At 46.8% G+C, this 136,529-nt stretch overlaps 1 protein-coding gene across 1 annotated transcript; it reads left to right on the forward strand.

The window, feature by feature from the left end:
* The first annotated feature begins 15,206 nt into the window (after positions 1-15,206).
* Positions 15,207-107,439, forward strand: PDIA5 (protein disulfide isomerase family A member 5). Its single transcript, XM_065942437.1, has 17 exons — positions 15,207-15,368; positions 34,465-34,591; positions 37,410-37,497; positions 46,751-46,834; positions 47,327-47,372; positions 50,702-50,794; positions 54,428-54,488; positions 59,902-59,969; positions 66,713-66,804; positions 66,896-66,967; positions 73,233-73,369; positions 90,616-90,686; positions 91,235-91,395; positions 94,559-94,689; positions 100,746-100,816; positions 106,674-106,808; positions 107,212-107,439. Exons 1-17 carry the CDS (start codon positions 15,321-15,323, stop codon positions 107,290-107,292), a joined length of 1,566 nt encoding a protein of 521 aa, XP_065798509.1. The 5' UTR covers positions 15,207-15,320; the 3' UTR covers positions 107,293-107,439.
* Positions 107,440-136,529: the final 29,090 nt, after the last annotated feature.

Below are 136,529 nucleotides of genomic sequence, written 5' to 3' on the forward strand. Positions count from 1 at the left end.
TAATCTCACAGGGTCGAAACAAGAGGAAGAAAGTAAAGTCCCTCATGTTTGTTGTGCCATGTTTATCTCCAGACTTCTGGGCTATAGTTTTTGTGGCTGCACAGTGGAATCACCTAAAACAGTTATAAAACTGGATGTCCTGGGCCAGTCCTCAGAGATTCTAGTTGAATTGACCTGGGGTGTGATTCGGCTTGGAGATTGAATTAGGTGATTCTAATAGGAGAGAGAACTTCCTTCCTTGGACCCAGAGACAGGCACGGAGGCTGAAGAGGTCAACAGAGGCAATGATCCTGAGTGATGTCTCCAGACCTACTTCCTTCTCTGCTTCCTGTGCCCCCAGGGGGACCTCACCCCACGGGTGCCGAGAAGTCTCTCACTGCTCCTCCCATCCTGCAGCCGGATGTGCCTGGCTGCATTCAGCTCCCACGAGCCCTGACTTTGGAGGCCCAGGAATTCCAGTGAGAAGGAAACTCAGAAAAGCAAAACGTTAGGGACAACTGTCAAGTCTTCATCAGCCAGCTTGAAGTACCTTAAATGGATGGGAATCCTGAATGTCTAACTTTAAGGGATTGGTAAACACATCATAGTATAGTGTGGAGTATCATGCAGCCATTCAAGAGTATATTCATGCTAAATGCCAAGATCTTCAAAATACTAAAGGAAAAAAGCCAGGTATAGAAGAGATGTACAATATGTTCTGATTTGGAGATAAAAAGAACCCATTGCCTGCATATTCACTTGCATGTGCCCACAGGGGTTTAAGTTACATAAGAAATGAATAGGAGTAGTAGTCTTAGGAGGATGAGATTGGGGCCTTGGGGTAGGAAGAATGAAGGCAACTTGAACTATTTACTTTAGGCCCTTCTCTACTGCTTATATTGTGTGCCTCAAGAATGTATTGCTTTCAATTTTATTTTTTAAAAATATTATAAGGTTTTCAAATGGCAAAGTGGCAAGAAAGAAAAACAATAATAGTAAGAATAATTATCTCATACATTCCTCACAGCCCATGACACTTTTAAAAGTGCTACCACTATCCATTTTGGGATAAGCTGAGTCAGTGTTATTCCCGTTTTATAGACAAGGAAACTGAAGCTCAACAAAGTAAACAGTCGAAGCATCAGGACATGTCAAGAAGTGGACTGATGTCCAGAACTCTGGACTGCCAGGCTCTGACCCCAGCAGCCTTTTTCCACTTCCATACTTCAGAGTTAAATTCCAGAGGAGCAGGATTCTGAAGTCCCAGAGACCACTAATTTCCACTGGTCATGGCTTCCCCTGCTCCCACCCTGTATGTAGTGGAGCACAGAGTAGGGACCTCAGTGCCCTAGAACCCAGCTCCCTGAGGAGACGGGAGATCAAGAAGAGGTGGGGAGCTCACATGCCAGGAGACCAATGACAGAGATGAGGCCAAAGAGGTGAGCAGGGCCCTCTCCTGGAGGTCTCGGTGTTACAGTTCTTCTGCCTCTCTGGGTATGGGTTGAGCAGAGGAGACAGACAGTCTAAGAGTGAACTTGCTGGAAGTGTTTGTGGGAAAAGAAGGAAATACAATCATTGAGAACTGAAAATGCAACATGCACCATGGAGCTTACAGGTAGCACTTTAGGGAGCCACAAGCCAGCTACCAGTCCAACCCCATCCAAGCACCAGCTGAGTCTGGGCCTTGATTCCTTTAGGCCAAGGGTGGAGGCCTTCAGAGCAAGGGGGAGAGAGAGAGAGGGAGGGAGGGAGAGGATAGCTTATAAGTTCCATCAGAGTTCCATAAACCAGCACACCTAAGAGAGAATCTTATAAGATCACTTGTGTACCTGGCTTCTGCACCGTACCTGGTCGCCTCTCCCTACTCCATCTGGAGTGCTGGGGGCGGTGGGAGATGCATTTCCTCACCTCTGTGTACTCTGTAGTAACTTGCCTGCTGGTTGTATACAAACTCCTCTATGAATATATATCAAAGACAGAACAGACACAACAAAGATGGTAATGGTCAATATTTATTCCATTTTATTAATCAATTTATTAATTTTATACATCATATAAATTAGATGGACCTTATATAATGTCATTATATCATATAAATTTAATAAATTTCCATAAATTATAGAAGAATTTATAGAAATTCTATAAATTACAAAAGAAACTAACTATTATTGACTCCATTGTACAGACAGAGACTCTGAGCCCAACAGAGATAAGGGAGCTTGTCTGAAGCCACACTGACAGTGAGGGGAGCCAGTTCCCCTGGGCAGGATGACTCAGAGTCCTCCAGCTCCGCCACGGCCTACAGCACTTTCCAAGGGCAGCACAATTCTCCAGCAGAATGTATTGAATCTTAGTTAGGCAGTAGGAGATTTCCTGCTGCAGGACGGGGTAGTTAGAGTGATGGTTTCAGGGGTAGCTTTGATAGGAAAGGATGCAGGATCATTATATGAAGAATGAATCTGTGAGATGTGCTCATCTGATGAAAAATCAATCCAGCCACACTTATGATTTGTACGCTTTTTGGTATGTAGGTTATGCTTCAATAAAACTTAAATTAAAACGAATGAGCCAGCAAACAGTCCCTGGAACTCCTGGTACTGCATTATACAAAAGAACGACTAGTTAATTCTTCTCCTCCCCCGTGGGGCGGGAGATGGCATATGTTGGTTTCTCAGCTCCTCAGCATCCTCCACACTGCCACCGAGCTGTCATCCTGAAAAAAGGCTGGGGCAAGTCATCCTCTGTCTACTGTTCCTCATTAGCTTCTCATTCCCTCCAGAATAAACTCCAGACTCCTTGGCAAAACTAGCCATGTTCTGTGCCTAACCGACTTTCCAACCTAATCTTCCGTAGGAGACGTGACATAAGACCCTAAGCTCTACCATCGCCTGGCTATGTGACCTGGACAAGTGACTGAACCCTATCTGTAAAACAGAAGTGATAGTGGGCTTCCCTGACGGTCCAGTGGTTTAAGAGTTGGCCTGCCAGTGCAGGGGGCACGGGTTCAATCCCTGGTCAGGGAAGATTCCACATGCCACAGAGCAACTAAGCCAGTGTGCCTCAACTACTGAAGCCTGCTTGGCTAGAGCCTGCAACAAGAGAAACCACCACGATGAGAAGCCCAAGCATTGCAGCGAAGACTGGCCCACACTCACGAAACTAGAGAAAGTCTTAAAAACAAACAAACAAACCAGAAAACAGGAGTGATGGTGGTGTACTGAGATTATAGTGAAGACAGCAGAGATTATGTCCTTGGAATGCATAAAACAGTTGTGGGCCCAGTTACTACTCAGTAACTGTTTGATATCACTTCTCATTTTTCACTTGACTACCCAGACACAGTAGGTTTCTTCCCCACTATTCTCTGATTTCTTCTTCCTCTCTCACCTTTACATTTTCTTCACTCATCCTAATTCTCCTCTCCTAAGAGGAGCTCAACTGTTACTCCTCCAGAGAGGCTCTTTTTGCTCCCCCTACTCCATTCTGTTTCCAATGGGGGACTTCTCAATCCTCTCTCACACTCTCATGATGCCTCGTTTGTGCTTCCACCGGAGCACTTATTCTGTGGTACCTGTCTTTAGTGCTTTCGTAGGGGACCTTCTCCCTTGCTCTAGTGTAAACATCTTCTTGCTTATCTCTAGGAATCTCCCAGTGACTGGCAGTCTGCACACTGGAGTGGACAACATCTGAGATGGTGAGCCAATCTCCCAGCGCTTTCTCTGAGGCATGCCCACAATCACTTTGTGCAGTGTGACTCCTTGTCCCTGCTGTCCCCTGCTGACACGATTGATAGCACTAAGGATAAGTTGCTGGCCCAAGCTGGGCTGATCAGAATGTTTGGTCCTGGGAGTTGGAAGCAGAGGGGACCTTTATGTTGGTCTGCTCCAGCATTGTCCCACCTCTGTTACGACTTGAATTATATGGGCTTCCCTGGTAGCTCAGCTGTTAAAGAATCTGCCTGCAACGCAGGAGTTCCTGGTTCAATTCTCGGGTCAGGAAGATCCCCTGCAGAAGGAATAGACTACACATTCCAGTATTGTTGGGCTTCCCTGGTGGCTCAATAGGTAAAGAAACTGCCTGCATTGCAGGAGGCCTAGGTTCGATTCCTGGGTTGGGAAGATCCCCTGGAGGGGGCACGGCAACGCACCCCACTATTCTTGCCTGGAGAATCCCATGGACAGAGGAGCCTGGGAGGCTACAGTCCTTGGGGGTTGCAAGAGTCAGACATGACTTAAGTGACTAAACCACCATCTTGTGTGTCCCTACTCCCCCACCTACAAATAATGTTGAAGTCCTAATCCCCAAGACCCATGAATGTGACCTTATTTGAAAATAGAGTATGCAGATGATTAAGATGAGGTCATTGGTATGGGCCCTAATCTAAAAACACTGGTGTCCTTATAAGAAGAGGAAATCAAGACACAGAGATAGATACCTACAAAGAAAAGATATGAAGACACAAGAGAACCTACATCCACAAATCAAGGAATGTTTAAGATTACCAAAAGCTAGGAGGGAAGCCTGGAACAGATTCTCCATCCCAGCCCACGAAGGAACCACCCTGTCCACATCTTGACTTCAGATTCTACACTCCAGAGCTGACCCAGTTAATTACCATTCTAAGCTACCCAGTCTGCAGGACTTTGTTACAGCAGCCCTAGAAAACTAACACACACTCTTTTGGTTGAACTTCTCCTCCTGTCTCAAGTATATGGTTCAAGAAGAGTGTATCTCCTCTCATCCTCCCTTGCTGTGGTTGTTATCATCATCACCATCATTATTGTCTTTTGCTGACATGTGGTCTTACCATGTGGTAGACATTATTCTAAGCACTCTGAATTGAATCTTAGTATCAATCTATGAGATGCATCCTATTGTTATCCCTATTTTACAGACAAAGAAACTGAGGCACAGAGAGGTTAATTACCAAGAATCACACAGCTAATAAGTAACAGAGCCAGAATTTAAACCCAGGCAGTTTTACTCCAAAGTCTATGCTTTCTCCTCTAACTTTATCTAGTGCTCCTCTCACCCAACCCATGAATGGAGTCATGCCCCAGGCTGGATCAATTCAAGTCCACTCTAAGAATTTTTCTTAAATTTGAATTTGTGGAAAAGAGCCAATCTTCTCAGGTGGCAAGATTAAACAGGTGTCACTAGTGTCCTTTAACATACTGATACTAGGTAGAGTAGGTCTACCTTAAGAAAAGAACGCTCATAGGCAGAGTTGGGAAATGGAGAAATAACATCCAGTCTCTGTAACCTCTTATCCAGGAGGCCTTGCACAAGCCTGCCCTTCCCAAAGCTTGTTTATCAAAGCCTATAAATGACATTTTTGCCGAGGTTAGTTATGTTGGATGTCCGTCATTTGTAAGCAGAAGATTTCTCACTAGCATACCTGCAAACTGGAAACTGGGACTGAAAGACTCCCTTCCCCTGGGGAGTGGTCTCTTGAGTGGTGTCAGTAAGAAGAAACCTTGGTTCCTGTGAGGCAGGCATCTTCTGCAAGTGACTGAGTACCAGAGAAAACTGGAGTCTGCAGGGGAGGTGGAGGGGCAGATGCTAAAAAAAGGCAGAGAGGGCATTGTCTGAAAACACTGTGGAGTCCTAAGAGTTTTCTAGGTCTGAGGCTTGGCTGCATTCCTGCCCACGAGTTCTGTGAGATCCCACCCGTAGCTATGTCATCAAATCTCATTTTCAGTTTAAACTGGCGCATGTTGGTTTCACTAGGTTTTATGCAAAGAATCATAAATAATTCACATGCAGTTGGGACTTGATACTGTTGACTATAATAGAAAATTTCTAAGTGAAGTGATGGTAGGATAAGGACTGTTCCTTAGGAATATTGCCTTGGAGGTTGTATGTAGGAAAGATTACTTGGGGGAACTTGGATGGGAAGCAGCGGGGATAATAAAGAGGGATGTTCCCACAGAGGCCAGTCTGAGAGGTGTGTAGAGCCTGAGTGACTGGAGAGAGATGTGGGGAATGCCGAGGCAAGGGATGTGATTGAACTTAGCAACTGAGAACATGGGGCAGTAAAGGAGACGGACCTGTCAAGGAGGACTGGGGATTTGAGACTGGTTTCAAGAAGGGAGGAGGATACCACAAATGGAAGGAGGGCAGGCAGGAGAGAAGCTGAGTGGCTCTCACACATCAGCGCTGAGCCAAAGTACCAGTGACAGAGCTAATTAGAGTAACTAAACAGAAAGAAGCATGTCCTGGTGTTCAGGAGAGGAGCTGGCTGTAGAGCAGAGACTGCAAGGCGGCTCAAGGAGAGCACAGAGGAAGAAAAGGCAGTGGGCGCCTGACAGGAAGTGAGAGAATGAAAAATAGGGAGAGAGCACTCAAGAGGCAGAGGGCAGACACACAGCATGGGTAAAGCTGCGGAAACTGATGATTTCCAGAAAGAAGGACAAGATCACAGGAAACCTGTAAGGGAGCCAGGAGTGGATAATGAGGGGGAAAAGGCAGGTGGCAAGGCTTGCAGGAGAGGACAGGCTAGAAGCAATTTAGTGCCCCTGTGGTCTGCAGCTGCATTTGCCTTCTCAGGGGGGTGGTGAGACTGATTTTGCAGCTAGGAAGATGCTTGGACAGCCTGCTTGAGTAAGGAAGTGAAAGCTCCCCGAAGTAACCTGGGTAGGCTGGCGACGTGAGAAACCTGAATCTGAACCACTCTGCTTGATAAAAGGGGAGGGTGAGAACCTGGGGCTGTGGGTCAGGAGTCAAGGAAGATGTAAATAAGTAGTACCCGTCGAGGCTCTTGATTGTAAACAACAGAAACTGGATAATTTATGTAGAAAAAGAAACCATTGGAAGGCTTTTTGGTGGCTCACAGAATCCAGAAGTGTAATAGCTATTGATGCTCCATAACAAATTATCCAAAAGTTAGAGGCTAAAAACCATGCACATTTATTATCTCCTAGTTTCTGTGGGTCAGGCATTTGGGAGCAGTTCAGCTGGAAGGTTCAGGCTTGTTCGTCAAGACATCAGGTGGGGCTTCCAGCATCTGAAGTTTGACTGGGGCTGGGGAGTTGCTTTCAAGATGGCTCGCTTGTTTGGATGTTGGCAGGAAAGTACTTCATTAGTTATTGATGGGAGGCTCTTATCCCCTGTACTGATATATGAGTTTTTTCCATGAGACTGTCTGAATGTCCTTATGGCATCGGAGCTGGCCTCCCCCAGAGTGAGGGATCCAAGCAAGAGTGTAAGGAGGAAGCATAAGGAGGAAGCTGCAGTGCCTTTCATGACCTAGTCTTGCAAGTCATACACTGTCACTTCCACCATATTCTGTTCATAAGAAGAGAGTCACTAAGTCTAGCCCATCCTCAGGGGCAGGGGGAAGTGAGCCCCAGCTCTTGGAGAGAGGAGTATCAAAACTTTGTGGATGTATTTTTAAACAATAACTATTATAGGAGAGTTAGAGGATTAGACTTGAAAAACAGGCTGGAAGCCAGATACTCAGCCAAGGTCACACGAAGGAACAACCGGTTAAGGGTGTGTGACCTGCTGCCCAAACATGGGTTCTCCTCTGGTAAACATGCCCTGCGTTTATGTAGCATTTGCTCCAGAGACATAGTCACTCTGGCCTAAGCAGCTGACTGACTGATTTGGATCACGTGCCTATATCCTGCCTGCAACACAGCCTTTGGGGCTCTTCTACTATGAGACAGGATCCTGACTCCCACCAACCTACATAATTGCAGATCTTCCAAAGACACACACCCCAGAAGACAATGCCCTTCACAGAAGGACTCCTGTCTGATTCACTAGTGGATATCCAATAATTCAATTCTGATACCAACTCTCGGATTTAACATGAACCCCATAGTTTAAGGGCTCAGTCCCATAAGATTGCCCCCACTTCGGGTGCCAGCTAGAAATGGAGTCCTTGTGGAGTCCAGACACTTCTGTCTGGCTGACTACGTATTTTGGGGTTCCCCTAATCACCCTCAGGCTTGATAATTCACTAGAATGACTCACAGGATGCAGGAAACACTCTACTTATGTTTACTAGCTTATTATAAAGGATTCCACTCTGTTACAGCCTAATGGGCAAAGTATTTGCGAGGGCACAGAGCTCCCACGCTCTTCTCCACATGCATCATCTTCCCAGCACATCAGAGTGTTCGCCAACTTGGAGATCTTATTGTTCACATGTGGGCATGGTGTTGGGTCCTAAGTGTGACTATCAACAGAAGAGTGAACCCACCTGGTAGAGGATGTGAGGACATTCTGGCTTTTGACACTTGGCTTCAGATATAAGCTTGGTCTTTAGTAAGGTGAACACTGTTGTTAAGGGAGAAAGCGGATCATCTAAGGTCAACTCTGGATTTAGTTTTAGCAAGTCAATTTTTTTTTAATGAGCTCAAGCCTGGGGCCCTGTAGTTGAAGCCAGTTAGAGAACTAAGTCTTGAGGGAAAAAAAGAAGGTGCAAAACATATAGAGACATCAGGGACATGGTCTAGGAGACCTGACCAGTACAAAGAAGTACAAGGCGCAACATCAGGCTGCTGTGGTCTCACACTGGGGTTCAGGCCAGGGGGACGTGGCTGGATAGAGTGCTAGGGGCTTACAGGGAACCCAGCTGTTCTAAGCGAAGGCCCAGGGGTCAGCCTGGGGGGACCTCAGGTGTAAACATCCTGCTAGCTGGAGTCAAGACAGGCAGGTGGAAGGGGTGGGTCGGGGGTGGGGGTGAGACAGTGGGAAGAACTGAGGATCAATGCCAGAGAGGACAAGCAGGAAGTACTCTTACTAACTTGAGGACTGGTCTTTTAACATGATACTTTTTTTTAAGGAAATGTCAGAGGGAGGCCCTGCAATGAGCCTGTGTTCAATCAATATCCAATAATGAGTTACTAAGGGTTACACTCTTTTCAGACCTGCCACAGAAACAAGGGCCAGAACCCTAAGCTGTTCCTTCAATACCCCTGTTCAGAAGAACATACTCTAACCCAGATCTCTGAGGTTCTTTTTTGGTCTTCTCCACATCCTTGATGACACTTGTTATTTGAGGGTTTGCTTGTATGTATTAGCCATTCTAATGGGTGTGAGGTGGTAGTTCATTGTGGTTTTAGTTTGCATTTCCCTATTGATTGGTAATATTGAGCATATTTTCATATGCTTGTTGGCCATTTGTATATCTTCTTTGGAAAACTATTGAAGCTCTTTGCCCATTCTTAAATCAGGTTGGTTTTTGTTGTTACTGTTGAGGTGAAGAAGTTCTTTATACATTCTGGATATTTACCCCTGTCAAAAAAAATCCAGACAGCTTTACTTGATATGAATATTTTATTGAGCGAGAAATAAACTGTTAAAGAACAGAGAGACCTCAGAAGCTTGTTTTCACCAGTTGCAGCTCAGTTTATGAAGCATGAATGAGGAATACATTGTTTTTAGTTGTGACTGGTTCTTAGAAATCCATGTTTCTTTTCATTGCATAAGCTTGCTTATTTGTAGCTAATTGGCTAGGAAGCCATAAGATTACACTGATGTGAAGAAAGCTTAAGCTTTGTTTAGGTCAGAGTCAGTATTTTTTGGAAAATCAGGACACTTACATGTGACTAGGAGCATTAGGTCTCTGGTTATATTCAAACTGTGGCCTCTGTTTTGGTTTACTTTAGTGCCTTTTATTGGATATATGATTTGCAAATATTTTCTCCCATTCTGTGGGTTGCCTTTTCACTCTGTTAATTGTGACCTTTGGTGCATGGAAGTTTTAATTTTGTTTGTTTGTTTGTTTTTTTGAAGTTTTTAATTTTGATGTAGTCCAATTTACCTATTTTTACTTTTGTTGTTTGTGCTTTTGGTTTCATATCCAAGAAATCATTGCTAAATCCAAAGTCATGAAGCTTTCCACCTATATTTTCTTCTAAATTTTATAGTTTTGGCTCTTATATTCAGGTCTGTGACCCATTTGAGTTAATTCTTGTATGTGATTCAAGGTAAGGGTCCAACTTCAATCTTTTGTGTGTAGATATCCAGTTTTCTCAACACCTTTTGTTGAAAAGACTATCCTTCACTTTAAACCATTTTAAAGTCTACAATTTAATGCTATTAAGTGCATTCATATTGTAGGGCAACCACTATCCATCTCCAAAACCTTTTCATTAGTTCACTGAAATTCTGGGCTTCCCTGGTGGCTCAGTGGTAAAGAAATCTGCCTGCCCATGCTGGTGATGTGGGTTTGATCCCTGGGTCAGGAAGATACCCTAGAGAAAGAAAAAGCAACCCACTCCAATATTTTTGCCTGGGAAATTTCATGAACAGAGGAGCCTGATGAGCTACAGTCCATGAGGTTGCAAAGAGTTGGACTTAACTTAGTGATTGAGCACAGCTCTGAAATTCAGAAACTATTCAACACTAAGTCTTAGGCCCCCTCTCCTCTCATCTCCTGGAAGCTACTGTTCTACTTTCTGTCTGTATAAATTCATCACAGTCCATGTTCTTAAGGACCTCACTCCACATGGGAAATTGTGGGAGCACAGAGAAGAGACACGTAGGCCCAGACTGCTGGGCATGTTGGTGGGAGAATGATGAGTGTCAGAAGAAGCTCTTGGAGGAGGGGTTACTCAAGCTGGGTGGGTATTAGCCAAAATGGGGAGGGGGGTGCGGGTGCAGGTGGAGTGACATCCCTCAATGAGCAGAGGCAAAGGCTTGTGAGCAGCATGGGGTGTTCTGCTAGGACTAGCTTCTCACCCAGGTGTAGGGATTGCTAATGATCTCCTAGCTATCTCATCTTTAGACTTTTCCCCTCCTTCCACCATCCCTATGCAGTGCATCTCATTTTTCCCTCCATCTCATTTCTCCTCTCTCTTTTTTTTAACCTGTGAACTTCTTATTCAAATATAACTTAAGGATAGCATAACCTATGAAAGTGTGTGATGAAGTTTTACAAAGTGAACATACCCAGGTACCCTGTACTCAGATGGAGTAACAGGACCCCAGAACCACAAGAGACCCCTTCCAGTGACTACCCACATCTTTCCCTCAAAGGTAACCACAATTCTGACTTATAACAAAACAGAACTTTTGCCTTTCTTGTAGCTCATATAAGTGAAATTATACAAAAGAATATACTCTTTTGTGTCTGGCTTATTTGACTCAGCATTCCTTCTATTTTGTTCTGGCCAATTCTCATCCAAGCTTAAATGCCAGAAAATGGTCTTTGTGCTAGTCTTCATCTCAGCCCAGATGATGGAGAGGAACTGGCTACACAAATATCAGGTGGCGGCACAATTCACAATAAACCTCAGGACGAGAAGTTTCTCTGGCTGGCCCCATGGGGCTGCTGCTGGAGAATGGATGGTTTCCATTGAGGGCTGTAATGGAGGAGGGACAGCACTTGCCCTGTGCTATTCTCCTAATATTTCAAGGAGAGTGAAGCTTAGAATTGTTAAACATTCCCAGAAGGGACATAAATCTCATTTTAGCTTGTTTCAATTGCAGGATGAAATGGCTTGTTTTCTTGGCAATTTTTATTTTTCCCTCTCAGTCCCCTGCCCTCTGGTTCTCCGGCTCATAGGCGCATGGCTTCCTTCCTTCCTTCCTCTCCTGGACTCTTTCCCTTTTGGCAGCCACATCTCTGCAGAGTTCAGCCCTCCTCTGGACCCAGGAGCTTTTAGCTAGTCTTGGACTCAGGAGGTACAAGGGATTCTGAAGATTAGCTGATTCATTCTACCCTTTGTTTTTTGAACTTTTAAAAAAATCAAGATATGATTTACATATAGTAAAGTGTACAAGGGCTTCCCTGGTAACTCAGCTAGTAAAGAATCTGCCTGTAATGCAGGAGACACAAGTTAGATTCCTGGGTCAGGAAGTTTCTCTGGAGAAGGGCTGGGCTACCCACTCCAATATTCTTGGGCTTCCCTGGTGTCTTAGATGGTAAAGAATCTGCCTGCAATGTGGGAGACCTGGGTTCGATCCCTAGGTTGGGAAGACCCCCTGGAAGAGGGCATGGCAACACACTCTGGTGTTCTTGCCTGGAGAATCCCCATGGACAGAGGAGCCTGGTGGGCTACAGTCCACAGGGTTGAAAAGAGTCAGACACGACTAAGCAACTAAGCACAGCACAAAGTATACAAATCTTAGCATATAGCTCAATAAATAAATTAGTCTTTACCTATGTAGACTGCCACATAACAGTCATTTAATCAAAATATAGAACATTCCGAGCACCCAGAGGTTTGCTCATACTTTTTCCCAGTTGAGCTCTCCTTCTCCCCTCCCTCCCCGCACCGTGGGAACCCTTAGTTTTCTTCTATCACCAGAGATTATGCTTGCTTGTTCTTGAATTTCAGATAAATGGAATCATACAGTATGTGCTTTTTCATGCCTGGCTACTTTTGCTCAACATCAGGGTTTGGAGATTCATCTATGTTGCTGTGGATATCTCTACTTTGTTCTTTTGTTGTTGCTGCTGTTGCCGAATAGAGTATCATTTACTTATCTACTTTTCTTTTCAAGGACATTCGGATAGTTTTCAGTTTGCCCCTATATTAGTTTGTTAGGGTTACCATTACAAAGTACCACAGAGTGGTTTAGATAACAGAAATTTAGTTTCTCACAATTCTGGAGTTCTGGAGGCTAGAAGTCCAAGGTCAAATTATCAGCAGGGTTTGTTTCACCTGAGGACCTCCCTCCTTGGCTTGTAGCTGGTTACTTTGTGTCTTCACACAGTCTTTCCTTTCCTTTGTCTTTTTATAAGGACACCAGTCATATTGGATTAGGGCTCACCCCAATGACTTCATTCAACTTAACTATTTCTTAAGGCCTTATCTCCAAATAGAATCACATTCTAAGGTGCTGGGAGTAGGACTTCAATATATGAACTTGGCGGGGAGAGGGGTGGGTGGGCAGTGGTGGAGAAAGAATAAAATTCAGTCCTGAACAAGCTACTATGAATAAAGCTGCTATGAATAGTTTGGTACGTGTTTTGTACATACACCATTGTCCAAAGTGGTCAAACCAATTTACACTCCCATCATCATTTGGGGGTACAGTTGCTCTGCATCTTCACCAGGTACTTCATTTTATAGATGAGAAACAGAGACCCAAGAGAGGAACTGAAAGGCCCACTTTCCATATGTAGATCATGAACTTGAAGATACACAGCATGCAGAGGAAGCCCTGTCTCAACCTGCTTCGGGAATTTCTGAAATTCTCCAACACGTTATTTCATTCAATCATTCAGTTACTCATCAAAAAGAATTCCAGAAACCACCCGAGGCTCAGGTCCTATGCTAGGCTCTGAAGTTAAGTGGTTAACAAGAGAGATGTGAAACTTATATTCCACTTGTAGCAACAGAAAATGAACATACTAGCTAAAGAAGTAATTGCAGAATGTGGTAAGTGCTAGCGAAGAAACAATGGAGACTGAGTTAGAAAATAAGGGGGTTGGGGTGGAGAGGGTAAAATCTCCTTTAAATGGATTGCTCCAAGGGCCTTTCTCTTACAGAGGTGAGCCCTGAAGGGATGAGAAGGTGTCAGCTGGACCAAGGGCCAGGGAAAGTGTTAAGGTAGGGAGAATAGGAAAAGTACTACCCTTGGAGTAGGAACAGCTCTGATGGCCGGGAATGTGCAGGAAATAATGGTTGTGTAACTGGAGCCAAGTAGACAACATAGAGGAGAGACAGTAGATGAAGTCTAGAGGTCAGGCCCAGACCATTCATGGCTCATAGCTCATGCGGAAGTGTTTGGATTTCATTTTATGGGCAATGGGAAACCATTGGAGGGCTTCAAGGAAATGGCAAACAAAATCCAACTGACCTTAACAACTGTATTGTAGGGGTTATAGGGAGGAAGGAGCAGGCAAACGGAAGGCGCAGTCTTACCCTTGCATGGTGTGAGACATGTCAGTGACTTGGACTTGGGAGGTGGCAGAAGAGACATATTGGGTTGGCCAAGAGGTTTGTTTGAATTTTTTCTGTAACATCTTATAGAAAAACCTGAACAGACTTTTTGACCAATCCAATATTTTGGCAGTAGAATTGACATGACGTGGTGATGGGTTGAATGGGCCTGTTGAGAAGTGAGGATGGCATTGAGCTTGGGACCTCCAGACAGTATGAAAAGCTCTTTCAGCTATAACCTATCCATCCTAGATTGTACAGCCTTGTTCATCTCAAGCCTCAGAATAAAGTAGGTGTTTAATAAACATTCTTGAATGAATAACTGATTCCATGCATGAATGTTTTAGCACATGAATGGGTTCAATAAAGGTTTTTTATTGAGATAAAATTCACAAAACATAAAAATAACCATTTAAAAGTGTACAATTCAGTGGCATTTAGTACATTCACAGGGTTGTGCAACCATCACTTATGTCTTGCCTAAAAACATCTTCATCACCCCCAAAGGAGATCCTGCACCCAGTGAGCAGTCATTCACCAATCCCTCCTCCTCTCAGCCCCAGGAAACCACTAATCTACTTTCTGGGCCTCTGAATTTGCCTGTTTCTGGATGGTTCATAAAAATGTAATCATACAGTATGCGTACTTTTGTGTCTAGTGTATTTCTTAGCATAATAGTTTCCAGCTTCATCCACATTGTAGCATGTATCAGTAGCTCACTACTTTTAATGATGGAACAATATCCCACTGTATGAATATATCCCATTTTGTTTATCCATTTATCTCTCAGTTGACACCTGGGTTGTTTCCACCTCTTGGTTATTGTGAATAATGCTGCTGTGAACATTTGTGTAACAGTAGCTGTTTGGATGCCTGTTTTCAAGTCTTTGGGGTATATGTCCAGCAATGTAGTTATTTGGTTATATGGTAATCCGTCTTCAACTTTCTGAGGAAATGTCAAATTGTTTTCCAACAGGTCAATAGAAGTTTCTTGAATGAAAAAAAAGGAACAGTAGGTGGGAGGCAGGGATGAGGGCTTTTCGGCCCTCCTCAAGCTGCACTGAACTGTGCCATTTGCAGGCTGTGTGATCTGGGTCAAATTCCTTAAGTTCTCTGGGCCACCTCTTCATCCTCAAAGTGGGGAAAATAAATCTTTTCTCTGTGAGCCGAAGGACATGTTTTTTCTAAAGTTCTAGGCACAGAGTAAGCCCCCAAGTTAACTGCCTTCCCTTACTCTGACCTTGACCACATTGCACTAGGCTCTTGATTCTACCTGGCCAGGGGGCCAAGTTCAGCCGTGCTGCAAACTACAACTCCCAGCACGCACTTCTCCCGGGCCGGCTCTTCGTGGTGCGCATGCTTTGGCAGACGTGGCACCGGGAACTCGGAGGCGGGGAGCAGTTGGGAAGTGGTGGCGGCGGTGGCACCCAGCGAAGCTGCGGTCGCGGGAGCCCGAGTGGGGACCGGAGCCGGCTGGGGGCAGCGGCAGCAGGGATGGCGCGGGTCGTGCCGGCGTGGCTGCTCCTGCTGCTGGCGGTCTGGGTGAGGCTGTGGCGCTGGGGTTCGGGCAGGGACGGCACGTGCGCCCGGCGTGCAGGTCCAAGCTCCCTGCTCCCGGCGCTCCCGGGACTTGCGGGGAGATGATGCCTCCGGGCGCCTGGGTGGGGGCATGCGTGCTGGACGGGCGGGGACCCGGTGACTGTGCCGGAGGCGGCGGGGTGGTCGCCTTGCCCTCCCTGAGGAGTGCTAAGGCGCTCAAAGGTCGGAAGGAGCCCGGGGTAGGGGAGCCCGGGTGCGCTGGGCGATTGTTGGCTGGGGGCTTGCTTGGTGGACACGACTTTATGGGGGTGCAGGTCAGGGGGCGGCCACGGGCTAGGGCGGAAAGCCGGCGGCTTGCGGAGGCGCTGCGCCCCAGGCTCGGGGCCCTGCACCTGTGTGAGTTTGGGGTAGGAAGGGGATGCTTGGCACCTGCACTGCCGGAAACCTTGTTTTAGGGCCACCTAGTTCTTGGTTTTGGCCCTGGGCAGCCGGGAAATTGCCGGCCACCGTGTGGCCTGCCCTCCCGCAGCCCCCGCTGGCCAGACTTGGCTGGGCCGGGTGGTGTCGCCGGGGCGGGGAGTTCTGCTCCATTACCCAACCGAGGCTTGCTGGAACCTCAGCCACTTTCTGACTTGTGATGCGGCCTATCGTTTAATGTAGGTGACTTAGTCTCCTCATCCGTGAAATGGGGACGCTTTAGATACCACCCCACCCCTCACCCCCCGCAAGGTTGCCAGGATGATCGGATGACAAATTGGAGGAGGAAGCTCTGTAAATTTCGAAACCCTACAAGAGGGAGGAGGGACGGGCCAGGGTTATGGGAGTGTGGGATCTTCGGAGCAGTTTGCTACTCTAGGGGTTGGGGGTGGAGAGTGTTCCCCAGGGCATTGCTGAGAGAGGTCGGAATGGGTGTGTCCACAGCACCCCAGGGACCAGGGTTTGGCCTTGGTGTTTCTGTAGTTTCTGGTCTCCCTTATTCTAGGACAGTTTTGGCTCCTTCTTTTCCTGAAGTTCCTGAAAAGAGACTCCTGCTGCTGGCACTCTTTCCAAGCTGGATTTTCCAGGGTTTTTTTGCGGGGGAGGGTGGTGTGTGGCAAGGATGCTGGACAACGGGTGAGGAGAAAAAATGTAGTGTGGATTGAGTTGTTTTAAACATTTCCATCTCTCAATACTCTGCCCTGGGATCACCAGTGAGGAGTGGCCCAGTGGTTTCTGGTTGTCTGAAAGTGAGTGGAAAAGGAAGCTCTCTGCCCCTCTAGGTCTGTTTCTCCCTCTTAGAAACGGGGCTGGAATGGGGCAGTGTCACTTCCCCAGGCTTGTTTAGGTTTGTTTGATACTCTGCATTCTGTTCCCTCAGCCAGCTGGCCTGGGCCGTCTCTGGGCCAGGCAGGGCTGCTGGACTGTGCAGAGGAGGCCATCTCCAGTGCCACCCCGGAAAGGTGTTTGAACTCAGTCTGTTTTAGAAGGTCTACTTTCTACTTCCCCTTCCTTTTCCCTCCTGTGAAAATGAAAGACTTGGGACTCTGACCAGAAAGAAGTTTCATTCAGCAAACATTCATTTATTGGCTGGCTCTGGGTTGGATTTGAGATGGAGGGCAAAACACACATTGTTTCTGCCCTCTGGTGTTGCCCTGAGTTGGGCAGGGAAGTCAGTCCTGTGGGCAAATAAAGACAGAAGAGTGAGTACCCATATTCGAAGTTCTGGGAGCAGTACTGAAGGAGAGCTGTACATTAATTTAGAGGGAAGGTCAGCCGTGACTTTCCTGAGGGGTGAGCTGAGCTGTCAGGAGTGAGTGTGGGAGTCATCTAGGTAGTTGAGATCTGCTGATGCCCTCCACTGGGAGGTGTGGAGAGTGGGTAGGTTTGCTGAGAGCACTAGAACCTGGGAGTCATCAGCAAGGAATTGGCATTTTCTCCTTTCCCCAGGCCCAAGATTGGCTTAGCAGGTGTGAGACTGAGGTGTAGAGCCAGTGGCAAGTGGTGAGTGGACACCACGGGGCCTTGCTATGCTAAGTTGCTTCAGTTGTGTCCAAGTCTTTGCGACCCCATGGACTGTAGCCTGCCAGGCTCCTCTGTCCATGGGATTCTCCAGGCAAGATTACGGGAGCGGGTTGCTGTGCCTTCCTCCAGGGGATCTTCCCAACCCAGGGATCGAACCCATGTCTCCTTCGGCTCCTGCACTGTAGGCAGATTCTTTACCACTGAGCCACTGAGGATGCCTGGACACCAGGATGGGCCTCTGTAAATATAAACTGTGTCCATGTGATAAGGGTTCCCCAGCTCCTGGGAGTTGATTGGGTTTCTTTGTTCACTCAGTATTTACTGAGAGCTGATATGTGCAGGGCACTGGGCTATGACCCAAGAGACTCAAAGAAGTGTGAAGGGGTCTACAGAGATTCATGGACAGGGGTGTACACACATCATATTTTTTACAGCAGCAAAAATATGAAAGTGGCTTACATGCTTAACAATAGCAACATGTTTAAATTACTTGTAGCCCTTTCCATACCATGGAAAGTGATGTTTATAAAGGATATATGTATTTGTTAGAATGCTGGATTTATTTTCAAAATATTTTATAATGCTTATGAGGACTATCTAAGGACATGAAAAGTACTTGTGTATGATAATTAGGGGAAAAGTGGGATACAAAACGGAATCCCAGGGTGGCTGAAGATAGCTACAGAAGTGAGGGATTAGCCGAACATCCAGATGTCAACAGTGATTGCTCTGGAAGGTGGAGTTGTGGGTGAGTTTTGTTTACTTCTTCATTTATGCTTTTTTAATATTTCCCAAGTTTACTATATGAATGTGCATCAGCTTTTAATCAGAAGTTAGTAAAGGAACTTAAAAAAAAAATGTCTCTTTGGAGACTCCCAGTGTTCCAACACTATGACGTGGAAAGAGCTGCAGTCAACACTTGGACAAGTTGGTCCCAGCCCTTTCAGGCTGGGTATCTCTGCCTGGGGCCTGCAGCTGGGGGGGCCAGGCTGTCCTGTCCCCCACCCCCTCGGCTGCCTGGCCCTTCATGCTGTCCCTGCAGTCAGCCCTTCCTCAGGCCATCTGCGCTGACTGTCCTGTAGTCTCCATCCAGAACTTGGGAGGACATGACCTCACCGTGCTCGAGGGTCTCAGTGTCAGGCTGAGGCCCAGAGCTGGGCTGTGATGACCTTTTCACAGGTTCATAGACAAATGGGAAAAGTAACAATGGTAAATTTTTTCTTTTTTCTTTTTTTTCATGATTCCAAGTATTTCCAGTTTAAAAACTTAATTTCTCTGCTATGGTGTCCATATTGAGAGGGTGCTCGGGGAGTGGCTTAGAGTGTCCTTTTGGGAAAAATGAAAGCAGTGATACTGTATTGTGATTTTTTTTAAAAAAGCCTTCGATTGATAAAAATCTAAACTCAAATTTGTATGTTATATGCATAATATATTTTAAACATATTTAAAATATATTTTTAAAAATTATTTAAATTATATTTTAAAATATATCCTGCTACTCTGTGAGCTTCAGAAGTCTGAGAACTATTGACCTAACTCAAAATTCTCTGATTTTATAAGAGAAAAATGAGGCTTTGAGAGAGAAGGGACTCACCACGTGAGGCCACCTCGTTTGTAAAGATAAGGTGGGTGTGAGAGCCAGGCTCCTGAATTACAGATGGGCATTCTTCCCACTCCATCTATGTCATCCAACTCCCACCTGCTTCCTTCCACCCACGCCCTGCCCAGGCCTCTGCCCCTGAGGGTGGCGTGAAGCTCAGAACCTGGTGGGACAGGGGGCGGAGGTGCAGGGAACAGGAGATGTTTGCCTGGTCTCTCCTGCAGAGCTTTTAATGTATACGTATTTAGGTTCTACACCATTATATATTTAATAGGCTCTTGTGGGCTGGCCTGGGGGCCTAATTGCCAATTATAAAGCTGCTTGGAACCTGGAGTGCACTTTTCCCACAGAAATAAGCACTTTACAGAGGAAGTGTTAAAAAAGAACTGGCACATGAGTTGGGGGAATGGTCAGGTGCCTTAGGAGCGGCAAACAGGGTCCTGTGGATTCTGTCCAGGGTCAGCCTCTGGGGCACCCAGTGACCAGAGAAGGGCCCCGGCTTATGCCTCACAAGGAGGGCAGACCCTGACCTCTGTGGCAGTGGGGATCCTCTGTGTGCTGGCACCTCGCCCAGACTTGACATGCAGTCACCCTGGTCCGTGTTTGCTGGAAGGAATCAGTGTTGCAGGCAGGGAGTCCAAGACAGAAATGTAGGCAATGAGGAACAATGGACCAGGCTGGATGGATGGAAGGATTTGAGTCTGGGGCTGGGGAAATAAGACTGGAAAAGTGAATCCAGTAAAAAAAAATTAGATGCCTGGCAGAGCTTTCAGAACTCAAATCTGTAGGCAATGGAGAGACATAATGAAAGTTGCCCTTTTTAATAACAAGAACAGTGAGGTCACAGTGGAGGGTTGGGTTGGAGTGGGAGAGACTAGATTAATTTTCCCAAAACAACACTTTCTTCCTCTTACTTTCTTCTCTGTTATCTACAAGATGAGGTTCAGGGTGATGTTACGGAAAGAACATGGGCTTTTTGCCACACTCTGGAGCTGTGTGACCTTGGGCCCTGCCTATTTTCTTGTTTGTCAGCAGTGGTAATAATACCCATTGTGCAGAGTTGAAAGGATCAGAAATAATACAGGGAGCACCCAGCACAGTGCATGGCACTTGGGCACGCCCAATAAATAGGAACGGGCAGGCACCTCAGGTGGTTGGAGAAGGGGTGCCTGGTAGCCAGTGAAGGGCCAGAGGGCCTGTGAGTGGAGGCTGTGAGCTGTGGGTAGGGGGCTGTACCATGGGATTCTTGGATTCTTGCCATCATGGGTCCTTGGAGCCGAGGTCCTGATGGCTCCTTGCCCCTCTGCACTGGGCCCTTCAGAGCCTCTGGATGGGTGGGGGGTGTGGGTGTGTGTGCCCAGAGGGGCTAAGAGTTTAAGCACTCTGCTTTTCCCCTTTTTCCTGAAAGTGGATCCTCTCTTGAGACTGGAGATACCAACCACACTGCCTCCCTGGAGGGTTTGCCCCAGCTTTGTGGTTTTGTTCTGTGAGGCTCCTGTGTTTCCCTTGGTGGTTGTAGTAGGTTTTGGAGGCTGACAGTGGACCAGAGAGTGACCCCCAGGATGTAGGAGAGCCTAAGTTCTCCTGCATTACCGGACGTCGATGGTTTTCTTGCCCTCCTTTCGTTTCCCCCACACCTGGCGTCGTGGTGGGAGAGGGAAGGAGCACTGTGCCTCGCCCATCCTGCAGCACTAACCTGAGTCTCTGGCTTCCCATTTGACCTGTCGATGAGAATTATAAAACACCTGGTACCTTGTAGAGGGCTTGCAAAGTATTTCGGTGTATTTCAGGTCTGTGTAGTTCTGCGTCCCACACGAGCTGGGTGAGATAAGCTGGTTGAGTCCTATTACCCCCTTACCCTCCCTATGTAGAGGTAAGTTGACAGAGTGGGGAGAGACAGACCAGTGATGGGCATGGCCTGGAAGGCGAGGGCATAGACAGATCAATGGGTCACCTGACTGAGCAGCCTCCTTCGCAGGTGCTATTTTCTGAAATAGCAGCACCAGCCATTTACCCGGGGTATCCATGATTCTTGCTCTTTAGCTTCCTAATGGCCTGAATCTGGGAGGCGGGGCCACAGCCAGGCTCTCACTGACCATCCTCCTCACCCTTCTCATCACCCTCCCTGCTGGGCTCTAGGTAACTGTCCCCTCTGACCACCTACGTCCATCAGGGCCTCATTCCATTCACCAGTTTACAATCACTTCTAAATAATTAGCTTTGCAGTTATGTGGTGAGGGGTGGAGATGTGGAGTTGGAATAGCCTTTTTGCATCTTTTTATTCCCTGAGGTCATACTGAGCCCCCAGCTTGGATGTGTGCTCTGTGCACACATGGCCTGGTGATGAGCCTGTGCCCGGCTTCAGGGTTTCCTGCTCCTCACTGCTGGCCGGGGCAGGAGTAAGCATCCATCACCGCAAAGAATCCCACCGTTCCTCTAGCCCCTTGGCATGAGCAGATGTCTTTAATTCGTGAGCAGATCCTTTAATCCTTGTCTTGGAAGGTATTAATGGAGATCGAGGTCGAGGGCTTACGCTGGGGCTTAAACTTAAGGGTGATATAGCTTCTGAGCCAAGTCGTGGGCTTGGCTGGAAAGCTCTGCTCTAGGGCCAAGTAGGGCAGGCTCCTGAGGAACAAGCAGGTTTGCTCTCACCAAGGAGTCTGACCTGGCTGGGTCCTGGGCAGGGTGTTGTACATGCTCCTTATTTCAAAGGAACATGAACCACCATGTGCATGTTACATATATCATGTTCATTCATTCCACAGATCTTTCTTTTTTTGTTTTTAACAGATACCTCATGAGACTCTGTTATGAGCCAGACATACTGTGCCAAAGCATTGGGGACAAACTGATAAAAAGGATGGATACCATCCCTTCCCCCCATTGCCTGGTGAGAGGCCACTAATTTATTATTTAATTCAAGTAGGAAGTGCTGGAAGGAGGGAGATAGAGTGGTTAGAGCATGTGTAACAAGAATCCCTACCCTATTGCAGGGTGTCAGAAAAGGCCTCTCTGAAGACTTATGGACCCTTTCTCAAAAAAATGTTTTTAAATGTATAAAACAGAATGCATAGGATTATAGAAGAAACCAGTGGTATTGAAATAGTTATCAAAATATTTTAACAAATCGTGACAAAGTAGTATGTATTTTTTTTAATGCATCATGTAGGAAGATCTAGTGACAGATTTGATAATTTCTGTAAATTGTAAGTAATGGTGAGCATAGATAACTGCAATAACCCTCTTGTGCTGAGAAGATATGATTTCTATTGGTGACAAAGTTATGGACATTGTCAGTGCTACTGTAATTGGTTACCTACATTCATAATAAAGGGAGGACTAAATTTCAGTGAAATTAGTGAAAATAAAGATGCAGTTTATTTATTTCAGTGAAATTAGTGAAAATAAAGATCCCATCCACATTCACAGACCCCGGTGTAAGAAAAATTATCCCAAAACTTAGACATTAAATATGATTTTATGACTTTCTAATGTCACACTGGAGCATTGTCTAGGAAGCCCACCTCAGGGGCATCCGGTGCTTTAGGGATTGTCACTATGTTTTTTATTCCTTAGAATCCATACTCTGTAAACTTAGAAAGGATGCAAATGATTTCTGTTAGGTAGGGAAGAGAGATTCTTCAGGATATTAACTGGCTTGTTATCTCATTTAGCAATCATATCATACCTTTTTTCATCGACCACGTGTAAGTTTCTTATAACATCTTTTTAAAAAAAATTTGGCTGCGCCGCACAACTTACAGGATCTTAGTGCCCCCAATAGTGGAAGTGTGGAGTCCTAACCCCTGGACCACCAGGGAATTCCCTGTAACTTCTTTAACAAAATATTTTTATTAACTTTTTTTTTTTCTTTCTTACATCCTCTTTTGACCTAGCTTTGTCATTTTAGTGGGCCCCTTATTTAATTAATAACACTTTGAAATATGCTCAATCTTTGCATGAAAATTGGGTTTTTAAATTTGAAAATTATACTGGCTCCCTGTTGAAGAGCCATGGAGCGAGCAGAATGTGAGGTTGTGGCACTCGGAAGGGAGGTCTGGGTGGGGCTGTTAATTTGGGGTGCGGCTCAGGTGGGGTGCCCCAGGGGACGGTGTAGGGCAGGTAGAGAAGATGGACTGAGTGAGCCTGGGGGAACTGCTGCATTTACAGGATGGTGGCAGTGGATTTACAAAGAAGACAGTAAGGGTTGTGGGAGAGGTGGAAGGGAGACCAAGTGTGTTCTGCCAGGGCTGAGCGAAAGGAGAAGTGGAGGTACCTGTAGGGTCGTCCGCATGGAGGTCATTGCCGAACCTCCGCCAGGAGCCTCTTTGGTGGCGGGGGGCAGATCTGAGGATGCTAAGGACTGCTCAGAAGGGAAGGAGGGAGGTGGAAAATTCTGGCTGTGAAGGAGTGGGGAGTGGTATGGGGTCCAGAGAGGAGGTTTTTGAAAGATGGGTTAGTGGTCTTCCAACCCAGCTGTGACTCTGACCACCTTAAAGAGGTATGTGTAAAAATGGATTCTTGGGCTCTTCAGGTCTACGAGATGATTTTCTTCAAGGGTGAGGCCCAGGAAGCTGTCTTTCCAGAAAGCTTTTACTTACTGCTATTGTGCAGCTACAAACCAGTGACATTTACAAGCTAACATTAATTTTACGTGGTGGCCAATATCTTGCCAGCCAAGGTTGCCTCTTTGGGCCGAGTGGCATGACACAACTTCTGCCCGTGATAAAAGCCACATACACCAGCGACATTGTGAGACTCACTTGGCTGGAGCACGTGCTGTTTTTGCTTTTTTCTGTGGGCAGTGAGGGAATTGTGCACAACAGGTAGCAGAGAAGGGATGGCTCCTGCTGTCCTTGAAGCTCTTTCCAGTTGGTTGCGCTCAGTAGCTAGATTGGAAGGGGAAGCCGACTTGCTGGCCTCTCGGGTCTTGTTTGGGTGCAGCTCTGGGGAGGGGAGAGAGCTTGACGGACACCAGTGGGAAGTGTGTGCGTTGACAGGCAAAGACAAGAGCTTGTGATCTGTGCCTACAAGACCTCTGAGTCCCGGTTCTGCTGTTTTAGGCGTCACCTAAGTTGAGTGCCTTTACTTCTTTGAACCTCAGTTTTCACATCTCTAAAGTAGGGATGGTACACCTCCCACACAGATTGTTTACAGCAGGTTTTCAAACATTTTTACTGCAATTCCTGCAAGAACAGTTTTGCATTTTACATTTATAACCAAGTACATATATCTATATATGAACATAACAGATGCAGATTTTTCACTGAATACACAGTCTTGCTACCAATGTACACACTGATGTTTCCTTCATACTCTTATTTAAAGAAAAGCTGGTGGTAACCCACTGAAGCTATTTTATAACTCTGCTCTTGGGTTAAGGCCTGAGGGATAGAAAATACTGATTTCACCTCTCAGCTTTAGGGGATTGAATGAGATACTGTATGTCAAAGCACAGATGTATCTCATGGGTCATGAGCCCTTGAATTGTTATTTTCTTTTCAATTAATGGAGCTTTGAGACAGGGTTGGGTTTCCGGAGTGGGAATTCACCTGCTCTTCCTCGGGCCCTGCTGCCTGCTTCTCTGCTTCCTCCCCCAACTCTTCCTCGTTAGCAGGCCTGGCACACCAGGCTGGCAGCAGCCCAGAGCCCTCTTGGCTCTTAAAGAGGTTTTCCACAACATTAAAAGCTTTAGGGACTTAAGTCCTGGTTAAATGCACTGCAGTTGCAATTTCAGGATAAAAAAACCTGTTTTTATAAGCTCTTGGATCAGTCGTCCTGCCTCCGAATTGTCCCTTGTTGACAGCCACGTTTGTGCCATGGAAAATGGGTGGGAAAACTGTGGAGCCCACATCAAAGGTGTGGTTTTTAAAGGAAGCAAAATATAAGACATACCTTGGCTTTTCATTCATGGGAGCAAGTGGTGAGATGTGCGTGGCTCTTGGTCTTTCCACTTCACCTTGGGTCCGAGTTAGAGCTTTTTTACCTACTTGCCGGGTAATGTTGAGCAAGTTTCTAACTCTTCGTCTTGACTCCCTTATTTATAGACTAGGTATAATGAAAGTATCTACTTAATTCACTTGCCAAGAGAATGAGCTGGACAGTCATGTGAGCAGTTTTGCTGGCTCCTGGGCACACATGAGCACTCTAAACTCACAGCTCTTGCGATGATCATGGCCTCATCCCCAGGCCCTCGGTGTTGGGACTAAAGAGTCCTCTCAGGATTAAAGAGTCCTCTCTCGGGTTGGGTTCCATCCCAACTGAGTGCTTTCCAGTTTCACTCTCTTTCTTAAGCACATTTAGCTCCTCAGCTGCAGCTAGTCAGGGGTCCACATTCCAAGGGCCAGGCTCTGTCTTTCTGCCACACGCACACACACGCACATGCACGTGCCATCCAGGCAGTGTTCATTTTTATTTCAAAGGCTGCTGGGTGGTGGACTTTTGAACACTGGGAAATATCAGTGGTGAAATCTTCAAACTTGGTTTGAGGTCAGGCCTTAGCTCCTTGTGAAGAGGATATTTAGCCATGGTGATTGGTGACAGATGCTTACAATTTGTCCATTTAAGGAGCATAAATTACCTATATTTAAAAATGAACATTTCTCTCTCTCGCCCTCTTTTTCTCTCTCGTCAGAGCCATTCTCGGCATGCGTTGCATGCAGAGTTCTCTGCGGATTCTGTGTAATAGTTCTTATTAAAAAACTCCACACTGTCAGGTGAACAGAGGAGCCTGCAGCAGTCAGTCCGCTCAAAGTGAAGAGGGGAAGATAAGCACCCCTCTCACTTGGGAAAGTGCCAGTGAACACTGGATGGATGGTCGAGGGTATCAGGAGGCCTGTGAAAGACGGGGGGCAGTATTTGGTTGTATTCTGGGCATCTGGGAATCTCTCTTTTTTTTTTTTTCCCGGCTTATTTTAGGTGTTTTTTCCCTAACTCTAATTTTGAGATAGGCTTAGAGAAGAGCTGCAAGAAGAGTATAAAGGATTTCCATTTTCCTTTCACCCGATTCCACAGATATTAACATTTTATCACATTTATCATACTCTCCCTCTGCATATATAAAGTTTACAGACACAATTCTCCTTTGTCCCATAAATACTTTATTGTTTCCTAAGAGGCAAGGACATTCTCTTATATAACCAGAGTACAATATTCAAAATCAGGAATGTAGTACTTGGCTCAGGACTTGATCCAGAATCCCATGTTGAATTTGAATTAATTGTCATGTCTCTTTAATCTCCTTTAATCTGGGCCACTTTCTCAGTCTTTGTCTTTTGGGACTTTGGCATTTTTGAAGAATGTCCCTCAGTTTTGTTTTGGATGATATTTCCCTTCCTTCTGTGCCTTCTATCAGGAAACATATGTTCATTTGACTTATTCTTGGTGGTGTTAACACTGGTCCCTTAGTTGAGGTTTCTGCCAGATTTCTCAACTATAAAGTTACATTTTCTTGTAGTGGAGAAATACTTGGAGATTGTTAATTGTTTCCATGATGGTAGCCAAATGATGGTAATTTTAAAAAAGTATTTGTATCGGGCATGCCTATTATGGTTATAAAAATACACAAAGGAGAAGAATAAAATCTATTCAAGGACAAAGGCTTACTTTGGTGAATTTCTTTTTCTTCCGGTCATTTTCTTAGCATAATTGGCTGTATAGTTGTAATCATACCATGTACATTTTAAATTCTGTTTTAAAAACTTAATATTAAAACAAATATCTTTTCACTGTACAGTCTTTGAAAACATCAATTAAATGCCTGTTTCATCCTGTCAAGTGGTTTACTCTAAGAAAAGTTTCCCCCGATGTTGGATATTTAAGTTGTTTACAATTTCTGACTCTTGAGTAGGAATGAATGAGTCATACATGTGTCAGAATCTCTGTGAATTTCCTTGGGACACATTCCCAAAAGTGGAATTACCACGTGGAGGAGCAGAAATGCTTTTAAGGTACTTGATTAATTGTGCCAAATAGCTTTTCAAAAGAATTGTACTGGCTTAAGTCTTTGCCAGCACTATATGACAGTCGGGTGTCATATTTTAAGAGATTCACTAATGGTGTTTCTCAACTTTTTTTAAAACCGTGATCCAAAAATCAAGGTTTGTGTTGAGATTAATTTCCTGTATTTTGAATTATGAAAGCATAGATATTTATTTCCCAAAGTAAATTATAGTGTAATATGGCACGTTACTCCCTTCAGGCTCTGCCACCCCACTCCTGGCCTTGGGATAGCTCTGGGAGCTGGGAGCATGGGTGTGTCTGGGGCAGACCATTCAGGACATTGAGGGGCTTAGGGGCACATGAAGAATTGGGGAATTTCACCTACAGAATCCTAAGAGGGAATGTGTTTGCTGTCTTCAGAGTGTGGTAGGCTGGCAGAATGGCTTGGGAGGGGGAGGGATTTGAACTTTCTAATGACTGGAGCCATCCAAGATGAAATGGTAGGACATGGACTTCTGTGCATTAACATATTTAGTTTCTGCAACCTTCCAGAGTCCAATGAGCTGAGCAGCCTCAGGAGATTTTGAGTACTTGGCTCTGGAGGTTGGAGACGGCATGGAGGAATGTTTAAAGGAGTCTTCTATCTGGAAACCAACCAACCCAGCTTAACTCTGAGGGATGTCCTGGCCTGTTGGTCTCCTTACTATTAATAGTAAAGGGCTGAGGTTGTGGGGAACCTGAAGAGTTATTAGTTTTTCTTTCATTTGTGGGTAGCCATCACCAGGTGACCAAGATACTTGGGATGGGAATAGGCACAGTGAAACTCGAGTAATTAGGAGGAACGCAGTAAATCAAACCCTTGGTAGTCTGTCTCCTTCCTTGTAGCAGTTGATCTAAAGTATAATGCATGATTTGATGCTTTAGATGCTTTGAAATATCCCAACTGGAGTAGTTGTTAATATTTCTTTCTAGTTAAAGCTTTTGTTTCAGCAGGCACTCAAAATCTATTTGCATGTGTGCCAGAAAACCCGGAATGATAGTGCCTCAAAGAAATTCTTTATTCCATTCACATAGAAGTCTGGAAAGGGGTGTTCCATGGCCAATACATTCCTCTGTGGTATCAGAGTCCCAGGTGCTTTCTATTTTGATAACTCTACATCTTTAGCAAGTCCTTCCACCTCATTGTCTCAAGGTGGCTGCTTAAGTTCCAGCCATCTTTCTAGATTCTAGGGAGCAGAAAGGAGGAAGGGACTAAGAAAATTCGTAGACTATTAGGGACACTTCCTAAAAGTTGCTGCATAACACTTCGGTTTACATTCCAGGGACTGGAATTTAGCCACAGGGCCACACTTGATGCAGGGAAGACTGAAAGGTTTGACTTTTAATGTGGGTGGCCACATGCCCAAGGCAACTCAGCAGTTTCTTCATGAGGTGTAATTACCTCACTGTACTTCTCTGGTAGTGGTCACTAGACGAGGTTTGAAGAATATCATAATTGTAAAGGACTTTGGAAATCACTTCAACCCCTTCATTTTACAGAGAAAGACAGAGAGGAGGAGGCATGGCTTGTCCAAAGTCACACAGTCAGTAAATATCAAAACCAGCACAAAACGTGGGTCTCTGACTCTTTCTACCAAACCTCTAGCTCTCAAATACTCAGCCAGATGGGGTTCTCTGACCTGGGGTTCAGGTCATCTGTTTTTAACCTTATTCCTGGATCCCTTTACCACCAGCTTCCTAAGAGTCTAGACTTAGATTCTGACATTTCAAAACTATTTTGAGTAAGATGTGGGCTACACTAAATTAAACCAGTTTTTTCACAGCTCCAAACATAAGAAGGCTATCTTTTTTTCAGGTGACAGAGCAAAAAGAAGGTCAAGTCCCACCTCCACCTTTTTTCCTAAATGTTAAATTTCTGTCCTCAACTCTTCTTTCTTTAGCAAGTCACTTTTACATAATTGAATACCTCTGGCTTCATGATCTGCATTGAATAGTGAATCTATAACAACAGACAGCATCCTGGGCTATGGAGAATGTGAGGGTGCTGGCACGTACCTCAGAGATCCGGAGCTTTTTAAAGCTGAGAGTGTAATGTGGCAAGGACTGATCTCCTGTTATTTTCCAGAATTGCATGACTCTCTGTCTAGCCTGGTGGTGATGGTGGGTGAGGTTAAGTGAAGAGAAAGGAAGTTGTGAATGAGGTGTGTTAGAATGAGAGGAGGCAGAAGGGAGCCCAGACCCTGCACACACCTCTGATGAACCACAGATCTGGGCTGACAGCCCCAGGGTCCTGAGAAGGGTGGCTGACAGCAGCTGTTCTGGGCTTGCAGGAAGTAGAGAGTTGGTGTAAATCCCTGCTGGGACCCTCCTTGCCCATTCTGAAAGATTTTGGCTTATCCTGGCTGATTTGATTTCCCCCAGCTGCAGGAAGGAGGTGCTTCTGGGAAGGGTCCACTTGGGGTGCTGTGAGTCTAGGGAGCTTGTGGGGTAGAGGTAAGCCACTACCTCTGGCCAGGACCTGGGAGGCCCGAACTCTGTGACCTGATCTACTGTGTGACCTTGGTAAGTCAGTTAACCTCTCTGAGCTTCAGTTTCTTCATCTGTAGGACGAGGCTAGTGCCCACTTGTCCCAGAGGGGCAGGTGGGCACAAAACCGGGAAGCACCATCCTCCATGTGCTGTGTGGCCTGTGGGTCTGGTTCGCTGTGCAGACGGGTGGTTATTCTAGGTGCGGACGCTAGATTTGTGTACGTGCACATTTCTTCCTGCTTGGACGTGCTGTCCTGCCTGCTTGCAGGCAGGGCCCTGGAGAGGAAAAGGTGGTGCTGGGTCTCCTGTTGTCCTTGCTCTGTCTGTGATTTGTCGAACTAATAGCACTAATACAGATAATTACGATGCTTCTGTGCTGTGTGCCAAGCATAACGTTAGGTTCTCCTTGTAGTTTAAACCCCTTGTTTGATCCTCAGCCAACACTGCAAGGCAGGTGTCAGTATTATCTTCTCCTCGTTATAGGTAGGGAGATGACACTCATAACCCCTCATGTCATCCTGCTGTAAATGACGGTGCCTGGATTTGAGCCCAGGTTTGTCTGACTCCAGACGCAGTGCTCTTCCCATGTGTCTGTGGGGTGGTGAGACCGCAGAGGGAAGAGAGTGAGCTTCTCGGCTGGAGGCCCCTGTGTCCAGCAGGCCCTAAAACAGGCAGATGCCTGTTTGGAAGGTGAGGGGAGAAGCCAGCGTCCTCGACCCCATTGCCTCCAGCTGCAGTAGAGGGTGGGGGTGAGGGCTGTGTCGGGCACCCTGAGTGGCTGCTGGGCTCTGTAGGGTGCCTTATCCTCTGATGAGGGGAGGGGCTCGAGTGGAGGGGGCTGCTTCTCTGATGCTGGGGCCTGGTGTTCTCAGAGGGGTGTTGTGCTGTGACAGGGTTGGGGGGTTTAGGGACCAGTACTCTGATGGGGGGCACTGGCTCTCTGATGCAAGCGGGACCTGGTTTTGGGGCCCGTGTTTCCCAGCAGTAGAAGAAGAGAATGTCCTTCCCAGGTGTGTTCTGCCCTGCACCCAGGGGAAGATTTATGGGTCTCAGCCCAGTCAGTGGGGTAGTTCAGCCCTGATGGAAATACTGTGAAGGCTGGGGCTGGTGAGCAGAAAGAAAGCAATTATTGGGGGAAAGTCAGAAGGAGTTTGCACAGGCAACAGAAGGGGATTTTTTTCTCTTCTTCCTCCAAAGTGAAAGACTTAGGACGTAAAGAGCCTGCCTGCCTGCCAAACCCAGGAACAGCTCCATGGCTGGCTCGGAAGGTAGCTGGCTTCCTTCTCACACGTTGCCCTGTCCCCCGCTCCGAGGGCTTGACAAAACAGAGTTTGTGCATCATTAACATTATTATTGTTGCCGTAGTTATTGTTATCAAGGTTTGTGGGTTGTGACTTATGAAGTCTGCAGGAAGGCTCTTGGCAGGGCTATCCAGGGCTCACTGGAGCTGCATATTTAGGGAGGGAAGGAGAATGCATGCTGGAAAGGTTAAGGTAGACTGAAGCGGAGGAGAAAGGAGAATGCTAAGTGGCTGGAGGAGAGTCCCCTTGGGTTTAGAGGAGGGAGGAAAGGGCCGTGCTCCCTCCTGTCCCTGTGGTTGCTTGCTAAGGTGAGGGTCTGTCTGAGGCCATATAAGGGGCCTCTTACCCTCTTCTCAGAGATATTCAAGCGAGCATCTTAGCTCTTTGCACACCAAGTCCCCTGATTTCCCCTGGATCTACCTGTCCCGACTATTTTCCTCTGTTCCCTATATTTCAGATCCTCTCCTAGCAGATCCTGCCTCTCCTGTGCCCACAAACGTCCACACGGCTCCCCACCTTCAGTGGAGACAGCCCGCCCTCTGCCCCACCCTGCGGCTGCCTGTACCCCTCCTGCATGGGGTGCGTCTCTCTGCAGCCTGCCTCCCCCTGCACTTGGCCTGGCCTTCGCCTGTGTCTCCTCCCTGGTCTGCGTTGATGTGGCACTTCCTGACCTTTCTCCTGGTCCTCCTCCTTCTCCTCCTCCTTACTTCTCCCTCTGGACCCTGACCTCTGAGACTTCGTTGAGTCTCACCGTCCAGTCTGGAGGATACCTCGGTGGGGTGTCTGGTCCACATATCTGTGCCTAAGCTTATTATCACCTTCCTCAACAGAGACAAAAGCCTCCTCTACTTTTCCATTCTTGCGATTTTGGTTCTTGTTCCATTTCTGAGCACACAATCTTTGGGTCGTTTTAGCTTCTCCTCTTCCTCCCTTCTTACAGATGAATAATCATTGAGTTCTGTTGTTTTTCTCTCGAACCTCTTGGATTGAACCATTTCTCTTTACTTGGGGAGCCACCCGGGGAGTCCCTTCACCTCCAGCCTTCTGGCGACTGTCCAGTCTGAGATCACAGCCAGATGGGCCTTTTGAGCCAGGCTTTCAAGGTCCCACACCACCCACCCTGGACTGGCCCCACCGGCTCTCTCCTACCACTCTCCAGCCCAGACCCTCCCTGACTGCCCTGGGTCTGTCTGGCTTCTGTGGTCCCTCTGGGTCTCCCAGGAGCTGTCACAGACTCGCCTCATAACGCGCTCCCAGCAGAGGACCTCTGCAAAGGTCAAGAGTATGGCAGTCGTGTGTGTGTCATGTTTATTGTGTTGGACAAACACTTCCTAAGGGTTTTCAAGGGGTAGGTGCTCCTAGTTTAGGGAGTGGAGTAGGGATGGGGCAAGATGAGGAGGAGATGGACCCTCCATAAAGAGTTCTTAACCAGGCTGGCCGCAGACAGTGCTGCGTTTAAGCCCCAGCCTCAGTGTATTTCTGGTAGACCTGAACCTCTCTGCTGTTTGAGGGTGAACTCTGGGGTAGAGGCTTTGTTGGTTTGTGTACTCTGAGAGTAGCTGGTTAGAATATAACCGTTAGATGACCTGAGGGATTCACTGGGCTTTCTAGGAAGGAAGCTGTGGATAAGCCTTGAGACTTGGTGCTCTTGTGGTTTCTGCTGTAGACACTTTGCTGTCGCTTGGCCTAGCTGCACGCTGCTGCGCTGCCTGGGCAGGTGGGCATAGGGCCCACCCTCTCTCCCCCTTTCCTGACCCTCCAGTCCAGAAATTCAGGTGCCTCTCAGGAGGACTGATCTGCGGGTCAGAGTCCTGAGGCACTGGGCAAGGGCAGTTGTTTCTATTGACTACCCAGGTTATTTGAGGATTAAAAACAGCAGCATCAACATGTTTTTCTAACAAATTCTTTTCTTTTTTTCCTTTAACCATGTGCATTTTGTTATGGACCTTTCTGGAATAACATGTAATAATAAGGTGGACTGGACTTTTTGTTGCACTCTCAAGGTTGCTGTATGAAGGCAGGGGGTCCTCAGGCTTTGTGCACATCCTGCCAGGGCAGAATAAAGGAAAAATCATTCCTGGACAACTCCTGATGGTTTTACTCTGTGGAGAAGGTTAAGTTGCATCCAATGGCAGATTATATTTAGAAACACTATAATATGGCCACATTTCTGTCTTCTACTCTGCTGAGATGGAAATTTATATTATACATTACAGTAACTGATACTGTTAGAGTGCTGTATGATTTATAAGGCATATTCGATAAGTTACCCCCTTTCATCCTCACAGCTGTCCCACGAGGGGAGGTATCATTATCTCCACATCAGATGCGAAGCACTAAGTCTATGGAAGGTTGAGTGATGTTGCCTGGGCATCTTATCTATTGAGTGAAGCTCAGACTCAATGCAAGACTTCTGGCTACAAAGAGGCAGTGGCCTAAGAGGACCTGGGGTCATATAGAGAGACGGGGGTTCAGATGCTGGTCCTGCTTCTTATTAGCTATGCAACTTTGGTCAAACTAACTGATCTATAAGATCACACACATTGGATAATCTATAGTTGCCTCCTCATTACCACATTCCTCCATAACCCTCGTGGGGGGATTAGGTTAGCAACATTCTGGAAAAGGGAAGGGAAGGTGCTAAGGGGTAGGGGTTGAGAGGAGATGGGTGATTTCAAGGTTCAGTTTGTCTGTACTTCTTCCCACCTCTGCCTGGAGTCTCCTGGCAGAGCATTTCTTATTCCGTCTCTCCAGGTGTTAACCGTGGTATTCTTTGCTGGCTATGCAGGGGGCTGTTGGCCAGCTATGTGGGCTGGGTGAGGGGCTCTGCTGGGTCACAGCTTTGTTCAGACATTTAGCAGCCTCCCCTTCCTGCTCCTGCTTTCAGCCCACCTTTCATGCCTGCAGCAATGCCTGGTACTTCCAGGGCCCAAGGTGTTCAGGGTTTTCTGTGGGAGAATTGACTTGTTTCTTGTTGGCTGGTCTCCTGAGACCATTGGCTCAGTGGGGGAAGTGAGAAACCCCTCACCCACCATTCATTCCCATCCTGAATGGGATCACGTTAAGAGGTGATCATACTTCTCTGTGGATTTGGGGCTTTGGTGCTTCTAGGCGGGATGGACTTTTCACATTGCTCCACAGTGTGACGTTTGAGGACAGGGTAGGGTACAGACCTTGACCTCCCAGAGAAGTCTTGATTGAAAGGGTGGCAGGAACGTCCATGCAGCATGCTTATGCACCCATGTAGTCCATATGGCCTCATAAAAAAGTGCATGAAGAAGAAGGGTAAGCTGGTGACTGGGAGTGGGCTGGAAGAGTCCCTGTGGGAGGGGAACTATTTGGAGAGTATGTGCGTGAGTGCTAACTAAGTACTTTCAGTTGTGTCCCACTCTTTGTGACCCTATGGACTGTGGTGCTCCAGGCTCCTCTGCCCATAGGATTCTCCAGGCAAGAATACTAGAATGGGTTGCCATGCCCTCCTCCAGGGGATCTTCCCAACCCAGGGATGGAACCCAGGTCTCCTGCATTGGCATGCAGCTTCTTTACCAGTAGCACTGCCTGGGATTTGGAGAGGGGGTGAGGCAAAAGGCAGGTGTCGGGTTGAGAGGAGGGGTGTACCTTATCCCTCCCCAGTCATTCGTGTCTAGGGGCAGCACATCTGGGGGTGCTTCTTGTCCTCGGGTCCACCGGGACTCAGGACTCATGGTCCTTGGCTCCTTGATCCCCAGGTGGCCCTGCCGACGTGGCTGTCTTCCGCAAAGTTCTCCTCACTCATTGACAGAATCTCTGACCCCAAGGACTTGAAAAAACTTCTCAGGACCCGGAATAATGTACTGGTGCTTTACTCCAAATCTGGTGAGTACCTCTCCTGACCTTGGGGCCGTGGTCAGGGATGCAGTGGGATGGAAAGGAAGGAGCCGGGGCAGAGGTGGGAGGCAGAGACCCCAGGACTAAAAACTGCCCACTGAGGGTCCTGACAAAGGGGCATTAGTGCTGCTGCTTTGGATCCCTAAGAGGTTGTTTTAGTTTTTACCAGGGTTTCTTAGGAAAAGCCCTCTGGAGTCCCTCAGTGCCTCAGGAGGGAGAGGACATGTGAGTGAAGGAGGCCAGAGGACAGTGACCACCAGGGGTGTACTCTCTGGCTGCTGGACAGCAGGCCAGCCCCGCCAGGGCCACGCTTCGCCGGAGCTGTGGATTAATTGACTGACTGGGCCAGCCTGTCTCCAGCTGGATTGGCCCAGGCTTGGGGGCACACACCCAGGCTGGCAGTCCTGGCCTTGCCTGGCCCCAGTCTGTCTCGCTCTGGGGTCAGAGCAAGAGACTGAGTGTGGGGTGGGAATAGTGGTTTGCTTCTTCTGACCTTGAGGCTGGAGAGGGCATCACAGACGGAGAGGTTTGCTCAGCTCTTGGCTGCGACTTCGAACATCTGACTTGACGCTGTTCCAGCAGAGTTAAGTGTTCTTGCTGCCCTCAAGGATGCCAAGTTTCCTGTGCCCCAGAGAAGCAGTAGCCAGTAGGTATGGCCAGTTCCAGCACAGCTCTTCCAGCAGCTCATCCTCAACACCCAGCCCGGGGCGGGGGCAGGGAGGTGGTGGTGCTGATGGGTCTTCTGGACACGTGTCCATCCTGAGGCCTGCGTCCTCCACACACCTGGCACGTGCTGATCCTTGCCCTTCTGAGGGCCTGGCACACACTCCCAGGCGTTGTTTTTCTGTTGGGAATAGGGGGAAACTGAGGCGGGAGACAGTAAGAGTCGCTCCTGAGGCCTGGGCTCCAGGGCCCTGTACAAGTGTATCTCAACATCCTTGAGTGCCCCTGGAGCTGGGGGGTCATCAGCCCCACCCAGGAACACGTGGGTGTTCACTTTTTTCACTGTCTTTCCCGGGCACACCGCTTCACATAAGCTCACCTACTTAGAAGGGCTCTGCAAGGAACTTCTGAGACACGCTCTGATTTGCTGCCTTTCCGTGAGGGAGGCAGTGCAGGTCGTCAGGTGATGTCCAGTTTATGAACGAGGAAATTGGAGCTGCCTGGCCTGAGGTCCACCAGGCGGTGGACGCTAGGGTGGGTCCCTCTGTCCCCTTTGCCTGGCCTCCTCTGCTGGAGGCAGGAAGAATGTGCAAAGTCTGCAGTGACGGGAGGCTCAGCCACCAGGAACGGATGTGGAGAGTAGAGAGTGGGAAGGTGAGGTGTCTAGCCCAGGGCTTGAGGGGCTGGGAGCGCTCTTGTTTTCTCTTCTGCCCTAGCCCAACCTCTGTCCCTGCCTCTTGGCAGTGGGGCTCTCAGCAGCCCCGTGCACCTGGCTCCTCCCTGGTTTGGATCTCTGGGCTTGGACCCCGGTGGTGACTTTACCTTCCGGCCTCCTGCCCAGGCCTGTCCTGACACTGGGGACCTCCCATGGCTTTAGGAGCAATGTGGTTACCAGCTTTTTTCCCCTCCTCATCCCAACCAGTGCCTCCCTTTCCATGGCTGAAAGGCAGGCTCAGGGAGGGGGCTTCATGTGCTCTACTCAAGTTTCCCTCCCCTGCCTCCCGATCCCAGTCTGAAGGGTGAGGACGACCTTTCCCACCTCGGCCGCGCCCCCCCCTGACCTGGGGGTTCCAGGGAGGGCCTCTGCGGGTGGCTCTGTGCAGGGCTCTTGAAGGATGTTTTCTGTTCACTGCATAAAAGGCTCAGCAGGCTTTGTGTTCACAAACAGCTTCCATTATCCACACTAGAAAAGGAGATCTGAGGAGGCAAATAATTCAGATATCATTTCTGCTTGGCTTTAGAACATATCATGCAGTTTCTGGTGGGTGAGGGCGGCAGCCTGCTGTCCCCATGGTGTCTGCATGGGGGCCCTTTCCAGGGAGCTAGCTGACAGGGACAATGCGGGAACGCGACAGCCCGGCCACAGCCGCCATGCAGTGGAGCGCGAGGGGCTGGTGGCGTGGCGATCCTGGCCACAGGGGCTCCAGGTTTAAGAGCCTCCCCTCCTACCGTACTTTCCAGGGGCTCTGCCCCAACACCTCTTCCTTTCTCATGTTCACGCCGCCTGGCCCTGAGGCATAGTCCATGGTCCTGCTGCTGACCACCCCCCCCTTCCCCGGGGTACTGCCAGGCTGGGGAAGCAGGCTGTGAGAGTGACTTGGGTCCATTTAGCGTTGGTCCGTCAGACCCGAGTCGCAGGTAAACCTCGTTTAGTCACTCCGCTGTATGGAGGCCCTCGATGGGTGTGTGACACACAGGTGAATGAGGGTCTGGTCCCAGCCCTTGTCAGTCCCCAGGTTGGGCACCAGGACAGGCAAGCGTGGAACCAGCAGGCTCATCTCCTGCTTAGTTATAGAGTTGTAATTGTTCAGTTATAGAATTTTCAAAATGTGCCTCAGAAAGGTCATGAGTCAGAGATTCTACAGGGAGCTGAGGATCTACCAGAGAGACTTGGCAGAGTGAGGGGTGAGGCGTGGCCTGAAGGAGGGGTGACGGGTTCTGTGTCTGAGGGTGGAAGCAGGGCCTTCTGAGAAGAGCTGGATGGTCCTCAGTTAGAACCATTGCCCACAGGGATGCATTGTTGCTGGTGCTCAGAACCTCGCCTCTAGGGCTGGCCTCTGTCCTTCCTTGCCCGGGGCAAGATGGCAGGGGTGGGGGCAGCGTTGCTTGGGCACAGATGTTTATTTATTTATTTATTTTACAGAAGCTGCAGCTGAAAGTCACCTCAAGTTATTGTCTACTGTAGCCCAGGCAGTGAAAGGACAAGGCACCATCTGCTGGGTGGACTGTGGGTATGATCCTGGGGACGTGGGATGTGGTGGCTGGAGGGCGAGGGGTGGGCTCTGGTGGGTGGGGTAGGAATTGTTCCTGATTGATATTCTGGGAGAGGAGGTATGATGGAGAGATAACTGCTGAAGAACACCCCCCTCCCCCCGCAACCCCCCAGTGATGCTGCAGGACCACTATGGGCTGGAGAAGGGTAGGTGTGGCTCCCCCTCCTGTCTTTACCCACCCCTCTTCTTCCCTTTTACGTAGTACTTTTACTTGTTACTCTGTTGTCATGCACTTGATTTTTGTTTCCTCAGAGGGTGCAGAAGGAGCCTTGATGCCCGAAGAGGCAAGATTATTTTCAGGGCCACTTGGTGGGCTTGCTTATGGGGGGAGTCTGCATTGAGAACCATGTGCTTTACCCGCAGCCCAGGCCCTTCATGGGGGTCTCCAGGGCCCACAGTGCACAACTGGGGAGTCAGCTGGCAGACCTGTCTGTTGCTCTGGCTTCCGAGGTGGCTCCGTCACACGGGTCAGTCCTGGACAGGTGGCTGAATCCTCCCAGCTCTTTCCTCTGGCCTGTGTTCCCACCTCAACATGTCCCGATGACAAGGCTGTGAGCTGCTTCTGCTGCCCCTGCCCCCTCCCAGAGACTCTGTGTCAGTGTCTTGGTGGCAGAATCACATGCCAGCCCACAGGAGGTCCCTTCTGAGTGCAGCAAAAGGGGGCACTTTAAACTCCTCAGATCCTTCTGAGTTTGGGAGTTTTAAGTCCATGGTGTTCTCGGCTTCCCTTCCTTCTCTTCATTAGGAATAATTGCCACATCTCTCCACATTCAGCACTTTTGCTGCTGGGATTTATATACACACACCTCTTGTCACATAATTAGTTCCCAATTGGGCATAGATTGGCAAAAACAGAGCAAAGACACATAGACAGTGAAACATACGGAAAAGGTCAGGAAGAATAGGTTTGTTCTTTGCACATTTGTTGAGCACTGTCTGCCCGCAAGGCACTGCACCGCACTGGGTGGACACCAGCATTTACATGTCCTTCTGATCGAGGATAGGAGGTGTTCCCAGGGTCGCTGGGTCCTCACCTGGACTTGGGGTTTATTGGGAACGTGAGTTTGGGAAGAGCAGGGGAGAGGAGCATAGGTAGCACTACAGTTTTGTTAGTATGGGGACTAGGTGGGGCTCTCCTGGGAAAGTGGCACTTCTTTTCCTCCACGACCCATAAGGGTCTTTGTAACCTTTAATATCTCTGTCCTTGCCTGAGTGACAAACCCTTTACTACTCTGTGGTAAAGCAGGACTGTCACCTCCAGACCCACGTGAGCTGTTAGGGGCTCCACTCCAGTACAGTCTTCTCCCTCTTCAGCTTAAGTTCTCAGTGGCTGTTTTGCAAGTAAACTTCTGGGACACAACTGTTTTATAAGTTGGTAGCCTCAAGCGGGTCCTGCCTGTCATTGGAGAGAATTGATGGAGAGGCATATTTTGACAGAGCACCGAATGAGGCCAGAAGTCTTTGTCAAGCAGTGTTTGCTGCACAGTGTGTGTGCACGCATGTGTGTGCGTGTGTGCATGTGTGTGCGTGTGTGTGCGTGTGTGCATGTGTGTATGTGCGGGCGCGCACGTGTGCGTGCCTGTCTGGTCTTCGTCAAGCAGTGTTTGCTGCGCTCTGTGTGTGTGTGTGCACAGGTGTGTGCACGCACGCGTGTGTATGTGCGTGTGTGTGTGCGCACACGTGCCTGTCTGGTCTTCATCAGGCAGTGTTTGCTGTACAGTGTGTGTGTGTGTGCGCGCGCACACACCTGTCTGGCCTACACCTCCCGATTGATTCAAACACCAGTTTAATGGAACAGACAGCTCAGTAAACAGTTGATGAGATTTCAGTTGTTGGTTACTTCTAATCAGAGTGGGTCTGGAAGTGTTCTAGTCTCCCATGTGTGTCTCTGTCTCCTGTATTTTACCAGGACTGCTCTGTGTGACTGGCAAAGTGATAGAGCCCGTTAGAGGGGATAGGGTGCTCTGGAATATCCATACCAAGCCAATGGAGCCTCATCGCAGGGAGTTCTTCCCAGGCTTGTAGGTGGCGGAAGTGGGCAGAAGAGCTTGGTTTAGCTGCCCCATCCACCTGAGCACTCCATTCACTTGAGCACTTACTCTGTGCTTTGAGGCACAGACCTGGCTAATAGTGTCCTTGAGGATTGCAGTATGCAGGGAGGCAGCAGACATCTAGCCAGGTGATTATAGTCACTTCATTCCTTCTGCCTAGAAAGGTTGAAGAAAACTTCCCAGAGGAGGTTGAGTTCAGACTTGGAGCAAGTCTTCAGAGGACCAGATCTTTCAAGTGCCCTGGCCTTCCCTGCAGGCAGCTCCCTGTGGTGTGGCCCCTCGGTTGTCGGGCCGATGGGTCTGGGAGCTGACAGTCCTACTTTGCTCCCTGGACAGGCAGGACGTATGGTGCTGGGCTTAGTGTGTAAAGACAGACTAAGAAGAAGAGAACTGGGGACTCATTTGGAGACATAATGTCTGGAATCAATAAAAAGTGCTGCTGGGAGAGAGAATTCTTTGACTTGATGCTCTAAGATGAAGATCTAGGGGGCAACTTATGACTTTAAAGAGGTAACCTGAAGACAAAGGGTTGAGTCTTCACATAATTGCTACTCAACTCATGCCTCTAAGAGGAGGCATAAGCTTAAATATTAAACAGCTTTTAAAAGTTTAGATAAGTAGGTGGATTATGGAGCTATAATGGATGATGTTGGAAGCCAGAATATCAGGTAGGATACAACTAAATCTTCCCCAGAACAACCACAGGGATAGAACTGGGAGCTCTGGTCCTTGCGGGCCGCCCTGGGTGGCAGGGAACGGATTACCATTACACAGGGAGATCCCCATGGATGTGAGCTGGACAACGCCTTCTGCTCAGCCGCTCCTGCTCAGAGATTTCTGAACGTGCCCCATAAATCACTAGGGGAACCCAGTGTGTTCTCTCTAGGCCCTGTGGTGACAGCACTCAGCTATGTTCGTGAGTCTGAATGAGATGCCCCTGCGGTGGGCAGATGGAAGGGCAGAAATGCTCCGGCGGGTGCTCTTCACTGCTCTGCAGGGGTGTGAGCGGAGGACCACAGGTGAACAGCTGGAGCACGGCTGCCTTTGCGTGGGCCCTGCTGTGTGTGCTTCCCCAGCTCTGCGTCCCGCCCTGCCAGCGAAGGGATGGAGGCAGAATGGGGATGCCGGGACTTGGGGTGGGATGACAGCCCCTCTGCTTTCCTCCCATAGAAGGCAGGTGAGGGGCCAGGGGGCATCCGGGGGAGAGAAGACAGTGCTCCAGGGTGGGGAGTCTGTAGAGTGTGTGCAGTGATGACACAGCCCTTGGCTGAAGGGTCAGCTCAACTGCTTACTAGCCCAGTGACTCTTGTCTTCAAGAGTTTTTCCTTGGGTGAGGGCCTCTTGGTCATTGTGAGGATGCCCCTGAAGAGAGATGAGTCAGCCGCAGTGCACAGGCTGTTCTGTTTGGACCCTTACGAACTATGGGGTGCTGTGAAATTTGTAGGGCTGCAGGTTGGGAGACCTGGCTTTGAATCTAAGCTCTGACAGCAAATAGCTTTGTGACCTTTGGCAAGTCACTGCCTGTCTCTGGGCTTCAGTCTACTCTTGTGTGAAACATGGAGTTGAATCTTCCAAGTTGCTTTCATCCCTACATAGCCTGGTTGAGAACATTCTGGAAGCTACCAGGCTCTTATGTGTGTACACATATGTGCCGGTATGTATGCACATGAAAGCCCGTGTATTCATGTAAGTGTGTGGGAGGGTGTGTCTTCTGGTCTTCGTGTCTCTCCCCACCCTCGGTGTCTGCTTCTGACATCCCTCCTGTCCTTCCCTCTCAGCCTCTCTCCTTCTATGTTCCTTCTCCTTTGATGGTTTCTCTTGCCTCTTCCTTTCTCTGGTCCCTGCCCATTCTTTTGGTCTTTTTCCTTCTCTCTTCTCTATGTGGATATTTCTTCTCTTTTCCTTGCTTTTCTGGCTCTTTCCTCCCTACCCCTGCCTGCACACTGACAGCCACACACACCCTTCTCTGCCGGTTTTCTCAGGCCCGTAACTTGTTGCTCTGAGGTGTCTCTAGGCTTCCTGGCCTCCGTCCAGGGGCCTGTCAGCTCTCCCTTCCCCTCACTCCACCTCCTGGCTCAGATCTCGGCAGCCACACTCGGGTTGGCTGGTGGTACTTGTTCAGCTCTTAAGTGGGTTGTGTGTGAGGGAGTTGGTATTCCCCGTGTGCTCTGCAGCCTGGCATCGGGCTCGGCCTTGGCTCCGAGTGCTGCTGTCTGGGCGGTGAAGCTGGAGCCAGCAGGTGGGACCTGTGCCCGGCGTGCTGATTCCAGGGGCTGATTCTCACTGGGCCGAGGCAGCCTTATGGGGTGCTTGCCGCTTTCTTCTCCCTAGGGTTAAGGTCATTATGTCATGGCATTTTCCTTCTTCCCCGCTCTCATTCTCCCATCTGCTGTCTTTCCCCAGGAGCAGCACTGGCTTCCTAGATCCGAGATTGGGGGCCTGCCAGGGCAGGCATAACATATTTTGAAGCCCATGTTTTCTTCCAGAAATTATTTGCTCCTTTACATGTAAGCATGTTGAATTACCATGGGATATAAAGTGGGCTTCCAGAAGAGGTTGTCGTGCTTTTGTTGTAGCTTCAGACACCTCGTGGCATGCTGCCATGCTCTCATGAGGGTGTCGTGTCCCCTCCAGAACTGCTGGGCTGGGGAAGCAGGTGGAGGATGGGATGACACACTCCTCTTTCTTGTATCCTCTTTTATGAGCTCTGCTGGGTGATTCATGCTCAGTCAGGTGCCTTCTTCAGGTTGTACCCAGGAGGACAGGCAGACTTGGGAGGATGCTGCTGTGGGAGTCCCGTTGTCAGCAGGGCCAATGAGCAGCCCCCCAGGTCCTGGCCAGCTGGAGGCCCAGCTCTTCCAGGGCTGTTCTCTGTCTCCCGGCTTTGTTCTCCAACCCCTTCCTTCCATGTTGTCCTCCACAGGTCACTCTGAAGCTGTTTCTTGCTCACTCGCTCATCTCTCATTTTCTTCATGTCTCTGAAGGGGGGAACATGTCCCACCTTTCCTCTCCTCCCCACCCTCAGGGTCACAGGTTCATCTGCTCAGAATCCTGCCATGTTAGACCCAGCAGATAGGGCCCCTTCTTTGGTAGGGAAACAGACCCCAGGAAGGCTGAGTGGGCCAAGGGCACACAGTGTCCAAGATAGGCTGGGGGCCTTGCCTCTGGTCCTTATAGTCTGCTTTCTGCCTGCTGCAGGAGGCTGCCCAGGTTTGAGTGGATGTAAGATTGTTGCCTGGCCAAGCGAGGATCTGGTTGTGAGTTAGGAGAGAGATGATGTAGGTTCAGATCTTTTTTGAATCTCCACCATCTGTCCTGGTTTCTGGCTCCTGTTTCGTCCGTCAGGATGCAGGCAGCCTGCCTTGGTGTTTTAGTAATACTTGACCCTGTAGGGGGATGGAAAGCTCTGCCCAGCTTGTGTGACAACTCTGCATTTTGCAGCTGGGGAGCCAAAGTCCTGCCGGAGGTCACAGGCTGGCTAGGGGCAGAGGCAGACCTAAACGGCCATGTCACTGCAGCCAGTGGCCACTGCGGGAGGGTTTCCTACTTAGGCTGCGACTTCTGTAAGTCGAGTAACTGCTTTCCGAGCCTCCAGCATCTTACTTCTCTCTCTTCCTGCTCTCACCCTCTCACCTTTTATCTCTGGTGGGTCTCTTGAATGATCCTCATTGCATGTGCAGATCTAGTAAGCACAGCACTGTGTACCCGCAGCCACTCTCTGCACTGCTGGCCAGCGACCCACAACAAAGTCAAACAGAAACACTGGGGTGTGTGTCTGTCTGGGCTGGGGATGGGGAGGGAAGTGTGAAAAGGCCCCAGTGACCTTCCTCCACATTCTCTGTAGAGCAGAGTCCAGGGAGGCGGGGGAGGAGGGGATGTGGCAGGTCAGGGGGTGAGCAACCAGTAACCAGGCAGAGGATGGTGAGGCGCCAGCAGAGAAGGCTGGTTCCTGCAGGACAGTCTGGGGAATGACAGGTGAAGACCTCTGCACGGCCAGACACTTTCTGTGGTTGTCCCCTCCCTCTCATCCCAGCAAAGCAGCTTATTCCCTGCTGTCTGCCTTTGTCTCCTTCCTGGCTAGAGCATTAGTCATTGGCTAGGGAAGGGCAGGAGCACAATTAACTGCGAAATCTATCAATCCAGATCCTTTTAAGTCCCTGAGGTTGGGTAATTTCTCCCCTTCTTGAACTCTTACGACTTTTATTGTACTGCACAGTTAGTGCATATGCGCATGCACACACGCACACATACACACTCTGAAAGGCAGAATCGTAGGAGGGAGGGGAGCTGGATCTGAGAGCGCACTGTCAGGAATTGTCACCTGGCAGGATTCCTGGAGCTCAGTAGGCAGAACCCAGAGAGCCAGCCATGAGCGCCTCATCCCAGCACGACAGCCAGCATCACTCACTCACTCACTCAGGCTATTTATAGAGTGCCTGCTATGTGCCGGCAGCCTTTGTAACCCTGGGGAACCAGCCATGAACAAAACAAAGCCATCGGCTTGGTGGAGCAAACCTTTCTGATGGGGGTGACAGTCAGTGGACGAATTGGGGGAAGGGCAGAGAGCTGGTGGGGAAGGGTGGGTGGCAGTGCCAGATGAGGGGGGCTGAGGCCCTGGGATCTGAGAACAGACGTGCTCAGAGAGGTTGGGAAGCCGGCTCCCCACCCGCCACCCTGAGTGCGTGTGTGTGCGTGTGCATGTGTGTGCGGGGGGGGGGGGGGGTAGCAGAGGAGAGGAGAGGGTTGCAGAGTCGGCCTGAGGGATCCTGTGCCGAGATGGAGCTACAGTTGCTGGACGATCATGGGGTCATAGGCTGGCTGCGGGCGGGGCTGGACATGGCTGTGAGGAACCTCCATGTTGCCCCCCACCCCAGCTCCACCCAGCCCAACCAGCTGCTTTGGGACATTGCTCCTAAACCTGGCCTGGGTTCCCTGGGACAGCAAGGCTTTCTCCCACAGAGTAGGTTTTTTCTGCACAGCCGGCTGGGGCTGGGGTTGCAAAGACTAGGCCCCATCTCTCCTCTCTCTGCTTCATAAAATCACAGGAAGAGGCTGCCAGCCAGACTCCACAGAGGAGAGCGCTGGTGTGAGGCTGCCTTGCAGTCTGGGTGCCCCTGCTGGAGGCCAGCATAGGGCGAGGGGGCTGCGGGCACCTGGACCTAGTTTCTGCCGCAGCCGCTATTTGTTGTCATGTTTGAGTGGACAGTAGGTGGTCCCAGAAATCGTTGGCATGCAGCAGAGCAAAGCCAGACAGGGAAAGTGCCAAGGGAATGGTTGTAAACATCCCAGTTGAGCCCTCCCGTCTTCTTTGGGGCAGGGAAAGGGCACCTCGGACACAGTTGTCAAACAGACCCTGCTGCCTGTCCGTGTGGCTTCACCACAGAGCACCTGCAGGACAGGGCAGGCTAGATGGTAATCAGCACCGTCAGTGGGTGCGTGGCTGCACCTTACAGGGCCCACTGATGCACGCTCTTGGCCCTTCTGGGCCCCCTCTGCACCCCAGTTTATCTGTCCTCTCTGGACTCCCTATCTTAAAAGGTCCTCACCTCCTTGGGGAAGCAGCCTTGGCTGCATCATTAGCCTTCCTTCCTGAGCTCATTGTGTATTTCTTGAGATCTCTGTGTGCTGGGGCAGGTTGTGGCTGGAAGCTGCAGGGGCTATAGTGTTGGCTGCTACAAGTAGGACTGCATAGGGAGGGATGGTGCGGAGGTTTGGGGGGGGGGTCCCTGAGAGTGCCTGACACACCCTCTCCAACCCAGGCACCTGGCTGGTGAAACATGCTTCTTGAATTGCAAATTGCATATTTACACTTGAAATGAGGTTCCATAGTGTAGCCTGTCCATTGTGAGTGTGGCTTTTAGAATTGAGCTGAATGGTGTAATTAGTCCATCTGCTCCAGGGCTGGTGCACAGCTGTGTGAAGCTGATGGCTGTCAAAGGTGAACTGGTGGGAGCTGACAGGACTTCCCTCAGGTGGTGGTCATACCTGGCAGAACAGTTTTTCATGTGGTATAGTCAGCTGGGATTGGTGCGGGGTGCGGGTGCTAAGAGACCCTTACTGAGTCCACTGAGATGTGGGGAGAGGGGCCTGGCATGAGGAGCAGGGCTGAAGGAGTGGGGTAGCTGGTTGCCTCTGGTTGGAAGTTGGGAAGACTTGGCTGAGTGTGGTGAGGTCATAGGGAGGCTGCGAAAGCAGGTGAGGTCTCAGGGGAAACCAAGCCTCATGGGGGTGGCAGAGGGGTTGGAGAGACAAGGGAGAGCCAGGCAAGGTGGCAGCAGGCATCAGATCGCCGGGGAGCCTCCTTAAAACACGGTTGCATGAGGACCCACTGGGAGTTTTGATAGAGTAGGTCTGGGAGGGAGCTGAGAATTTGTACTTCTGACAGGCTCCTGGGCTGTGCTGATGCTGCTGGTCCAGGGACCGACCACATTTTGAGATCAGAGGTCTAACAGAACAGGAAGCAAGATTAGAGGAGTCATGCATAAGCACTTGGGGGATAGTGAATGGCTCCCGGGCGACACTTCTCGTTAGAAGAGCTGCAGGAGTGTGATACTGCAGACCGCTAGCACCTCACTGAACCTTTCGCCTTTCTCTCTTTGGCTTTTATCAATGCCTGATCAGATTTCGTAACTCCTTCAACATCATAGAACATTTCTCTCCTACCCTGGTTTGGTGGTGGCACATGCCGCACATCAGAGGTTTAAAAACAAAAAACTCACTGGGGCCACAGGTGGAGCTTCTGAGTCATGGCCTGGGGGAAGGTCAGGGAATCAGTACGTTTGAAAACTTCCCCCAGGTGATTCTAATGAGCAGCCAGGATTGGGAACCACTACCTGAGCTTGTTTTACTTACAATGTGCCACCTGCCCACTAAGCTTTTAGAGAACTTACCTTGTCTGGATCCACCACATGGCCCCTTATAGTCAGTGATATGTCCTCCCCATCTGCTTGCCTCTGTCTTTCCAGATCAGTCCAGATCCTGCTGGTTTCCCTCCTTCCTCCAGTTCTCTGAGAACTCATTTGTAGTGAGGGCCTCACTTGCTGTTGAGAATCCCAAGTTATCTCCTTTACTCTTAGGTCACCAGCAGATTTTCCTCTGTCCAAACCTTCATGGGAACTTTAGGTAACAGTTGTCTTTTCCCCAACATTTGTGTCTTTCAGTGATGCAGAAAGTAGAAAATTGTGCAAGAAGATGAAAGTTGACCTGAGTGCAAAGGACAAAAAGGTTGAATTATTCCATTATCAGTAAGTACACATAGACTTTTCCAATTTCCAAATAAATGCTGAAAGCTTTCATTGGTATTCTCTGCAAACCGCAGTTTTTGGTGAGATTAATTTTATTTCAGAATGATTTTTTTTGTGTTTACAATGATTTCCTTAAAAAAAAAAAACTTGAGCTGTGTTCAACAGCTGAATCTTACTAAGATTTTGCAGGAAACCAAAAGGTTGAGTGTCTTCATGTGAGCGTGTGCCAAGTCGTTTCAGTTGTATCTGACTTTTTGTGATGCTGTGGACCATAGCCCACCAAGCTCCTCTGTGCATGGGATTCTCCAGGCAAGAATACTGGAGTGGGTTGCCATGCCCTCCTCCAGGGGATCTTCCCTACCCAGGCATCGAACACAAGTCTCTTATGTCTCCTGCATTGGCAGGCGGCTTCTTTACCACTAGCGCCACCTGGGAAGCCCATGTCTTCATAACCAATCCTAAAGTTAACACCTTTTTCTCCTGTTTTCACAGGGATGGTGCGTTTCATACTGAATATAACCGAGCTGTGACATTTAAGGTAAATTTCCCTGCCTTGTTCTCAGCAGAGGAGGAAGGGCAGAGTGCACAAATGCCCTTCCGAATGATCTGAGGGAGTCTCATCTCTAGAGCATAGGTCAGCAGAATGCCTGGAGAAGTTTGTAGCTGTGAAACCAGTGGGGATGACCTGCCGCTTTGTAGACAGTTTGTGACTGTCATTGAGAGAGACATCTGACATCACTCTGTCCAGTGAGACGTCCGACATCATGCCCTCCTCTGCAGAGGCCAAGCCCTCCTTCACCTCTACAGTCATGTCCCAGGGGGCTGCCCACAGGCCTGAGGGGGCCGGCGGTGCCCAGGTTAGCACAGTGTGCAGGACCTGGGCAGGGCAGCAGCTTGGTCCGGATGAGATGCCCACATCACTGAGACGTTCTTGGCTACAAATCCGATTCAAAAAGAGATAGAAAAGCATCAGTGAAAATAAGGATGGAGATCCTCTGACCTGCAGGTGCTGTCCTGTATCACCTGGCAGCTCCCCTGGCCCCAAGTCCTTCCACTGCCCTTGGGTTCTCCTCCTTCACGTTCCTTTCCTCAGATCAGTCTTCTGCCTCTGGTCCAGGCTGCAGCCCCTGCCCTGGCTCGGGCCATGGTTTCCTTCTGTCGCAGCATATGTTGAATCCACCCTCTCTGATTCTCCTGCTTAGACTGCATTAGACCCTGGGCTCCTCTCTCTTTGTCTCTCTTTCCATCTGTTTCCTTCGATTCTTTTCTGTCTGTCCATCTGTTTGTGTGGCTGTCCGTGCCCTTCTCCCTCTGCCTCTGTCTCCCTACCTCCCTGGTCATTTCTTGTTTATCCACTAACTCTTGTTTTAAGTTGCCACAGCTTTTACCTAATACAGACTCAGCCTGATTACTCATCATCTTAACACCCACTTAGACACTTAGAGAAAATTCTACCAACTAGAGTTGCCTAACCCCTCTTATTCTGTGTTAAGATGTCAGCTGAAGTGGTAACACGTGCTCCTCAGATGTGGGAGCTGGGTGGTGTGGGGGTGTTGCTGATAGAGGCGGCGGGGCTTTTTGTTTTGTGTCTGGAGGTTGTGTTCAGTGTATATTTAGCTGGCCCTCTGAGGAGTCTGTCCTGGGCTTGTGGAGCAGGGAATAGCAGCTTCTCAGAACTGCAGTGGCAGGAGAGACACCCATGTAGGTGGTCTGGACCTGCCTGGGTTGGGGAGGCTGAGTCCTGGCTTCTGTCCACCTTCTCACAAAGACCAGGTGTATGGGATCTGCTCGCTCCCATCCTGCCTGTGATCTTTGCATCAAGGAGCTGGAGGAGCGGCCGAGCATGGTACAGGGTCAGGGTCTTAGGTGGGGAGAGGGCATCCTTGGTCCCAGGGTCCTCGAAGACCATGGGGCCATCAAGGACTGGAGAGGAGTCCCTGGGGATCTCTAGTGTAGGGGCTGCGATGGTGGAGCTCCCATGGCTGCCCGACAGCTCCTGCTTCTCAGGGGGAGCAGCCGTGAACGAAGCCCTCCTTGGTCTCAGGTCAGTTTTCCCTTCAGGGTTTCTCCTGAGCTTCTGTCTCTGCAAAGATGGAGTCCCCCAGCAGGGTGGGTGCATAGTCTGGCTGTTGTTGCTGTCCCCTGTACGGTTCAGAAGGAGCCTTGACACTGAGGCAGGGGTGGGGGTGCTAACCCTTTAACTCAGCTGGTCCTGGCATAGACCAGGACTTCCACCCCCCACCCCCTCCAGGGCAGTAGCTCCTACCTATTTTGAGTTCCTGTCCTACTGAGAATCTCCTGGAAGCTGTGGACCTTATCCCTAGACACTGTGTGCATACATACATTGGAGGGAGTGTTTTCCCATGAGTCTTGGGCTGCACAGACTGTTGAGGTCCACTGTGCACCCTAAGTTGATAGCATCTGCACCAGGCTTTCTGGAACAGCAGGTGGGTGGGCTCTCATAAGCATCTTAAGCACATGGCTTGTGGGCGTGCCCTGTGGCTGTGGGTGAGTGTGGCTTTCAGGGTAGCCCTGCTGGCCTCACTTTGGCTACTATCGTCACAGTGAAGCTTTGACAAGGTGCTGAGAGAAGGCTGATCCGCCTCTGCCTGGTAGGAACAGCCATCTTCTCTTGCCAGCAGGCGTTTCATAGCTCTGTTTGGACAGACAGGGACCACTATCTGAATGAAATTCTGCGAAGTCCTGGCTGTCTCCCACTCTCCCATAGAGCTCTTTCCAAAAAGGAATTTCTAAGAAATAGCAAGCCTCCCAGGTCCTCTGTGTGTGACTGGTGGGGGGCTGGATGCACAGCCTCACTCAGGGTTTTTCCATCCTCACCACAGACCTCCCTCCGTCCCCAGCACACACGTGGCACACCCAGCTCATCATCTGCTCACAGGAGCATGCTCAAAGCGGGCAGATGTAATGGAATCTTGAATCCAGTTGCAGAACACTGAGGGCTCGTCTGGTGACAAGGAGGCCACCTCTCCAGGGTTGGAGGGATAGAGGCTCGGCTGGTTTCTGGTACACGGTCCGGGCTCTCGCAGGCTTTGAGCGGCATTTATGAGATGACTGTTTGAAAGCGAAGGGAATGCGGCTTCTGTTGTGTGGCTGGTGGGGAGGGGAGCGGATGGACGTGTCTCCCCCACTCCCCCACATTCCTGCTCCATGTGTGTCCTGCCCGAGGGGAGCAGAGAGCTGAGTCAGTTGTCCATAAGACAAAGGCTAGTTAAGCCCTTTATCCTGAAGGTAGGACTGTCTTTGTCTAGAAAAGTGTCTCTAAGGAGAGAAGTCCAGCAACCAGGAGGCCACAGTTATGAGCACCCTGCCCTGGGGGGCTTCCCACCTGCGTCCCAGAGAGTATGATCAGGATTTAATGCACTCCGAAACCAGTTTAGATCATGAAATACGAAGCCGTTTACAAGCAGGCATGATTAACTGGCTTATGCCATGGACAGTTTTAATGGCTGTGTGAATGTGTAAGTATCTTACATAGCACAGGACTGGAGACCTTTATTCAAACTGATCAGGGAGACTTTTTGGAAGAGATGAGATTTATCAGAAGCGTGTGCCTCTGTTTTGAATAAGCCAGCTAGTTGTCTCGAAGTTCCTCTCTCTTGTCCCTGAAGAAGCATTGTAGGTGTCGGTGGGCCAGCATTAGGTGTCATGTGGGGTGCATTTGTAGGGCTCTTAGCAGTGCTGTCAGTGGGCGATGGCATGGCACACCCCAGTCATTTGCCCATAGGCTGTGTGCATCCAGTTTCAGGCACTTTAGTCTCCAGGTAGGGGATGGGGCAGGTTCCTGATCCCCTTACCGCCTCTTTTCCTGGCTAAAATGAGTTTTCCCTTCTCTCTCCTTTTCCTCAGTCCATAGTGGCCTTTCTGAAGGATCCCAAAGGGCCCCCACTGTGGGAGGAAGATCCTGGAGCCAAAGATGTTGTCCACATTGATAATGAAAAGGTAATTTTTCCGTATCAATTCTGATGGACTTTGGAAGCTTCCCCCCAACCAGGGTCCCCCAGGAGAGATGACTGAGAAACTGAGAAATAGGAATATTATGGAACCTCCAAGGGAGCCCTGGGCCAGGCCTTAACATTTGGTTTCCCTTCTGAGCTCCGAGATGGAAACAACAGGAGATTAGCTGCCTGGGCTTCTTCTGTTCTCCACTGTCTTATATAATGTATTTTAGCATGTGTACATTTTCCTTATAGGGACATTTAAATGTTTCCTTCTCATTATGTAATGTGGTTGTTGCCTTTGTGTTTTTTGGTATTATTTCTAAGGTGGATTTTGTGTTTGCTTTTTTTCTTGTTGTTGTTTAAAAATTTCTGAGAGGTTTAGGTTGGATTTTCAGAGACTTGAGTCAGGTCTTCACAATTCTGAGTCACTGTGTTAATTTTGAACAAGTTCAGTTTCTGGGTTTGGCTGGGGTAGGGGGTAGAAGGGTGGTTCTGAAGTATAGTTTGCTTGCAACCCTGAACCTCTTCCTTTCGAAGCCTGCCTGACATGACCTAAAGGTGCCTCTTTGGTCATGGGTGCCTGTGTTTTTATCGTGTGCACACAAGACCTAAAGATACCTCTTTGTCCATGGGTACCTGTGTTTTTATCGTGTGCACACATGACCTAAAGGTGCCTCTTTGTCCATGGGTGCCTGTGTTTTTATCGTGTGCACACAAGACCTAGAGGTGCGTCTTTGTCCATCGTACCTATGCTTTTATCCTGGACACACATGACTTAAAGGTGCCTCTTTGTCCGCGGGTACCTTTGTTTTTATCATGTGCGCATGTGTACCTTACTTGGTTGACTGTGCCTTCCCATTGGGATGGGCAAGAACTTCTTTGTCACATTTCAAATGGCCTGTGCAGCAAGCAGTGCTTTTTTGTAGATGGAGGGAGAACATTCGTTTTATCTTGAGAAGATAAAACGTACCTTTTATCTTCCTCTGACTCCCTTCCCTTTTCATTTAAAATCATTGACTCTTGATGCTTGTTATTAGCTCAGAAGAAAATGATGCCATTTATACTTTTTGGAGGAGGGATCATGTGTGATCATCATAAGATAACCAAGTGGGCCTTTCAGATGAAGGGTGTTATGCATTAAGGCGCTGGTCATCAACATTTTTCGGATAGAAAGTGCTGGTGTCATCAGCTGGAAGAGGGAGGAGGAGGGGAGGAGGGGCCAGTGTCCAGAGGTGGTGGCACCTGTGCCCATAGCCATGAAAAGACAGACAGCCTAAACCGATGGTTTCTCCCGGGTGGATTTTATGATAATACGTGTTTTTAAAGCCTCTCAGACAAGCAATTGCCTGCTGCCTCCTTCCCCCAAAATGTTCATGTCCTGAAACTCCTAAAATTGCTCTTCTATAACTAGAAATATTAAGCAGAGATATCTTTTCCACGCCTATAGGCAGTCCTTTTGTTATACTGTGTACTATTTTCTCTCACGTAGAAATATTAACTGCTTTTGTGCTAATAAAATTCACACATAAAACAACCGAAGTGCCAGATTCAAGTTTGAATTGCCAATTTCTGTTTGTAAACTTAAGAGTTCCACACTTATTTGAAGGTAATTAAGCATCTTTGATGGTCAAGGCTATGGTTTTTCCAGTGGTCATGTATGGATGTGAGAGTTGGACTGTGAAGAAAGCTGAGTGCCGAAAAATTGATGCTTTTGAACTGTGGTGTTGGAGAAGACTCTTGAGAGTCCCTTGGACTGCAAGGAGATCCAACCACTCCATCCTAAAGGAGATCAGTCCTGGATGTTCATTGGAAGGACTTTTGTTGAAGCTGAAACTCTAGTACTTTGGCCACCTCATGCAAAGAGTTGACTCACTGGAAAAGACCCTGATGCTGGGAGGGATTGGGGGTGGGAGGAAAAGGGGATGATAGAGGATGAGATGGCTGGATGGCATCACCGACTCGATGGGCATGAGTTTGAGTAAACTCTGGGAGTTGGTGATGGACAGGGAGGCCTGGCGTGCTGCGATTCATGGGGTCGCAAAGAGTCGGACACGACTGAGCAACTGAACTGAAGCATCTTTGAATGTAATATGATATTTGTTACAGTTCAGGGTATGAAACCAAATTGCTGCAGGCTCAAGAAAACCTTTTCTTCTCAGATCTTTTTAACAATTTTAGCTCTGGTGATTCCAGAAGATCATTTTCAAAGCATCCTCCACTCCTAGTCAGGGTCAAAGATCTTGGTTACTGATTCTCTTCAAATGGGTGCCCCTACCCTCTAGATACGTAAACAAGAGTGAACATTTTCAGAATTGATTATGTAATGTTTTAAAGTCTCACAAAATATTTTAATCTTTTTTACTGAAAAATTATAAATAATATACGTTCATTGTTGAAAATTTAGAAAATACAGCTTAAGCGTAAAAGAAAAAAAAAACCCCACCTCATCCCTGCCCATTGAGAGGTACTCACTGCCAGTATTTTCTGTAGCCTTCAGGCTTTCAGTGCAATGCACACATAAACATTGTTACTCACACAAGTGTCATTACATTTTATATGCTATTTTGTCACTTGCTTTCCCCCCTTACTTAATGTGACATGCTCATCTTATTGTGACATTAAATATTTCTCTCCATTGTTTTTAATGATGCAGTAGTATTCTATTGTACAGGATGTACCATCATCTATTTACCTAATGCCTTGCTGCTGCCAGGAAGCCTGCATTTTGAAATTTCCTCTTATTTTCTTTATTATTTGAGAGAGAAAACCCTCTAATTTTCTTCCATGGAAACTGGTTAGAGGAGCTTATTTTAATCAAAATGTGCTCTGTCATGGTGCTACTCCGCAGTCCTTGATAGATTTGCTTTTTCCCGAACATCATTGACTCTGGTTGGAAGAAAAGTCTCCTGCCCTGCTTTGCACTGAAGTCTCTCCATTAGCATTGTTGTGACCATTTGTCTTTTTACATTTATTATGTTCATTTAACAAATGATTATATATTGCCTGATAACAAGCCAGGCGCCGTTCTAAGGGTTTTACAAATACAAATGATCCACTTAGCTTGTAGCCTCCTGGGGATGGGTGCGTCTCATCCTTATGCTCCTGTGTGCACTGTGGTCTTCTGGGCCCTGGATGGTTGGTGGCATGACAGGGCTGGGCTGGGGAAGGTTCATGAGGGTGGGTGAGCCTGGGTTGTGTGATGAGCAGATTTCCGCCTGGCCAAGTTGGGCCTCCATGAAAACAAGCACCCACCAGAGCAGAGCCATAGATGACAGAACAAGAGACAGCTTCGTGGGGCCCAGTCAGCTCCTTGCAGTCTCTTCATTGTTCGGTGGGAGCTGAAAGTAAGGCTGGTAACCTGGTCCCGACTACCTCGTCCTGCCAGGTGGCCTCGGGAAAGCCATTTGTCCCCTTGGGCCCTCAGTTTCCCCGTCTGTAACATGTGAGGTACCTAGAATAGATGGTCTCTGAGGGCCTTTCAGCCCCGACATGCTAGGACTCTGTACTGCACTCCATCCCCCAAGGCAGACCATGGAATTTCAGAAGTGCTCGCTGCACTCCACCACCAAGGGTCCCCAGGGTTGTCACCCCTGTTCTGTGCTGTCTCTAACCTGCGATGTTCTGTGTACCTCAGGACTTCCGTCGGCTCCTGAAGAAGGAAGAGAAGCCGATCCTGATGATGTTTTATGCTCCATGTGAGTACCTTTCTTGTCTGCACTCAGGTCAGACTCTGGGCGGGGCCCCTGTGGATGTGAGGGGGATGGAAAACTAGCCCCGGGCTTCCCTTTGGAACGCCTAGGCCTGCCTGGTCGCAGTGCTCACCCCATCTCTCTGCCTGCACGTCTTTTCTTTGTCTGTGCCTTTCGTCTGACTCTGCCCCTCCATCCACACCAGTTTTTCTCTCACTGGCATTGGTATCCTTCTGTCCCCTTCCCCCGGCATCTGCTCCAGGTACCTCCGCCTTCCCTGCCCTCTGCCTCCTGTGATCTGAAGCCCTTGACTGGCAGCTGTGCACGGTGGAGCCGTGCCTCGGCCCTGGCGTGCACTCTGTGGTTACCGCTGCCGACCATCCTGAGCCTGGCCAGCCTCTGGGCAGCCACACATCCAGCTGGGAGGGCTGAGGGATCAGGACCAGGGAGGAAGGGGCCCACTCTTGGGTTTCAGTCTCTATATGAGGCTAGAGGTTGTGAGAACAGCAGAAGGATCACTGAAATGGTGACCAGAAGACTTGGGTTCTAATTTCAACTGTGTCATCACTGCGCTAGGTGACCTTGATCAAGTCCTCACCACTCTGTGCCTCAGTTTCCATTTCTGAAAGGGCAGAAAGGGACTGGATCCGAGTTATGGCTTTCAAACTTTTTGACTGTATTTGTAGTATTAAGCATATTTTACACTGCAGCTGTAAGTATATAAACTGTGTGTATAAGCTGCAAAGTTTCACTGAACCAGACTTACCCTTCCTTACTGCTTGCTATCCACTCTACCAAATGTGGAAGACCTGATATTTTCTTTTTTATTGTTTTTTTATTGGTTTTTCCTACTACTTCATAACCCTCTAATAAAGGGTCAGCAAATCATGGCCTGTGGGCTGGCTGCCTTTTTTGTAGATTAATTTTTGTTGGAGTGCAGCCAGATCTCTTCATGTGGTTCTTCACAGCATGTTGTGTATGGCTGCCTTCAAGCTGCAGCTGTGGAATGGAGCAGTTGTCCTCCAAGCCACAGATACTTCCCCATCTGGGCCACCTCTGAAGTCTGACTTGTCCCTACCCACGGATTGCAAAGCAAAGACCTAAAGGCCTGAGCAAGAGAGGTGTGTGTGATGGGAGGTGGGTGTATCTAGGCGTGTCTGTGGCTTAATTGGGTGGCACAGAGTTCTATTTAATTTTTTTTTAACTACAGCAGGAAGTGAGATATATATATATGTGTGTGTGTGTGTGTGTGTGTGTGTATATATATATATAGTGTGTGTGTGTGTGTGTATATATTTGAAAATTATTTTAATTGGAGGATAATTACTTTACAATACTGTGGTGGTTTTTGCCATACATCAGTATGAATCGGCCATAGGTATACTTGTGTCCCCTCCATCCTGAAGCCCCTCCCACCTCCCTCCCTACCCTATCTCCTGTTTATGCTTAAAAGCCTTCTTCCAATCCCCCTCCAGAGGAGTTCTCCCACCAAAAGGCCCCTCTTGTCTCAGCCCTGGTGAGCACACCTCCCCGGGCTGAATGCCTTTCTGTTAGGTTCTGTGGCTCTGCCTGATTTGGGCCTATGGTTGACCCCTATGACAGCAGCCTCTCCCTCTAGTCTTTGTTGATTGCTAGGCGACCCCTACCCAGCCCCCCCACCTCACCCTAGGACTGTGCCTGCCAGTGGAAAGTGGCCCTGGAGTCCCACTTCCTGTTAGATCTGGCTCTGCCCAGGTGGCCTGCACTTTAACCCCTGGTCATTTTCTCTATTAACGTTCACTGGTTGGTGTCACCCCTTTTGTTTCTCCTTGTGTGCATGCATGCATGCTAAGTCGCTTCACTCATATCTAATCCTTTGTGACTGTATGGACTGTAGCCCGCCAGGCTCCTCTGTCCATGGGATTCACCAGGCAAGAATACTGGAGTGGGTTGCCATTACCTACTCCAGGGAATCTTCTCGACCCAGGGATCAAACCCAGGTCTCTTAGGTCTCCTGCATTGACAGGCAGGGTCTTTACCACTAGCGCCACCTGGGAAGCCCTTTGTTTCTCCGTGAAAGTAAAAGTCGCTCAGTCTTGTCTGACTCTTTGCGACCCCATGATCTGACCATGGAATTCTCCAGGCTAGAATACTGGAGTGGGTAGCCTTTCCCTTCTCCAGGGGATCTTCCCAACCCAGAGATTGAACCCAGGTCTCCCGCATTTTGGGTGGATTCTTTACCAACTGAGCCACAAGGGAAACCCAAGAATACTGGAGTGGGTAGCCTATCCCTTCTCCAGTGGATCTTCCCGAATTGAACTGGGGTCTCCTGCATTGCAGGCAGATTCTTTACCAACTGAGCTATGAGGCCTGCCCAGCTGTGAATTGTTTCAGGAATTATCCTGCTCGCACAATTCCTGAGGATGGGCCTCCTTTGGTTTATCTTAGAACTCTTCCGGTCTCAGCACATTGGCTAAATGAGACTGAAACAGTGACATCAGTATACAGTCCATGTCATGAGGCGGGTTCACGATACAACTGGGCAGGCTTTAGTGTAATGATCTAGGTAGTCACAGAGAGAGGTCCCCTGGCAATGTGCACCTAAGTGCGTGCGCCATCCTCTCGCCCCACAGCACCTCCCCAGGCTGTCTGGCGGGGCGACCATCCTCATCACAGGAGGCAGAGCTATGAGCAGCTTATCTTCCTAGAGTAGAAAGCTAGGACAGAAGAAGCTAGGTTCCTTGTAGGTGTTACGGAATGATTAGTAGTGAGGAAGGGAGGAAACTCAGAGCTGTTTACACTTGATAGGGTCGGATTGGATGGCTTTCTGGGTCCCAGGTACCCCCAGATTGTGTGGGTACTTTTGTGCTCTTATTATACTGATCCTGTCAAGCCTTCATGCCTTATAGTTCAGCTTATTCCTGGGAGTCACCAAATCCTTCACTGGGAAGTCCTTTAGGACTCTGTTCCTTTGATCACAACTAGGGTGAATGAACCCAGAGCCAGTGGGAACTTTTAGTTGTGACAAGAAATCTGGGTCCCCAGGACCTACTGAAATTATTCAGTAAATGTTTGTTGACTGAACTGATGGGAAAATGAATGGGTTGGTGCTCTAAGCTTTGGGGTTTGAGAGTGGTCATTAGTCTTCTCTCTTCCCCTGCCTCCCAGTTAAATCAGCTGAAAGGTAAACTCAAATAGGGACCACAATATCTACTCTATTTCTGGTAAAGTTCAAGTGGCAGCTGACCTGGCCCAGAGCTTCCTGTTACTGTTCCATAACCTCTCCCCTACCCATAACCTCTTCACCTGATACTCCTGATTTCCACCCTGGGGACAGCTGGCCAACTTACCATTCGTTTAGGGGTCATGGGGGATAATGTGATTTGAGGTCACAGACAGGCAGAGCTGGGGGGGAGAGGCCACAGCTCTGAGGACAGGCAGTAAGTTCCGGACTGCAGAATGTGCCCTAGTGGGTGTCTGACTCCTCCATCTCATCAAGTCACTGGCTAAAGAGAGGGTGAAGGGCTCAAGTGTGCCCCCATCATCCTCCCTCTAGGGGAGGAGAGTGACATTCCTGTTCCAGGTGGAAGTGTCTCCCCACCATGAACTGAGAGGCGGGCTCTCGGGCCCTGTGTTGGCAGAGCCTCCCCTCCTGGTCCTACCCCCACCAGGTGCTGGCTCTACCCTCAGCCTGAGGGCAGGTGCTGCCTCTTCCTTACAGATGGGGAAGCTGAGCTCAGACTGCTTTCACGCTAGCCCTGGGTCACCCAGCAGCAGTCCAGGGGAGATGCAGACCTGGGTCTCACCCTCCCCGGAGCCGAGCTCCCTCCTCTGCTGCATGACCTCCCATCCCTACCATGTGCATCTGCCTGGTGGAGCTTGGACATCCCAGGGAGCTGGCACTGCCTCCTTGGTTTCTGTTCTCCCCCCTGAATCCCCACAGTGGGAACAAAGCCCCCTGACAGGTGTCACATGCCTCCCTTCCCAGTGCTGATGGGGACCACGCTGTGGTGGCAGCTGCTGGGGAGAGGGGCCGCTTATCCTCTGCAGGCAGACACTAAGGGGCTGCGCTGCAGGCTGACCTTGTTGCAGCTACCATGTCCCCCTGAGTCTGAGCCTGAACTAATGGCATAAACTTGAGCCCAGACTTATTAATGTGTTGGCATGTATGTGTGTCTGTCTACTGGGCAGGAACGTCCCAGAGGGGCTGTGGGCATTTTGAGAGTTTCACGTCAGGATATCCTGCATTGGGCCTTGTCTGGTAGATGTAGTGCTGGGGAGATTTGAGTGGTCCTCGGGGAGTTCTGAGCTGTTCACAGTCTCCAGTGTTTGTATCTGACCCAGTGGGAGAGTGCTCCTCTCTGAGCCGCGTTGCTCTGCCCATGGCCTGTTGAGGCCTTAGCTAAATGTAGATCCGAGCTTGTCAGCTTGCTGCCGCGTGGCCCTGTCCCCACTGTGCTGTCGAGCTGACATCCAGACTGACGTGGACTTCCAGGCAGCTTTGGTGTCTGTGGCCTTCAGAAGCATCTCAGAGCCTGTTTTGCAGCAGAGCATCTGTCAGGAAGAGTAACACCTTGTGTGTTAGAATTCCTCCTGTCTGAGGAAACTGGGGCTCGTGTTCTGTGGGGTCAGTGCCTGTGTGTGGCTTGTTCTCGTTGAAGGGAAGGGGCGGGTTTAAATTAGAGGCTCTCTGAGGTAGTACTGGGTGTTGGGGGCTTCACAACCCAGGAGAGGAGTGTGACCGTAGTGGACCAGAGAGGGTAGAGCCAGAGGCATCACAGAGAATGGAATGCCAGTGTCAGTGCTGGAAGGGGCCTGAGGCCGACTGGTCCAAGCCCCCTCATTTGCCAGGAGGAGCAGTAGAGAGAGGAGGTGACCTGTCAGGGTCGTCGGGCAGGTCAATGGAAGATGAGAATGGAGTGTTGGATCCTGGCCAGTGCTCAACTGCCTCCTGTCATGGCGTGATTGTCTTTGTTAATGAAGGAAAAGAGGCAAGAAATCCCCAAAGCCACTGTATATGTGGTTGCACATTTTCCCTCCTAATAGCATTTGCTCCAGGTTCATCTGCACCCCCCGGCTGGGCAGCGAGGGGAGGCTTTCAGCTGTGCATGAAGCGGGTGCTCCCCTGGCTCTCTGGATTCCTGCTGAACTCTTCACCTCTCTCAGTTACTCAGTGCTTTGCTCTCCCCCAGCTGCGTCAGCTTTGACAGTCCCACACCTGTTGAGGGAATGCTGGGCTGGGTCCTGTTTCATGCCGTGGAGTTGGTCAGCTCTTGGGGACTGGGGCCTTTGCCTCTGAGCCTGTGTGTTCCCAGAGCCTGGGCGGTCCTGGCTTCTGGAACTGGGATAAATGCCTGTTGGTAGAGGCGGGCCTGAAGGGAGAGAGGGCTGAGCATGGGGCCCATTGTAACCATTTCATTTCTCTCCTGCTGGTGACCAGGGTGCAGCGTGTGCAAGAGGATAATGCCACACTTCCAGAAGGCTGCGACCCAACTGCGGGGCCAGTTCGTAAGTGAGGAGCCAGGGGCCAGGCGGGGCTGGCTGCCGGCTCTCGATTTCTCCCTCTCACTTGGGGACACAGCAGGGGGAGGGGAGAGGGCATGTTTTAAAATTGTGAGAAGGACTTAACTATTGCTGCCCCTAGCATGTGGTTCAGAGGCCTGTCCTCAGTGGATGTTGAGGACTCCCCAGATTGCTGGGACCAGAAGAATGTGGGGCCTGTCAAGGCCAGTGATGAAATAGCCAGGACAGTAGCAGGAAGCCCTGTGGTGTGCAGAGGCCAGGGGCTGACTGTAGACCATCAGGGTCTACAATGCTGGGGGCTGGGCTCCAAGGCAGGCTGAGGCTCCAGATGCTGGGCAGCCTATTGGCAAAGAAAGAGGGCACAGTGATCCCAATAGTGGGCCCAGAGCACACGTAGGCCCACGAGGCAGCCTCCTGCCCAGGCATGTAGGGCTCTGTGGTTCCAGAGGGACCAGGAGGGACATCGTCTGTGGGGCAGGAGGGATGTCAGGACCGCAGTGGAGCAAGGTGGTGGGGAGCTAGAGACTCAAACATACCAGTTCTCTGAAGGAGAGTGTGCAGAGGGACAGGAGACAAGGTCGTCTCAGGGTCACCCACCTTTGGGAGACAGGAAGGGGAAGGCGAGCCACAAAGGAAATGGGCCTTCAGAGAAGTAGGAGCGAGCAGGATGGTCGGTGAGGAAGGAGGGCAGGCCAGGGTGGTCAGACCTCGCCCAGGGCTGAGCCTCAGTCACTGACAGGCCTGCTCGTCTATGTGTTTCTCCTGCCGCCTTGCCAGGCTTATCTCTTCTGTGCCATAGGTCTGTCCATTTTCCCACTTACCCCAAGCCACAGAGGTTTTGAGGTTTTTGTTTGGTTAGTTTTGGGTGTTTTGCTTGTTTTTTTTTTTTCTTTTTGGTGGCAACAGAAAAAAAGCTGCTGGCTCCTCTGGGAGCATGGAAAAGTCCATATGCCTTTCCTGAAAGGTCGTCGGGAGCTGCAATCTCAGTGGGGCAGGCCAGAGTCCTGCTACAGTTCTGAGATCTTAAAATGCGTCCTGATCTTTATGGATCAAATTGGTGATTAGTTCAGAGTCAATTAAAAAAGGTTTAAATGGCAGCCTCTGCTAGTCAGCCCCAGGATTGGGTTGCAAAGGGTTACGTGCTTTCTCTTCTGACCTCATTTCTGGGGCGACACCAGGGTCCTGCTTGTTCCTCACTAATGGATTTTTAGCAAGCTGCTTGGAGACGTTTGGCCCTGTGGCACACAGACATCTCTCTGGGGAAGTTTCACTGCACATTTTGGGGCCTCAATAGATACCATATTTTAAGATGATTTTGCCTGAAGGAAAGACTTAATTACCCACAAGTTCTCATCCACATAGGCTTCCCTTGTGGTTCAAATGATAAAGAATCTGCCTGCACTGGAGACCTGGGTTCAATCCCTGGTCAGGAAGATCCCCTGGAGAAGGGCGTGGCAACCCACTCCAGTATTCTTGCCTGGAGAATCCCATGGACAGAGGAGCCTGGTGGGCTACAGTCCATGGGGTCACAAAGAGTCAGACACAACTAAGCGACTTTCACTTTCTCACCCACATACACTTAGACAACCGCTTAGCTCACCCTCCAAACTCTGGTCCAGCCCCAGTCAGATCACAAATTAGCTGGCCAGTCCCATCAAAGCAGGTAAGGTCTTGTTGCCAATCTCTAGCACCTTCTGGAAGATTCTAGCTAATGCTGCATCTTCCTGCCAAAAGCATTTTTCCAGGCCCCTCCCGTGGTCCCCCAGAGTCTGTCCCTGCCTTGCATGGTCCTGTCTGCTCATCTTGGCTTATGTTCTGAATCACTTTATCCACAGTTGATACTAATTATGAGGAGGTTTTCTAACTGAGAGATGAGTTTCTTGAGCATTTCTTCAGTATAGAGTACAGGCCAAGCTCAGAGTAGGGGCCCAACATGTCCTAGTGAATGAAAGAATGGGAGTGTGGCTCACCACTCCTGAGTATATTTTATTTTAAGCTGTATATTTACGTTAAAAGTGATGTTCTCCTTTTTAAAGGAAGTCAGAGCATCAGTTCCTAGGGACAGAGGCAAAGTAGGAAGGATGTTTGTGAGACAAGGGCCTTCTTTTCTGGCCCTGGGTTCACACTAGGCTCTACAGCGTTTGCCCTGAAGACTACTTGTTAAGGGTACCTGCTTCCAAAAAAGGAAAGAAAGAAAGAAAAAACAAAAAAGCAGTGCTTGCTGCTCCTGTTCGGGCCCAGGTCAGAGGGTCTGGCTGACCTAGCCCAGCTTCGGTCAGGTGTTAGATGCATCTGTGTTATGTGAACTCATCCGTTTCTTCGCTTCTATATTTTCTTACTCAGGGCTTGTTTTGTTCTTCTTTCCCCTTGGTTTCTTAGGAAAGTATCTTTTGAAAAGTTTTTGCCTTTCCTAGCTCCATTAGGGAAAGAGTCCTCGCCCCTGTGAACATCACCTATTTCAGGAGGTCCTTCGAGGCCAGGGCTCATGGTTGCAGCCATAGCCTCCCAACAACAGGGCAGCCAGAGGGCTGGATTCCTTTTTGTCCTTGAACCTGGGGCAGAGATGGACTGCTTGTTCCCTGAAATCAAAAGCTTACCCCTTCCACACTGCTGAAATCCACCGGTTAGCACCTCCTATCTTCTCTTTGTCTCTGTCATCTTTGAGCCCGCTTTGGCTAGCCCTGTCTGTGGCAGGGGTTAGAAACCTTCCTTCTCGACAGATTTCTTGGGAGGCATCCAATCTGATGATGTCATTAAGATGGAAGCCAGGCTGGGTCAGGGATGCACAGCCTTTGCCCTTTTCCAAACTCAGATCCTCCTCCTCTTTTTTGCTGTCACTGAGTCATTGCATTTGTCCCATCTAGTCCCGCCGATTGACACCCTTAGCAACCAGCACAGCTGCCAGAACGAGCCCATGCCTGCCCACCTCCTCTTCCCAGCCTTGCCAGTTATCGACGTATACGCCAAGTCTTTTGTTAATCTTGGCCATGATGGGCCATCTGGGTGTAAATGGTGAAATGGGTTGGTCTTGGCAACAGGTTTATGCAGAGCAGACTTTGCTGATGGCTGTTAACTGGCTGGGAGATCTTGGGCAAGTAGCCTTAGGAGGCTTCATTTCCCCATTCTTAAAATGGGAATGATGACACCAGCCCTGCCTGCCTCAGTGGGCCGTTGTAAGTGAATGGGCTGGTGCACGGGGACAGCTCTGTAACCTGCAAACACTTCACAGATACAGGCGATGGGCACCCCCCCACCCCACTGCTCTGTGCTTGCTGTTCCTTCTACTCCCTGCATGGAGTGCACCAGGGTTCTGCTTTCCACTCTCTTTTCTTTCTTATTAACCCACTGGAATGAGGGTCTGACACTGTGCTCTCCTTGTCTCCTATGGACTATCCCTCAGTGGTTTTTATCTGTGTCGATAACTCAATAAGAGGTAGCTCCGTGGAGACTGAGTCTCTAAGCTCGGGTACCATGTGTCAGACTGCTTGCTTGACATCTTGGTCTGGATTTCTCTCCCTGGGTCCCAGATGCGGGGTGTCTAAAATATTTACTGAAATTCAGTGTCCTTACATCTGGCAGATGGCCAGCTTTCCTCCACGCCTCCTCCTGAGCACCGGAGGCTCCTCTGCCAGGCTGTCACCATCCATCTCCCCCTTGATACATCCTCCATCCGAGAAGAGACCTGCCCACCAGCCTGGGTTAGACCCCGTTCAACCCACCCAGTGTGGCTGCTGTGACTGCTCACTTATCTCCCTGACCCCACAACTTTCCCCTTACAACCCCCAGTAGCTCTCTGGCACTTCCTGAATAAAATCCTGGTTTCTCAGACACTAAAGGCTGGTCCACAGCTACCTCAGCGAACCCACCCGACCTTCTCTCACTGCCCTCTCTTGTGTCCTGCAATTAAACCAACATGGTCCCCAGTTCTCGAGCCACATCTTGGCTTGTCTTACCTCTGTTTTCTCTTTCTGGAATGTCTGGAAATCTCACCCTCCTTGACTACTCGCTCACATGCTCCTGCTTTGTGGAGTTTCTATGATTCTTCTGTGATTGTCCCCACAACCATGGGATGTGGGCTGGACAGGAGGAAGGCCATGTTGTGCCAGCTGACCGACCCCCAGCACACACGATTCAGTGTCAGGCAGCCCACGCTTCTCCGTAGGCTGAGGTCAGTTTTGCCTTATTTGGAATCACAAACTCCAAAAAGTGCTTGTCAGTCGTTGTTCAAAAAATAATTACCTCATTAACTAATAAATGCCCCCAAAGTAGTCAAAACTACTGCAAAAACCCAGAGAATTAAGACTTCATCACAAACAAAGGTGGTTGACAAAGGCCACCTTCTGGGTGGGATTTGCTTTGCCTTAAGAGATGGATGTGTCTTCTGTGGTGGCCAAGAGAGAGGGTGTGGGCAACCTGAGCACATGACTAGAAGACTCATGAGTCGGGGCCTAGAAAGCACAGTGTGGGCTCTGGGAATGTGGGCGGATCTGTAGAGCTTCTTAGTGGTATTCGTATTAGTGATGACAGCTAACAGATTCTGAGTGTTGTAGATACTTTGCTCACACCATCTCATTTAGTCTTCACAGAAGCCAGAAGACGGAGCTGCAGATGAGGAAACTGAGGTACAGAGGCAACTGTGACTTGTTCAAGGAGAACATCTACTGAGAGGGAATTTAGGATTTAGACCCAGCATCCTGCCCCCCGGGCCCAGGTTCCTAGGCACTGTGGTATATTTCTATCTTCAAGGTGCCCGAGATGGCAAAGAGTCCAGCTGCCTCCCTGTGCAGAGATCTCAGGCTGTGTCATTCCTGGGAGAATAAAAAATCTAGACTCTAGCAAATGTACATTAAGGGTTTTGTAGGAAAGAAGAATTAAAAAATGAGATAGGGACCATATGATCTTTGAGTCTGGAGTTAGACGTTGGCCTCCATTCAGTGGAATGGAAGGGTTTTATGCAGGGAAGTGATGTAATGAAAGAGGAGGATGTGGAAGATTAATCTTGTGGTGAATGTGTACTGACAATGAGGAGATCAATTAGACATAAAAAAAGAACTTTAAAGTAGACAGTTATTACTGGAACTGGCTGCTGAATCAGTCTGGGGAAATGAGTAGAAGAGCTTTTAGAGGGTTCCAGAGCTTCTAGTAAATTCTGTCTCAGGTTTATTTTCCCTGTATTCCTTGTAGCACCCTAAAATGGAATGGGAGGAAAAAAATCAGATTAGCAAGCTTTTATGGTGTGTCTGCTTTACGCCAGAAACTGTTCTGGGCATTTAAAATGGTCAGTATGTTTAGATGCCTTGCAGGATGGAGCTGCCAGAGGCCTGGGTGGTTCCCATCACCCAGAATTTGGTAGGAAATAATGAATTTGAGCAGCAGTTTTGTGCTAAGTTGCTCAGTTGTATGCAACTCTTTGTTACCCCATGTGATCCACCAGGCTCCTCTGTTTGTGGGATTCTCCAGGCAAGAATAGTGGAGTGGGTAGCCACTTCCTTCTCCTGGTGTCTTCCTGATCCAGGGATTGAACCGAAGTCTCCGGTGTTGCAGGCAATTCTTTACTATCTGAGCCACCAGGGAAGCCCTCTGACTTGGGTCATCTCCTTCAGTTCTCTTAAGAACCCTGTGATTTTCTCCTGAACCACATCTTCCAAACAAGGAACCTCAGGGAGGGTGACTTGCCCAAGGTCATGCGACTGCCAAGTGGAAGCAGTTTTCTGAGTCAAGTTCACTGTCCACTGAGACTGCTCTTCCCCGTTTTCTCTTCATATGTCTCCTTAATATTGTTCAGCAAAATTCCACTTCCTGCTTTCTCCTCTCTGCTTCTCTAACCACTCCTGGCTTTTTTGAACTTCTTCCCTCTGGGAGTCTTCCTGCATCTGGTCGTGCTGTGTTCTCTTGTGATGACAGAGCCAAAGTCCTCTTTCTGGGCACCTGATCCTGCCCTACAGGAAAAAGTTGCTGCTTTGGGAAGGGAGTTCCTGGGGACTTATTCTGGGTTGCTCTTAGCATACAGCCTTGTTGTCAGTAACACAGCTACTGAAGTTCCTTTTCCATTCAGGGGTGTTGGCATATGTGGACCCCAGGAACCAGAGTATGTTCAGACTTCAGAGATGATGGTCAGGTCAGGCCATAGGTGATGGTCCCCACAGGTCACCTAACAGGGTCTGGAGGGAGCAGAGTCAGGCAGGTGGGTCGTCCTGAGAACTACACACCCTCTTTGGCCACATGAGCTGTGTAATCTGAGAATGTGGTGCATGAAGCCGGGGTGGACAGACTGAGGTGTCCAGGAAGGTGTTTGAGGACCCTGTGGAGTGACCGAATGGAGAAGAGTACACCCTTAGTTGACATGGGCAGAGAAAAGGCATAGTATGAACTTGGGAGGCAGTGGTCCTACTCTCGGACCTGATTGACTTTGGTAACGAGGCCAGGTTTCTTCTTCAGTCCTCAGAACTGTGTTTGCTCTGGAATGATCCTCCCTACAGGGCAGGCAGGTTGGAATGCCTGTCTGGGGGGCAACCCTTAGCCCAGATGCCTGTCTTTTCCGGAGAGCTCGGGCATTATTCCTAGGTAGCTTGGCATGCCTTGCTCCCCTCTGCACTGGACGCATCAGTCTCTGAGGCTCAGTCCCCATGACCTGTTTCTGATGGTACAGCTGAATGGGCAGTGTGTGGATGAAGTGAAGGGCATCTGCGGGCAGAGCGTGGACGGGTCTGTTCTCCCTTTGCTCCCAGGTGCTGGCCGGGATGAATGTCTACCCCTCGGAATTTGAAAACATCAAGGAGGAGTACAGTGTGCGTGGCTACCCTACCATCTGCTATTTCGAGTAAGTCCCCTGCCTCCCTGTGGACGCTGCTCCCCGCCACGATGGCATCTGCCCCCTGTCTGAGCCCATGGTTTCTCCCCACATTTCACAGGAAAGGACGGTTTCTGTTCCAGTATGACAGCTACGGGTCCACAGCTGAGGACGTTGTGGAGTGGCTGAAGAAGTAAGTTGGCGTTTGCCTTGGTGGGGGTACCCAGAGGGAGGGGCACCTGCCAGGCCCCAGTATTTCCCTGGTCACAGGGCTCTGCCTGGCGGTTGGTAAGAGAATGAGGAAGGAAAGGACCATTTCTTGCTGCCCACACAGCTGATTGTGGGCGGCGTCTAGATGAGGGATCTGTGAGTGCAGGATGTGAAAGTTGGGAGAATTTCATGTGACTTGCTGTGATGACTGCATTTCAGATAGGTTTCCCCCCCCTCCCTTACTGTCTACCTGATGAATAGAAGCGTTTCTCACCCAGGATGGCAGGTTTGAGAGAGGTTCTGCTGCAGGTCTCTCTGAAAATAGAGTTGTCAGTCGAATGCTTATTTCAAACATAACACTTTGTTTGAGGTGCTGTGAAGCTAAGAAGTGTCCTAATGCTTTAGATTTGCACACTGCTTTGCGGTTCACCGTTCATCCCTGCAGAGCTGCTTCATAGCACCCAATGATTCTGTTTGTAATGTGATTAGATCTTTACAATCCAAAACACCCCCACCATTGCTAGTTGTGTGACTTTTGTGTGATACTTGGACCCTGACCAGCATGCTGGATGGGGAGTCTGTCTCCCCCACCCCTTCTTCATGGCCTGAGTTCTTCTGACCCCCCTGCCCCGCCCCAAGCACTCACCTGCTCTGGGCTCTGCCAGTCATCGCCCACTTGTAGCTATTTATGCAGTCCTCGGAATAATAGCAGCATTTTGGGGACTCCACTTTGTGCCTGACTTTGTTCTAAGCACTTTATGTGGATTCTTATGGAATCCTCAGAACAGATGTTATTATCCTTATTTCATGATTTCATGAATGAGGTAACTAAGCAGAGTGATGGAGTGGCTCGTCCAAGCTCTTGCAGCTGACAGGCAGCAGGGCCAGGCTTGGCCCTGAGTTCTGGCTGGAACCCCTCCCCTTTTTACCAAGGTGCCAGCATGGTGGATATTTATTGACATTTTACTGCATGGGTACAGGGTTAAAGAATTAGTTATCCAAAGACGTGGAGGTTGAAAATGTGTATTTTCAGAATGGGAAAGGAGGATAAATATTGTACAAAAACAAAACAAAACCCCAGAATCCACAGGAAACAAACTGTTCGATTCTAAAGGCTGAAACTCTCAATCTTCTGTTCTTGGGTTCCCAGGGGCCCAAGAGATAAAACACCACAGCCAAACCATGTTTGCATGTTGTCATTTATTTCTTGGAAGCATTTTCACATCTCTGTCTCCATCTTTTACCTCAATTCCAGCCCCTGCCCAGGAAGGCAGCTCTCCATTATTCTATACTCATTGTCTTAACCTGGGCCTTCACACCCCTGTTTTCCTTTTCATTTGATAATAAGCATGTCCTCTCCTCCAGCCAGACATGTCTCGCTCTGCTTTGGGAAAAGGTTTCAACAAATGGCAATCTCATTTGTCACCAGAGCATAAAATCTGTCTGCTTCCCTCCCCCTTCTCTTCTGGTTTCAAAATGCACTCATATCTTCTTGGAAGGATAAGGTTTATTATTTATCTTTTTAGAAAGTGTTCAGAACTACTTGCTCTCCTAGACCAGGGGAGCATGTCAGTGGAGGCTCTGAGACAGGTGATTTTCTCCCCTTGGGAACCCACTGATCTGTCCCCACCCCACACACAGCCCCAGCCTGGTTCTTCCACCTTGTCCTGGGCTGGCGCCTCCCCACTTCCCAGCTCTCCTCTCCTCGCCCCCCATGGGAAGGAGACCTTGTTAGCAGCTTTTGGTTCACCCTGGGTGTGCAGTCTCCATGCTGAGGTTGATGGGGCAACTCTGGGGAAGGGAAGGCAGCCTCTGGGTACCCCTGGGCAGCAGCTCCTCCCAAGGCAGGACCACAGCCCACTCTCGCAGCATGGTGGGGGCAGAGAGGCCCTTCCTGAAGGACCCCTCGTGGACTGCCTCATCTCATGCCCCAACAAGATCTAGCAGTGCCATTGTGCTTCCAGGTAGCTAATTTTTTTTTCAAAATCTTTTCTGATTTTAAGGTTATTCAGTGAGGTATGCTATTACTGGAAAACTCAAATATTTAGTTAAAGGGAAAAGTGGCCCTCTTACCCCACTACCCAAGAATAGTTTGTTGTGGCGTTTGGCATTTCCTTACAGATCCCCCACAACAGATAGCCAGCTCTGTGTGTGTTTTTCCCTGGTACCTGGTGTTTTACGTCTTTACCAGGTTTCCCCCACGTCCTGGTTTGTGGGTCGCGGTGATCCCACGTTTCCTGCTGCCCTGCACTTCTTCCCTGGGCCTCTCCACTGGCTGCAGCCAAATGTAGAGGATGAGGAGGGTGGTCCAGCCATGCTAGTTCTCCAGATGACTCTCAGAAGCCCAGGAGAGAAGGGCCAAATCCTGCCCTGTGACACGTGACTCTGGCGAGTGAGCAGGACAGGGCATCCCTGTGTGAGAGCGCCCTGGGGCTCTGGGGTGGTTGCAGTGATCCTGATGGTTGTGTCCTCTTGTGCTCCCAGCAGCTGCATTTCTCATTCCGCTCTCTGCAGACTTCATCTGCTGAATTGGGCTTGGCAGGTAGAGTGTTCACAAGTGGCAATCAGTGTTGACCTGGCTACCCAGTTCTGCCTGGGTATTTTTATACTAAGCAGAAGTGGATTGGAAACATACACAAAGTGTTCTTGACTTGTCATGCTTTAAGTTGCCTCTTCTCATCTCTGGCATGTGCACCTTCCTCAGGCAAGGACCTGCTTTGTGTGCATTTCGCAGTCCTGGAGAGCCTGGGAATTAGGGTCACAGGATGGTAAGGGAGTGTGAATGTCAGTGAGCCTGCCCCCAGCAGTTCCCTTTCAGTGTTACTTTACCTCTAGAACAGGTGGAGTTACTGATCGTGCTTGAACACTTTAAAGAACAGGGCCTCCGTGTTACCAAATCCAAGCTCACTCTGCTTACCTCACGACTGGCCACTGATTCCAAAAGATGAGATGTTGAGGTGAGGAAGAAGCTTGAATCTGGGAGCCAGCTGACCAAGAAGATGGCAGACTAGCACTTCAAAATAACCATCTTGTCAGGGTCTGGTTGCCAGGTTCTTCCATGGATCAGAGATGGAGGGGAGGTGAGGAAATAAAGTAAAAAGACTATTCAATCCTTGCAAATGTCCCCTAGAGTGGCAAGCCTCAGGCTGGGAGGGGAATGTGTTAGTTTCACTTCCTTACAGTCCTTCACAGGACGCAGGCCATTATGTATGTTTATAATAACAAAAAAGGGTTAAAGTCACTGAAGCAGATCCTGTGTAAATTTAAATTTAACCCTTTGTGGTTACATCGACTCACTTTGAGGGCCCACTCGTGTTTGAGTGATTCTTATGATTTAGGTTATGAGTGGTGTCTAGGAACACCTGGGTAGTACTATATACATTTACGAAGTATCTCAAGGCCATTGTCTGTCTAAATGTACCTGCAGGGCAGATGAAGAAGAGCCTGCATGTATGTTGATAGATATTTTAAGTTGGACTGGTTGCCTCAGCCCCTAAAGCTGAAAGGTGGAGGAAACGACTCAGAGCCAGGTATTCTGACTCCTAGTCTGGCTCTTTCTCTCTTATATGCTGTAGATAGGAGGTTCTTCCTTCTGTTGAGCTGAAGTTTCTTTCTCTGGAGCTTCCACCTGGTGTTGGTTCTCTTTTATGGGCTGTAGAAAGTCAATCTTGCTTTCTCTTCCCGCTACAGTGTGAAATGTTTGAAGAAAACTCTTCTGTTCCCCTTGTGTCTTCTTCTCCTGGTTAGACACCTCCAGTTCCTTCAACCATTCTTCTCTCGTTCCTGCATTGATTCAAAGAGTGTTTATTGGGTAACTGCTTTGTGGGAGGTGCAGAAAGTAGAGAGATGATCTAGAGGGAGCCCCCGTCTTTAAGGGGAGACACAGTAAAGGGCACAGTTCAGTCACTGTGCCCTCCTACCGCTGTGCCTAGGTCTGCAGGCCCCTCCAGAAAGCGAACTTCCTACTGTCCACTGGGTGGACGGGGGGCAGCGCCTGGCTGGTGGAGATCCCACGGTCTCCCATTTCCAGCCCTGGGCCCAAGCCCCGCTTCAAGGGGAACCTCTGCTCCTCTGGAGCCTTTGCATATTGGGGTAGTTCTTGGGTCCCCACGCCCTCTGAGCATGCAGCACCTCTGGTTTCTGCCCTCTAAGAAAGGCAGAAATTTTTTGCTAAGTCAGTTTTCTAGCTTCTAAATTTACACTGACCTCTTTTTTTTCTCTTTGCTTTTGCTCCTATGAGTTCATTACCTTTTTCTTTTTTAGCTCTTGTGATGTTATTTTAGTGGCTTTGGAGTGTGTCCTCCTGTTTAACTAGAAATTTTTCAGTCACCTTCATTTACTCATACTGCCACTGAGGCATGACTTCTCCATTCTATGTGTGTACTCTTGCTGGATTTTTAAAAATTATTTTTAGAATAGATTCCATTCACATAATTGAAATAATTTTTTAAAAGATACTTAAAAATTATGCATTGAAGTCTTCCTTTTACCTGTTTCCTCTATCCTATTCTCCCTCCACCCCCTAGAGGTAGCAACTTTAATTAGTTTCCTTATGCAGACGCATGCAAATATGAATAAGTATTTTTTATCTCTCTCTATTTTATGCAAAAGTTAGCATAATATGGCCTATTGTGTCTGACCCTGCTGTCTACATCAGAGTGTAGGGAGCTTCCTTGTCCCCCTGCACCATGCTCAGCCCTCTGGGGTCCTGATTGACTGCAGTTTACCTAAGCAGTTCATATACCAGTGGGTACTGGGTTCTTCCAGTCTTTGCTATAACAAATCATCTCTAACGAATACCTTGGAATGTGTATAATTCTGACCATGTCCAGGTATATTGAAAAGATAAATTCCCTGAAGTGGAATTGGTGATGCTTTCAGGAATTGGTATCTTGAGTCTGTGTATGGGAGCCTAGGTTTCTTGGTGTTGGGAATGCTGAATGACTGGTAGTGACTCATTCTAAAACTTGATTTTGCCATCAGCCCCGTCTAACATTGGATGTACATGGGCTCAGAGTGGTTTGACCCTCTCGCTGGTACTTTCCATTGCTGAGACCACCAGTGGGGCCTAGTCGAGAGCACCAGAGAGGGTTTCTAAAGGTGCTGTCAGACCCAGGCTCTGCTGTGGGGTGGGGGTGGCAGGCCCCACCACCTCAGCCACAGGGGAGGACAGCAGCTCCCATTGTTTGGGACACATTGCTCTCATGATTTGTCCTGGCTGCTGGAACTTTGCACTTTTTCTTTTTTACTGTAGGCTCTCAAAGTCAGGAAGCAATGGTTGTCTTTTCACATTTGTCATCCTAAAGGGTATTTTTTCAAAGTAACGATTGAGGTGGCTCTGGCAAAGGTGTTCATAAAGCATCAGGGAGTTTGTGTCACTGGCCGACTTACCCTTGGCTTTGAAGCAAGAGAGGGCAGCTGTGAGCCTCTCCCACTGTAACAGCTGGTGATGTAAATGTCAGCACACAATTGTCCCAGGTGGGGCAGGCTCCAGGGAGGTGGGCCACCAGCCTGAGGTCTTACAGCTCATGGTGGCCACAGGGATTTGACCTGACCTCTGAGCCTGGCCCTTTCTGCTTGAGCATTCCACCTCTAGAGAACTAGAGAACCTTGTTCCTGGTCTCGAGGAAGGGTTCCTACTGTAGTGTGTGTTCTCATAGTTAGGGAGCCCCCAGCCTTGTTCCCTTGGGCCCCGCTCTTTCTCATCATGACCCTCCTCCCACACTGGTTAGTGAACACCTCGCAGTCCCCTCTCCACCCCTAGTCCTTCCCTGATATTTGGGCTTTCTCAAGACACCTGGCCTCTCTCTCTCCTCCTCACCTGCCACCCCTCCTCCCCTCTTATTCCCTCCTCTTCTCACCCCTCACCCTGTGGACACCACTCAGCACATCAGTTAGCTTTGTCAGAGGTCACTCTTTGCTGCCATAGCTTATTCTTGCCAGTTGGCTAAACTTTTAGATGCTGACAAATCCCCCCACACCACCCTGATCCCAGGGAGGAAGTGAGGTTTCCTGGCCTGCCTAGAGAGCCACAGCTGGAAGCCACTGTTTGCTGGAGGATATCAGCTGAGCACCTCTGGGCTCTTGAGGGGATGATGGAGGTGGGCAGAGCCGAGGAGTCCCCCTGACCCCCGCTTCCCCCGAGAGGTTGCGGGGAGCCCCTGAAGCAGGCTGTGCGAGCCAGTGGGGGTGAGGGCTGCACCGGCCCCGGCGTGTGCTCTGAGCTCTGCCTGTTTTTGGTCTTCCAGTCCGCAGCCGCCACAGCCCCAGGTCCCCGAGACTCCCTGGGCAGATGAGGGCGGCTCCGTTTATCACCTGAGCGATGAAGACTTTGACCAGTTTGTGAAGGAACACTCCTCTGTGCTCGTCATGTTCCACGCCCCATGTGAGTGGAACCTTGCTCCTCCCCGCCACAGCCTCCCTCCCTTGGCTCAGAGTGGACACCTCTCTGAGCCTTTAGCTGTTTACCTAGAGCAGCAATCATCCCTCAGCTTGCGGGTGGGGACACTGAGGCCCTGAGAGAGCTTGTATCTTGTCCAGTAGTTGAAAGGGCACACGGAAGCCAGGGCTGGAGCCTCAGACCCCACAGCACCTAGAACCCCTTCTTTCTGCTTCACCTGGTATCCATCGTGGATCAAGGGAAGAAAAACATAATCCTGTTAAATGTGTTTGCAATATTGACCGAAAGCCCTGTAGCTCAGGATTTTTCTAGGCCAGTGTCCTCCCCATTCCCATGAAGGATGGAAATGGATTGTAATCCTTTTCTAAGAGGGAGAAGGCTGCTTCTGGAAAGGTGAGCAAGGGATGACACCACCTGGCCATGGAGTTCCTGGGAGCAGCTTCTGGGAAAAGCGGGCCCATCCTAATGGGTGATGAAGCTGGGTCCCCAGCACCCTGGGACAGGGTACATGTGTGGGGTGCTCTTCTCTTATAGCTTCTTGCCAGCTCTTTGGCCCAGTGATGGTGGGTAAGGGATTGTGGAAGAGGAGAAGAAGCAAAAATAACTTCTTCACAAATCAGTGTCATAATTGCCAGTCCACAGAGGCATCTTTAGTGAAAGATTACTTTATTAATTGTCTTAGTCATAGAGATCTTTCTGTTGTTGATTGTGATTTGCTCTGTGGTGACAAAGTGGCTGCCCACAGGGCCATGTCCTTCTGTCTCACCCACAGTGCTGCAAAGCAGATACAATTAACTCCGCTTTACAGGCCAGTAGACAGTGGTGTGGAGAAATGGCACTGCTCTTTAAGTCCTATACCTCCAAGCCCTGGCCTTCCCACACTCTGCTTCCCTGCATTATCACAGGGGTTTGGTTAATTAGCAATTGTTCATAAGTAGATCACTCCTGGGGATTTCCCCAAGTCCGTCTTATAAGTGCCAAATTCCGAAGAGAATCCAAAGGAAAATTATTGGCCTTTCTCCTGAAAAATGACCCCCAAAAAAGCCTTAAAAAAAAAACACCCGAATTTCAAAGGGCCTCTGATTAAGGGCAGTGACAGAGAGGGCCCTTGGAGCATGTCACCGCAGCCCTGCCAGGGCTCAGTCCCTGTGGCTGGAGGAACCCTGATGAATGAACATCCGCCAGGTAGCACCGCAGCCTTCTCCCTGCGGAGATGCACTCTCCTGGCCAGTCTTAGATTTGCTAATGAAAGCAAGTCTTATGGGAAGTCAGGCTGCACCCAGAGCTGCACTCACCCTGCCCAAGTTCCTGCCCCAGGCTCACTGTCTTCACTTCCTTCCTGGGAGCTTCACCCCACATGTCGGTGCCTCTGGTCTGTGCCAGAGAGAGCCCTCTGGCTCCTGGAAGATTACAGAGTGGTTTGAACAGTGCTTTATGCATCACAGCATGAAGAGTATGTGTCCCCTTTTGATGAACCCTAGCAACATGTACCTCATAGATTGGAATTGTTTAATAATTGTTTATTAGTTGTTGTTTAGTCCATAAATCATGTCTGACTCTTTGCACCCCCCTGGATTGCAGCCCACCAGTTTCCCTCTATCCATGGAATTTTTCAGACAACAATACTGGAGTGGGTTGCCATTTCCTCCTCCAGGGGATCTTCCCAACCCAGGGATCGAACCCACATTTCCTGCATTGGCAGGCAGATTCTTTACTGCTGAGCCACTAGGGAAACCCAATTGTTTATTAAGCTCTATTTTTTTTTTTAATAGAACCCTGGTGGCAAACTGGGAAGATTTTTGTCTGTATTCTTTCTTGTACTCTTAGGTTGTAAGGAATTCACTGTAGTAGCAAATGCTGGCAGGGTCTGAGCCCCGGCGCCTGGCTGTCCCTGCCCTCTCCCCTTGCAGTGCACCCACCTGGCTCTCTGAACCAGAGTGATCATCACTTCCCCATCTAAGTCATCTATGGGCATAGAGTAAGGGCTTAATGAATGAGAAAACGAACAAATGAGGTTGTTGAGAGCTAAATTAGAAAATGAGAACCAGAAACCAGATGGCAGCCTTTTGTTTCCCCATTAGTCATTGTGAATGAGTATTATGAATACCAGCCCTGTTGAGGCTGTTCCAGCTTCAGACTTAACAAATGAATAGAGCTGAGATTTCTCTTGTTCAGTTCAGTTCAGTCGCTCAGTTGTGTCTGACTCTGTGATCCCATGGACTGCAGCACCCCAGGTCTCCCTGTCCATCACTAATTTCAGGAATTTATTCAAACCCATGTCCATTGAGTCAGTGATGCCATCCAACCATCTCATCCTCTGTCGTCCCCTTGTTCTTCCGCCTCCAATCTTTCCCAGTCTCGGGTCTTTTCAAATGAGTCAGCTCTTCACATCAGAATTGGAGTTTCTATTGTTAGGTGTCTGCAGAACATGAATCCTACATTCTCTAACAAGGTGTTTGCCTGCCCCCTGTGCACACGTGTGTGTGTGTGTGTGTGTGTGTGTGTGTGTTTGCTGGACTATCAGAGTGACAGGGCCAGGGCAAAAGCCTGAGGTGAAGCTTCCTGAGGAACTGCCCATTTAAATTCCCATCTGATGAGTGTGGCTCAACTTTAAATAATCTCTCTACACAGTCCTCCTTTCTCTATCTAGGTGCCTGGGCTTTAGAAGGGATGGAATGCACATGGTTCTGAGAGGAATCTGAGCCCAGGAGGTTAACAGACAGCAGGGTCCCTTAGCTGCCTAGCTGTGTATCTTATATTGGAGTGCTCCCGAGAACCCACCCTGATCAGGAGACCACTTCTGTGATGTTTGAGGGACCTAGAGAAAAGGACAAATGTCAGGAGGCCAGAGATTGCACTGCTGGCTCAGGGTTCCCAAGCAAGTATTAAATAAAATGTGAGTTCTGGGAATCACAGTGTTATAGGTGCCACTCCCGGACCATATAGGGAGTGGTTAAGAAACAGACCATTTTGGAGACCTAGGAACACTAGTTGGGATCTATCAACATAGAAGACCATGGATTCTACTCAGGATTGTCATATAAGCTTGGTTTGTTTCTTGGTATAGGATTGCCAGGTTGATGGATTAGTGTGTCTTTCTTTTATCAAAGGTGAGTTGCTATTTTCCCAAGTGCAGTTGGGTGGCCGGGTGGGGCCACCCCGAGGGGAACCACCTCCCTTGGTGCTCTGTGACTGTGAGTCTGGCCTGGTTCTGTCTAGAGGGTGATACTTGTTTTTTAATCAGCAGTTTTGTTGAAACTATTAAAAAAAAAAAAACAAGGCAAACTTTCAAATCTACAAGGGTTAGATTTAGAGAAAGGAAAGCTAGTTAAAATACTGAGCAACTGCATGAAGATTTTAAAAAATCCCTACAGACTGAAATAGTGGAAGTCAGATTATAAAGTTGAATTTATCTTTATGATTTTCTGCTAATTAAAAAGGGAGTGTGTATATGTTTTATAAAGGGATAATATAGGAAGGTACAGAGAAGAAGATTAACCTTGTTTTTGGTGCAGATTCCCAGGAAGAGCCATGGTCCCTCTTTGCTGCGTTATTTCTAAACAGAGGAAGTGCTCAGTGTTAATTTCTGTCAGAGTCCCACTTGCCTGGAACCTTCATCAAGTTCCTGTAGAACTGCTCTCCTGGGTTCTTGGCAGGAGAAGCACCTGGTATTATCAAACACCTCCGTGGACCCCCTGCTTCTTTACCCTCTTTTCCAGCTTTCCTGCCATCCCATGGCAATTCCCATCTCAGCCTTTTCCCCCGTCTCCCTCCCAGCTGGAGTCCTGGAGAAATCCCACACAGATTCTTCTGCAGCTTGTACTCCTGATGCCCGAGTTGTCATTGAACAAATAAACTCAGCCTGGCCCCAGTCACGCCAAGGGAACAGGCGGTGCTGAGATTCACAAGCAGATGTGCCCCCAGAGCCCACTGTCCAGGGCCTGGGCCACCTGCAAGGAGCAGTGTGTTGCAAGCAGTGGGCTCCTAGAGGGGTCGTGCACCGTGCGGGGCACGGACAGAGCCCAGTCCCCTCTGCTGTCCATATGGCCCTTGACATGGGGCTCTGAGTGGTTGTGGGGAGGTCACAGCCCCAGGCCCAGTCCCCCAATCTGCAGAGCAGTAAATAGTATCTGAAGAGGGTGAGGTAGCAGGACCCCGGCAGCCAGCGCTCTGTGGTGCCTTTTGTTTCTTTCTGCAGCATTCTGAGTGAGAAAAGTCACTGCACGTTGTCACTCATCTCTCTTCACCGTTTGTTCTGCTGCTGTAACGTCTACCAGCTCCTCCCTCTCCGTGTGCCTGCAGCCCTGCATTAGGCCAGGGAAGGACATGCTGCTGTAATGACCCCCACCCCCCGGAGTGACTGTCACTCACATGGGGAGATAGAAGGAACGAAGTGGGGCTCCAAGGAGGGGGCCCTGAGGAGCAGCCTGTCTCTCCCGTGGGGGTCCTGGGGCCTAAAGAGAAGCTGCTGGGGAATCAGAGCATCCTTGCTGCCACTTCCCCAGGGCTATGGCGGCTCACCCACAGCTCCGCCCCATTTCTTGGCAGCAGGCCGCCCAGGATGAGAGGTTTTCTTTGCCATAACTCCCGGTAGCAGGTGTGTGCCAGAGATTCTGGGCCCGGCCTGCCTTCAGGAGCTGGGCTGCCTGTCTGGATTCAGCATCAGACCCCTGTCAGACTCCAGAATTTCTGCTGCTTACTTCATTTATGTCTACTCCAAGTAATATGTGAGAGAAATATAAACAATTAAGGAAAAAAACTATGTATAATCCATTATTCAGAAGCAGCCTCTTTCTTCTTTTTGTCATCATTTTTTCTAGTTGCTTTTTCTTTTTTATTTTTTCCTTGTTTTCAACTTTTAAAAAAATTAACATAAAGTTAAATTGACTTTTTTTCCTAATATATGTAGATTTGTGTAACCATCTTGCTGTAAAACTCCTTTGTGCGATCACTCTTATTTTTTAATGGCACAAATAATTTAAGAACAGTGTTAACATTCTTGTTATTGGGGGCACAGAGTTCAAGGGATACATAGAATATAGTGTAAGCAGTGACAGTCCCCCCCCCACCGGGCCCCCTTCTCAGGGTTGACCAGTGCTGACCGTTGGTTGTCCTTTTTCCTCCTGTGCTTCTCTGTGAACAACAGGGATCATTTCTTACCCATTTTCCTGTGATTTGCATTTTTTTCACTTATCAGAATGTAGGTCTTGAATATACTTTTGTGTAAATGTAAGATGTTAGCATGTAAATCTCCCGCAATCTTTTAAACTCAGAAATAGTATTTTATAATTTATATATGCTATGGAATTTAAGCCATCCCATCATAGACATCTATCTCCAGTATTTGTCCAGGCAATGCAGTAAATCTTTATAAACATATGTATTAGGGAACATGTCTAAATGTTGAGATGTGTTAGACTCCCGGAAGGGAGGATGTTGGGCCCTGTGGTAAGTATGCTTGAGCCTTGATAGATGCCACCCACTTCTCTCCAGGAAGGGGTCACCACACCCGGTGAGCAGTGCGTGGCAGAGCCTGCATCCTCACCAGCCTTGAATCCTATCAGCCGTTTATGTTCCTATTAGATGGGGCAGTGGGGCAGCTTGTCCACAGCTCCCAGGGAAGTGAGCATCCCTCCATGTGGTAACCAGTCTTTTGTATTTCTTCTGTGAACCAACTGTTCATTCCCTTTGCCCATTGTTCTATGGGTTGTCTTTTTCTTCTTGACCTAGAGCTCCATACTTAGGGTTATTAATTTTTATCTATTTTCTGTGTTCCAGATATTCCCTGTTGGTCTGTTGCTTACTTTTGGTCTATGCTGCCTTTTCATTGTACAACAGCATTACATTTTTATAGTCATATACAAGCTAGAATGTTTATTGAGCACTTGGTGTGGATCAAGCATTGTCCTAAGCACTTTTCATATATGAACTCATTTAATCTTCACAACAAGTCCTGTGAAGTGGATATCATGATTATCCCCATTTTACAGCTTAGGAAAGGGAGGCACCAAGAGGTTGAGAAGCTTGCCAGAGGTCACATAGCCAAAAAGGTAGGGCCAGGGAAAAACCCAGGTGCTAGGGGCCACAGCCTGCAAGGACCAAGCTCTCTGAGAACCTGCCTTTTCCCTCTTGACCTCTGGGATATCTATCCCCAGGATGTAAAAATAGTGTCCCAGGACTTCTGGGTGGTGCTAATGGTAAAGAATCCAGTTGCCAGTGCAGGAGACAAAAGATGCAGGTTCCATCCCTGGGTTGGGAAGATCCCCTGGAGGAGGGCATGGCAACCCACTCCAGTATTCCCTGGAGAATCCCATGGACAGAGGAACCTGGCGGGCTACAGTCTGTAGTGTCGCAAAGAGTCAGACAAGACTGAAGCAACTTAGCACGCATCTATTTTGTGATAATATTTTTGTTTTTCTCATTTTGCTTTTTAATTCCCCTGAATTTTTCATTTGTTGTGCCAGGTGGGAGGAAGGGGTTTCATTTTAAGTTCTTTTTTCCATGCTTTTTCATTTACATTTTTCTTAACATAAGAACATATAAGATAATGTTATTAAAAATGCTTATTTGTTCATGCTTTTGTGGTCACATAATATTCCATTATATAATGGCACCATAAATTACCTAACCAGCCCCATAATGTTGGAGGTTTGAGTTGTTTACTGTATTTCCCCTTATAAGTCATGCTGCAGAGGGCAATTTTCATGTATAAATATTTGTCCAAGTGTCAGATTATTTCCTTAGGATAGAAGCCTGGAAGAAAAAATTTTACAGCTTGTTATCTACATTTTATACTAATGTAAAGGAAGGTGGAAAAAATCCCATGCTTTCTCTTCAAACGAGAAAGATGAGCCATTCATCAGGATGTGTCTGCCCCAAGAATGTCTGAGTGTGTACAGTCAGCTTTGGTGTAGGTACAGCTAGAAGCCTCAAAAGAGCCCTGAGGTCTCTAGGGGGCGCCTGTCAGAATGTTAAATGTTAAAGCATTAGTGTTTCTGCTAGCATCTTTAGGAGCCCCACCTCCCTGGCTTGTCCAAGCCAAGGTCCAGGCAAGGCAGCAGGAATGTGGGTAGGAAAATCCAGGTTCCTCTCAAGTGCCAGGTACTAGGGAGCTTTCCAAAATAATCTGGTCCCCTGGAAGATTCTGGTTACAAGAGCCAGGAAAGTCTCCATTGCTGGTCTGTAATAAAATCCTAGGTGTAACTGAAGTTAATGGAATCCAGAGGAATGTGAAGGCCTGAGGTTGACGGGAGGGCAGCATTCCCACAGCCAGAAAAGAGTGTGGTCGAGGAACTGCTGGGCAGCCTCTTTGCCAGGTCATGAAAATCAGTGTAAGTGCACTTACACAGCTGATAAAAACCCAACAAGGAAGTTTGGCAGTAAAACTTAATGGCCCATCAAATCACAATCAGGACAGTAAAATGCAGCGGGCCGGAGTTCTCACTGTGCTGTCCAGCCCTCCCGCAGCCCACACGGCCATCCTGGAGGCTGGGGTCCAGGCAGTCACCGCTCACACCCTCAGCTCCCCAGGGCAGGCGGCTGCCAGTGAGGGAGACCTTTGCTCAGCCAGACAGCTCTCCTCCCAGGGGCCTGGCTGGTTTCCTCAACCCAAACTGTTTACAGAAGTTTATTGCTTAGCCTTTGTATCTTGTTCAGGGAGCAGAGGGAATAGCGGCTAGTAGTGAAAACAAGTAACGCTATCAGGAGAACTCTTGGAAATGTATGGGAAACTTCAGTACAACATCAAGAGATATTGGAGATTTCCAAAGATGTTTTCCAGATCTAGTAAGGAGCACGGGAAGTGTATAAATGGGGGTGGGGGGGGTGGGGAGAGGCTGTGCACATTGTAAATGATATGGCTGCTGGTTTTACTAAATAGAGGTTTAGTCAACCTAGTAACTGGTGTGGCTTTAGCCCCAAAAGAAAGCGGATGCTCTCCTGACCATCCTCTCCTTGACCAGGCATGAATGATTCAGTTCAACCTTGTATGCACTGCTGTAAACCTCAACAACACATCCATTCATTCACGAAGTGTGTGTGGGATGCCATCCTCAGTACCAGGGATGTGGTGGGGAGTGAGACTAAGTGAGATCAGTCTGTACAGAGATTCACCCCAGTTGGGGGATTAGAGGGTTCAAGTAAGCAGATTACTCCAGCTATTTGGAGAACAGTCGAGAAAATAAACAGGCTGTTGGAAGTGAATGTGATGGGTTGAGGCTCCCTGGGGTTAGGTGGTCAGGGAATTTCTCTGTAGAAGTGAAATTTGAGCTAAAGCCTGCGTGATGTGAAGCGGTCAGCCATACGAAGACCTGGGGGAAGATCGTGTTCCAGGCAATAGCTTGTTAAGAGCTGTGAGGGTAGAAATGAGCTTGCTGAGATAGGAAAGCAGAAAGAGGTCACAGGTTGCAGTGTAGAGGACAGAGGGATACTCCCTGAGTTGAGGTTGAAGGCAGGAAGGTCCGATTATGTGGAACTTGTGGCTGTGGGAGGGAGTTTGGATTTCAATCTACTTGTGATGGAAGCCATTGGAAAGTTTTGACCAAGGGAATTTGATAAGATTTATGATTTGAAAAGATGCCCTGGTCACCCCCTAAATATCAGGAGACAGCAGTCTAACAGTCACAGGGCATTACAAAATGAACTACCATAGGAGTATATGAATAAGACATCTTTTATGAGTAGAAGAGAAATAGGTGGTCTGGTGGAGCTGAAGTGAACTGGAGACTCAAAGTCTGGACCAGAGCTGAGGGGGATGCTCTGTCTGGAGATGCCTGGTCCATCAAGGCTGAGGCTGTGATGGACTGAACTGGGGGCTGTGGACAGAACTTTGGGGAAAAGACTGGCTTGTGTGGTCGCAGTGTGCTCCAGCCAGAAGCCTTCTAATCCTACCTTCTAATCCCATCTTGTTTATCCGAGGCCCTGGGAACACCACCCCCCCCACCCCCCGCTGCAGTTTCTCATTTCATCTCCCAGAGCGTCGTTTCTGATGATCTCTGTCCTGTGTCTCATCTCGTGAGGCTGCTTAGACAGTGTGTGGAAGGCCAGTGCAGAGAGAGTGAGCCATTTTATTACTTGGTAGAGTCCTACAGACGGAGCTGGAGGTTCGGGAGAGCCATGTGTGCACACCACACAATCTGTCACCTCCGTGTGTCCTCCAGCCACCCCTCCCATGTCTAGGGCAGGCCTCACGGGTCGATCACAGCTCCTCTTCCCTGTGAGCTAGTTTTCCATCTCAGGAGTCCATCTCCAGCCCGCCGCTGATAGAGGCTGGCAGGCGATGTGGATTCCGTTTGCTTCCCCAGGGAGCAGTAGCATCAAAGGACTGAGTCTATCAAAAGTATGAAGGTGAACTCGCTCATCTTCAGGGGTCCTGCCTCACTGACTGGTACGTTTTGGAAAGAAAGAATGGTTTTCTGTGAGTGACTTGGTCTTTTTTGTCTTCTCTGCCCTCACTGTCACACAGTCCCACTGGCCACCTTGAACATGGGCCCTGGTGGCACTTGCCTGACATCACATTCTTATCCTGGTGCAGGAGAGGGTGGTCAGGGGAGCATCCCCTTCCTGCCCCTCCTGCCTGCCATGGAGGCCACTTGGAGCCGGAAGCCCGGGTCTCCTGAGGCTTGCCCATGCCTCTTTCCTTCTGCTTTGCTGAGTTGAGTGGCTCTGCTCAGGCCATTCACTACTTACTACAAGGCAGAGAGAACGCTTGGGTGTCAGACACCACAGCAGGGGAAGAGCCTCTGAGCTTTTCCTCTTCATGCAAGGTGAGCCCCCTCCACCCCAGGGGAAGTCAGCCGTGGTCCCCGTGGGGCAGGGTGCAGGGAGTTCTCAGCCTGAAGGCAGGCCTGCGGATTTCTCCAAGAGTTGTAGACCCTCCTGACTGTAAACCCTAAAGAGCGATTTGTTCCTTCATTTTAGTCAGATCAAAAAAATTTTTTAAGTCAATATATTTCATGTTGAGTTAGTAGAATCCTCCTTAGAATATCTGATTTACTCCAGACACGAGGATCCGCGTGGAAGGGAACCGCCGTCTGACACCTGTGTAGACCACTCCTTGTTCTTCTGCCCCCACCACTACCTCGGAGTCAGCCCTTCCCTGTCTTGGCCGCTTATAAGACCAGGGGTCTGTGAACCAGTCAGGACATTCAGAGCTCTCTGAAGTTATTCATAAATGTAGACTATATATGCATCAATATGGGAGAGGTGAGAGAGAAGCCTTCATTAAATTCTCAAGAATGTCAGTGACCCAAAAAAGCCCAGAGTCCGCCCAGGTCAGAGGAGGATGCTCTCTGTTTGGCTGTTGTGGGCGGTGGCTGCCTGCAGGGAGAGGCCGGTGGGGGAGTCCCAAGCTGTACTGGGGGCTGCATGCTGTAAACAAATGATTCTGTGCTCTGCATGCTTCAGGAGCATCCTCTTGTGGTCTTTCTTGAAGCTCTACATAGAATCTGTGTAGAAGATCGTTTCTGTGGGGAAGTCACATTTTCAATTCTTAACAAACAGTTTACCAAAACTAAATGAAAGATACTTTTGTAGCTCAGTTGTTTATAAAAGTGCAAATGGGTTCTGATCATGTCAAATGTTCAGCTCTGGAAAATAATGTTCTTATATTTTAATATTGTGATGACTTTGGGGTCCCAACGGGCTCTAGTCAGACCATTAACCCACAGGTATACCTCTTCCTTGGGCCTGTTTGAGAAGGACCAACATGTTAGTGCAGCTGAGAATAGTGGCCATTCCCCGGGCTGGATTACATCAGTGAATTTCGTCCATCGAGTCATCTCATGGCTTCCCCAGAGCACTCTCTCCAGAGGAGGGCTTGACAACACTGGCCTGCATTTTCTGTTGTGTGTGTGTGTGTATTTATATTTGGGGAGTTGCAGTTAGGGTAGACACTGTGGGGCCTCTGTCCCCAGGAGGAACAAAGTGAGCATAGACTGAGGAAGTTGTAACAGACAGAAATTGAACGTGTGTCTCAATGCCATGTGGAGCTGAGCTCTGCAGGAATGACCTTGCATTCCTTGCAGGAGAGAGGAACTTTTGTCTTAGCCAGAGTGCTCAGATGGAGGTAGGAAAGCTGTTTGCATGGCCCAGTGGCTTCTGGGGAGAAGGGCTGTATGTGAGAGGGCTCCTCTGGAGAGGAAGGGTGTGTGTGAGAGGTTCCTCTGGGGAGGAGGGGTGTGTGTGAGAGGACTCCTCTGGGGAGGAGGGGTGTGGTAAGAGGACTCCTCTGGGGAGGAGGGGTGTGTGTGAGAGGTTCCTCTGGGGTGGAGGGGTGTGTGTGAGAGGTTCCTCTGGGGAGGAGGAGTGTGTTTGAGAGGGCTTCTCTGGGGAGGAGGGGTGTGTGTGAGAGGTTCCTCTTGGGAGGAGGGGTGTGTGTGAGAGGTTCCTCTGGGGTGGAGGGGTGTGTATGAGAGGGCTCCTCTGGGGAGGAGGGGTGTGTGTGAGAGGACTCCTCTGGGGAGGAGGGGTGTGTGTGAGAGGTTCCTCTGGGGTGGAGGGGTGTGTATGAGAGGACTCCTCTGGGGAGGAGGGGTGTGTGTGAGAGGGCCCCTCTGGGGAGGAGGGGTGTGTGTGAGAGGTTCCTCTGGGGTGGAGGGGTGTGTATGAGAGGTTCCTCTGGGAAGGAGGGGTGTGTGTGAGAGGGCTCCTCTGGGGAGGAGGGGTGTGTGTGAGAGGACTCCTCTGGGGAGGAGGGGTGTCTCTGGGGAGGAGGGGTGTGTGTCAGAGGACTCCTCTGGGGAGGAGCGGTGTCTGTGAGAAGTTCCTCTGGGGAGGAGGGGTGTGTGTGAGAGGACTCCTCTGGGGAGGAGGGGTGTGTGTGAGAGGGGTGTGTGTGAGAGGGCTCCTCTGGGGAGGAGGGGTGTGTGAGAGAGGTTCCTCTGGGGTGGAGGGGTGTGTGTGAGAGGTTCCTCTGGGGAGGAGGGGTGTGTCTGAGAGGGCTCCTCTGATGATACCGGTGTCGGTCGTCTTTCCTTTCTTTTTTTGTCCCAATTCTTTTTTTTCTTTTTTTCAATTAAAGCGTAGTTGATTTACAGTATATTAGTTTCAGGTATGCAGCACAGTGATTCAGTATTTTTATAGATCATACTCCATTTAAAGCTTTTGCAAAGCAATAGCTATAGTTCCATGTGCTCTATCCTTGTCACTTATTTTATACATGCTAGTTTGTATCTTTTTGTCCCACAGTCTTATCTTGCCCCTTTTCCCTTTCCTCTCCCTTTGGTAACCTCTAGTTTGTGCTCTCTGTGAGTCTGTTTCTGTTGTTCTAAACATTTGCTTCTTTTATTGTTTAGATTCCACATATAAGTAATTAACATAGAGTATTTGTCTTTCTCTGTCTGACTTCACTAAGCATAGTACCCTCTATGTCTATGCACATTGTTACAAATGGCAGAATTTAATTATTTTTATGGTGGGATAATATACCATTGTATACATGTACCACATCTTCTTTATCCATTTACCTGTTCATGGACAGTTGCCTCCATATCCTGGCACTTGTAAATAATGCTGCTATGGAAATTGGGGTGCATGTATCCTTTCAAATTAGTGGGGTTTTTTTTTCTTTCAAAATATATACCCAGGAGTGGATTTTCTGGGCCATTTGACAGTTCTATTTTTAGTTTTTTGAGGAACCTCCATACTGTTTTCCATAGTGAATGCTCCAGTTTATATTCTCACCAATGGTGTACCAAGGTTCCCTTTTCTCCACTTCTTTGCCAACATTCATTGTTTGTGGACTTTTTTAATGAGAGCCATTCTGAAAGCTGTGAGGTGATATCTCTCTGTGGTTTTTGATTTGCATTTCTCTAATGATTAGCAATGTCTTTGGGGAAATGTCTGTTCAAGTCTTTTGCTCAGTTTTAACTCAGATTGTTTGTTTTTGATTTTGAGTTATATGAGCTGTTTATGTTTTGTATATTAACCCCTTATCAGTCATATCATTTATAAATATTTTCTTCCATTCAGTAGGCTATCTTTTCATGTTGTCAGTGGGTTACTTTGCTACACAAAGCTTTTATGTTTAATTAGGTCCCATTTGATTATTTTTGCTTTTGTTTCTTTTGCCTTGAGACAAATCCAAACAAATTTTGCTACAATTTGTCAGTGTTCCACTTGTGTTCTAGAAGTTTTATATTTAGGTCTCAACTCTGTTTTGAGTTTTTTTCATATATGGTGTGATAAAATGTTTTAACTTTATTCTTTAGCATTTAGCTGTTCAGTTTTCCCTGCACCTCTTATTGAAGAGACTATCGTTTTTTCTTTGTATAAATTTGCCTCCTTTATCATAGATAAGATTAATTGATCCTCAGTTCAGTTCAGTCGCTCAGTTGTGTCCGACTCTTTGCGACCCCATGAATTGCAGCACGCCAGGCCTCCCTGTCCATCACCAACTCCCGGAGTTCACTCAAACTCATGTCCATTGAGTCGGTGATGCCATCCAGCCATCTCATCCTCTGTCGTCCCCTTCTCCTCCTGCCCCCAATCCCTCCCAGCATCAGGGTCTTTTCCAATGAGTCAACTCTTCACATGAGGTGGCCGAAGTATTGGCGTTTCAGCTTTAGCATCAGTCCTTCCAATGAACACCCAGGACTGATCTCCTTTAGGATGGACTGGTTGGATCTCCTTGCAATCCAAGGGACTCCCAAGAGTCTTCTCCAACTGCACAGTTCAAAAGCATCAATTTTTCAGCGCTCAGCTTTCTTCACAGTCCAGCTCTCACATCCATACATGACCACTGGAAAAACCATAGCCTTGACTAGACGGACCTTTGTTGGCAAAGTAATGTCTCTGCTTTTTAATATTGCTATCTAGGTTGGTCATATCTTTCCTTCCAAGGAGTAAGCGTCTTTTAATTTCATGGCTATAACCACCATCTGCAGTGATTTTAGAGCCCAGAAAAATAAAGCCTGACACTGTTTCCACTGTCTCCCCATCTATTTGCCATGAAGTGATGGGAGCAGACACCATGATCTTAATTTTCTCAATGTTGAGCTTTAAGCCAACTTTTTCACTCTCCTCTTTCACTTTCATCAAGAGGCTTTTTAGTTCCTCTTCACTTTCTGCCATAAGGGTGGTGTCATCTGCATATCTGAGGCTATTGATATTTCTCCCGGCAATCTTGACTTCTTCCAGCCCAGAGTTTCTCATGATGTACTCTGCATATAAGTTAAATAAGCAGGGTGACAATATACAGCCTTGACATATTCCTTTTTCTATTTGGAACTAGTCTGTTATTCCATGTCCAGTTCTAACTGTTGCTTCCTGACCTGCATATAAGTTTCTCGAGAGACAGGTCAGGTGGTGTGGTATTCCCATCTCAAATTGATCCTAAGTGGGTTTATTTCTGGGGTTTCTATTCTGTTCCATTGATCTCAGTTTTTGTTTCACTACCATAGTGTTTTGATTACTGCAGTTTTGTAGTGTTGTCCGAAGTCAGGAAATGTGATATCTCCAACTGATTTGTTCTTTTTTCTCAAGATTACTTTGGCAATTCAGGGTCTCTTGTGGTTCCACATAAATTTTAGGATTATTTATTCTAACTCTGTTAAAAATGTCATAGGTATTTTGATAGGGATTGTATTAAAACTGTAGATTGCTTTGGGTAGTATGAATATTTTAATAATTAGTTAATTCTTCTAATCCACAAACACAGGTCATCTTTCCATCTCTGTGTATCATCTTCAATTTTTCATCATTGTTTTATAGTTTTAGAATATAGGTCTTTCATCTCCTTAAGTTTATTCTTAGATATTTTATATTCTTTTCAATACAGTTTTTAAACAGAATTGTTTTCTTGCTTTCTCTTTCTGATAGTTTGTTATTATTATAAAGACAACAACATATTTCTGTGTATTAAGTTTATATCCTACAACTTTACTGAACTCACTTATTAGTTCTAATAGTTTTTTGGTAGAGACATTAGGGCTTTCTATATATAGTTTCATGTCATATGTAAATAGTGATGATTTTATTTCCTTTTCAGTTTGAATGCCTTTTATTTCTTTTACTTGTCTGATTGCTATGGTTAGGACCGTGTTGAATAAAAGTGGTGAGAATAGACATCTTTGTCTTGTTCCTGATTTTAGAGGAAAGGCTTTCAGCATTTCACCACTGAGTGTGATGTTAGCTGTGAGTTTGTCATGAATGATGTTTATTTTGTTGAACTGTGTTCCCTCTGTGCCTACTTCGATGAGCATTTTTATCAAGAATGTACATTGAATTTTGTCAAATGCTTTTTCCACATCTATTGACATGATCTTTTTGTTAATATGTTGTATCACTTTGATTCATTTGCAGATATTAAACCATCCTTTCATCCCTGTAATAAATCCCACTTGATCATACTATATGATTCTTTATATATATTGTTGAATTTGGTTTGCTGATATTTTGTAGAGAGTATATTACATCTATATTCATCATAAAATTAGTTTGTAGTTTGTTGTAGTGCTTTTACCTGGTATTAGTATCAGGGTAATGGTGGCTTTGTAGAATGAATTAGGGAGTGTTCCATTCTCTTCCATTTTGAGGAGCTAGTTTGAGAAGAATAGATATTAGCTGTTCTTTATAGGTTTGGTAGAATTACCCTGTGGAGCTATCTGGTTCTGGACTTTTGTTTGCTGAAAGTTTTTTTTAGTTATGAATTCAACTTCACTAGTAGTGATCAATGTGTTCAGATTGCCTATTTCTTCCTGATTCAGTCTCCAAAGATTATGTTTCTAGAAATTTGTTCATTTTTTTCTAGGTTGTCTGATTTGGTGTATAACCATAGTAGATTTTTTCATATCTCTCATAATTGGTTGTTATTTCTCCTCTTTCATTTATTTGAGTCCTTGTTTTTCCTTAGTGAGCCTGGCTAAGGTTTATTAATTTTGTTTATCTTTTTAAAAAAGCCAACTCTTGGTTTCATTGATCTTTTATATTGTTTTCTTGGTCTTTGTCTTATTTATTTCCTCTCTGATCTTTGTTATTTCCTTCATTCAACTGACCTTTGAGTTTGCTTGTTCTTCTTTTTCTAATTCCTTTAGATGATAGATTAGGTCCTTTATTTGAGATTTTTCTTGTTTCTTGAAGTTCCCCTTTATTGTTATAAACTTACGTCTTAGAACTGCTTTTCTGCATCCCATAGGTTTTGGAAAGTTGTGTTTCCATGTCTCGGTATTTTCCGATAGACTTTTTGATTCTTTATTGGCCTATTGATTTTTTAGTAATAGCATGTTGCTTGATCTCCGTGTATCTTCCTTTCTTGTCTTTCTTTTTCCCAATAATCAGCAGTAGAATCACGGTGCTCTAAGCTCCCAAGCAGTAGCACACACCACAAGAAGGCCAGATCACATCCCTGCATCCTCTTAACCTTGTCTGTGTGTACCCACCCCAGCCAGGTTTCCCTTGAGAGTGGTCTCCAGCCTGAACCAGTCTGGTCCTATTGGCCTCATAGCCCCTTTTGCTAAGATGCTAGAAAATACTTTTTCTGCTAAAATGAAAGCAATTTAAAACTGTCCTCTTATCACCTACAGAAAGTAGGTGATGCTTCCTTTTTAATGTATCAAATGTTATTATTTGTAACATTATTACATTCAAGTGGTTGTAAGGAGAAGAGGGCAAAGCAAAGCAGTCTATCCCAAGAAAATGCCATTTGTTTGGAAAGGACAAGTGCTTGTCATATCATACCACCTCCCTTGTGGGAGCAGTCAGAACTTGATTTTTTCCCCGTACTCTTGCTTTTGTGAATTCTTATTCTCAGTTCAAGGCCCAGTTCACTTCTGTCTGCATGGTGCTAGGAAGCACATGCTGCTGGTGGCCGTGGCCTCCAGCTAGATTGCTTGAGTTTTCAGTCCACTTTTGTGACCTGTGACTGTGTATGTAACCTTGGTCAGTCATCCACCCTCTCAGTGCCTCAGTTTTCTCATCTGTAAAATGGAGATAACATAGTTCAGACCTTGTAGGGCTGTCATGCAGATACAGTCACCTAGAGCATTGCCTGGCACACGGGACCTATATACATATCACCAGCATTATTGATGTAGTTGATTCATTTTTGCCTCTTGTGCCCCTCCCACCCCCAGTGGATCAGGCAAAAGCTTTCTTTTCTCCGAGCTGGTACTGTTATTCTTTTCTCCTGGGTACCCCTGGTATCTAGCACTAGGACCCATCTGTATTCTGGATGCAGGGGACATCCTTGGAGCCTCCATGCCATAGGGATGGTTTCTCTTGATTTCTTCCCACAGGGTGTGGACACTGTAAGAAAATGAAGCCAGAGTTTGAGAATGCAGCAGAAGTCCTCCACGGAGAAGGAGACGTAAGCTTTCTTTCCTTAACCTCCCCCATTACTTTCTACTAAATTCGTATCATTCAGTAATACTAACCATTAGGACAACTTTCCCCTGCAACTCTGTAGCAGCTCCTCAGCTCCATGGAGCCCTGCAGGATTTTCTGTCCCCGAGTAGATGTGTCTTAGTCAAGCAGGTGGGGCTCCTACCAGGGTGGAGCAGTGCTCAGAAACTATGGGATCTGGTTCAGAGGACTGTACCTGGAGGTACACATCCAGGTGACCTCTGCCAAGGTCATGGGCTCTGGAATGAAGCCCCACAGTTCTTTTTCTGTGGGACCTTGCCTGTTGAGAACAGCCGCAGTCTGCTCCACCTGGTTGATGGGGGTGATAACAAGGCCTCATCTCAGGCCACAGATGAGACTGGTGCCAAGGTCCAGCTGTCCCTGGGTGTATGGTGTTCCCCCCCCAGGAAGCTCTGACAGGCCCAGGGTGGGCGGGGGCTGGCGTCCGGGCTCCTCTTCTGCCGGCACCGTGTCTGAGGCTGTCATGCATGGTTGGCCTCTCCCCCGTCCCAGAGCTCTGGTGTCCTTGCAGCTGTCGATGCCACCGTCAACAAGGCCCTGGCAGAACGATTCCACATCTCCGAGTTTCCTACACTCAAATATTTTAAGAATGGAGAGAAGTATGCAGTGCCTGCGCTCAGAACAAAGAAGAGCTTCATTGAGTGGATGCAAAAGTGAGTCCCATGGTCTCGATAGCACATGGTGGTCCCTGGCTGTCGGCCATCTTGAGGAGATGAAGTAAACTTAGGAGCCTCTGACCTTGACTCGGGGCCCGGGAGCCAAGACAGATAGGTTTTCCCAATCCTTAGGGCACCTTGGGTGTGCTGACCCTGTGTCCTCATCCAGCAGGTCACAGTAATCTTTCTAGGTGTGGTGGCATCAGCTGCCGGAAGCCATGTGTTTCTTTATTAGGAAACCCTTCTCCAGTGTGCTAGCCCCAGGTTTCATCATGTACCCTTTATTCCTTTCCTTTGGAACCTGCAGTTATTTGCCTCTTCCCCTCCTGTGTGAAGACTAACTGGGCCACCACACAAGTGCTTTCTCCTGTCCTTACCCCTCCCCCGAGACACACACCCATACATAACTTGAATATTTGAGAATACTGCCCCATTTCTGCACTGAGGGAAAGGTAAAGTCAAAGAACACACTCTCCAGCCTTTGCAGAGGCCCCTGGTATGTGGCATAATCATGCCCATGTGAGAACCAAGACTTGAGAGTCACACAGTGACGCGAGAACTGTGCAAAATAGCAGCATCCAGGGGCAGTTACTTTGTCAGAACACTGGTCCTCAAACCTGGGTGTATGTAAACATTACCTGGTGTTGAGGTGCTTATTGAAGTGCAGATTCTGAACCTTTGATTCGGAAAATGTGAATGAAACAATCAGTGATGGGGTTTTGAGAAACACCAGCTTATGGAATGGGAGCAAAGTTACCGCTTGGTTCAGGAGAGGCTCCTGGCAAGAGGTGAGTGGACTGGTCAGGTCCTGGTCTCAGCCCCTCCAGTCTCCTGCTGATCACTAGGGGTGGATGCCCAGAGTAGCCAGGCCTTGTCTTAGGGCCAGAGGGAGCAGTGGTTCGTCTCCAAGAGGAACGAGACACACTCTCTCTGCCGGTTCTCTGCTGCAGGAGGCAGATTGTTCTTCACACATACCTCTCTGGCCTCGCTCTGCTGCCAGGGCTGGTTCCCTGGAAGGACTGAGCAGGGCGGGGTCTCAGATGAGGTCTCTGGTGCTTGCACTGTGGTTAGAGAGCTGGGGCAACCAGAGGATTGATCATTGCCAATCCTTGGTCCAGAGGACTGGACACAGATAACGAGCATGGAAGGTCTCTGTCCTTCCTGTCCTAGTCACCACCTGAAAAGCACTAGGGTAAGAGCATGGGCTTTGGAGTCTGAGAACCCTGCACTCAGGTCATGACCCTGGGCCATTTACTTGACCCTGCTAAGCCCCAGTTTCCCATCTGTAAAGTGGAGACAATACTTTTCCCATAGACTTGTTCAGAGAATTAAATTGGATTATTGTGCATGGTGTGTGGAAATACTCAGAGGAAGCTGGTTTGTTACTGATGCCAGTTATTATGTGGTGCTGTGACTGATGGTGCCACCACCTAAGTGCTGGAACCTCCCAGCCTTGGCAGCATGCGTGTATAACTGTTGCCCCGTTTTATACTCAGATCCTACCGAGGTCTATCCCTATTTCCTTGGTTCAGAGTGGTGAAGTGCCTTTCCTCAGAACAAATTGTGGTTCTTTGGGAGCTCAAAAGGAATCCACCAGCCAGAGCATAATTTAACAGCAGATGCTTTGAGGTGATGAGGGGCTGAGGCCACCAGCAGAAGGACGAGCAGATGGTGTCGGGTGAGGCTGATAGTGCCTCCAGGCTTGTGCATGAGTAACCCAATCGGGTGACTAAGATGTGCCCACCAGCAGACCAACCCAGGGAGGCAGGATCCTGGGACAGAGCAGAGCAGAGGGTTGGTGGGTGGTGTCAGCTGAGGAACCCAGGATGTATGAGGGGATCTGGAAGGCAAAGAACGGGGCAAGACAGGAAGTCTGGGAAGGACCAGTCACAAGAGCTGGGGTGCCATTAACCAAACGAAGAAGGTGGGGAAGAAAACTGTTTCGGGAGGTGTGGAGGGAGGGGAAGACTTCTAAAGAAGGGGAAGAGTTCTTGTTGGGATTGGGGTGACAGTTGGACCTCCAGGTGGAAATACCCAGAGAACACCTGGAAATGGGCTTGGATGAGAGGTCAGGGCTCGAGTCATCCTTAGTCTAGGGGGTTATGGAAGCCACGCAGATAGATGAAACCTTTTGAGAATTGCAGGAGCATGGAGATGGAACCAGAAGAAGAGAAGGGGCTCTGGGGAAGGTTGGTTGGGGGGGGGCGGGTTTGCAGGTGGCTGGAAGGAGGGCTTCTGAAAGATGAACCTGAACTTGAGGCAGCTGGCACTGTACTGTGCTGACCTCGCTGGGTATGAGGCCTGAGGTCTGGCGGGCAGGAGCCGTGTGGCACCAGGAGAAGCAGGAAGTACAGGCAGGGAGTGGGTGTGGCAGCATGGGTTCTGGATCACTCCCCAGAGCCACTTATCAGAGAAGGGAGAGAGAAGCGAGATTGTAGGAAGGGGGTGAAGGGCAGTAAGGGTTTTAAAAGGCCCTGGAGATCTATACTTCTGAGAGGCAGAGTGGAGGGAACCAGTGGACAGAAGTAGACTGAAAAATTGTGAACCTTTATCTAATGCCTGTCCTTTATGTGTGCTTACAGGCCCTTAGCAACTGGTAGTTGCTTGACCGACTAGGTGCTTGACATACTTTGTCTCTGTTCTTCTTAAGGATCCCAGGGAGTAGGTATCATTGTACTCATTTAACAGAAAGGAAAGTGGAAGCTCAGAAGGGTTTGGTAACTTAACCTAAGGTCATGCAGGTGGTTGGTAACCTGGATTTGAATGCAGACCCACCTCACTCTTTGGCCCATGCTCTCAAAGGCTCAGGAGCAGAAGATCATGGAGTGCTTAGGGTACCAGAAGAGGCAGGAGGGAGGGAAAGAGGGAGCCTGGGTGCTGGGGTTTTCCCCAGGGCGAGGAGACGACTGGAGAGGCTCCTTATCCCCAAAACAGGCTCATGTCCTTCACACCTTCATAGAATGGCTTCTTAAGAGGCTCCTTGGAGGGAATCTTTGCAGACAGTTCACATTTCTTCCTGTTTAAATTGAGGATTTAAATTCAGTTTTGGAAAGGATGCAAAGTGATTTTCTCTTATGTGCTCCCCTGAGTGTTTGGGGGTTGGGGGGTGGTGGAAACACTTCTCTCAATGACTGTCTCCCCTCCACTCCGATTCCTTTAGCCCCGAGTCTCCCCCACCCCCAGACCCCGCCTGGGAAGAGCAGCAGACCAGCGTGTTGCATCTGGCTGGGGACAGCTTCCGGGAGACCCTGAAGCGGAAGAAGCACGCCTTGGTCATGTTCTACGCCCCATGTAAGTCGCTGGGTCGCTCACTGAGGGGTGAAGGATGGGGTGAGAAGATTCCCTAGGGACCTGGGCAGCCACAAGCCAACTCTGGGCCATTTTCTCTGTGAGCAGGGCTCTAGTTTCATTCCTGGCTGAGGTCCTTCAGAATTCAGGGCTGGCTGAGTTGGACTCTGTTCGTACAACAGCCCTAAAGCCCTCTGCTTCTGCCTGTGCCTGGGGCCTGCCTTGTATTAATGATTACTTAGCCACCTCACGTCCCTGGACTCTCCCACCCCTGGCTCCCTCCATCCCTCCAGCCATTGACTTCACCTTTGAACCCTGGCACTTCGTAGCTGGGAATTCAGCCCGCCTCATTAGACCTCTGTGTTCCTGTCTTTCTGAGCACTGCCAGCCCAGCCTCCTCTCCCTGACCTTCTGAAGGTCATGGCTCTGAAGCCATGGGGTTGAAGCTGTGGTGGAAGTTCAGTCACATTCGCTCAGAGCTCCCCACCGGGATCCCCATTTTAATCAAAGCTTAAGTTGAGGGAATGATGTATCTGCTCTTGTAGGTGTCTGTGATCTCAAGTTTTGTGTGTTCCCATTTTAAAGTTGTTCACTGATTTGTAAAGGAAAGGCTCTTGAATTTCTTGCTCTGCCCTTTCTCCCCCAGGTTACAGCTTAGTGTAATGGAATGGGGATAACAAAGCTCTATGGAGCGCACTCCATAGAGCAGCAGGTGGCTCAGTCTAGTCCTAGCCTCCCATCCCTTCTTCTCCAGTGGGAAAGTCTGCTCAGCTCTCACTGTCCTGGGCAGAGGCCTCCTGGCCTAGCCTCCGACCCCGCCCTCTTGTGGCTGACGCTTCCTCTGGTTGTGCCTTTTCCTCTGCAAGTGGGCCTTGCGCTCTTTCAGTTCCTTACAGAGCTTCCTCCTGTTCTCCTCTGTCCTGAGAGAAAGTCCAGAAGACTGTGTGTATCTTGAAAAGCTGTCTTCCTTCCAGGCAGAGTTGGGGGTGTAGCATTGAGACCAGGAGATTCCTGACTTGCCTGAGGCTTGGCAGCAAGTTAATGATGATGGAGCCCTTCCCGAGGCCTGGGCTGATACCCTCTCTTAGTCACAATCCTGATTCAGAGGGTAGTACTTCCCAGCACCTGGTGAGAACCTGGCTGGAGAAAGTCTTTGACCAGCCATGGGGTGGACTTGAGAGAGTCCAGACTGAATACTTTCCCCAAATTCTCTCCCCTTGCCCCCCAGACTTCAGTGGGGACACCTACCCTGCTAGGGTGCTAATGACCTCCTTAAAGTAACAGCTTTGTGCTTCATGTTTGGGACCCAGGATACCCGGGAAAGAGGCCTGGTCCCTGCCCACCTCAAAGGTCTCACAGTCCATCCCAAAGAGAAGTAACTAAATGTGGTCCTTGCAGGGCCTGCTGCTGAGCGACTCAGCTGCTGGCAGAGGGCTTGGTGTCTGGAGTCTTCCCATCTCCCTTGCTGCCAAGTCTTGCCCTGAGCTCTGCTCCAAGCTCTGAGACGTGTGTTCATCACTGGACTGGGGCAGGCGGGAGGGGACTACCTAATGGAAAAAAATCTTTAACATGTTTTCAGCAATAAAATCAGTTCACTTCAGTTCAGTCACTCAGTTGTGTCCAACTCTTTGCGACCAAATGGGCTGTATAGCATGCCAGGCTTCCCTGTCCATCACCAGCTCCGGGAGCTTGCTGAAACTCATGTCATAACCGAGTTGGTAATGCCATCCAACCGTCTTATCCTCTGTTGTCCCCTTCTTCTCCTGCCTTCAATCTTTCCCAGCATCAGGGTCTTTTCCAAGGAGTCAGTTCTTCACATCAGATGGCCAAAGTATTGGAGTTTCAGCCTCAGCATCAGTCCTTTCAATGAATATTCAGAACTGATTTCCTTTAGGATTGACTGGTTGGATCAAGGGACTCCCAAGAGTCTTCTTCAGCAGCACAGTTAAAAAGAATCAATTTTTTGGCGCTCAGCTTTCTTTATAGTCCAACTCTCACATCCATACATGACACATGGAAAAACCATAACTTGGACTAGATGGACCTTTGTTGGCAAAGTAATGTCCCTTCTTTTTAATATGCTGTCTATGTTGGTCATAGCTTTTCTCCAAGGAGCAAGCGTCTTTTAATTTCATGGCTGCAGTCACCATCTACAGTGATTTTGGAGCCCCCATAAATAAAGTCTGCAACTGTTTCTATTGTTTCCCCATCTATTTGCCATGAAGTGATGGGACCAGATGCCATGATCTTCATTTTTTGAATGTTGAGTTTTAAGCCAGCTTTTTTACTCTCCTCTTTCACTTTCATCAAGAGGCTCTTTAGTTCTTCTTTGCTTTCTGCCATAAGAGTAGTGTCATCTGCATATCTGAGGTTATTGATAATTCTCCTGGCAGTCTTGATTCCAGCTTGTGCTTCTTCAAGCCTGGCATTTCTCATGATGCATATAAGTTAAATAAGCAGGGTGACAATATACAGCCTTGACGTACTTCTTTTCCTGATTTGGAACCAGTCTGTGGTTCCATGGCCAGTTCTAAGTGTTGCTCTTGACCTGCATACAGATTTCTCAGGAGGCAGGTCAGGTGGTCTGGTATTCCCATCTCTTGAAGAATTTTCGACAGTTTGTTGTGATCTACACAGTCAAAGATTTTGGGATAATCAATAAAGCAGATGTTTTTCTGGAACTCTCTTGCTTTTTTGATGATCCAACAAATGTTTACAATTTTATCTCTGGTTCCGCTGCCTTTTCTAAATCCAGCTTGATCATCTGGAAGTTCACAGTTCACGTACTGTTGAAGCCTGGCTTGGAGAATTTTGAGCTTTACTTTGCTAGTGTGTGAGATGAGTGCAATTGTGCAGTAGTTTGAACATTCTTTGTCTTTGCCTTTCTTTTTGGGATTGGAATGAAAGCTGACCTTTTTCAGTCCTGGGGCCACTGCTGAGTTTTACAGATTTGCTGGCATATTGAGTACAGCACTTTCACAGCATCATCTTTTAGGATTTGAAATAGCTCAGCTGGAATTTCATCACCTCCACTAGTTTTGTTTGTAATGATGCTTCCTAAGGCCCACTTTCCAGGATGTCTGGCTCTAGGTGAGTGATCACACCATCGTGGTTATTTGGGTCATGAAGATCTTTTTTGTATATTTCTTCTGTGTATTCTTACCACCTCCTTAATATCTTCTGCTTCTGTTAGGTCCATAACATTTCTGTCCTTTATTGTGCCCATCTTCGCATGAAAATCTTCCCTGGTATCTCTAATTTTCTTGAAGAGATCTCTAGTCTTTCCCATTCTATTGTTTTCCTCTGTTTCTTTTCACTGATCACTGAGGAAGACTTTCTTATCTCTCCTTGCTATTCTTTGGAACTTTGCTTTCAAATGGGTATATCTTTCCTTTTCTCCTTTGCCTTTAGCTTCTCTTCTTTTCTCAGCTATCTGTAAGGTCTCCTCAGACAACCATTTTGCCTTTTTGCATTTCTTGTTCTCGACAATAAAATAGCAATAAAATAATATATTCTTATTTATCCTATAGGTAGTATATATTGAAGTGAAGTAAAAGGGTTAGTCAACTCAGTCATGTCTGACTCTTTGCTACCCCATGGACTGTAACATATACTTAATTTGTATATAAAGAATCTAAATACTGCAGAAAGGTCACATACCTGATAAAGGTAGGTGTAAAGTAAAAAGCAAACACTGTTTGTCCTGTCCCCCCATGTCCCACCTCCCCCCACATCCTCCCTCTCTAGTTTCTACACAGCTCTTCTCCTGCTGTTTCATTGTTCTCTCCTGTTCCAGAGCCCCTCTGTTTGCTCTGAATGGTCTGGTCATGGTGACTGCCCCTCTTAGGCCAGCTTGGCTGAGTTGGAATTGGAATTTTCTGTCCTGTCCTTGGTCTTTGTTCCTCTCTCCCCACTCTGGAAGGCTGCTTTAGTTTCCTGCGACACAGAGGTGGCGCCTTTTTAAAGAGTCCACATTAAAAAATCATGCCTCTTCTGGCCCACCTGACATGTCTGGGAAACATCTTCATGCCCTTTCTAAAACAACCTCCCCTCTAGTTATTCATCTGCCATGCTCTTTCTTTTGGATAATGAGAAAATGAGATGTAGCAGAAGGCCATTAATCTGAGACCTGGATGCTTTAAATTGATGATAGCAGGAATTTGCACTAAACTGACAGTGACCTTTATGCTTTCAGTAAGCAGAGAAGTTAAAAAGGAAAAATTAGTAGTGATACCAGATTTGGGGGAAGGGAGTAGCTTATTTCCAGCCAACCTGATGTCTTAGCGAACATTCACATGCCACTTACAGGGGACCTCTAGGTACTGCAGGGCACACTTTGACGAACTCTCGACCAGTATATTGAGCTCTTTAAATGTTTTGAAAGCTCTATGCCATCATTCCTTTGTAGTATTGATATTTGCATGAATTTGAGCCATTCTTCCCTCTATTGGGTCAAATTAGTATCGTGTTCCTATAATTGCCATTGGCATCTGCCATGAGTTAGGCTGTGCTCGGTACTTTGTCTCAGTTCTGGTGTAACTGTAACTAACCCAGCTCTCTCTTCTCTACTCCTGTGATGGACGTTGGGAAAATCCTCCCATCACCACCATCCATTCTGCTCTGGGGCCAGCTGGCCACTCCACTAGCCAGGCCATATGGGTGGTCCCGCCATATGGTTCTCAGGAACCAGCTCAGGTGCTAAATTCAGATTAAAGTTGTAGCTCTGCCTTAATTTGGTTTCATAAAACCCTTTGAAATGCCAGTCATCATTACCTTATTTTAAAAAGAGAGAGAGCAGATGAGCCAGGCTTTCTCCTTTCTCTGTCTGGGCTTCCCCAAGGCCGTGGGAGGGCCCGAAGGCCTGGTCCGACTGTTGGTCAAGAAGTTAGATGGAGCCAGGGCTCCCCAGGGGGCATCTGGCCTCTCCCACCTGTGTTTTGACCAGAATTAATTGCCACAGTCAGGGAACTCCTTTCCTTAAAGCAGTTCTTTTCTCTTGGCAATTGGGTTCAGTGTCTGGAGAGCAGTAGGGAGAGGTGGGTTTTGGGTTTTGATGGACCAAAGCTGAGGGGAAGGCCGGGAAAGTGGATTTGGGCCAGAGCAGCCTGCAGTTTCTTGGGCTTCCTTCCTGGAGGATGGTGTCCTGGACTTGCCGATACAGGAGAAAGTGGCCACACACAGGTGGGCCCCATACTGGGGACCTGTCACTGGAACCGGAGGGGCTCAGGGAAGCCCACATGCCACTGTCCCACCCGGGGTCTCTGGAGCTCTGGTCCTCATCCCTGGGTTGGGAACTCAGGCCCTGAGAAGCGGCAGTGACTCCGACGGCTTGTCCTCCTCTTAGCCTGACCTCTATGCTTCCATTTCTGGATCCAGAGTTCAGGTGGACTCTAAGGCAGGAGTGGAAGGACAGCATGACAACCAGGGGTCCTCGGTCTGGGGGTGGGGGCTGGGGGCAGTGTGGGAATCGACAGCAATTCATGAGCTGCCTGAGTCAGGCAGAGTGCTTGCTCCCACCCTCCACTTTCCCACACGTACCTTTTCAGTCGTGAGGTGGCAGGCTCCGCCATTGTCACTGGGGCGCAAGAAGGAGCTTCAGAACAGGCTCCGAGAAGCCAGAGCACATGTCCTTTTCTTCTAAGCCCGAAAAGCTCCCGCTGCACCCTGGATCAGGCTCTTCTGAACCCTGAGGGCAGCCCTCCATGCAAGGAGCTTGCAGACCAAGACCACAGTGTCTGTGTCCCCCACCCCCAGCCTTGAGGGTGGGTGTGGGGTGGGAGGGTATGGAGTGGGAGGTCCCAGGCAAGAGTGAACCTCACACTGGCACAGGCCTCCTGCAGAGCCCTCGTGCTGACAGCAGACGCACAATGGAGAGTTTGAGTGGTGGGGTTGATACCTGAACCCTGACGGTGGGTGTGCAGTGGGTGGGAGTCAGATGGACCCTGAAGTCTGTTGGGAGGAGAGAAACTCCTGGAAAGGCCTCTCTGGAGGTTCCAGGCAGGGCTCCTGGCCCCTGGCCCTGCTCCATGTGCAATGCTGTCTCCTTCCCTCTCACACAGGGTGCCCGCACTGTAAGAAGGTCATTCCACACTTTACTGCCACTGCTGATGCCTTCAAAGATGACCGAAAGGTAAGGACACCCTTCCTCTTCATCTCTTGTCCCGCCTCCAGCTTCCCACTACCACCAGTGCCCACACCTTCCTCCCTTCTGTTCAGCTTGCCCTCCCCAAGCAGCTTCTGCTGAGACATAGGGATTTCTGGCAACCAGGACATCCTTTTTAGAAGGCAGGATAGAGCTGGCTGCATTTATGCTGCAAAATCGACTGAAAGGGATACACTGAACCGTTACAACCCTTCCTTGAAGGAGGGAGTGGTGAAGGGGTCATTTGTTCATTCTTTTTTAATGCTCACATCTTTTTATGGTAGGATTTGTAGTCATGCACTACTTGTGTAATTAAAAGTACAAATAAAAATATCCCACAAAAGTCAACTGGAGGCAGCCAAGGTGGAGGAGAGCAAGGCCATGGGAACGGAGCCTCATCCCGCCTAAGTGAAAGGCTCCTGCAGTTGCTGACTGATGAAGCAGAAAATTAACAAGCTAGTGCTGCAGATCGGCTTAGAGCATAGGGAGGGGGCCCCAGGCAGTCCCCCAGGCAGCTCCAGCAGACCAGGCAGACTCCGAGGCTGAGGGGGTGCACGGCAGCGAGAAGACCCCAGAACTCAGGCTGGTGCATCTGGGCTGCTGCTAAACTGCATGAGCTGTAAGACTCCAGGTCTCCCATTTCCTTCATCTAAAGTGGCAGCACTGGTTTAGATGGTCTCAAAGACTCTTCCCAGCCTGGAACTCCATCATAAGAACCTGTCCCCTGAAATGCCCCCCAAACATGCTCACACACACCCAAACCCAAAGTCCGATACATCTCTGCCTTATTTTTCCATGTGGAATTGTCAGGCGCAGCCGGGGCAGGTGGGATACAGATGCTGAGATCACCTTGCACTGGCCCCACGGTGGCAGTGGTGGGGTGGTGAGAGCTGTATAGGAACAGTGAGTCAGAGGAAGCCAGGCACACGTGGGAGGACTCAGGCTCCAGACACCTTCCCTAAATCAGGAAGTCCCATGGTCACCTGCGAGCCCTGCCTGTGCCCTTGAGACACCCTTCGCCATCAAGAGGGAATATAAGGACCAAAAACATTATGTCCTCTCCCTGCCACTTGGCTTGCATTGAGAGGGGCACGGCGGGGAGGTGCTTCCTGTCGTCTGTGTCCCTCACCGCTCCACTCACTTCTGCCACCCTCGACTTGAGCAGGGTGGCTGCTCCCAGTCTGGCCGCTCCAGTATAGCCCGAGCTGCTCGTCCCTGCAGGGCTGGGCATGCGTTGGTATGGGGAGGCCTTTACTCCCCAGGACCAGGGCTGGACTGGCAGTCTCTCCACACAGCTCCCATCATTTTTACCAAGAACACTTGGTGCCCTGGGCACACAGGAGGGTGACCGGTGTGGGGGCTTCCCGCCCCCTGGCTGCTCAGGTCTCTAGGGCCTATGAGGGGATCACACCAGTCCTCATGAGACCAGGCTGGCTATGCCCCCCATTGGCAGCTGAGGGCTATTCCTTCTCTTCTCCGTCCCCCCTGCTGATCCACAGGGGTCTTGTTTCCATGGTGACCCCCTCCTCTGAGATACCGATATGCCTTTGCTTAATTATCTTAACTTGGGCCAGTAATGTTGCTGACCTTTTTCTAGAATTATTCCCCTGTTATGCCTTGTCTCTCCTTCCAAGCCAGGCATCACCCTCACTCATTTTCAGGAACACACTTAACTTCTCTGTCCCAGGCAGCTCACAGGCCAGCATTCCTGGAGACGGCTCTCAGTAGCAGCAGGAAGCATCCTGTTTTCAGCCAGGGGCGCTGGTGCCATGATGGGTGGGTGTCATCCTAGAACTATCAGATCAGAGCCTCAGGGGATCAGGAATTTGTGCTGACCACAGGCTGGTGTTTAGTGACCACTGGCCTGACTAGCCCTCTCCCCCTCCTGAGGGATGAAGGCCCAGAAAGGAGGAGCTGTGTCTCTTGCACAGGGACACCCAATGTGTCACTGACAGCCAGAAGTGGGTCGACTGACTCCCGATTCTTCCTGACACCCCATGCTGCCACCTGTGAGCCAGAATTGCATTTTTTTTCCCCACCCAGAAACTTGTCCCTGTTCCTTCCCCAATCAATATGCAGTTGGTTGTTCACTTCCATTTTCATAGCCAAAGTCAATATTAGCTCCTGCAGAGATTTATTTTACTGAATCAATAAAGCCGCATGAAGCAGCTCATATTTTAGCTGGGGAGCCTCCCCCTCCCAGGAGGTTACTGGGGACTTTGGCAGTTGACATGCTGCGGGCAGAAAGGGCTGCACACTGTTAGTGTTGGAACAGGAGGCGTTCTGGAGGTGGCCGTGAGGACCAGGATCTCAAGTGGAAGGCTGACCCCTGGCCTGGCAAAGTGGGGCCTCTCTCACTGCTCAGCAAAGTGTCCCAGCCCGGGGTTGGGGGGCGGTCAGCAGTACAGCACAGCTCCCGGCCAGGTGCAAGGTCATCCCAGGAGCAGGCCGTGGAGGAGCGGGGGCCCCTCTGTGATTGGCTGGCGAAGCTAGGGTAGCTCTGGCTGTGTGGTGTGTGTTGTGTATCGTCCCTCGAGTTCATAGAAGGGAGATCTCCCTGAGGGCAGGGACCTCGTTTGCCCTTGAATCCCCCGCAGTCTTGACGCCTGAAATCTCTGTAGGTCTTGACTGGATAAAGAAACTGGGTAACATGTTTGATAGTTCCTAGGTGCTCCTCCTCTTCTGCTGACATTACTTCTAAAGCATTTTGTGACGTTGTCCTCACAGTAGTCTATCACCTCAGCATTATTACTCTCTCGTTTTACAGATGAGGAGATTGAGTCTCAGAGAGGTTAAATGACTCGCCCAAAGCTACCAGATGGAAAGGGGCAGCATCAGAACCGAAAGTATAGGCATGGTCAGAGGTCTCCCAGAAGTGAACTCGGGGCCTGGACTCCCGTGCAGGGGATTTCTGGGGAGGTGGTCTTGGGAAGAAGTTGAGGGGATGGAGGAAGGGAAGCCAGAGCAGGTGTGTTAATGAGCAAATCACTGCATGGCTAACTAGGCTCAGTCCCTGGAGACCTCAGCAGGGACAGAGTCGTCCCCCTCGGAGGTCGAGGTGTCCTCAAGCCTCTCCGTCACTGGCCTCGCTTTTAGCTCCCTTCAGCCGAGAGTTGCAGGTGCCATTGGCAAGTGCTGGACAGACAGGATGTTGCAGGACACTGAGCCACCTGCCGTGGAGCAAATCTAGAAGTTAGTGTACGTTCAGTGCTGCGGGTGAGTTGGTACAAATCTCGAGTGGGTGTGAGGGGGGCAGCACTTAGGTGACACTGGGGTAGATGTGGAGAGGTTTATTTGCTGCCTTCTTTCCAGAGAGTCTAAGCCACTTCCTGAAGGGCCCATGCCTGTCTCCCCTTCTGCTATAGAGACTGAGAGCTGAGGAGCCTTTGCAGCTGGAAGAAGCACTTCATATATGTAACTGGCAGCTATATTAGGGGATTCGGAATAAGTACCCATTTTTTATTTAGTTGATTTATAAAACCATACACTACATTTCCCACAGCTCCAGGGAATGTATATAAATTAAATTTATAATTTAAAGTGGATGCAGGGAGAGCAGCAGCCTGGAGCAAAGCTCATTAAACATTTTCACAGCCTAGCAGGGGAGCAACAGCCCCTAGACGAGGGCAGCCCCGGTGCACGGTCCCCACGGGCCCAGCTGCTCAGCACCTGCCCTGAGAAACGGAGCCCTGAAGACGGCCAGAGGAGCCTCTGCCTCATGTTCCTAAATTAATCAGGAAGGGCTTTAGAGGATGAGCTGGAATTCTCAGAAGCCTGCTGGTATGTGTGGACACAGACAGCAAGCTGACCCTGCCTGAAGGAGACAGCTTCCCCACTTTCCTAGCCACATATTTCCTGTGGGAATGCAGGACAAGTACCCTGAGATTTGGCTTTTAAAGAAAAGCTGAAAAGCCAAACTTTCTATTAAAATCTTTGGGCTCTTTTTCTAGGTTGGCAACTAAGTCAGATTCTCTCTTTTTTTTTTTAAATTTTCTGTGGGCCAAAGAGGAGAGGACTGAGAGTCAAATACTGATTGTGTGCAGAGTTTGCAGACTCTGCTCTAAGAGGTCTCATCGTATAGAATGCTATGTAGCCGAGGGGTTAGAAGGGGGCTTGAAGGTGGGTAAGTGGGGGACAAGTGACTAGTCACCAGAATGCAAGGCTCACTCTTCACTGCCTGTCAGCCCTGCTCACCTGGGCACAGGTAAATAAGCATGACTGTTGGTGCCCTGCGGGGCTCTCCTGCCTGGAAAGGGGGCCTCCATCCGAGTGTGAATAACCAGCAGCCAGAGAACCCTGTGAGTCACAGCTGTCCAGCAGCTTTAAACCTCCAGCGCAGTCGTAGTTCTGTGTGGGCTCCTGAGTGGGTCCTGGCCCTCAAGGTGCCACGCTGATTCCTCTCCCGGGTCCTGGCCTAGGCTGATCCTAGCTGGGTGCTCTTCCCTCGGGCCTTCATGCCGCTGGCTGCCTTATATCACTGATGGCTCAGATCAAATGTTAGCTCCTTGGAAAGGCCTCCTTGGCCATCCTGGTGAAAGCAGCCCCTCTGGCCGTGGTCTATCCAAGCACCCTCTTAGTTCCTTCAGGGCATCCTTTGGACTCCACAGTGATCTCGCTTGTTATGTGTCTGTACTGCTTTCCTGTAGTAAAAATGTCAGTCGCTCGATGGCTGACTTTGTCAAGGTCACCACTGTCCTCGTTGCATCCAGAGCAGGCTTGGCTTCGTCAATGCCACCACTGTTGTGTAACGCTTGTGGATTGCTCTTGCCGTTAATCAACCCTCTCCTCTCCCTCCCTGCTCTGTGACTCTCAGCAGGAGAAAAGTTCCCCATGTCTGCTTTACACCCTCTTGTTGGGAAAGAGCAATAAATAAGGAAAAACTGCCCAGCACGTGGAATTTGTTAGATGGGCAAGAAGAGGGCAGCAGCCGATTTAGGAATCTCTTTCTGGCCATAACCTGTTTGCTTTAGTCATGTTGAACTCTGTCCCGGGTTCTGGAATGTGTTCCCCAGGATGGAATCTGCTTCTCCCCCTCCATCATTCCTCCACCCAGGGGGCAAACTTTGCAGAGTGCTTCTGAACCGCTTTGCAGACCATCCTGGCACCCTGGAGCACCTCCACACACCTCCTGTCATACCTTGGATTTGCCTCTTTACCCAGCTCCCTGACCAGATTCTGAGCTCCTGTTGGGGACAGAGCCTGTGTCCCGGGCCAGTAGGAGTGCCTCTAATAGCAGCTAACGTGTGCCGACCTCTGACCATGTGCCCTTCACCTCCCCTGACTTATCTCACTCAGTCTTTAGGATGTCCTGATAGCCCGGGTGTTGGTACTATCTCCATTTTACAGGTGAGGATGTTGAGGCATGAAGATGCTAAGTGACTTCCCGTAAGTGTTAATATGCAGCCAAGCCAAGACTTACACATAGAAAACTTGACTTCAAAGCTCTTATTCTTGACCTTGGTACTACACTGCCTCCCCAAAAAGATGTTCAGGAAATATTAGTTGATGAATGAATAAGTCCCACAGTGCCTCACAGAAAGTATCACAAACTTGTAGTGTTTACAGATGCTTTCAAGTCATAGTTTCCTTTACATTGTACTCTTGATTTTAAAGGGTAGTCTGAGGGCATTCCTCACCTGTCTGCCTGGGGAATTAAAAGCAAGTGCTATTGGGCTCAGTGGGGCATGGGGCTGGGGGTGCTTTGGTTCAGCGTGTCCCTGCTGTTGGGGAGGAGCTCAGAAATCACAGGCTCTGGGCCTCGGTGCAGCCTGCATACAGAGGATCCAGGCCTCAGCTCTCAGACTGGAGACCCCCATGCTGAGCCTCCCCTTCTTGCGCCCTGCAGATTGCCTGTGTCGCTATTGACTGCGTCAAAGAGAAGAACAAGGACTTGTGTCAGCAGGAGGCAGTCAAGGGCTACCCCACTTTCCACTACTACAACTACGGGAAGTTTGTGGAGAAGTATGACACCAATCCGACGGTGAGTCGTGGGGAGGCACTGCCCCGAGCTCTGTCTGCTGAGGGGCAGGGAAACAGCCACTGAGGGGGCTTCCCAGGTAGCACAGTCAGCTGCGACGCTCAGAGCCAAGAAGGCGAGGCTCCGGCCCGGCTGGAAGGGAATCCCAAGAGGTTTTCATACAAGTCCTGGCCCAAGAGCAGGGTGGGGGCAGAGGAGAATTCAGGGTTCCAGGGTGTGGGAGGATTTCCTCACCCACTTTTCAGGGCTTCTCCATAGTCAAGCTTCCCACATGGGCCCGGCCACCCCCTCAGCTGCCTCTCTGTGTCCAGAAGTGTGAGCACGCAGAGGGTCAGGAAAGGGGCATAAAGGGAGGGCGCACATCCTCATGGAGTTACAGGTCCTACTCTTCTCTTCTTCCCTACAGGAGCTGGGATTTACCAATTTTATCCGAACGCTCCGGGAGGGAGACCATGAGAGACTAGGAAAGAAGAAGGAAGAATTGTAATTTCTGCCTCAGAGAAAGCTTTTCCATTACACTGTGAACGATACCTGTTTTGTTGTTCTTTCTGAATTTCCACGTGTTCTGAAGACGAAGTTTTTTATAGCCGCGTGTGGCCGTTTTGTACAATTTTGAAATAAAATTAAACCGATTGTTTGGTGGTGTGGATTATTTCCACGGAGCCCAAAGGTGGATGCCGTATCCTCCCTCCTCTGTGTCCTCTCCTGGGGGGTGGAGAGCCCCACTCCTCGGTCATGTCTGTTCAGGAGAGACCCTGGGGCAGGCGGGTGAGGAGGGAGGCAGGGATACTGGCCCCAGTCAGCCACTGGAGAGCGGAACAGGGGAATCGGATCACGAGATAGCCTGTTGGACAATGACTGATTGGGGGACGGGGGACGGGAGGCGGTGGAATGCATTAGGATGGTCAGGAAAATGGGATTCTGAAGCTTATGGGAACCAAGCATTAGCTTTTTCTGGATCATTGTGGTTTTAGTTTGGGTGTGTTTTCCTGGAATGTATTTGCATATTTCTCTTTCTCTGACTATTTCTGTCTTCCTGTCTCCATCCCCTCCCAGCTTTCCCATTAAAGAAGACTAAATCTCCACTCCAGGGGATGGTGCAATGGTCAAGCCCAGGCTGAAAGGGCATCTAGAGTGGACTAGCGAGTTGGGGGTAGGGGGTGACCTTTGTGCGGCCGCTTGCTCCTCACCCTGGCTAGAAGGGATGGTGTGTGGGATGTGGGGGCGTATACTCAGTGTGAGGATGCTGGTCTGTAAACCAGCTCCCCTCGCCCCATGACAGTAACCTCCAAGCTTTGCAAGCGTGCTTCTCATGGACGGGCACCATCCAAGCCTCACTCCGACACTCTCTTATCTCTTTCCTGACTATCTTTCCCACTGGGCCTGCCCCCTGTATCCCTGCATGAGTAGTACCAGCCCTGAGCTCAGCATTTCTACCAGAGCCATGGTTCTTCTCCACAGGAAGTAGAGCAGCCTCGCTCTGCTCTCTGGACTTCAGTGTTCTGCAGCGGTCTTCACCTTGCAGTCCTTGGGGTAGTTCGAGGTGCCATCTCCAGAGCTGCAGCACTGGGCAGCATACTTTGGTGGCCTTACGGGGCGGTTGGCCTGTGGGCACAGCCCTGTTTCCTGGACCAGACCCACCCTTGCAGCCCCTGCCTTCCTGCTGATGGGTTCCCAACTCAGAGGTGGGAGCCGCAGAGTTCCCTGTGGCAGCACACAGTGCTGTTAAGTGAGCTCGAAGGCTTTGAAAACCCTTGTTCTGGGGCAGTGTCCCAACTTCCCAGTCCACTCACTGCCTGGTCAGCCTTTTATTGTCTTTAAGCACCCACTTTTTAAAGTGGTCCTTGGTCTCCCTCCAGGTGAATGGGTATGAAAGAAGCATGTGTTTATCTTTACTGATCTCCCCTGGTGCCATACACTATCAGACAAAGAGCCATTTAATCCTGATGCTGAATGTCATATACCCTCTCCTGCAAAGGGGCTTGTGAGTGTGTGTGCATATGGGCATGCGTAACAGTTGTTTGGAATATTTGTGGGAGAAACATATTTGTGTCTTCAAAAATGTTTTTAACTGCATCTTTAATGCCTGAGAAAAGCCACTCCCTGGCTGAGGGCCACTGGTGCTCTCATTCAAAGCACAGGGCTTTCTTTCCATCTTATTCCACTGTCTGGGTTGGCTTCTGTGTGAGAACTTGAAAGCATTAGGAAATGGCATTCTTCTCCCTCTTTATTTGCAGGATTTGTTAGTTATAGAGCTCTTGTCAGAGTGTCTAGTGTTTGCTATGACTGGGCATGACCGGAGCAAGTTCAGCCCAGCTCTGAGAAGCTGCCTCTGCAGACAGAGCTCCATTCCTCCACTCTCCTACCCCCCACCTCTCCCCCCATGCCCCAGTTCTTGAGCTTTGTGCAGATTGGTTAGAGCATGGCCCCTGGTTAGTCCCATTCCCAGTGGTTGGTTCATTCCCATGCTTGGTTCATCAGGGATTCACTGGTATTCAGTACAGTGCGTGCGTGCTCAATAGCTTCAGTTGTGTCCAACTCTTTGCAACCCCAGAGGCAGGATGATAGCCTGCCAGGCCCCTGTGTCCATGGGGTTCCCACCCCTCCCTAACCCTCACTCAAGGACCTGCCATTATCCCCTCAGTTCCCCTAGATCTTACCTTTGCTGGCTGATTTTTCTGCAAAAAGCAAGGATATAAGTTAGGAAAACATGGATTCCCAGTATTCATTCTGGTGGCTTTGGCATAACCTTCACCTCAGTTTCTCTCCTTTGGGTCATTGCTTCCAGTTCCATTCCCTCCTGGTCTGCCTTACCCTGTGGCCCCCTCTGCTTCTCTCCCTTAGGTGATTGCCCATCAGCACTAACCTGGGCTCCCAGAGCTGGCCACCAACCCTTCCCATCTTCCCCATGTGGTGCCCTCCCTTCCTAGAGATATTTGGCTTCCAGAAACTCTCCTATGCCAGGCACAGGCAGGTGGTGCTCTGGGTTCAGGAAGCGATTTGCTCCTCCAATGTAAAAAGATGTGTAATCTCATCTAGAAAGCACCAGGAGGTGAAGCCTGGGGCTCACGTGGCTTGCCCAAATCACACAAAGTGGAGGAGGGGCCAGTCCTGTTCCCAGGAGGCTCCCAGGTACAGTGGCTGGGCATTGCTGGTCACAACTGAGCTCCCTGTAGGTATGCTTTTGCTGTTTACTCAAAGCAGTCAATCCTAAAGGAAATCAACCTTGAATATCCATTGGAAAGACTGATGCAGAAGCTGTCGCTCAATACTTTGGTCACCTGATGCAAAGAGCTGACCCACTGGAAAAGAGCCTGATGCTGGGAAAGCCTGAAGGCAGGAGAAGGGAACAACAAAGGATGATGTTTAGATGGCATCACCGATTCAATGGACACGAGCTTGAGCAAACTCCGGGAGATGGTGAAGGACAGGGAAGCCTGGCGTGATGTAGTTCATGGAGTCACAAAGAGTTAGACATGACTTAGCAACTGAACAACAACTATTTTGTTATTTTAAGGCTGGAAAAATGGAACTAATATCCTTGAGCTAAATGTGAAAACCAAATTACTGTTATGTTCCTACCAAATATATGCCTGCCCCCAAATCCTTTGTTTTAGGCCTAGGATGTCCAACATAGTGGCCATTATCCACATATGGCTATTTAGTATTAGAAATGCGGTTACTGCAACTGAGAAGTGTGTGTGTATGTGATGCCTTTTTTGTTATGAATAGATATAACTTAAAATTTACCATATTCAAGTGTATACAGTTCAGTGGCACTAAGTGTATTCACGTTGTTGTGCCACCATCATTAATATCCGACTCCAAAACGTTTTCATCACACCAAACTGAAACTCCACTAAACAAGAACTTCCCATATCCCCCTCCTCCCTGCCCCTAGTAACCACCATTCTACTTCTGTCTCTATAAATTTCCCTCTTCTAGGTACCTCATATAAGCTAGAGCGTATATTTGTCCTTTTGTGTCTGGTTTATTTCACTAAGCATGATGTTTTCAAGGTTCATCATGTTATAGCATATGTCAGAATTTCCTTCCTTTTAAGGCAGGCTAATATTCCGTCATATGAATACACCAAATTTCGTCTATCCTCTCACCTGTCAATGGACATTTGTGCTATCTGTGCCTTTTGGCTATTTCTAATAATGCTCTTGTGAACAAAATTGTGCAAATCATCTGTTTGAGTCCCAGTTGTTTTGAAAGTGGATTTGCTGGATCATGGTACTTCTATGTCTAGTGTTTTGAGGAATCACAGTACTATTTTCAATAGTGGCTGCACCATTTTAAATTTCTACCAGCAATGCACATAGGTTCTGATTTCTCCACATCCTTGCTGAAAGTTATTTTCTCTGTGTGTGTGTGTGTGTGTGTGTGTGTGTGTGTGTGTGTGTGTTGATAATAGCCATCAAAAATTGAGGTCAAGAAGAGAAGGGGGCAACAGAAGATGACATGGTTGAATAGCATCACTGACTCATTGGATGTAATCTGAGCAAACTCCAGGAGATAGTGAAGGACAGGGAAGCCTGGCGTGCTGCAGTTCATGGGGCCACAAAGAGTCAGACACGACTTAGCAACTGAACAATGACAACAATGGAAGTAAAGTGGTATCTCATTGTGGTTTTGATTTGTATTTCCTTAAGATTAGTGATGCTGAGCATATTTCATGTGCTTTTTGGCCATTTGTGTATCTTCTCTGGAGAAGTGTCTATTAAATCCTTTGCCCATTTTTGAAATGGATTGTTTGTGGGGTTTTGTTATTGTTGTTTCCATGTAGGAGTTCTTTATGCATTATGGATATTAATCCTGTATCAGATATGTGATATGCAAATATTCCCTTCCATTCAGTGGATTGTCTTTGTTTTCGCTTCCTCAATGGTGTCTTTGGATGCACACAAGTTTTTTATTTTGGCGAAGTCCGATTTATTTTTTCTTTTGTTGTCTGTGCTTTTGGGGGTGATTCTAGTAAATCATTGCTAAGTTTAAAGCTTTTCTCCTATGTTTTCTTCTAAGAGTTTTATGTCTTACCTTTGTGACTGATCCAGTTTGACTCAAGTTTAAGGTAAGAGTCCAGGTTCATTGTTTTGCATATGAATATCCAGTTTCCCCAACACCATTTATGGAAAAAACTATTTTTTCCTCATTGAACAGTCTTGGAACCCTAGTCAAAAGTCGTTTGTCCGTATATGTGAGAATGTAACTTCTGAGCTTTCTATTCTATCCCATTGGTCTGTATGCCTGTCTTTATGCTACAACCACACTGTTTTAATTGCTATAGATTTGTAGTAAGTTTTGAGGTCAGGAAGTGTAAGTCCTCCAGGTTTGTTCTTCTTTGTCAAGATTGTTTTGGCTATTAAGTTCCTTTGAAATTCCTTATGTCTGTGCCGTTTATCATATGTGTAGATTTGCATCACCAGGGCTGCAATCAAAACATAGAACTGTTCCACCAAAGGTCTCTCTTATATCGCTTTATGTTCACACATTTTCTCCCTTTCTCTCTCACCACTAAAACCTGGCACACGCTAACTTATTTTCCCTGTCTGTACTTTTGCCACTTGGGAATGTTATGAAAATGGGATCATACAACATCTAATCTCTTGAGATAGCTTTTCTTATTCTGTGTAATACTCTTGAGGACTATCCAAGTTGTTGCATGTACCAATATTTCCTTCCTGTTTATTGCTGAGCAGGATACCATGGTATGGATGTACCACAGTTTGTATAACCTTTTACCTATTAAGGAACATTTTAGCTGTTTCCAATTTTGGACCATTACAATAGAGCTACTTTATGTATTGATGTAAATTTTTATTTCTCTGGGGTAATCACTCAGGAGTATGATTGCAGGGCCATGTGTGTGTTTGCTTTTAAGGAAATTGCCATACTTTTCCAAAGTGACTGTATCATTTACTTTGTCACCAGTAATTTTGAGAGATCCAATTTATCCACATCCTCACCAACATGTGGTATTATTATTGTTGCTGAGTTGCTGTTAGTTTTAGCGGTTCTAACTAGTATGCAGTAGTATCTCATCATGGTCTTACTGTACCTTTATTTCCCTAAAGATGAGATGCTAGATATTCTTCATGTGTCTATTTGTCATCTCTGTATCGTATTCAGTGAAATCTCTATCCGTGTCTTTCGCCCATTTTCTAATTAGATTGTTTTCTTTTAACTGTTGAGTTTTGAGAGGGTTTTTTTTTTTTATATTCTAGATACTAGTCCTTGTAAATATTTCCCCCTAGTTTATATCTTATTTTTTTTCCCATCTTCTTAACAGGGTCTTAAATTTAAAATTTTAAATTTTGATGAAGACCAATATATCAATATTTTTTCTTTCAGAGATCATGTTTTTGGTGTCATATTTAAGAACTCATCATCAAGCTCTAGTTCCCCAAGATTTTCTTCTAGGTTTTTCCTTAAGGTTTTACATTTAAATATGTGATCTATTTTGAGTTAATTTTTATATGAGATGTAAGATTCAGGACTTACCTGGTGGTCCAGTGGCTAAAACTCCATGCTCCCAATGCAGGGGGTTTGGGTTCAATTCCTGATTGGGGACCTAGATGTCACATACCACAACTAAGAACCCACATGTTGCAATGAAGATCAAAGATCCTGCGTGCCACAACTAAGACCTGGTGCAGCCAAATAAATAGATTAAATAAATATTTTTCAAAAAATATGTGAGACTCAAGTCAGGATTCATTTTTTGACCTACAAATGTCCAATTGTTCCAGCACCGTTTGTTGAAGACTACCTTTCCTCCACTGCATTGCTTTTACATTTTTGTAAAAAATACGTTGGCTATATTTAACAGAGTTCTATTTCTGGATTCTCTGTTTCATTGATCTATGTCTATCAATACCATACAGTCTTATTTACTGGTATCTATATAGTAAGCCTTGAAATCAAGTAGACCGATTTCTCTCGCTACCTTTCTTTTTCAAAATTGTTTTACCTTTTCATATAAACATTAGAATAATCTTATCTATATGTGAATTTTTCTGGGATTTTTAATATTTCAAATTACTAAAATATATATATATATATGTGCAAACAAACACAGATAAGGCTAAAGAGACAAAAACTAAATAACTGGTGAATCTAGGTAAAGGGCATAATGTAATTTACAATTTTAAAAGTTTGAAATTACATCAAACATGTCTCGTAATTTATTGACCCAGATTAACAAATAGGGCCTGTGTTTAACTCTCTCTAGGTAGCCCCATTTCCTTTACGGCTGAAACCAATTTCTCTTGTGTCCCCGACAGAGGGGTATAGAAGTGGGCTAAGAGTCTGGCTGATGCTCTTGCCAGAGAGCGTCACCTCGTGAGATTACAGACTAAGCTCAGGGGTCCACGGCACCAGCAGGAACGAGGTGGTGCCCAGGCAGGACTGGAAAAGAAAGGAAGGTGCATGAGCCAAAGCCTCAGGAGCAGACAGCAACAATACCTCAGAGCGGGACCCAGTGCCCCTCAGCAGCCACCGAGCCAGGGGCAGCCTAGACCAGCAGGGGGCGCCAGGACCCACAGGACCTGGTGTGGCTCTAGGTCCCTCCCCTGGTTGTCAGTTTTCACTTGGTCCACACCTCTTGAAGAAGCAGGCCTCTGAAAGACTGAATGTTTATCTAAGGAGTCATCCTAGAGCTACCTAAGGAGAAGTTTCAGTTTATTGGATCAGACTGAGATAACCAGTTCTACTAAATCAATCAATAGGAAAATACACAATTTCCCTCTGTAAATAGGCAGTGTAAATATACATCTTCTACATTCCTGACAAAATGTGATACCTGGTCCTGAACATAAGAGTCCAGGTGAGACCTGGCCAGCACAATGGTGAGAGGACCATGAATCCCTTATTCCAGATCTTATAGGATATATCTTGATTAATTTAGTCTAAGATTGCAGACTCACTGTCAGCAGAAACATTCAAAACTTTTTCACAGTGCTCACAGAAAAGACCTTGAGTGTTAATTTTCATTGAATATTTTTCTTTATTTTCAAGATACTACATGTATTATAAAAAGCTTTGAAAAATGAAGAAAAACATGCAAAAGAAATTTTAAATCATTCATAGCCCTATTCATCAATTACTACTGATCACTTTGATTACATCTTCCTTTCTTTAAAATCACACACAAATGAAATCTCTTAGTATTTTATAACTGAAAATATTCAGAAGATGTGTAAACATTTTCCTGTATCATTAGATATTCTTTATCCTCATTATTTTTAAAGACCATATAGCAGAGTTTCTCAACACTATTTTTGGGCATTATTAACATTTTGGAACATATAATTCTTTATTGTGGGGAAATTTTCTATGCATTGTAGAATTTTTAGCAATATCTTTGTTATCTACCCACTAAATGCCAGGAATATCTCCCCTTCCCCACAGGTTGTGACAACCAAAAATATCTCCAGGCTTTGCCAAATGTCCCCTTGGGGCAAAATTACCCCTAGTGGAGAATCGCTGCTTTATAATACTTTATCCTATGTAAATACTATCTTTTATTTATATAGTCATACCATTAAATATATCAGTGTATGTTATACACAGCTATTCTCTATCATAAATAATGCTGGGATGGACATCTCTCATTTTGTTATTTTATATATTTTACACATTTTCAAAAGTGACTTTTTGGGTCTAAGAATATACTTGTTTTAAAGGTCTGTTTTTTTAAAGGCCAGTGATAAACATTAATTTTCTCTTAGTAGCATACCTCTTATACTCTTACCAAGAGTTTTTGAGGTAATCTGTTTTCCCAACCCTTACTAGCTCTGGGATTTATATATTTTTTAAAGATCTTTGCACATTTTATCTTTTATATACAGTTGACCCTTTGATAACACTAATTTGAACTTCACAGGCCCACTTACACTTGGATTTTTTTCAATAATAAATACTACAGTGCTACATGGTTGATCCACATGGTTCCTGAACCCATGGGTGCAGAATCACAGATATGAAGGGTTGGAGGGTGTGGAAGGCCAACTGTAAGTTACAATCTTACAATGCTATTTTCGACTACCCAAAGGGTTGGTGCCTTTACCAAGTTGTTTAAAGGTCAAGTGTAATTGTTAAGCACAGTCGTTCTAGTTACATTTTATCTTGAAAATTCTTTGTTTTAGTCTGTGAGGACATTTTATATTCTGTTTCAGTCTCTGACAAATTTTCTGTCTTTAACTTCATGTCACTTCCAACTTTGATGAGAATTAAAACACTATATACAATCAATAAATGCTGGAGAGGGCATGGAGAAAAGGGAACCCTCTTGCACTCTTGGTGGGAATGCAAACTAGTACAGCCAGTATGGAGAACAGTGTAGAGATTCCTTAAAAAACTGGAAATAGAACTGCCATATGACCCAGCAATCCCACTGCTGGGCATACACACTGAGGAAACCAGAATTGAGAGAGACACGTGCACCCCAATGTTCATCACAGCACTGTTTGTAACAGCCAGGACATGGAAGCAACCTAGATGTCCATCAGCAGATGAATGGATAAGAAAGTTGTGGTACATATACACAATGGAATGTTACTCAGTCATTAAAAAGAATATATTTGAATCAGTTCTAATGAGGTGGATGAAACTGGAGCCTATTATACAGAGTGAAGTAAGTCCGAAAGAAAAACACCAATACAGTATACTAACGCATATATATGGAATTTAGAAAGCTGGTAACAATAACCTTGTATGTGAGACAGCAAGAGAGACACGGATGTATTGAACAGTCTTTTGGACTCTGTGGGAGAGGGCGAGAGTGGGATGATGTGGGAGAATGGCATTGAAACATGTAAATTGTCGTATGTGAAACGAATCGCCAGTCCAGGTAAATGCATGATACAGGGGTGCTCGGGGCTGGTGCACTGGGATGATTCAGAGGGATGGGATGAGGAGGGAGGTGGGAGGAGAGTTCAAGATGGGGAACAAATGTACACCCATGGCGGATTCAAGTCAATGTATGGCACAACCAAGACAATATTGTAAAGTAAAATAAATAATTAATTTTAAAAAACACTATAAAAGATAGTGAGTGTATCCTAGACTCCTGCATCAGGCCAATAGAATTTTCCATCAATCCAATAGTTCAGCTTCTTTAGATACAGTCATCCAGCGAGTTCCTCACTTGTCCCAGCAACCAGCTCATATTTTCCAACCTTTCCTAAAAGATACAGTGGAAGATACTATCAGATGTTTTGTTGAGGTCTGGGTATATTATGTCTACCACATTCCTCTGATGAAGCAATCTAATAATCCTTTACCTGTGCACAGTCCCTTACATATGGGAAGCGTTTTTAGGACCATTTCATGCAACATTCACACAACTCCATGATATTGCAATGAGGAGGCTGAGGCTCAGGAAGTTTAGGTAATGTATAAAGGCTGACAGGGGTGGTAGTAGCACAGCTCAGATGGAACACAGGGTTCCTTACTTTCTGCCATGACCAACAAAATTTTTAGTGGTGATCCTTGCTTCTAGCAATTATTGCTTCCTTTCCAAGTCCCATTAGTCAGTATCATATAAGCTCCCCAGCATAGTATCTGCTCAGTAAGTCTTCCCTTGCCTGGATCATCATTTAGCAATGTCCCCCATTCTTTCAGGGGCAAATGTGTCTGGGCCAAAAAAATCAGAAATTATTTAGAGAAAGTAACTGGTTTCCCTCAAACTCTTGACCAATGTTGGTTTTTTTACAATTTTAAGAATTCTATACTTCTCTGCAAAACTAAATCAACTAATACCTAAATACATATTAAATATATTATAGATAAAATATGTATTTAATTGTGAACTTACTGTATCTGTGTCTACATCTATATGTCTACCCCTAGATGTTCAGGCTGGTTTTAGAAAAGGCAGAGGAACCAGAGATCAAATTGTCAACATCTGCTGGATCATTGAAAAAGCAAGAGAGTTCCAGAAAAACATCTATTTCTGCTTTATTGACTATGCCAAAGCCTTTGACAGTGTGGATCACAATAAACTGTGGAAAATTCTGAAGGAGATGGGAATACCAGACCACCTGACCTGCCTCTTGAAAAACCTATATGAAGGTCAGGAAGCAACAGTTAGAACTGGACATGGAACAACAGACTGGTTCCAAATGGGAAAAGGAGTATGTCAAGGCTGTGTATTGTCACCCTGCTTATTTAACTTATATGCAGAGTACATCATGAGACACGCTGGGCTGGAGGAAGCACAATCTTGATTGTGCTGGAATCAAGATTACCAGGAGAAATATCAATAACCTCAGATATGCAGATGACACCACCTTTATGGCAGAAAGTGAAGAAGAACTAAAGAGCCTCTTGATGAAAATGAAAGAAGAGAGTGAAAAAAGTTGGCTTAAAGCTCAACATTCAGAAAACTAAGATCATGGCATCTGGTCTTATCACTTCATGGCAAATAGATGGGGAAAAAGTGGAAACAGTGACTGAGTTAATTTTATTGGGCTCCAAAATCACTGCAGATGGTGATTGAAGCCATGAAATTAAAAGATGCTTACTCCTTGGAAGAAAAGTTATGACCAACCTAGATAGCATATTAAAAAGCAGAGACATTGCTTTGTCAACAAAGGTCCGTCTGGTCAAGGCTATGGTTTTTCCAGTGGTCATGTATGGATGTGAGAGTTGGACTGTGAAGAAAGCTGAGCACCGAAGAATTGATGCTTTTGAACTGTGGTGTTGGAGAAGACTCTTGAGAAGACTCTCAAGAGTCCAACCAACTCTTGGGTTGGACTGCAAGGAGATCCAACCAGTCCATCCTAAAGGAGATCAGTCCTGGGTGTTCATTGAAAGGATTGATGTTGAACCTGAATCTCCAATACTTTGGCCACTTCATTCGAAGAACTGACTCATTTGAGAAGACCCTGATGCTGGAAAAGATTGAGGGCAGGAGGAGAAGGGGACGATAGAGGATGAGATGGTTGGATGGCATCACTGACTCAATGGACATGGGTTTGGGTGGACTCTGGGAGTTGGTGATGGACAGGGAGGCCTGGCGTGCTGTGGTTCATGGGGTTGCAAAGAGTCAGACACGACTGAGTGACTGAACTGAACTGATATATATGTTTTTGTTTGCATATATACATAGACATATAGCATGCTTCTTATGTGTGTATATGTATATGTATACGTGTATATGTATATAGATATCTGTGTGTGCGTGTATTCATTCACTGAGTTGTGTCTAACTCTTTGCAACCCCATGGACTATAGCCCACCAGGCTCCTTTGTCCATGGGGTTCTACAGGGAAGAAAACTGGAGTGGGTTGTCGTGCCCTTCTCCAGGGGCTCTTCCTGGATCAGAAATCAAACCTGTGTTTCCTGCATTGTCAGGCAGATTCTTTACTGCTGAGCCACCAGGGAAGTCCCTATATGATTGTATAGATTCAGAAAATTCTTTTCTTCTCCAAGATCATAATTTTTACTTTTGCTTTTCTGGTATCTAAAAATACATCTCAAATTCAAATTTATTTTAACATAAAGAATGAAGTAGGAATCCAGCTTTTTGTTTTTCAGAATGACTAGCCACTTGCCCCAACATCATTTTGATTAACTTTTCTCCACTTGAAATGTCACTTTTATCATATGGTAAATTTAAAAATGTGTTCAGATGCCTTACTTTTCTGCCAGGTTCCACTAATCCATCTATTCCTATTTTATTTTATTTTTAAATTCCATTTTAATTGCTTTCTTTTTGAATAGAATTTTCCTAGCTGCTTAGACTTTTTTTTTTCAGTTGAACTTTCTATCTTTGACCTCAGTTCTTTCTAACCCAAAGTCATCCTAGCCTTTTCAATACAGTGATTACCTCCTTTAATGGAATAAACAGGAATAAAAAGTTGTGGAGTTTCACTTTCTTTTCTCATCCATCAACATTATGAAGTTGTCTCCAAGTAATGAGCCCAGATCAGATCTCCCTCCTTGAACATCTTACTCTGGATTTAACTGAAGCCGCCCTTTCTGTCGTTGTAGCTTTTTGCTGCAAGCCTCAGTAGCGAGACTTCCAGGAACTCATCTCAGGATCACTTCCGTGCATCCTCCCTGCTCCCTGTGCTTTGTGACCTGAGTCCTCCTCCCTGTGAAATGCGCCCCCTCCCCCCTCCCCACCTCCCCCAGCCTGGATTCTTTTATGTAGACCTTCCTTTTCTTATCACTGAATCACTTTCAACAGTAAAGTCTTGGTCCGTACCTTCTTCTTCTTTTTTAATTTAAATTTAATTTTTACCACCAAAAACATTTTGTCTTGGTTTATAGCCTGTGAAGAAAGCTGAGCGCCGAAGAATTGATGCTTTTGAACCGTGATGTTGGAGAAGACTCTTGAGAGTCCCTTGGACTGCAAGAAGATCCAACCAGTCCATCCTAAAGGAGATCAGTCCTGGGTGTTCATTGGAAGGACTGATGCTGAAGCTGAAACTCCAATACTTTGGCCACCTCATGGGAAGAGTTGACTCATTGGAAAAGACCCTAATGCTGGGAAGGGTTGGGGGCAGGAGGAGAATGGGACGACAGAGGATGAGATGGCTGGATGGCATCACCGACTTGATGGACATGGGTTTGGGTGGATTCTGGGAGTTGGTGATGGACAGGGAGGCCTGGTGTGCTGCGATTCATGGGGTCACAAAGAGTCAGACATAACTGAGCGACTGAACTGAACTGAACTGATAGCCAATTAACTTTATTGTGATAGTTTCAGGTCCCTATCTTCTTACTCTGAGTATTTAGCTTAGAAGGAGGGCATCTTTTCTATGACAGTCACCTTCACATCCTGAGCTGAATGTTGTGCCCCATGGACCCCAGATACCCTCCTACCTCAAACACTAAGTAGGTAATGATGAGGAAAAGGAAGAAAGAGATGACATCAGTATGTTGTGATTGGAAACTGGTAACCCCCGGGGCTAAGTTTTCTACAATCACCAGATTTTCTGCTACTTCACTTCTTGGGAAAAGGATAGCTCACCATTCATGCCATCTTATCCCAAGTTCTATGATTCTCAGTCCTGATCATTGATTAACCACTTGGGGGAGCTTGGAAAGCTATCAGAGCCAGGGCCCCACCCCAAATCAACTGAACCGGAGTCTCTGGGGATGGAGTCCTGTCATTGATATGTTGCAGAAGAGCTCCAGATTGTTTTAAAGTGCAGCTGAAGTTCAGAAATGAGCTGAGTATCACAAACTTCAGCAGTGTGTTGTTTATTTTTTATATGTATGGAAACAAGGCTGGGAAAATGGAAAAATCAAGGGAAAGATATTTTTCAAACAACATTATTCTCCAAAATGTTGGTCATTTTTCATTTTGATTAAGTAATCAAGTTGCTTGTCATCTATTGCTACTTTTAACTCTCCTGAAAATTGTTTCTATAAAACATTCTCTAGGGAGCTATGTATGTAAATCCATCTACATTATCACTGCAATACAGGATCCGTGTAGCTAATATAACGGTGGCTCTAATATTCAAAGGCAGCAAAGTAAGTGACAGTAATAATACCACCACTCTATTTTTCCAGACCATAGAATAAGCAGCACACGTTTCAAAGGCTGCCGCGTCACTTGAGTGTTCAGCGTGGCATCTAGACTGGGAGTCTGCCAAGTAAATGTCTCCTCTAACAGGATGTTAAAACCTCAGCAGACTCAGACTTTAATTCCTGTCATCATCTGATGCTTTCAAACCTTCTGCTTTCTGTGGCGTGGAAGCAAATTGGTCTGGGTTTCAAAATTCTTCTGTCAAGACATAAACTAACACGTGAAGGCAGAGAGGGTCTTATCTGAATGCAAACAGACACTGGGTTTTCAGAAGACTTTGATGTGTTGAAAAAAACAGAGGTGTCTGAGGAAGGTGAATTACTGATAGCAACAGCTCAGAGAATGAACTGAGTAAACCAAGCTCCGTCAGCTGGGGTGATGCAGGAGGTGGCTGTAACTTTTTGCTATATGTGTATATTCAACCCATCCTTTGGTTTTCAGCATCACTTTCAGATATACTTGTGGCCCCCAATTTTTTTTTTTTGTCCACGCCCCTGCAGTTTACGAGATCTTAGTTCTCTGACCAGGGATCAAACCAGGACTACAGCAGGGAAAGCCCTGAATCCTAATCACTGCACTGCCAGGGAATTCCCAATCCAAATCTTGAACCTGCCCAGAATTATGTAACGTGAATCTGCTTCTGGGCTTTTCTACTGCCAGGTGGGCTTATAGTCTGCTAAGTCAGTGACCACCCACCAGTATGACAGTCTAAGGACTGATGCCCAACCCCATTCTCCCTTAAAGAGTTATGTCTGCCAGCCTCCCTCATAGAGAGCACTGCCAACCACAGATCTGTGATTTATGAGCACGGGTGCCCACACAATTTAGGGGTCCTCTTTAAGAAAAAGAATATTTAGAATATAAAGGAAAAATCTCAAGTTAAATATTTGAAAAGCTTAAGTACACCACAAATAACACAAAAATCTACAATAATAATAATTTACAGTTGTTCAGTCACTAAGTCATGTCCGACTCTTTGTGACCCTATGGACTGCAGCATGCCAGACTTCCCTGTCCTTCGCTGTCTCCCAGAGTTTGCTCACATTCTTGTTGATTGAGTTGGTGATATCTAACCATCTCATCCTCTGCCACCCTCTTCTTCTTTTGCCTTCAGTCTTTCCCAGCATCAGAGTCTTTAACAAGGAGTTGGCTCTTTGCATCAGGTGGCCAAAGTATTGGAGCTTCAGCTTCAGCATCAGTCCTTCCAACGAATATTCAGGGATGATTTCCTTTAAGATTGACTGATTTGATATCTTTGTTGTCCAAAGGACTCTCAAGAGTCTACTGTAGCACCACAATTCAAAAGCATCAATTCTTTGGCGCTCAGCCTTCTTTATGGTCCCACTCTCACATCTGTACATGACCACAGGAAAAACCATAGCTTCAACCATATGGGCCTTGGTCGGCAAAGTGAAAATAACTATACTATATTTTTTATTTATTTTTGTTTCTTTAGGTGTCTTCTAAAATATCATCTTCCTTGGGGGCCCTCCTTCTCTCAGCACCCCGTACAGGGAAGGCAGCACCCTTATATTGGTCTCCATCCCCTCACTCTGCTTTCTTTTCCATAGCACCTGTCCCTCAGGATGTCATATCTATTCTTATTTGTCTGCTTGTTGTCTTTTTTCTTTCCTCACTAGAATGTAAGCTCTGTGAAAGTAAAAACATTTTCTGTCCCCTTCTCTATATTGTCCAACAACCAGGACATGCTAAGTGCTCAATGACTGTTTGTTGAGGAAATGTTGAAAAATTTCACACAAAATTCAGTATTTTATAAAATATATATAAAGTATGATCCAGCTTTTGTAATAATATGCATAAGAATAAAGACATAAATAGATAAAAATGTTAAAAGAGACCATCTCTGAGTGATTTTCATTTTCTTCATCTTTCTTTTCTATATATTTCAATTTCTCTTCAGTGCTGTTATACATTTTAGATAAATTAGAGGTGAAATGCTTGTGGATGAAATATGAAGAAAAGCAAGATAGAAAATGTATCTAATAAGATATTGATTTAATGTTCTTGTTTTAAAAGCTTTATTTATTTTTGGCTGTGCTGGGTCTTCGTTGCTGCAGGGCCTTCTCATTGCATCGCCCAGTCTTCCTATTGCAGTGGCTCCCCTGCTGCAGATCACAGGCTCCAGGGCACTGAGCTTCAGGTGCTGCTGTGCCTGGGCTCAGTAGTTGCGCTTCTTGGGCTCTAGAGCGCAGGCTCAATAGCTGTGGCCAACAAGGCTGAGTTGCCCTGCAGCTTGTGGGATCTTCCTGGACCAGGGATCGAACTCCTGCATTGGTGGGCGAATTCTTTACTACTGAGCCACCAGTTCAGTTCAGTCGCTCAGTCGTGTCTGAATCTTTGCGACCCCATGGACTGCAGTACACCAGGCTTCCTTGTCCATCACCAACTCCCAGAGCTTGCTCAAACTTATGTCCACTGAGTCGGTGATGCCATCTAACCACCTCATCTTCTGTCGGTCCCTTCTCCTCCTGCTTTCAATCTTTCCCAGCATCAGGGTTTTTCTCAGTGAGTCAGTTCTTTGCATCAGGTGGCCAAAGTATTGGAATTTCAGCTTCAGCACCAGTCCTTCCAATGAATATTCAGGACTGATTAAGGGACTCTCAAGAGTCTTCTCCAACACCACAGTTCAAAAGCATCAATTCTTTGGTGCTCAGCTTTCTTTATGGCCCAGTTCTCACATCCATACATGACTACTGGAAAAAGCCACCAGAGATGCCCCTAATGTCCTTTTTTTTTAAATGAGAAGACGACAAAGGGAATGTAGCGATGAATTAATAGTATTTACCTGTTGGAATAACTGGTGGTTTTTGATTCTTCTTACTTTTTGTGTTTTTCCAGTTTCTATCATGGGAGTGAATTACTTTGATAATCAATGAAAATTAATATAACAAATATTAATATGAAAAATAAGACAACTTAGAGAAGCAGCTAGATATTTGGTGGTGTTCAGAGAAAGGTCAGGGCAAGACAAAAGGAAGGGCACCCAAAAGGAGGGAATAAAGTAGGAATAGGGAACTGGATGAGATTAAGATAAAAGAATATCAGGGAGAGAAGGAAGGAACCCACCACAGCAGGGGATGAATATAATAATGGTGGAGGAGAAGTGGAACCGAGAAATGCCCTCATTCTGATTCAAATAAATGTCTCCCCTCAGGGTGTCCTAAATTTCTAAAAAAATCCAAAGTTAAGTGGTAAGTGGATAACATTTTGTAAACTTTTGATGGGTGGGCTCTTTTAAAAAGCAATGAAGAAAAAAATGTATTCTGAAATTGCCCCAAATGCCTTCTTAACTTCAGTTTTTCAAGATAGACATCTGAATTAGGATATTTATGACTTGACTTAATTGTGCATTAATTCTGGGTGCGATGATTGACCGTAACTCCAGGTAAATGGACAAATCCTTGTGGTCTCCAAGGACTACCTGTTTAATGGAATAATAATGATAACTAACATGTGGTGAATTCACTTTCTCACTAAGAAATAGAATGCCAAATAGAAGTAGTTGGGATTCATTGAAAGCGGCATGTGAATAATCAGATAAAAGGAAAGTACTTACTGAAGGCACAAAAACACTCAGTGAAAATCCTTTAACATTAATTTTTGTAGCACAATAAAATAAAAATGTGGGTTAGTTTTAAAATTCGTAGCTTATCTAAAGGAACTCCTTGGGACTTATTGGCTACATATAAAATTACTTTAAAGAGCAAAATAGAGACTGTATTATAAAATGGAAAGAATTCAAAGCTCCTTCTTACTAGAATACATATTGATATGTAAAACTTCTTTTAATTGAAGATAATTAAAATAATAAGCCATCTTTAAAATAATTACACACTAAAAGATGTCTACAAAATGATGAGAACTTGGTTATAAAATTTTAACATGAGCAGTATCAAGACATAAAAATGCCGTATCTAAATGAATATATATTTTTTTACTAATTTATCTATTCACCCTACATGCTCTTCTGCTTATGGTGGCGGGGGGGGAAATCTCACTAATATATAGACCCTGATTCATCAGGTACAGAAGAAATTTACTGGAGTTAGAACTCTATGACAAAGTTATAAACGTAAATTTACCATTGAAAGAAAACTTGAAAGTAGTGGGCCCCCTGAAATATATATTCATATTCATATATCTATTGATATAAATAGCTACACATTTAATTTATGATAGGCTTAACTGTGTTCCTTACATTAATAATTAACTCCAAAGGAAATGAAACTAGAAGGTCCCATCTATGAGGGATGTTTAACTTAAAGAGTAATAAAATGAAATGCAACTTAACAAGGAGCTTTTTAAAAAACTTAAATTAACAAAGTATTTTAAAACTGATAGTACCCAAAGCATCATCATCAATCATCACCAATAGCATTTCAAAGTGATTCAAACCTCTTGGAAAGTAATCTGGCCATATAATATTAAGAGACACAAAAAATTATAACTTTCAATTTAGCAATTCCAGTTCTAGGAATGTATCCTAAGAAAATAATCCCAAGCATGGGTGCAGCTATAAACAAGAAAACATAAATCTAGGCATCACTCATAATAGGGGAAAAAAGGAAGTAGATATCCCGGAAAAAAATGCCAAATATCTAATAAAATAATAGTTATGTGGATTATATAGTACATTCATTTGATATATTTTGCAGCTGGTAAAAATGACAGTTATGAAAACTAGGGAGAAACATGGAAGAAATCTTATGGTGTGTTAAATTTTAACAATAGAATGCAAATGTATGTATACTGTACGATTGTAATTCTTCAGAGATATGCCTTTTAAAAAGTTCCAGAATAAAATACATTAAAATGATAATGATGGGGTTGTTTGGGTGAGAAGAATATGGCTATTTTTATTTTCTCTTCTTTCTACATTTTTGTAACATGATTATATTACTTTAAAAATAAATGTTATTAAACTTTTTGTATTGGAGATTTGATTTGCTAGTTTGAAGTGTTTTTTGCAATGTTTTCCAGCATCTTCTCCAATCCCATAACACTTCTGAAGCCTTGATAAAACTTAATAGCATAACCTTAAAGTAAAATTTGGGGGAAAATTTTAGGTGAAAATGCACATGAGAAAGTGTAATATGAAAAAAAGCTGGACACAAAATGCTTCCTCTACCATGATTCTGGTTTGTTTAAAAATATTTTTATTAAAAATAAGGCAAGCCTGCTAACGTGATCTCCACAGGCTCTGAACTGTCAACTGTTTCTTCAAAATGTGTGTAGTCAGAAACTTGCTGTTTCTTTCTAGTTATGGATATATCTTCTCAAGAATTTCTCATGAGATAATGCTATTTTTGTGTTTGGATTTCAGTCCTTGGTATTTACAGATGTTGCTACTATTGCTGCTGCTGACAGTCTCTTCCTTGGTGGAACCTGGGTGAAAGCTACCAGATCAGGAGCCTGATCCTTACTGTCTGGTGTTTGCTAAATGGTTCCTATATGTAGACTCATCCTCTTTTCACTTCTCCTCAGGTCCTCCTCCAAGTGGTATTCCTCTGTAGGCTTCATATTCTAGATCAGAGGTGGACAAATACAGCTCATGGTCTGCCTGGTTGTGCAAATGAAGTTCTGTTGGAACACACACACAAAAAATAAATAAATAAAAATAAGGCAAGAACTTCTTATACATGACATCAAAAGCACAAGAGCACAAGCAACCAAAGAAAAAAAAGTTAAATTGGACTTCACTGAAATTAAAAACTTTTGTTTTTTAAAAAATACCACTGAAAAAGTGAAAAGCAAGCACAAAATGAAAGAAAATATTTGCAAATCAGATAGGTGATAAAAGATTTGTATCCAGAATATACAAAGAACTCATAACTCAACAATAAGAAGAAATAACCCAATTTTAAAAACAGACAAAAGATTTAAATAGATTTCTGCAAATAAGATATGAAAAGATGCTCAACCTTACTGGTTATTCAGAAATGCAAATCAAAACCACAGTAAGCTACATTCAGTTGGCTATAATCAAAAGACAGACAACAATTAGCCCTACTAAGAATGTGATGCAATTAGAACTCTTATTTGTTGTGGTGAGAGTGTAAAATGGTACACTCGATTTGAAAGATAGTTTAGAATTTCCTCAAAAATTAAGCATAGAGTTACCTTATAAGCTGGCCTCTACCCTTGTAGCTCAGTCAGTAAAGAATATACCTGCAGTGCAGGAGACCAGGGTTCGATCCCTGGGTTGGGAAGATTCCCTGGAGAAGGAAATGGCAACCCACTCCAGTATCCTTGCCTGGAAAATCTCATGGACAGAGGAGCCTGGTGGTCTGCAGTCCATGGGGTTGCAGAGTCAGGCACGACTGAGCAACTAACATTTACTTACTTACTTACCTTATAAGCCAAAAATTCCATTCCTGGGAGAAATGAAAATGTGTGTCCATATAGAATACCTATATGTGGATGTTCAAAGCAGCATTATATTTAACAGCAAAAAGTACAAACAACCGAAATGTCCATCAACAGATGTCTAGAGAACAAAATGCAGTATATGCATATCATGAAATATGACTCAAAGAAATGAGGTTCTGATACATTCTACAGCATGGATGAACCTTGGAAACATCATGACAAGTGAAAGAAGCCAGTCACAAAGGACCATATATTGTATGAGTCTATTTATTTATTTATTTATTTTGGTATGAGTCTATTTATACGAAATGTCCAGAATAGGAAAATCTGTAGGGACAGAAAGTAGATTAGTGGTTGCCTATAGCTAGGAGGTAGGAGGGTGGAGGAATTGATGTGGAGCATTTTTTTAAGGTTGGCTTTATTTATTTATAATTTATTTTATTATTTTTGGCTGTGCTGGGTCTCTGTTGCTATGCGTGGACTTTCTGTGGTTGTGGCATCAGGGCTCATATGCAACCCACAGACTCAGATGCCCTGGTATGGGGAATCTTCCCAGACCAGGGATTGTACCTGTTTCCCCAGCATTGGCAGATGGATTCTTAACCACTGGACTACCAGGGAAGTCCTGTGGAGCATTTTTTGGAGAGACAAAAATAATCTAAAATTAGATAGCAGTAATGATTGTGCTTTCGAACTGTGGTGCTGGAGAAGACTCTTGAGAGTCCCTTCAACTGCAAGGAGATCCAACCAGTCCATCCTAAAGGAGATCAGTCCTGGGTGTTCAGTGGAAGGACTGATGCTGAAGCTGAAACTCCAGTACTTTGGCTACCTCATGCGAAGAGTTGACTCATTGGAAAAGACGCTGATGCTGGGAGGGATTGGGGGCAGGAGGAGAATGGGGCAACCCTGACGTGCTGCGATTCATGGGGTCGCAGAGTCAGACACGACTGAGCGACTGAACTGAACTGAATGATTGTACAACTCTGTGCAGGTACTAAAACCACTGAATCCATAAGCTTTAAAATGGGTGAGTTATGTGGTATGTGCATTATATTTCAACAAAGCAGTTTAAAAAAAGAATGACACCTCTATTTTGACTTAAAGGTGTTTAAAAAAAGGGTTGAAGGAAATATGGCAATAAATCAGTAGCCATTACCTCTTGATAATAGGATGACAGGTGATTTTTACTTTCTTCCTATTTTTTGGTGTTAGCCAGTATTCATAATAAGCATTGCCTAATGAGGTATATCAGTAATTAGTGTTATGTACTATCAGAGGGCCAGTGAGGCATTGCTGAGCAAAGCTTAAGTAAGCGCTGGAGCAGACAGACCTGGGTCACAGTCCTTGCTCCGGGCTACTGATAACAAGTTGCACAGCCTTGGGCAAGTCACCTGGACCTCTCAGTGCCTTAGTTTCTTCTACACAAAGGACGTCATGAAGAAGACATACAGGTGGCTAACAAACACATGAACAGATGCTCAACATCACTCATTATTAGATAGATGCAAATCAAAACTACAATGAGATATCACCTCACACCAGTCAGAATGGCCATCATCAAAAAATCTACGAACAATAAATGCTGGAGAGGGTGTGGAGAAAACGGAACCCTTTTGCTTTGCTGATGGGAATGTAAACTGATACAGCCACTATGGAAGACAGTATGGAGATTCCTTTAAAAACTAGGAATAAAACCACCATATGACCCAGCAATCCCACTCCCAGGCATATACCCTGAGGAAACCAAAATTGAAAAAGACACATGTACTCCAATGTTCATTGCAACACTATTTACAGTAGTTAGAACATGAAAGCAACCTAGATGTCCATCGACAGATGAATGGATAAAGGAGCTGTGGTACATATATACAATGGAATACTACTCAGCCACAAAAAAGAATGCATTTGAGTCAGTTCTAATGAGATGGATGAACCTAGAGCCTATTATACAGAGTGAAATAAGTCAGAAAGAGAAAGATAAATATCATATATGGAATCTAAAAAGATGATACTGATGAATTTATTTTCAGGGCAGCAATGGAAAAACAGACGTAGAGAATAGACCAATGGACATAGAGGGAGGGGAGGAGGGAGAGGATGAGATGTATGGAGAGAGTACCATGGAAGTTTATAACACCATGTGTAAAATAGATAGCCAACGGGAATTTGCTGTATCACTCAGGGAACTCAAACAGGGACTCTGTGACAATCTAGAAGGGTAGGATGGGGAGGGAGATGGGAGGGAGGTTCAGGAGGCAGGGGACATGGGTGTACCTATGGCTGATCCTTGCTGGTGTATGACAGAAAACCACAAAATTCTGTAGGGCAATTATCCTTCAATTAAAAAAAAAAGGACATCATGATATTTCTTCATACTAGGCTGTGTTAAGCATTAACATAGAGAGTTTATGTAAGTGCAGAGCAGACTGCACTCAATCAATAATTGCAAGCTGGGAATAGGAGTCATAATTATAGTGATATTAGTTCCAGCAGTGGTAATACTAAGGGATCCATGAAGCCAAAATGGTTAACCCTCAATGGCAAGGCTTTCTGACTCTAGGTTGGTCAGTTGTTCTAAGTGAGGAGGGCTGTGAGGGCACTTCCCTGACTCACAGGGCTTTTGCAGATAATGTTGAAATAAGCATTCTTTTGGTTTCCTGGCCGTTTTGAATTCCTGATATACTGATTATTTTTTTCTCTGAGGTTTATGGGGGCCAAATGGAGGCCAGGCAGTAGTATTTTTTTTCCAGTTTTGCTGCTATATAAAATTAATTTGCTCCTTTTCTTTCTTCTTTTTAAAATTCATATCAAAATAAATGGTTGAAATTTGAATTTGTTTCAACTAAATGAGATTACCTTGTTGGGTTCAAAACTATACTGCGAGAGATGCAGAGTAACGGACCTTACTGGAATATAAGGTTTATTTACTATTATCAGATCAGGCCCATTAGGAGCACCAATAATTCTACCATTTTTCTGAGTCTCTGCATAACTAGGGGGAAATTAGGCTGGACTTTTGCTCTTTTTATACTGAGACTTGCTATCAAGATCAACCTGAAAAATCAGGATTAATTGTTTTAATGATTACCGGTTGGTGTCCATAAATAAGTGGACATACTGCATATAAGACCACATATTGCATATAAGACCACATATTGCAAATGGTCACAAGCATCTGAAAGTAGTGATTTCTGATTTCTTCAATGATTTTCCTGATACCACTTGTCTGGCAGAAGCAGCAAGGGCATTCCTCACTCTGTTTGCTCTTCTTGGATGCTGGGGGAGTGGGGGTGCTGCTTTTCCCAGCCTTCCTTGCTGTTATGCTGTGGGTCTACGACTGGCTTCTATCCAGTAAAATGCAGGGGGCGCAATGGAAGCCACCTTCAGTGTGGGTCCTGAAACGTCCTCCAAAAATCCTCCAGCTCTCTCTTCCCTTGGATGCCATGTGTTCTAGATGAAGAAATTAAGATCTCTGGGTCCCCCTTTGGAGAGAAGCTGTTAAGGGACAGTCCGAGACCCCAGACCATGTTATAAGTGATGAATAAAACTTCACTGTATTGAGCCTGTTCTGTCTTGTCTAAAACAAACCTACATTTTAACACAGAAATCCCCAAAGTATCCCATAAGATGGTCAGTGTCATATCACATTAACCAAATGATTTGGTTTAAATACTCTGCTTTATTAATATAACTAGGATCAGGTGTTCATGCAACATGTATCCTTACGTGTGACATGTAGCATCACTTGGATATTTACCTTTACATTCTTTTCACACCAAAATGAAAGAGGAATTCCTGTTTACTCATGCCAGGGCTGTGACATCCTTCCTCAAAGCTCACTTTTCTCCCCATGGCTTCTCTCTAACCTGTGTGCCTTGGTTCTTCACTTGGAGCCAAGTGTGACATTCAAAAGAGATAAATGCATGAAGAACAGTATAAACTATGAGATATCTTCCACTGAATGTGTTATGATAGTCTTTCCCCCTTTTTGGAAAAAAAAAGTTTGGTAACCAAATTACTAAATGCATTAGGGTAAACAAATGCATTAATGAGAGATTGCTGTTGCTGCTCAGTCACTAAGTCATGTCTGACTCTTTGCAACCCCATGGACCCCATGGACTGCAGCATGCCAGGCTTCCCTGTTCTTCACTATCTCCTGGAGTTTATTCAAACTCCTGTCCATTGAGTCAGTGATGCTATCCAACCATCTCATCCTCTGTTGGCTCCTTTTCCTCCTGCCCTCAATCTTTCCCAGCATCAAGGTCTTTTCCAATGAGTCAGCTCTTTGCCACCTGAGCACAAAGCATTGAAGCATATAGTAATGAGAGATTACTATTTCTTTGACTAAGAATCCAGAAGTGCTTAGCACCTTACAAGCTATCACATTTATATTATGAAATCTTTTCTTCTCTAATATTTTAAGTAACTTAAGGTCCAGGTTGCTTTGTGTGTGTGAGTTTTGTTGTTGTTGTTGTTGTTGTGTTTAGGGTTTTTTTAAGTTATCTCAAGTGCTGAGAGCTGGATCAATTTTACTCAATTCATAGCAAATTATTACCAGTCCACATAAGGCCTCTTTCTAGTTTTACATCATTTTATTTTTACCCATTCATCTCTATTCACCCCCAGATAATCATCCACAAATGCATCTGATATGTTTTTAAATATGAACGTATCCTTATGAAATATGTGTTGTGGTGTGTGTGTGTGTGTGTGTGTAAAATCTTTGTTTCTTCTCCACGAGTATTAAATGACATTGCACAAAGTCTGATGTAAAAGTCTGGGCTAGTTTCTAGAATGTCATTTAGGCCACTTTCTCCACAGACTCTCAGATAATGTGCTGATAATTAGATTGTACAACTTTATTACATTTATATGGTTTTCAATGCCCTTTGAAATGTGATTAGTTCTTTTAAGGTTCATGGACCCATATGACACTTAGCTTATAAATAATTAAATCCAATTAATACTCCAGACTGAACCAAACCTAATTTATTTCAAGTTCTGGTTCTTAGCAGAGGAGGCCTTGGTTCACTTCTTTTGAAATAATTCCATTTTCCCTTCAATTCATATGAGTAATAAAATACAGATGACATGAAAGGGGAAGTGATGCATATAGAGTGTATATTAAAATATGGTATTTTATTAATTTGAAGAAACTCCAAATTCCAGAAAAGTAGAGAGAATAATAAACTATAAACCTTTAAATTTCTTTTTTGAAAAATAATGTATTCAATATATATAAAAAGGCATTAAAAGAATATGAAGAGCATCACTGTGTCTGTTTCTTGGTTCAATCTTACAACAGTTGAAGGCGCACCTTCCTGACCCCATTCCCGTTTGTTTTTCTTCTGCCAAAAAACACCATCATTCTGAATTTAATATCTATCATTCTCAGTTAAGTCTTTATGCTTTTACTAGTTATATGTGCATCCAAAACAGTTGTATCATTTTGCAGATTTTAAACTTTACCTAATCAACATCATACTCTAGGTATCCTTTTGTAACTTGTTTTTTAAGTTTTTTGAATTTTTTTTTCTTGTTAATATGTGCAGTTGTAATTCATTCAAATACCAGTGCCATCTGTTTTATTACATGACTAAAGTTTATTTTTTCTCTGACAAACAATACTGATGTGAACTTTCTTTAACATGTCCTCTTTTGTATACATAAGAACATTTCTTGAGAGTTGATGCTTGGGAGTGAAGGGATTACAGCATCTGGTGCCCCCTCCCTTAGGCCTGCTTGGACTTCTTGCTCACCCAGTTTCTGGTACAGCTCTCTCTTCTGTCTCTTGCAGCCACATGGACAAGTATCCTGATGAAGGCAGGCATTGTGTTGGTGGTTGAGCATATGGAAGGTGACACTCTCTCTGGTTCCCCTTGGCTGCCACAGTTCCGCTGACTGCCATCTCTAACCCTGGCACCCAGGCTCTTGATGCAGTCTCTGGAAGACCAGTTGACAGTCCTTTTGCACAAAACCCCTGAATCACAGCCAATCAGCAGCATCTTGGCACTGCACTGACCTCTTTCTACTCACTGTCTCACTCCCTCTGGGTGCACCCTAACTCCACTGGGATACCTCTGGCCCTTGAAGCCTTCTTGACGGCTGCAGGATGTGGCATTTATCACTTTGCTCTGGGAAGAAGGAATCCTGTGATTGTAAGAATGCCTTTCTCCAGAGTCTGCCAGGACCAGAATGTCACATCCTGCAGCCATCAAGAAGGCTTCAAGGGCCAGAGTTGTCCCAGCAGCAGTAAGTAATAAGTCACCAGCAATAACATGTATTGACATCACACACCCCCCGGTGTATGGTAGACTGAGAAAAACACAACATGACTTCTGGGATATTCTTGCCCCAAATGCATTAGCTCAATCTGATCAAGAAAACACCAGTCAAACTCAAAATTGAGGGACATATTGCAAAATAACTTACCAGTACTTTTAAAGTATATCTAAGTCATAAAAATCAAGAAAAGATAGAGAAAATGTCACAGATGGAGGAGACTAAGTAGATATGGTTACTAAATGCAATATATCACAACAAATTGTGGAAAATTCTTAAAGAGATGGGAATACCAGACCACCTGACCTGCCTCTTGAGAAATATGTATGCAGGTCAGGAAGAAACAGTTAGAAGTGGACATGGAACAACAGACTGGTTGTTGAAGAGGAAGAGGGAAATGGTAACCCACTCCAGTATTCTTGTCTGGAGAATCCCATGGACAGAGGAGCCTGGTGGGCTACAGTCCTTGGGGTCACAAAGGATCAGACACAACTGAGTGACTAAGCATGCACGCACACATCCTTTTCATTAATTCATTTATGATACAATACTCATTTATGATTTTTCTTGTTCTGTTTACTTCTTTGATCAAGACTGCAAGAGGTTTATCTTTTTATTAGCCTTTCAAAGAATCTCTTGGTTTTGTTGGTCATCTTATTGTATGTTTTCTATTTTTAGTAATTTCTGATTTTATTTTAATTTTCTGCTCTTTTTTTGTGTTCATTCTATTACCCTTTTTCTACATTCTTAAACACTTTGTTTATTAACTTACCACCTCTCTTTTTTCCCAATGTAAACCATTATATAGTACAGTATTTCTTCTAGTTCTGTTTGACTATATCACTCAAGTTTTCGTAAGGTTGCCTTTTATTTTTAAACATATGAAATTATTATTTTATTACTATTAATACTAATTTTATGTTATTAAAACATGGGAATTCTTGTAGTCTAAATAATATCACTGTCAAAAATAATATCACTGTTATGAGATTCACAGTATAATTTTAATAAATATTGTCCATATACTCTTCAGTCTTCCCTCCAAAACAGTTACTGGTTGACTGAAAATAATGTTTCAAAATAGAATATATATAACTGACTGATCTAAGATTTCAGATCAGTTCACCCTCCCCATATCTTCCCAACAGTTTTGTATACTTATGAGAGCTGAAGCACACCTTTAGGTTGATGTGTAATTCAGCTCATCATCTTCAGACAAATTACAACCAATAAAAGTTTTCAAATTAGCATCTCCTCTCTGGCACTTGCAGGTATCAATGACATTTGTGTGTGGAGAGAGGTTATGGAGATTTGCGATGGTGCTGAAGAGCATAGGTCCAGAATGAGTGCTTATTATTGCTGGTGTTAAAGTATGACAAGTAATATCCTGGTAAATTTATATATTCCCACTATTTAAAACACTGTGCTAAGCTGGAATCTGAAGACAAGGTCAGGAAAGTCACTCTTTAACATGGAGCTTAATGAGGTTTCATATACAAGGAAAGGGAGTTTTTGTGACATATCCTGTTTTGTGGTTTGGAATGCTCTTTTCTATGAGCCCAAAAATGGTAGAAGAAATAGCCCGAACTCATACAGACTAAAAAGTGAATCTGAGCAGTAATTATTCATCATTGCCATGTTAGTTAAGGTTGTGCAGACACATGTAACCAATGGGAGAGACAGATAGATATCTATATCTATAGTTTAACTATGTGTCATCACTCAGTCGTGTCTGACTCTTTGTGACCCCATGGACTGTAGCCTACGAGCCTCCTCTGTCCATGGGATTTTAGTTTAACTATAGCTGTTATAGTTATATCTGCAGGGTGGGCTGGCAAGCTGGAGATCCTGGAAAGAGCCAATGATGTAGTTCAAGTGTGAAGGTTGTCTGCTGGAAGAATTCCTTTTTTGCTCAGAGGAGATCAGTCTTTATTCTATTTGAGCCTTCCACTAACTGGATAAGGCTTACCCACATCATGGAGGACAAGCTGCTTTTCTTAAAGTCCACAGATTTAAACATAAATCTCATGCAAAATACCATCACAAAATAATGTTTGATCAACCATCAAACACTGTGGTCCAGCCAAGCTGACACATAACATTAGCCATCACCCTGCCCGAAAAGTCCAGGGCTGTCATGAGCGGCTAATAGTACTTTTGTCCCTGGGAGATTAGGTGCTCAAAAGGAAAAATGCTCTGATTTTGATTTTCAACTGAATTTCTTCTTAGCTTTTTGACCTTTGGGCAGTTTAGTTAACCTCCTGGAGCTTCAGATTCTTTCTATAACTAAATAATAGGGTTGTGAGAATTAAATGATGTAATGCTATGTAACAACTAACCGTCCCTTTGTAGTTGCTCAAAGATTGTTCATTTCTCTCTGTTTCCTGAGGTAGGAGCGTTCTCCATCTGCTTCCTTAGCCTGAGCCAATGTGAAATGACCAACACCCTGGGCTCTGATACCCTGATCACAAAGCCACATTCTGATTACTAAGTCCATTTTC

The sequence above is a fragment of the Muntiacus reevesi genome, chromosome 8 (genome assembly GCF_963930625.1).
Source record: "Muntiacus reevesi chromosome 8, mMunRee1.1, whole genome shotgun sequence".
Taxonomy (NCBI): Eukaryota; Metazoa; Chordata; class Mammalia; order Artiodactyla; family Cervidae; genus Muntiacus; species Muntiacus reevesi.

Bases quoted from the DNA above. Each gene is read 5' to 3' on its own strand.
- PDIA5 (XM_065942437.1), top strand. From the start codon at position 15,321: ATGGCGCGGGTCGTGCCGGCGTGGCTGCTCCTGCTGCTGGCGGTCTGG. The intron at 66,805-66,895 runs GTAAGTCCCCTG...CACATTTCACAG, and splicing joins CCTACCATCTGCTATTTCGA to GAAAGGACGGTTTCTGTTCC. The intron at 91,396-94,558 runs GTGAGTCCCATG...CGATTCCTTTAG, and splicing joins TTCATTGAGTGGATGCAAAA to CCCCGAGTCTCCCCCACCCC.